We start from the raw sequence: 144179 nt of genomic DNA, 5'->3' as shown, positions 1-144179 counted from the left end.
ATGTAGGGGCCCTGAAAGCTGGCATTTTCGGTAATGTTACCGAATCGGTAAAATTACCGAATCGGTAATATTTACCGAATTGGTAATTTTACCGATTCGGTAAAATTACCGAAAATGCCAGATTGAAATGTGGGTAGCCTATTTTCCATTGGCACATGGCTTTCAGAATCGGTATTTTACCATGGAATACAAATCCATGGTAAAATACCGATTCCTGTGTACATGCACATCTGTGCATGTACACATGTGCCATGTGACAGACAGACAGACGTGCCCTTAGGGCATGTCTGTGTGCCACATTGCACACATGCCCGTTTTGGGGGTGCTAGAGGGTGTCAAAGTGACACCCCCTGCACCCTTGACAAATTCGGTATTTACTGATTCGGTAAATACCGAATCGGTATTTGAATTGAATCCTATGGGCTTCAAAGCCCATAGGATTCAATAGCAAATAAATACCGAATCGGTAAATACCGAATTTTCAGGATTCGGTAAAAAATCCAGATGTTGGTACCTACATCCCATTTACCGATTTTGAAATACCGAATCGGTAAAATTCGGTAATATTTGGTATTTCAAAATCGGTAAATGTGATTTACCTACATCTGGCCCATAGTTCCTTGACAATTGCAAGCCGGAGTGTGTGACCTAGCACCTTTCAAGCTCAGAAAAACAGAATTTCGACGAGACTCAAAAGTTGAAGATAGGTGTAAACTCAGGCAATTCTTGGCCCCAGAAGAGCTGGTGCTACTCGGTATCTCAATTGATGCTACCATAGGCCATCACTGGACTGGCATATGGGCATTGACCAACCACCGTCAACCACAAAGGACCTCATCTAAATCCATTACTACTACTGCTTCCTCACACAAACTTCCTGAAAGAGCATAGCAGATATGCATAGCATATGCTCTTCCATAGCAGAAAAGACAAGAACCGAACTGCAGTGACATGGCAAAAACCACCAGCTAGTGTTGTAAAGCCATCCGTTGATGAAGCTACAGGTTCCGAGCTCACACGTGACTCAGTATTTCTGTTCACAGGAAGCACTCCGGCTTCATTTAGACACATTTTAATATACCAACTTCAAACAGCCCCATTTCCATGATCCCTGGTGTGGCAAACATTTGTACAATCTTGATAATTTCATAAATGTCCCCACAAAAAAGTAAACAAAAAAAACCTACTGTGACCGGCCCTCATTTCATTGCCACGGTGCTTGCTGCCACTAGGTCAAAGAAAGAAGGGTGAGCAGCAGGCAGGAGAGATGTTTGTGGGATGTCATTGCAAACGTCTTCTCTGGGCCTCCTCCATGAAGCTCCTCACGTGCCAATACAGTCTGCTGCTGAAAAAAGAAACGGTTGGTATCTAGGCCTCAGCAGGGATGTGAACCCTTGAGCCTCCTTTTTTCAGCATCCCATCCTCCCTTTAAGGATCCCTGTGATGCTGCATGTTTCCTTCTGCCAGCCTCCCATGAGTCCCATCGTATCACGCACCTACCACCGCTTTACCCTCCTCCCAGCGCCCATCTAGTGCCGCTGCCACAGCACTTAGTCGCCTTTGCTGCACTGCCATGCATGACCAGGTCTCCTCTGCTCCTTCCTTCCCCGCCACAATATCTTCTAGTGGCCCTCTCTCATGCAGCACCAGGCCTCCTGTGCCCTCCTGTGCCGCAGCAACTGTCCTCCCCTGCTCCCTCCTTCCTCTGCTGTCCGTCTTAGTTGTTTGTAGACGACATCTGCATTTTTTATTTATTTATTCATTCATTTATTTATTTTGCCATAATTTTGGATCTCTAATTAAACCAACAACCGTTATTTATTAACTTATCACAAGCAGGGTGGATCAACCATGGGAAAAAAACTCACCACCTGATGGATGAAAATGCAATATCATTGTCAGCTAGCACATGCGGAGACATAATTTTGCTAAATTTAAGTTTTAGATAATTCACAGGCGAGCAAAATATTAGATTAAAAGTATGTATCTCTGTGGTTACTAAAAAGTTGTAACCACAAGGCCACAGTTCCGTAACTATAAATTACAGAGGTGCAAGTTGATACTTCACTTCATTGGAAATATAATTTTGCACTTTTATCAACTTTGAGCCCTATGAACAATTGTCACCAAACTTGTGATAAACAGAGCACTATAGGCAGTCTTTGGTTGTGCCAAATGTGGTTCAAATTGTTTAAACAGGTGAAAAGTTGTAAGGTGGGAGTACCCAAACTTGTGAGTTTCACATATAACATTGATTTACTCATGACAGAGTACATTTTCCATCATTCAGTGCCTTTTCTAGGTTTGGTGACTTTTCTTATAGTGGTTCCAAAAATACAAACAAAAATGTGTCTATTGTGTCCTCCAAAGCAATGGGAAATTTAAAAAAAATCTGAATGTGCCATTTGGGCGCATGTGCCCTGGACGTTCACCGTCTGTCACATAAGCACAGCATGAACATTAGGAAGAATACAACAACAAAAACAGGACACCGTGGAGTGGGGTAAAGTGGGTTAGAGTGGTGTAGATTGTAGTGAGGTAGATTTGGGTAGAGAGAGGTAGATTGGAATGGGTCAGATTGGGATAGAATGGGGTGGATTAGAGTAGGTAGATTGGGGTAGATAGGAGTGGAGTGGATGGGGTATATTAGATTGGGGTAGATTGGAGTGGAGTAGAGTGGGATGGGGGATACTTGGGGTGGGATTGGATGCATTTTGATGGAGAGGGGTGGATTGGGGTGGTTTGGGTGCATTGGAGTAGATTGTGGCGGAGTGGGGTAGATTAGAGTGTAGTGATAGATTGGAATAGAGTGGAGTGCAGTGCAGTAGATTTGGTGGATTGGAGTGGGGTAGATTGAAATAGAGTGGGGTAGATTGGAGTGGAGTGGGGTAGATTGGACTGGAGTAGATTGAAGTGACACTGATTGAAGTGGGGTAGAAAGGCGTGGTGTAGAGGTGTGGTGAGGTTGTGGTGTAGTTTGGTGGACACAGGTGAAATGGGGAGTGTTAGAGTGGTTGGAGTTAGATTGGAGTGTAGTGGGGCAGATTGGTGTAGAGTTGAGTTGGGCACAGTAAATTGGGTGGATTTGAGTTAGACTGAAAAAGAGTGGGGTAGATTGAAGTGGAGTGGGGTAAATTGGAGTGGAGTGGAGTGAGGTAGATTGGAGTGGAGTGAGATAGTTTGGATTGGAGTGGCATAGATTGGAGTGGGATGGAGATTGGACTGGAGTGAAGTGAGGTTGATTGGACTGCAGAGGGGATAGAGTGGAGTAGAGTGGGGTAGATTGGAGTGGGGTAGATTAGTGTGGAGTAGATTGGGGAGACTGAGGGAGATTGAACTGGAGTGGGATAGACTGAGGTAGATTAAGTGGAGTGGGGTAGATTAGAGTGGCGTGGGGAGAATGGGGAGGATTGGAGTGGGGTGCTGTAGATTGGAATGGAGTGGGGAATTTAGAGTGGAGTGGGGTAGATTGGAGTGGAGTTAAAAAGGGTGAAATGGAGTGGAGAGGAGTGGAGTGTGTTTTACTGGGGTAGATTAGGTTATACTGGAGTAGTGTAGGATGGGTGAATTGGAGTGGGTTAGACTGGAATGGGGTGGGTGCAGATTGGAGTAGAGTGGGGTAGATTGAGTGGAGTGTGGTAGATTGGAGTGGAGTAAAGTAGACTGGAGTGGAGTCGAGTAGATTGGGGTGGAGTGGGATTGGAGTGGGGTAGAATGGGGTGGAGTGGGGTGGGGTAGATTGGGGTGGAATGTGGTAGAGTGGAGTGGGGTAGATTGGGGCACATTGTAGTGGTGTGTAATGGAGTAGATGGTAGTGGAGTGTCATGGACTGGGGTAGATTGGAATGGAGTGGGGTACATTGGAGTGAAGTGGGGTAAATTGGAGTAGATTGAAGTGGAGTGGGGTACATTGGAGTGGAGTGGGGTACCTTGAAGTGGGGTAGATTGGAGTGGGGTATATTGGAGTGGAGTAGATTGGGGAAACAATTGAGATTTGAGTGGAGTAGGATAGATTTAGGTAGATTGGAGTGGAGTGGGAGTAGATTGGGGTGGATTGCCGTGGAGTGGGATATATTGGAAAGGAATGGGGACTTTGGAGTGGAGTGGGGTAGATTGGAGTGGAGTGAAAAGGGGTGGAATGGAGAGGAGTGGAATGAGGTAGATTGGAGTGTGTTTTGCTGGAGAAGATTGGGTTATAGTGGAGTGGAGTGGTGTAGATTGGGTGGCTTGGAGTGGGGTAAATTGGAATGGGGAGTGTGCAGATTGGATTGGAGTGGGGTAGATTGGGTAGATTGAGTGGAGTAGAGTAGATTGGAGTGGGGTAGAATGGGGTGGAGTGGAGCGGGGTAGATTAGGGTGGAATGTGGTAAACTGGAATGTGGTAGATTGGGGTAGATTGGAGTGGTGTTGAATGGGGTAGATTGGAGTTGAGTGTCATGGGCTGGGGTAGATTGGAATGGAGAGGGGTAGATTGGAGTGAAGTGGGGTAGATTGAAGTAGATTGAAGTGGAGTGGGGTACACTGGAGTGGAGTGTGGTACATTAAAGTGGGATAGATTGGTGTGGGGTAGATTGAGGGGAGTGGGGTTTATTGAGATAGATTGGAGTAGGATGGAGTAGATTGGGGTATAGTGGAGTGGGTTGGATCAGGGTAGAGTGGAGCAGAGTAGATTGGAGAGGAGTGGAGTGGGGTGGGGTGGATAAGAGATGAGTGGAGTGGGGGTAAAACAGGTTAGAGGGGTGTATATTGGAGTGGGGTGGGGTAGATTGGGATAGAGTGGAGTGGAGTGCAGTAGGTTTGGTGAATTGGAGTGGGGTAGATTGAAATAGAGTGGGGTAGATTGGAGTGGAGTGGGGTAGATTGGACTGAAGTAGATTGAAGTGACACTGATTGAAGTGGGGTAGAGTGGCATGGAGTAGAGGTGTGGTGGGTGGTAGTGTATTTTGGTGGAGACAGGTGAATTGGGGAGTGTTGGGGTGGTTTGGGGTAGATTGGAGTGTAGTGTGGGTAGATTGGTGTAGAGTTGAGTTGGGCGCAGTAGATTGGGTGGATTGGAGTTAGACTTAAATAGAGTGGGGTAGATTGAAGTGGAGTGGGGTAAATTGGAGTGGAGCAGAGTGAGGTAGATTGTAGTGGAGTGAGTTCGTTTTTTACATTGGAGTGGGATGGAGATTGGACTGGAGTGAAGTGAGGTTGATTGTAGTGCAGTGGGGGTAGATTGGAGTGGAGTAGGTTGGGGAGACTGAGGGAGATTGGAGTAGAGTTGGATAGATTGAGGTAGATCGAGTGGAATGGGGTAGATTAGAACGGAGTGGAGTGGGGTGAATTGGGAGGATTGGAGTGGGGTAGATTGGAAAGGAGTGGGGAATTTAGGGTAGAGTGGGTAGATTGGAGTGGAGTTAAACAGGGTGGAATGGAGTGGAGAGGAGTGGAGTGAGGTAGATTGTGGTGGAGTGGAGTGTGTTTTACTGGGGTAGATTGGGTTGTAGTGAAGTAGGGTAGGTTGGGTGGATTGGAATGGGTTAGACTTGAATGGGGATTGTGCTGAATGGAGTAGAGTGGGGTAGATTGAGTGGAGTGGGGTAGATTGGAGTGGAGTAGAGTAGACTGGACCCGAGTGGAGTCGATTGGAGTGGAGTGGGGTTGGAGTGGGGTAGAATGGGGTAGAGTGTGGTAGTGTAGATTGGGGTGGAATGTGGAAGAGTGGAGTGGAGTGGAGTAGATTGTGTCAGATTGTAGTGGTGTTGAATGGGGTTGATGGGAGTGGAGTGTCATGGACTGGGGTAGATTGGAATGGAGTGGGGTAGATTGGAGTGAAATGGGGTAAATTGGAGTAGATTGAAGTGGAGTGGGGTTCATTGAAGTGGAGTGGGGTACATTGAAGTGGGGTAGATTGGAGTGGAGTAGATTGGAGTGGAGTGGGATAGATTGAGGTAGATTAGAGTGGAGTGGGAGTTGGGTAGATTGGTGTGGACCGGAGTGGAGTGGGGTAGATCGGAAATGAGAGGGGAATTTGGAGTTGAGTGGAGTCAGTAGATTGAAGTGGAGTGGAAAAGGGGTGGAATTGAGTGGAGAGGAGTGGATTGAGATAGTTTGGGGTGGAATGGAGTTGGTAGATTGGATAGAATGGAGTGTGTTTTACTGGGGCAGATTGGGGTATAGTGGAGTGGAGTAGAGTGGTGTACATTGGGTGGCTTGGAGTGGGATTGATTGGAATGGGTGGGTCCAGATTGGATTGGGGTGGGCTAGATTGGGTAGATTGAGTGGCGTGGAGTAGAGTAGATTGGAATGGAGTGGAGTGAGGTAGAATGGGGTGGAGTGGAGAAGGGTAGATTGGGGTGGAATGTGGTAGACTGGAGTGGTGTAGATTGTAGTGGTGTTGAATGGGGTAGATTGGAGTGTAGTGTCATGGACTGGGGTAGATTGGAATGGAGTGGGGTAGATTGGAGTGAAGTGGGGTAGAGTGGAGTAGATTGAAGTGGACTGGGCTACACTCGAGTTGAGTGTGTTACATTGAAGTGGGATAGATTGGTGTGGAGTAGATTGAGGGGAGTGGGGTTTATTGAGATAGAATGGAGTAGGGAAAAGTACATTGGGGTATAGCAGACTGGGTTGGATCAGGGTAGAGCGGAGTGGAATAGATTGGAGTGGAGTGGAGTGGGGTGGGGTAGATTGAGATGGAGTGGAGCGGGGTAGAATGTAGTAGGGGTGATTGGAGTAGATTGGAGTGCAGTGGGGTAGATAGGAATGTAGTGGGGCAAATTGGAGTGAAGTGTGGTGAAATGGAGTGGAGTAGATTGGGTGGATTAGAGTTGGAAATATTGTAATGGAGTGGTGTAGATTTGAGTGGAGTGGGGTAGATTTGAGTGGAGTGGGTAGGGTGGATGTAAGTGGAAGAAATAGGAGTGAAATAGAATTGAGTGTAGTTAGGTATATAGTAATAATTGGAGTGAGGTAGATTAGAGTGGGATTGATTGGCGTGGGGTAAAGTGGCATGAGGTAGAGGTGGGGTTGGGGTGTTTTGTGGTGTTGAGGGGTGGATTGGGTTGATATGGTTAGTTAGGGTGGATTGGGGTAGAGTTGGCTAAATTGGAGTGTAGTGGGATATATTGGGGTAGAGTGGAGTAGACTGAATTGGGGTGGACTGGGGTAGTTTGGGTGGGCTGGAGTGGAGTAGACTGAAATAGAGTGCAGTAGATTGGAGTGGGGTAGATTGTGTGTTTTGGAGTGTGGTGTATTGGAATGGAGTGGGTAGAGTAGAGTGGGGTGGCATACATTAGAGTGAAGAAGATTGTTGTAGATTGGAGTGGGATAGTTTGGAATGGGGTAGATTGAAATGGTGTAGATTGGAGTGAAGTAGATTGGAGTGGGGTAGAGTGCAGTGAGGAGGATTGGACTATGGTGTGTTGAAGTAGAGTTAGATGGATTAGGCTGGATTGGGGTACATTGGGGTGGGATGTGGTAGATTGGGGTAGATCAGAGTGAAGTAGAATGGAGTAGTGTAGACTGGGATAGATTGGAGTGAAGTGGCATAGTTTGGGTGGATTGGAGTGGGGTAGATTGGTATGAAGTGTCATGGATTAAAGTTGGATAGATTAGAGTGCAGAAGTTTGGAGTGGAGTAGATTGGATTAGAATGGCGTAGATTAGGGAAAATTGGAGTGGGGCAGAGTCCGGTGAAGAGGATTGGAATGGGGTGTGTTGGGGTAGAGTGAGGTTGATTACTGTGGAATGAGGTACAGTGGGGTGGGATGGGGTAGATTGGGGTAGAGTGGGCTAGATAGGGATAGATCAGAGTGAAGTGGAGTGGTGTAGACTGGGGTAGATTGGAGTGAAGTGGGTAGATTGGGTGGAATGGAGTGGGCTAGATTGTATGAAGTGCCATGGATTACAGTTAGATAATTAGGGTGCAATAGATTGGTGTAGGGTAGATTGGAGGAGATTGATGTGGATTAGGGTAGATTGGAATATAGTGGAGTGAGGTAGATTGGGGTAGAGTGGAGTAGGGTAGAGTGAGGTAGAGTGGGGTGGACTGGGTAGATTGGATTAAAGTTTTGCAGATTGGAGTAGGGTAGATTGGAATGGATAGAGTGGAGTGGGAGGGTGGAGTTGGTAGATTGGGGTAGAGTGGAGTGTGGCAGATTGGGGTACAGTGGGGTTAATTGGGGCTACAGTGTTTTGGGGAATATTGTAGTAAATTGGAGTGGGTGGATTTCAGTAGAGTGGATTGGGGTAGAATGGAGTGGAATGGGATAGATTGGAGTGGAGTAGAGATTGAAGTGGAGTGGGGTAGATTGGAGTGGAGTGGCTTCAGGTAGATTGGAGTGGAGTGGAGTAGATTGGAGTGGAGAAGATTGGAGTGGGGTTGATTGGATTGGAGTAGGGTAGATTAGGGTAGAATGGAGTGGGGAAGATTGGAGTGGAGTGGGTTAAATTGGAATCAGTTAGATTGGGGTAGATTGTATAGAAGTTGAGTGGGGTAGATTTGGGTAGATTGGACTGGAGGGGATAGATTGGAGTGTTGTGGGCTAAATTGGAGTGGAGTGGGGCAGATTGTAGTGGGGTCATTTGGGGTAATCTGAGTGGGATAGATTGGAATGGGGTAGATGGAGTGGGCTAGTTTGAGGTAGATTGATGTGGGGTAGATTGGAGTGGGGTAGAGTTGGTTGGGGTAGATTGGAGTGGAGTAGCATGGAGTGGTGTAAAGTAGAGAGGTGTGGATTGGTATGTCATAGAGTAGTGTAGAGTGACGTAGAGTAGAGTGGCATGTTGTAGAGTGTCTTAGAGTGGAGGGTGTAGAGTGGAGTAGCATGTTGTGGAGTAAAGTGCAGTGGATTGCAGTGGAGTGTTGTAGAGTGGATTGGCGTAAAGTCGATTGGAGTGGCATGTAGTGGAGGGGTGTAGAGTGGAGTGGCCTAGTGTGGAGCATCCATGACGTGTTAGTGCACTCCCATTACAGGCAACATATTTTCAATTGAAATTATCATTACATTTGCACAGACATACAGTTTTACTGTACACAAAAGAAAATGTGTGGAAATGTCATCCCCAAGTGTATTAATGTGTTTTAATCATATTCACATATTTGTTTCCCCCACACTTACAAAACATGTGCTTAAATTGTACTTTCATAATTCCTATATATTCTGAAGTATCTGCTCAATTCATTTACAAACATTTAAATGTTGTTGTGTGCTGGAAAAATAGCCTTTCCTTTCACAACAAGATTTTTAAAAAATTCTCTCCCTTTGAAGTCAGTGAAAGAAATGTAAACATCAGCTCCCTTGGGAGACAGAGCCTGACATTCGACCCCTGTCTTTAAAAGCACAGCAAATGTGAGAAAATAAGGCCAAGATTAAAGGCCTGTTACAGAAAGGGAGCGCTGTGGTAGAATATAGTAAATAGGATATGCTCCACAAAGACAACGGTAATCAATGGGAAGAATGCATTCCCAGGGAAGCTTTCAGAATAACGCACAAGACGTCTTAGCAAACCGACAGCTGACCTGTCTAGCAGGCTTCGACCTAAAAAAGGCATTCACACCGATTCCCCTTGGACGACCCAGGGGGGCCAGGGTGGTTATAAATATTTCTATGCTTGAGACGGCTAGAGTGTAAAAGAATATACGCACCCTGGTCTTATAAAGCACCTGTGAAGGACTACTTGCGCTATTGACCGTTCCCCAAAAAAAGCTATGTTAAAGATTGGACGGATTTGTTAGCATGAGCTGAAAGCCATTTTGTATTTCTGGAAGCCATCTTGTTTGCCATGTGATGCCACATGCTCGCCATGTGCTCTGTCCTCCCTCAGTGTTGACTTCTCTTGTAATCTGCCTAGAAACGAACTATATTTAGCATTTTCCACCTTCGCACATGCTCAGAAGGGCCTAGCTAGTAGAATGCACCTGCTCATCTTGTAAAACTGTCAGGCTATTTTTGCTACTGTATGGAGAAGTAACTCTCCTCCCACTTTGTTGAACAAGCAGAACTTGCATGCCCATATTAGTCATTTTGCATGCTTACATGAGCCAGGACTGCCCCTTGGTCTTATGCTGACTATGTAACCCTAAGCATATATAAGGCCCCAGTTTTCTGTACTCCTTAGACTGCCTCATTCAGTTGCTAAGACTTCTGTGTGACGTAGTCTACCTCATTTGAGGTTAATAAAGATGTTCTTTTTATATTTCAGCTTCTGTGCCAATTTTCTTTACAGCTTGACTTGCTTGTAGCTAGCGTCTTAAATGTACAGATATCTAAAGCCTTGTTTCTAGGCAGCAGGGCTGTTATCCATGCCCCCACACATCTCTCCACTGTGGCTAAGAGCTTGAGGATCATATCGGGACATTGGAGCACCTAGCTATCTGGTTTCTGCATTCTGTCTGGAAAGTCCAACAATGCTAGGGGCAATTGTTTGTGCCCACCCATTGACTAGAACACAGGTTTAATTACTTTACCCTTGCCTTGTTTAAGGTATTTTGGGGGAGATTTACAAATATTTTAAGCTGAGATTGGGCCACAAAAGTGATGCTAACCAGAGCAAAATGTTTTTTTTTGCTATGTACTTTCCAGTGCAAAACTTGTTTTGCGCCGGCGAGCTTCCTCAAAGTTGCTCAAAACACTGCTTTGCGTTACTTAGTACCGAGGGGGCATTACAAGGGTGGTACATGGTTGTTCACATGCAACCACCCATGCTTTTTGACGCAAAACCATATTTACAAAGTCTTTGGGAGGGATTTACAAACATTTTGCGCTGGGTTAGAGCCACAAAAGTGATGCTAACAGCGCGAAACATATTTTTTGCTATTTACTTTCCAGTGCAAAAGTTGCCCCCACCCCTCGTGGCTGGGCAAAAAACATTAAAAATAAAATGGCAATAAAATTATTTTATTACCATTTTATTTTTTACACTTTCTGCCAACAAACGGAGTGTGAAAGCAGGGCAGGCCTGTGCATCACTGCTGCCAATGATTGGCAGCAGTAAGGAGTGGCCACTTAAGTTTGCATTGCGCATGTTGGTGGGGCCAAGCCGACATGTGCAATTCAAACCTCTTCAACCCAGCTGCTTGGACAGCTGGGTTGGGGAGCAGGCACAGGCCTACAGTGCCTTTGGAGTGTGGAGATAACCTGCTCTAGCCAATAAAGATGCTTTAGAACAGTGTCTTGATTGGATGAGAGAGTTGGCTGTGGGCTTCGCGCTCGGAGGACTGTTGCAGGACAACGAGGACGTGCTGCAGAACATGGAGCGGCAGTGTGAGGTAAGTGATTTTTTTATGTGTACATTTATGTTAATGTAGAGAGAACAAATCCTGAAAGACGGCACTTCTCCTTGGCGCAGAAAACAGGTAGGGACCACTCAGGGAATAATGGATAATTATGTTAATGTGTATATTATTCTATATTGTTATGTCTATTGTGTGTATGTGTATATTTTTGCGCCCCCCCTATTTGATTTGCCACCAACCGCGAACGGCATGTTACTATATGCCAGTGGTTCCCAAAGTGTGCGGCGCCCTGGTGCGCCGTGATGAGAAGCCAGGGGCGCCGCAGCGCCGTGCAGGATATGTGGGTCGTGGAAATTGCAGCCGAAATTCCTCCCCCTCCTTTGTGCTGCCAGTTCACGTGATCCTCGCACTCTGCATCTCAATGAGTGCTTGATGGAGAAAGCCTTTAATTTTCACACATGCCAGACATTGCCCCAGGGCACGCATCTCCCGGTATTTTCTTCTCGCTCATCTGGTGATTGTTTACAAAATCAGTACTGGATGGTGTGCGAATAATGACTTGGAGTCAGGTGGTCATCCTAACTGGCAAGGGCACACAACTCGTGGGAGAAGGGTGGTGTGCAGAAGTCGTTTCTGGTGCAAACACGTGGGGCAAAGTGCACACATGGTGGGAACAGAAGGCAAAGGCCCGTAGTAGAAAAGAAGTGGGTGTAAAGGGGGGGGACACTACAAGATGAGAAACTATAAATAAACACACTAAAACAGTGGCGGGTGGGCAATCTGCTTTCTTTGTGGTGAAGTGACACTGCTCTACCCCATACACACGCACAATAGAGTAGGGATGAGGAAACTTTACATAAAAGGCAGCAATGCAGCACAACAGACAGAGGTGGTAAAAAGAAAAGGCCAGATGCAGATCCTATCCCGTGCTGCTGCAATCTGCATGTTGCCTCCGTGTACGGCCTGGATGACACACAATCAACAAGTCCAGTTCAAAGGTCTTCCAATGTAACCTTGAAAAAATCCTGAATCTTTATCAGCTAACTGTTTTTGGTCTTAGTGAATCTCAAGCTGTGACTGAAGCAAAAAAGGCATGTGGACGACGCGGTATGGCTTGTGCAGCAAGATACCAGTAACTCAGCAAATTTACCACATTCAGTGATCGTTCAATGTCCTATGAAGTGGTGGTGCAGCAATTCCTTCGGTTCCCGTCCACACCAGCTTCAGGCGCCATCATTGCGATAGACAAGAACAAACTGACCACGGATGGCTGGTCAGATGTAGAGGACACACAAGCTTGTGGTGGGTCTGATGAAGGAAAAGGCCTATGCCCATCGCTGTCCAGCTCAGGGGGATGAAGCGATGAGGCAATGAAGAATCATGTGCTGATTCTACAAAGGCCATCAGTATGCATGTGCAGTACCTGGCCTGTAAGTGAATACATTTCCAAGAAGCAAACTTACGCTGCTAACCACCTCAAGGCGCTGTGTATTCCCACCCATAGAAGCTCAGAATTGGAGCCAAACAAACAGATGGCACTTGGATAAGCATTGAAAATGACTGATGACTATCTTCCAAGATGCCCGAGTAGTCTCGATAGTGTGCACCCGGTTTATAATGCCATTTTCCTGAGTTTTTTAGAAAGTGGAGCAATCATCAATACCTGGGGCGCACTTCCACGGTTGGCACCTGGTGCACCTTAAAACAGGTGCGCCTGTCTCAAACCGAGAAAGTTCACCCTATTACATAGAATGCGCTGCCCCCAGGGCAGCCACAAACTCGTGCTACCCTGAGGGCAGCACATTCAAGTGAAAGATGGAGTGGCTGCTTTGAAGCCGCTCTGTGCATCACTATGCAGGCGACAAAAAGCCTGCACTTTGAAGGGGGATTAGAGATCCTCTTGCAAGCGGGTACAGTCAGTGACTGCACCCACCCGCAAGGGAATGTCTGGGGAGTCCATAGGATCACCTTTATCCCCGCAGAAGCAGGCAGGGTCCGAGGCCTGGTGGAGAGCGTTGGGTGGGTAGGTGCAGGGTCAGAAGCCTGGTGGAGAGCGTTGGGTGTGTACAGGGTCAGAGGCCTGGTGGAGAGCGTTGGGTGGGTGGGTGCAGGGTCAGAGGCCTAGTGGAGAGCGTTGGGTGGGTGGGGGCAGGGTCAGGGGCCTGCTGGAGAGCTTTGGGTGGGTGGGTGCAGGGTGAGAGGCCTGGTGGAGAGTGTTGGGTGGGTGGGTGCAGGTTCAGGGTCCTGGTGGAGAGCGTTGGGTGGGTGGGTGCAGGGTGAGAGGCCTGGTGGAGAGTGTTGGGTGGGTGCAGGTTCAGGGTCCTGGTGGAGAGCGTTGGGTGGGTGGGTGCAGGGTGAAAGGCCTGTTGGAGAGCGTTGGGTGGGTACAGGGTGAGAGGCCTGGTGGAGAGCATTGGGTGGGTGGGTGCAGGGTCAGGGGCCTGGTGGAGAGTGTTGGGTGGGTGGGTGCAGGGTGAGGGGCCTGGTGGAGAGCATTGGGTGGGTGGGTGCAGGGTGAGAGGCCTGGTGGAGAGTGTTGGGTGGGTGGGTGCAGGGTGAGAGGCCTGGTGGAGAGTGTTGGGTGGGTGGGTGGGTGCAGGTTCAGGGTCCTGGTGGAGAGCGTTGGGTGGGTGCAGGGTGAGAGGCCTGGTGGAGAGTGTTGGGTGGGTGGGTGCAGGTTCAGGGTCCTGGTGGAGAGCGTTGTGTGGGTGGGTGCAGGGTTAGGGGCCTGGTGGAGAGCATTGGGTGGGTGCATGGTCAGGGGCCTGGCGGAGAGCGTTGGGTGGGTGGGTGCAGGGTCAGGGGCATGGTGGAGAGCGTTGGGTGGGTGGGTGCAGGGTGAGAGGCCTGGTGGAGAGCGTTGGGTGGGTGGGTGCAGGGTGAGAGGCCTGGTGGAGAGCGTTGGGTGGGTGGGTGCAGGGTCCTGTTGGAGAGCGTTGGGTGGGTGGATGGGTGCAGGGTTAGGGGCCTGGTGAGAGCATTGGGTGGGTGGGTGCAGGGTCCTGTTGGAGAGCGTTGGGTGGGTGGATGGGTGCAGGGTCAGAGGCCTGGTGGAGAGCGTTGGGTGGGTGGGTGCGGGGTCAGGGGTCTGATGGAGATCATTGGATGGGTGGGTGCAGGGTCAGGGGCCTGGTGGAGAGCGTTGGGTGGGCGCCTTATGCCCTGATGCAGTTGCACTCTGCCAGCTTCTGTCTTTGCCTCACTCCTCGTTGAGGGGTCATCACTCGTGACTGCTGCATGTTGGAGTGTGGTGTGTTGTCTTTCAGTTTCGTGTTCCTGCTCTGCTCCCTCGAGGACGTCCTCCTGTGACGCCCTTGTGCGGCCTCATCGTCTTACATATATGGTCCTGGACGAGGGCCTCAATCCTGGCCTCATAAATCCCTCCCAGTCTCCACTGTTTCACGTATGCACAATGCGCACTGCGGACTACACACAGCTTCATATATAGCGCTGTATAAAGCGCCTACTGGTTATACGTCTTCAGAGGCTGCACGGCAGAGGGGAGAAGGGTGCACGGCAGAGGGGGGAAGGCTGCTACGGGGAGGGGGAGAAGGGAGCAAGGCAGAGGGGAGAAGGGTGCAAGGCAGAGGGGAGAAGGGTGCAAGGCAGAGAGGAGAAGGGTGCAGGGCAGAGGGGAGAAGGGTGCAAGGCAGAGGGGAGAAGGGTGCAAGGCAGAGGGGAGAAGGGTGCAAGGCAGAGGGGAGAAGGGTGCAAGCCAGAGAGGAGAAGGGTGCAAGGCAGTGGGGAGAATGGTGCAATGCAGAGGGGAGAAGGGTGCAAGGCAGAGGGGAGAAGGGTGCAAGGCAGAGGGGAAAAGGGTGCAAGGCAGAGGGGAGAGCGGTGCAACGGGGAGGGGAGAAGAGTGCAAGGCAGAGGGGAGAAGGGTGCAAGGCAGAGGGGAGAATGGTGCAAGGCAGAGAGGAGAAGGGTGCAAGGCAGAGAGGAGAAGGGTACAAGGCAGAGGGGAGAAGGGTGCAAGGCAGAGGGGAGAGGGGTGCAACAGTGAGGGGAGAAGGGTGCAGGACAGAGGAGAGAAGAGTGCAAGGCAGAGGGGAGAAAGGTGCAAGGCAGAGGGGAGAAGGGTGTGAGCCAGAGAGGAGAAGGGTACAAGGCAGAGGGGAGAAGGGTGCAAGGCAGAGGGGAGAAGGGTGCAAGGCAGAGGAGAAAAGGGTGCAAGGCAGAGGGGAGAGCGGTGCAACGGGGAGGGGAGAAGGGTGCAGGACAGAGGGGAGAAGAGTGCAAGGCAGAGGGGAGAAGGGTGCAAGGCAGAGGGGAGAAGGGTGCAAGGCAGAGGGGAGAAGGGTGCAAGGCAGAGGGGAGAAGGGTGCAAGGCAGAGAGGAGAATGGTGCAAGGTAGAAAAGGGTGCAAGGCAGAGGTGGAGTAGGGTACAAGGGGGAGGGGGTGAAGGGTGCAAGGGGGATGGTGATGAAGTTAAAAATGTGCCCCCCCGGAAATATTTCTGCAGACGCCCATGATCAGAGACCACCCCATATAAACTTCTTGTAATGCCGCAGAGCTCCTTGAGAATTTCTCTAGCCTGGTCACTTTTAGTGGGAGTGTTTGATACTACTCTATGATGGTGTTGTATGCATTGAGATGTACTTTATAAGATCTTTGTGATTGCAAATAAAGTTTTATGATAGTGATGGCTACTCTCTGAATCCTAACATCACGTCTAGGCTTAATTCTTCATGTAGAGTAGTGGTTCACAAAGGGTGCAACGCGGCACCCCGGTGCGCGGGTATAAAAATGGTGGGGAGCCACGGCCAACTGCCAATTAGGTCAAGGGAGCCACGGGTCAAAAAAGTTTGGGAACCACTGCTATATGCCAATGATGTTGGCGTGCATGTGGCTGTCTATAGTTTTGATAAGAGTATCATTTTCAATATTTTACTTTATGTGATATATTTTCATGAGAAAAAAATGTTTGATATGGAAAGAGTATGTTGTGGAGGTAGGTGTTAAGAGAATACGACAGGGTGTGACCTAAAATTAAGACAAAAACTTCACTTGTGCATTTCATATCGTTTGACGTTTTGAGCTGTAGACACTAACTGTACCCTGTCAACGTTCACATTCCTCTACCAACAGTTTTTTCAGGGACTTGCTATATAGATAGCATTGTATTAAATTTAACATACATATTATTTAAAAAAAACTGTAGAGTTCTTCCTTACTAAATTGTTAATTTCATTTAATTTTCTTGCTCTGTCTCAAAGAATGTTTCTACCAGGGTCCTGAAAAATGAATCCTTTATGATTTGGGACCCCATTGATATGAAGGCCGTTATGCATCGTGCAGAGGTAACATTGTTCTGATCTCTTTGCCATTATTCCACCCCCAGTAAATGTATTATTAAAGTCCTTCTAAGTATTTAATGTTCGCGACATCAACAGTAACGTGCAACGAGATACCCAATGCACACAAGATAAGTAGACGAAACGTGTGTCACTGTAGACACGTGTAAACTTCAATGCAAAGCTGACAGAAATAACAACAAAGCCTTTTTGTATGATGAAAAGGTTTAGGTCTTCATTTAATTCCTTCAACAAGCCAGCCGACACGTTTTTCGTCGCATGTGGAAGAATCTTGCCAGGTGGGAGAACCTAAACCAAAAACAACCTATAAGTGTGAGTTGTTTTCTTGTCTCTTCACTTGTTCTTCTTCTTCTTTTATTCCTTGTCTTTTATTTCCTTTTTCTCCCTTTTCTTCTCGTTCAGACTTATACATTCACTTTTCCTGCTATACAGGTGTGACACATACCACCTCTCTTTACGTTCTTCGTTATCACACATGGAGCACCATCATGTTTTGAGTCATGAGTTCACATCGTATTCACAACTGCCTTATGTTACTTGCATTTCTGAGTCATCTTTCTGGCTATTCCTTTTCCTGTTTTTATCTCTCTCGTTTATCACACAAGCTACATCCCATCCTTCCACTCACATGTTTCCGTTGCACAACCACACACAACCCTCTCTTTTTCACAACTACCACCACAATAGGAATTTTTCATGCACTGCAAACAACTCACACTTATAGGTTGTTTTTGGTTTAGGTTCTCCCACCTGGCAAGATGTCACTATGAACAACATGCATATGTATCTTGTTGTATATTCCACCGTTATCCCTTGTATCTTTCCCAGCCCTGAGGAGTCATGGAATTTTTTTTTCCACATGCGACGAAACACGTGTCGGCTGGCTTGTTGAAGGAATTAAATGAAGACCTAAACCTTTTGATCATACAAAAAGGCTTTGTTGTTATTTCTGTCAGCTTTGCATTGAAGGGGGTACTACTACAGAAGAAAAACAGTACTATTACACAGATTGTAAACCTTTATACAGAAAGGCAAAGGGTATCCCGCTATGCTGTAAAGTGTTGCCTAGGTTCACGAAGAAGTTTCTTCCTGAACATGCCATGTTAGCAAATAATGAGACAAAACTAGGGGTAGGCAGTAAACTAAGCTCCTTCGGTAGAATTTTGGAATAACTCTACCAAGTGTGACGTGGTGGAGTTTTTTTGCACGCGAGTGAGAAACTCAAGCATTAGACCGTGTCGTGGAGAGAGTTCTCACCTCGGGTGGTCACAACAGTTCGCTACCACTCCCTTGAGAAAGCTGCTGCTTGAGTTTTTAGGCAACTCCATGGAATTCGTAGGAGTGGAACTCCGCAAGTTCCACCCACCCCAAGGAAGAACCCTTGTAACACAATGTACACTGATGCATATGTATGTAATGGTATTTGTAGCCCAGTGTAGAAAAGAAGTTTAGCACCTGGGCATATACAGGTACATGCATCAAAGGATTTTGCGATCGCAAACCTTGCGAATTGCAAAAATCGTCAGTTTGCGATTGCAAAATCTGCTGTTGGAATGCATAAAGGGTGAAGGCCCTCACAATTTGAGAATTCGCAAATATTTGTGAATACTCAAATTGCGATTGCATTTAAGGAATCGCATTTTCCAATTCCTTAAATGCAATGCATGAAACTTAAAAAAGTTGCGATTTCGCAATTAGGGGGAGCAAATTACCATGAGGTTGAACCTCATGGTAATTTGCGTAAACTTTGAAAAATTCACTTTTGTGCATTTCTCAAAGTTTCATGTTGTGCACACACATGCCCTTAGGGCATGTGTGTGCACAACATATGTGCACAGGTTGATTTCAGGGATGCAACAGGGTGTTCTTTGGACACCCCTGCACCCTTGAAATCGCAATCTCAATTTGCGATTCGCAAATTGCGAATCGCAAATTGAGAATGTCTTCCCATTCATTCCTATGGGCCTCTAGGCCCATAGGGATGAATGGGGAGGTATTCCCTAATTGCGACTCGCAATTTGCGAGTCACAATTAAGGAATATTAAGAAATCGCAATTTATTTAGCGATTTCTTGATGCATTGCATTTTGCAATTCCTTAATTGCGATTCCTTATTTTTTGCAATTAAGGAATCGCAAAAAGCAATATTGATGCATGTACCTGATAATTCTTTTCCATTTTTACCATACCAGTACTTCCTAAACTTTCTTGCTATTTTTATTTCAGCTCACACTTTGGCTACATTGACAATGGCCAAAGATAAATATATTTGGGATTTATTTAGAGTATAGTAGGCGGGGAATGCCATAAAAAGTGTTACAGATATCCTATTTGCCATATTAAGGGTTCCATTTAATGTAATCCAGTTGTAATATGGTGGACAGGACATCACCAACGTTTTTGACGAAGTACCCTGTCTGCCAAACTGTAAATAAGGGCTTTTGTGGTGTAACTGTGTGATCACAAACTTCCTTTTGCCCTAATGATGGTTGCATGCCAGAATGTTCTCTGTAGAAATATCATCTAACATAAATATTATGTCCCCTTGATTTACAAGTATGTTGTCCCTTTGGTTGAAGCTTTACTATTATTAATTCAGATGGCTTATATTTTTTAAAGCAATGTTTAGGAACTGATTTTAATGCCAGAGGAGATTCTGCCAACGATATTATGGTCCCAAACCCTAGCGACTGCAGTTGAAATATTGGAACACAGATCTTATGGCCTTCCTCATCCCATAACCACCAACGCCTATGCAAGCACCACTCTTCAGCATCAGGGTCAGCCAATGGGGCGTGTAGATCTAATCCAGACTGCAAGGGTAGGAATGAAACACCTAGTGAATGTTCGCTGCTGTCTAGGCCTTAGCATCTTTTCCATCACAGGTTGAATACCAGCAAGTAAAATCATACCACCTACAAAAGATCCAAAAATTAAAAAATCTGCATATGGTTTCGAAAGGGGTGGCTCATTTGGTAAAGGAATGGCACCAGTGAGCTTCCATAACTTACGCTCTCCTCTGCCTTCCATCATTTGGTACACTAATGGCACTAGTGAGTTTCCATAACTTACTTTCTCCTCTGCCTTCCATCATTTGATGAAGGAATGCACCAGTGAGTTCCCATAACTTACGCTCTCATCTGCCTTCCATCATTTGGTAAAGGAATGGCACCAGTGAGTTCCCATAACTTACACCCCCCTCTTTCTTGCATCATTTGGTAAAGGAATGGCACCAGTGAGTTTCCATAACTTATGCTCTCCTCTGCCTTCCCTCATTTGGTAAAAGAAAGGAACCAGTGAGTTCCCATAACTTTCTCCCCCCTCTTTTTTCCATCATTTGGTAAAGGAATGGCACCAGTGAGTTCCCATAACTTACGCTCTCCTCTGCCTTCCATCATTTGGTTAAGGAATGGCACCAGTAAGCTTCCATAACTTACGCCCCCCTCTGCCTTCCATCATTTGATAAACTAATGGCACCAGTGAGTTCCCATAACTTACTCTGCCCTCTGCCTTCCATCATTTGATGAAGGAATGCACCAGTGAGTTCCCATAACTTACGCTTTCCTCTGCCTTCCATCATTTGGTAAACTAATGGATCATTTGGTAAACTAATGGCACCAGTGAGGTTCCATAACTTATGCTCTCCTCTGCCTTCCATCATTTGATGAAGGAATGCACCAGTGAGTTCCCATAACTTACGCTCTCCTCTGCCTTCCATCATTTGGGAAAGGGATGACACCAGTGAGTGCCCATAACTTACACTCTCCTCTGCCTTCCATCATTTGGTAAACTAATGGCACCAGTGAGTTCCCATAAATTACGCTCTCCTCTGCCTTCCATCATTTGATGAAGGAATGCACCAGTGAGTTCCCATACCTTACACCCCCTCCGTCTTCCATCATTTGGTAAAGGAATGGCACCACTGAGTTCCCATACCTTACACCCCCTCCGTCTTCCATCATTTGGTAAAGGAATGGCACCAGTGCGTTCCCATAACATACGCTCTCCTCTGCATTCCATCTTCTGGTAAAGGAATGGCACCAGTGAGTTCCCATAACTTAAACTCTCCTCTGCCTTCCATCAATTGGTAAAGGAATGGCACCAGAGAGTTCCCATAACTTACGCCCCCCTCTGTCTTCCATCATTTGATAAACTAATACCACCAGTGAGTTCTAATAACTTACGCTCTCCTCTGCCTTCCATCATTTGGTAAAGGAATGACACCAGTGGGTTCCCATAACTTACGCTCCCCTTTGCCTTCCATCATTTGGTGAACTAATGGATAATTTTTTTAACTAATGGTACCAGTGAGTTCCCATAACTTACGTTCTCCTCTGCCTTCCATCATTTGATGAAGTAATGCACCAGTAAGTTCCCATAACTTACGCTCTCCTCTGCCTTCCATCATTTAGTAAAGGAATAGCACCAGTGAGTTCCCATAACTTACACCCCCATCTGTCTTCCATCATTTGGTAAAAGAATGGCACCAGTGAGTTCCCATAACTTATACCCCCCTCTGTCTTCCATCATTTGGTAAAGGAATGGCACCAGTGAGTTTCCATAACTTACGCTCTCCTCTGCCTTCCATCATTTGGTACAGGAATGGCACCAGTGAGTTCCCATGACTTACGCTCTCCTCTGCCTTCCATCATTTGGTAAAGGAATTTCACCAGTGAGTTCCCATAACATACGCTCTCCTCTGCCTTCCATCATTTGGTAAAGGTATGGCACCAGTGAGTTTCCATAACTTACACCCCCTCTTACTTCCATCATTTGGTAAAGGAATGGCACCAGTGAGTTCACATAACTTACGCTCTCCTCTGCCTTCCATCGTTTTGTGAAGGAATGGCACCAGTGAGTTCCCATAACTTACACCCCCCTCAGCCTTTCATCATTTGGTAATGGAATGGCACCAGTGAGCTCCCATAACTTACACCCCCCTCTGTCTTCCATCATTTGGTAAAGGAATGGCATCAGTGAGTTCCCATAACTTACACCCCCCTCTGTCTTCCATCATTTGGTAAAGAAATGGCACCAGTGAGTTCCCATAACTTACGCTCTCCTCTGCCTTCCAGCATTTGGAAAAGGAATTTCACCAGTGAGTTCCCATAACTTACACTCTCCTCTGCCTTCCATCATTTGGTAAAGGGATGGCACCAGTGAGTTCCCATAACTTACACCCCTTCTGCCTTCCATCATTTGGTAAAGGAATGGCACCAGTGAGTTCACATAACTTACGCTCTCCTCTGCCTTCCATCGTTTTGTAAAGGAATGGCACCAGTGAGTTCCCGTAACTTACACCCCCCTCTGTCTCCCATCATTTGGTAAAGGAATGGCACCAGTAAGTTCCCATAACTTACACCTCCCTCTGTCTTCCATCATTTGGTAAAGAAATGGACAAGGTAAGTTAATATAACTTACTATCTCCTCTGCCTTCCACCTCTGAAGCTTCCAGAGCCCACTTATCTTTATGTAGTTCCTTCTCTAACACCTTTCTACAAGGATGCTGCCTGCCACCGCTTTTCCTCATGTGCTAGTCCTCATCCATACTGGCATGGGAGCTATCCATGCCACAGAAGTCCAAAAGATGAGTGTCAGATCCCGGGAACGAATTTGCAATTACTTAACTGGCGCAATTGACGTTCAGCCAGATTCATCAAACCAGAATCGGCTCGCAAAGGGTCAGATTCTGGGAATCTGGCCCTTTGCGAGCGCTATTTTTGCATTTGGGATGCATCATCCCAAATGCAAAAATCGCAAATCTAGAAATCGCTAAAATGCGATTAATTGCATTTAAGGAATCTCAATTTGAGATTCCTTAAATGCAATTCATGAACCATTTTTAAATTGCGAAATCACTATCTGGGGCCACTATTTACTGCGAAGTCTAACTACGTGGTAAATAGCAAAAACTTAGAAAAATGCACTTTAGTGCATTTTTCTAAGTTGTATGTTACACACACACATGTCTTGGGACATGTGTGTGCGCAACACCAGTGGACATTACCCTTTCAGGGGTGCAACAGGGTGTCCTTTGAACACCCTGGCACCCTTGGAATTGCTTCCTTATTTGCGATTCGCTAATTGCTAATCGCAAATAAGGAATGCCTCCCCATTCATTCCTATGGGCCTTTAGGCCCATAGGAATGAACGGGATAGCCAATCCTTATTTGCGATTAGCAATTAGCAAATCGCAAATAAGGGAGCTGTAGAAATCGCTAACATTATTGCGATTTCTACATGCATCCCGTTTTGCGAGCCTTTAATAGCGAATCCTTAAAATTCGCTATTAAGGACTCGCAAAACAGGACTTTGATGAATCTGGGGGTTTGTGAATAGAGTTATGTTTCCCATGCACAAAAGAGCATTGTGATACCTAAGTCTCACAAGAGAAAGTGGGTGACAAAGGTGCATTCGTTCACCCTTATCACTCAATGGAATGCGTAAATCAATTTGCAATCACTTTTTGGGTCACAAAGCACAACATATGTATTGCCTGCCGCGTGCAAGTGGTAACTATTGGTAAAGCGTAAACTGTCGGTATCTGGCTGCTTACACAGTCCTTGCTTTGTGCAGGCTGGTAAAAGCAGGAGGAGCAGACAAATCCCTGCTGTTGGCATGAGGCATAAATGTATTAATTCCAAACTACTAGGGCACTGGACAAAATATTCTCTTTGCTCGACATATTATTGCCATCAGCTATAACAGAGGGAATAGGACTTCTACAGCATGCCTCTGCAGAACCTCCCAAACGTGGGTACAACTACCCCGGATAAACAGTTATATGGACAACCACAATCTAAAATAAAAAACACAACAACATATTCTAAAGTATTCATCATAGTTATTGCGCATTGTATATCAGCATTATCAAACCTCTGCACCAGATATTTATTTTCCTTTAATGTAAAGTTCACCAAGCTATTTGCACAGCTAACCATGGTTTAGCAGTGCAAATATCAAACATTCACACGTGCAAATTCACATTTGGAATATAAAAAACGGAATTAGCATTTATAAATGGATTTACTGACATTTAAAAGGACACCAGAATAGTGCAATTTAAAGTGTGAGTAATCCTCACAAGGGGCAGATTGTGATGGTTTTAGTGTGGGGCATGAACAAAAGAAGTTGAACATTCACTCGAAAGTTCATGGTTGTTTAATAAACTTTACCCGGCTGTTTTCCATCTTAAAACAGCCACAGATTTTCTCCTCACAATGGCAAAAGTTATACCATTGTCAGGGAGAGAGAAGGGAGACATGAATTGGCAGAAGTGTAGAGTATGGGGTTTCGCCATGGGAAAATATTTTCCGGAAGAATAAATTAAGCAACAACTTTCAAAGTACAAAGGCACGCATGAGGCACATGTCATGAGCAAATGTGCACTTGCCATATTTATGCACGTGGAATTTGTGTAATTTGTTTTTGCGTTATTACATGAAATATTCAAGAACGTGTATGAAAAACGCATATCTGTCATGTAGTGCTGTATTGTAGAGCAAAATGCATCCTCGAGTCAATTTTCGACACATAGACACACTTCACACTAAAACAAGCACAAAAACACATTTGCTGCAATTAACAGCTGCTCGTGTTCTGGTTGTTTGCATTGTTCCAGCGCTCCCGTGTTATTGTTTTGCCACAAACTGTAGCGTAATTTTATAATTTTCCTAAGATTAACTATTAATAAAGATGATTTTGAAGCCAATGCTTATTCATGCAGGGAGACACAACTACTGACAAAATGAAGAATAATAAGAAGTAGAAACTCATTTGAGTGGGTTCTCACTGTCCACCGAAGCACAAATCTTTTCATCTTAAATGTGAGATCTGTCGCCAAACAGCTCATCACACTTCTAAACAATGTACTCCTGTCCATTTTAACGGAAGATTGAGACAAAAAACTTCTATGTCTACCAAATAAAACTATTTTAAAATTAAAGGAGTATCAAGTGGCAATAAAGATGGATGGCTTGAGGGAACTGATGTGGAATCAGGATGCTGGACTTAGGTAGTGATCTGTCAATTAGCTTTAACCCTGTAACATATATTATGGCATACATGAATAAACCATGAATAATAATGGGGTATCCCATTATTATGTAGAACCTGGGGAATTCTGACAATATAGAGACAGAGGTTCTGCCATGAAAGTTACAATTGCTTTTTGATAAGTTTGTCCACAGCTATTTAGGAGTATCAATCAATGATACACAGAAGTACACTATTAACCATACATGGTAAAACAAATGACAAATAACAACAACACTGTTTACTTTAAAAGTGGGACCGATATATTTAGAAAATGATACATCATATGTGATGCTACACATATCAATAATAGAGAACAGGACTGCTACAATATGTAAAAAATTATTGAGCAGAAAAACTTTTTTGTGACATACAAATGCGCCTGATAAAGTACACAGATACTAGCAGAATAGACACTAAAAACATTAGATATAAATTACATATAGACAAAAGCTTGCTTTGGCGTCTATATGGATCGCCCAGTGGCGGTTTCTCTATTGGGGCGTCGGGGCTCCGCCCCGGTTAAATTTTTTACATTTCAGAAGGGATTAGAGATAACATTTATTTTAATAAAGAAGCATCAAATATTCCCCAAAAACGAACACGGGGCACTGCCTGGGTCAGCAGCAGTCTACCCCCACTCTCACCAACCATTACCGCAGCACTCCGGTCCGCTGTCACGTCACGTGACTAATTGCTCCTTTGCTCCCTGTCGGCCGGGCCCAAAAAAACCTGCTATGTGTTTGCCGGGCCGAGACCCTCACAGCCCTGAAGGCTGTGACGTCATCGGCTCGTCAAAGACATAGCTGGAAGGCCCAGTCTCCACCCCCTGATGGCGTGGAGCTTAAGTTAGCCCCGGGCGTTTAAAATGCAAGCCCGGGATCGCTAACTTTCCACGTCCATCAGAGAGTGGAGGAAAGCTCGTCACTGTGTCACCACACCCCTTTCCCACTCCTCACAGGGCGTGGTGGGAGGGACCCAGGGACCCACCCTGTGACGAGTGGGAAAGGGTGTGTCAGCGAAGGGGAGTCGAGTCGTGACCGTCTGCGCAGGCTCAGGGTCAGGCTCGATAACGCAGATGTGACTGCTTCCCGCGCGCGTGTAACAGCATTTGTGGCAGCCATTATACTCCAGGCAGACTGCATTACCGTCGGTGAGCCAAGGAGGCAGGACCAGGGGCGGCTGGTGACATTTGAAAGTAGTGGGGCGTAAAATTACTGTCATACTTCACCGTAGAGAGCGAGCGTAGGGTTCCGGGGTTCCCCCCCCCCCCCCCCCCGAGAAAATTTTGAAAAAAGAGTGGACAAATTGTGCATTTTCAAGCAAATTTGAGAAAGCAGGAAGGTTAATAAAGCAATTGTGAAAGTGCAGTTATTACATTAATAAAGAGATGTCATATAACATAGGTAGCTTATTCAGTATAGGGAGCTACTTACTCAGTATAACCACAGATCTTCATAACAGACTTCTGAGTACCTCACAGATGTTTTTTATTTAACAAACAACTAAACATCTAAACATCATGTGCATTTTGTGATCTGCAACAGGTACATGTTCTTTGCAGCAGGCATATTAACCTTCTGCACTACCTTCCCATGAGACAAAACTTCCACTAGACAAAACTCTGATCTCTCTCTAGGAAAAACATTAACCATCAGCGTTATCATGACATTTTTATTATTTCTGTGAATAAAATCAATCTAGCCACTTTGCAAACACTCTGACTTGCTTTATTTTGTTTTTTATTCATTTTTCATTGTTTGAACCTTTTATTCCCAAAGGGCACTGTGAAAACAAAAATGTTGACCTCCCCTTACTACTGCAAGGAGACTGAGGCCTGTTGCTATATAACAGCGTTGTAGAAACAGCTCTCTTTCATAAACGAGCTCTTTAAACTAATCACAACCAAAATAAAATAAAATCAACCTCATACTTCCCACTGACACCACCCTGTTAAGAAACGTTCATACCGGGTTAACTATATCTTCCGATTGGAATACTTCTGAAGTGCCACATATAACCCCAGCTAATGACCTCCTTGTGAAGCTTAGAGTCCAAATTCAAGCTTCAAAAGGTCCAAAGGGTTCTGAAATACACTTCCATACATTTTCCTCCCTAATTAATATCCCATCACCCCAGTCTGTGAGTCAGAGTGCTGTGAGCTCAACCGTGGCAGAGCTAACGCTGATTGGTGTAACACTGTACAGCAAAGCACAGACTGCTGGCCATTCCTGTATACATCAATAGTGCGCAGTATAGTGCAGCGCAGCAAAGCAAGTAAAACACCACAAAGTATAGTGTAGCAAAGCACAGCACAGTCCAGCAAGCCTCAGAACTGTGGAGCAAACAGAAGGCTGGTATAGAAAGCACAGTGCACAATGTTACCGTACAATACAGTACAGAAAACTATAGCCTACAACAGTGCAATACAGTGCAACATAGCACACGACAAAAGCACAAATCCTGACATCCGATTCAATATGGGAAACCCCTTGGTTCTCGATTAGAGCAGTGAACATCAAAGCAGAATATAACATAACACAACAATACACAGCACATTAAAATACAGCCCTGTACGCAATGCAATGCAAAACAGCAGAGCTTAATAGAGCACATCCTTATTGAACCATCCACAATATGTGAATACCTTTAGGCCTATTGCCCCGGAAAGCGAGGGAGAGAGAGTGAAATTGATGGAGAGAGACAGAAATAAAGGGAGAGAGAGAGCGCAAAAGTGATGGAGAGAGAGACAGAAAGAAAGGGGGAGAGAGTGAAAGTGATGGAGAGAGAGACAGACAGAGAGAGAGAACGAACGAAGGTGAGAGAGAGAGACACGAAGTGAGGGAGAGAGAGAGAACAAAAGTGAGAGAGAGAGAGAGAGAGAGAGAGAGAGAGAGAGAGAGGAAGCGCGGGAGGGAGGGAGAAAACGAAAACAGAGAAAGGGAGAAATGAGGAAAGATGGGAAAGGGAAGAGAGAGCGATGGATGGAAATGGAGAGGGGATGGAGGCAGAGATAAAGATGGAGTAATATAGAGTTGGCCAGGTGGAAGAGAGAGGGAGAAGGGAGAAGCTTATGAAGAATAAGAGAGACAAACTGGAGTGACAGAGAGAGATAGAAGAGAGGGCAAGAGGTGGAGAGAGACAAGAAAGAGTGACAAAGGCAAAGAAGGAGAAAGGGGGAGAGGAGCACATATTGAGAAAGAGAGAACCAGATAAAGGTGTGAGAGGGAGGTAGAAAGGGAAGAGATGATAGTGGAACGGGGAGACTGAGAGAAAATGTGAGAGAGCGCAAGAGGCTGAGAAATGGGGAGGGAGCGAGGGCGCGAAAAAGAGGAGATGAGGAGCAAGAGAGACAGAGTGAGAGGGGTAGAGGAGGCGAGAATGGAAGAGAAACAGAGAAAGAGATCAAGGAAATGAGAGAGAATATAAAACAGGGTGCTGCACCCCTCACCGATTTTATAACATCATTCCGAAGTCATGTATTATCAAATGATGATTTTTAAAGCTTAAGGGAATTCTTTTTAAGAGTCCTAGGGCTGGTGAGGTGCAAAATTGTAACTGAGCCTTTTATCACTGTTGTCCTGGGGCCTTACCCTGCCACTGTGCCCAAAACAAAGCGCCAAATAACACCAAAAATACTCAACCCTCAGGGCGCAAAGGAGAGCAGCCCAAAACTTACTCAGGGGGGGCTGTGGCCGGTTACAGAAGTCCTTTGTTTGGGAAGTTGCACCTGTAATCTTAACACATTTTAAGAGAGCTGCTTTTAGTTATCAAAGCTTTGTTTAAATTAACACTTGCTTCCTTTAAAACAGCCCCCATAGCCCCTGATAAATAAAGGGTACAAGGGAAGCTTACAGGGCGACGCAGAGCATTAATAAAGGATGGAAATTGACAGTTAAGCTTTTAGAAAAAGAAAAAATACCCAGCATATAATCTTGAAAAATGATATCTTTATCTAGCACCTTTTGAGTTAGGTGGATTTTGAGACCACAGAAGTGCCTAGTTCTTCCTTCGAGGCTTTGTGATTATGAAATCTATAAACAAGCCGGCGGGGTTAACCGAATAAAGGTTTATTCTCTGGAAACTGAATTTTTTATCTTTCAAAAATACAAACCGATTTCTACGTCTGCCTATGCTACCACAGTATTTCCACTACGTTTGAAAGTAAATTACTTTTTTCTACTGTACCAGACTCAGATTTTGTGAGCCCATCTTGGCCTCAAACAGGCTTGATTTCGCTTCCCTAACTCGGTATATTTGCACCAAATATTTTCAATTCCAAAGTGTTAGCTCTCAGTGACCATACATCATCCGCTCTGGAAAAAAACAGCTTTATATAATATCGCATAAGCAAGAACAACTTTTTCATCAACCGTTTCAAACTTTTTATGGGGAGGGTGAGATGTTTTTTGTTGCTGGTTCCTGTGTGAACATCTTCTTACTAAAAGCACACACTGTGAATCAAACCCATGGACATGTTCCCAAAGCACTTCCATATCGTGGCGTGAAAATAAAGGACATATTAAGTTATTGCAAATGCAACGTGGTGCTCTTTCATGAGCACCAGCGGTAGCATAATTTCGACTCTGCGTCACTCTTGTAGCTGCTTATGTACATTAAGGGAGAATAGGAACATTACTATAGCGGTTTCTGCTCTTCCTTAAGTGGCAATTTATAGGTTTGGCCATAGGATTTATTTTAATTTCAGCAAAAATACGGTTGTCAGTTGGTTTTGTTTGCGGTTGATTTTAGGCTGCACAAGTGATGTCGAATTCGCAGGACCGGTTCGGTAGAGATGTCAGTCAAGTTGCATGTAAGACAAGTTGTAGAAGTAGGTATTATCTAAAATAGGAATATAGAAGTGCAGGCAGTGGTACTTACTGTCGTAGAGTGCCTATTTGCTGCTGAGAAGTAATGGTAATCTCCCGCTGTTAGAATTGCATCTTTGCTAACAACTGCAGGTAAATCACCTTTTAAAATTAAAGAATTGCGGGCACTCAATACCTGACAATACGTGCAGTCGCGGCTCGCAGGGGAAGGGGAACAGGAGGGGTGTCGCGCGGGGGGGATGTTGCGCGGGGGGATGTAGCGCGGGGGAGGGGGGAATTAAATGTAAAACAAAACTTACCTCAGTCACCGCCGGTCCTGGTCCGCGCCACCTCTGCTCCCCTTGGCACCTTCACGTCACGAATGGCACTGGTCGTGACTGGTAGCCCTTCTCAGCCAATGCTGGTGCTGCTGCAGTGCCAGGATTGGCTTGGGGCACAGGTTACTCTTCGCCCCCAGCACGCCCATTAGGAGACTGAAGGGCTCCTAATGGGCATGCGCAAACAAGTGCAAACACAAGTGCGCATGAGTGGGCAAGGGTAAAAAATTCACCCTCCGTCCCCACTCATGCGCACTTGTGCTGCTGCCCCTGGTGACAATCATGTCAGTAAATATGACGCCAGACCGCCCACTCCCTTCAGACTCTGAAGGGGGTGGGCGGTCTGACGTCATGCAGACTGATGTGATTGTCAGTTCTCCCTCGGCGGCGTCTCTGAACTTAAGTAAACTGATTCAGTTTACTTAACTTCAGAAACGCCGAGGGAGCTGCGGGCAGGGGGACTACGCCCCCACGCCCCAATGGACGCACCTGTCCCAAACCAGCTTCAGGTCTGGTGACCCTCCCCCGGGCCGGCCAGGAGGAGCGACAGCTGTCCCTAACAACAGCACGGGCCACGCAAGCTCACCATTCAGGTCGCAGCAATGACAAGCGATGTGCAGCAGCTGTATATCACTTTGAGAGGCTATACTAATTGAGCAATACAACAGACCACTTGGTAATTTTTAAGGATGTGAAAACAATTGTGTAATTTGCTTTCCTGTAAAAATGTCTGGAAAATTATGCAAAATTACACTTGATTATGTGAAAAGCAAATCCATCATTTACAGCTGTATTTTAGTGTGATATGTAGCCTTGCGTCTATTTTGGATGAGAATACACATTTTGCGCTAAAAAAATAGCACCAAAAACCAAAAGTTATACAAACGACAGCCGCTCATGTTCTGGTTGTTTACTGTGCTTTTGTGTTCAAACTATAATTTTGCCAGCCTAATTACATGATGTAGCAAAACTGCATAATTTGGGGAATTTCTACGAAATTACGAGAGCATAATTGAAATTTTGTCCATGCATAGTAATTTTATGAAACACTGGCAGCCACAGCAGAAGAGTTCTGCCCTGTGTGAGGTGTACGCATTGAGCATGCTGTTTCTTGCTGCCTGTGCTTTTGCATTTATTAAGAAATGTTTTAAGAGTGTTTGACAGTGGTATGAAGAAGTGCAACAATATTGCAACATTGCAGGGCATTGGAATTCAGGCTCACAGGTGATTAAATATGCTTGAAATGCTCTTATTGTGACCTCAATTCTGTGCAGAGTTTTGTTAAAGGCTGTCCGAATAGTTTGAGAAGTTTCCAAAGCTATAGTTTGAGAAGTTTCCTAAGCCGGTTGAGATTGTGCTTGGATCTTAGATTCAAACTGAGAATACCCCAGCATCTAGGATCTTGTAGGTCCAGTGATTTTACTTTATATTTCTCCATCCTGAATGATTTGTAGGGGATCCAATGGGCAGGCGTTGAATGAAGAGCTCTGATTGGAGCATAGTGAGGAGCCACTTCCTGTAGATATGCCAGGCCTTTGCTCCAGTAGGCCTCGAGGATGGCCCATAGCACCTTGAATTTGAACCTGGCATTGAAAAGGAGCCGGTGGAGATCATTAAGGGTGGGTTGATGGGATCCTGCTTATGACGGTTAAGGTGAAGACTGACTGCCTGGTTCTAAAATCTTTAGAGTTGGACAATGACATTTTTGGAGGCCAAAGGTGTACAGATTACAATAGTGAAGACATTCCTGGGTGAGGGCTTTAGTCACTTTGCGTCTAAGATCAGTGTGAAGGACTGAGAGGAATTTATAAATTAGAGAGAGCTGCTGTTTATTACACGTGATGGGGAGTGATCCAGAGGTCAGAATAGAAGAAAACTTCAAAGTTCTTTACTTTTGCCAAGATGGAGGTGAAGGGTGATGAGGTGAAGGGTGTGTCCAAAAGGCAAAGGACAATACTCTGGGTCTTCAGTTTCTAGTCTTGGTGCCATTTATGCAGATGAAGCTCTCTTTCCTCCAATGAAAAATGTAATACACGAACAAAGTGGTGATGGTTAAGGTTCCTAGTCCACTCAAAGGTTTGGTCAACGTACATCTGAAGGACATCTAATTTTGCTTGAGAAGCTGAACCAGGAGACACCTGTAAAGGTTGAAGAGGGGGCATGAGAAGAATAACGAGATGGATGCAGCAAGACACTAGGGGGTATATTCACAAGAATTTGCGATAACTATCTCCAAAGTAATTTATCAGCAGAAATGTTAGCACTTCCTAACCCCGTTTTCTTTTCACCTTGACAGCGTGGAATTCACAATCTCGCACTACATGGCAATAAATTCAGTGAATGCCGGAGAAAACAGGCGACAACAACATCACAATGGGGATAGTTATTCCTGCATTAGCAGGCGATAGCTGTGGAACGGCACATCAGCGCCAGATGACTCACCTTTCTCAACCCAGGCGATATCATAATTGTGAACATGGCCAACAAATATTAGGATGTGAGAGTTAGGATGTCAAGTGACTAACAAATGCAGGAGACATTGTCTGGTTCATTTAACTTGTAGCATGCAGCCTGACAGACTGCTGTGTCAACAGATGCCCTTTGTCCGACCTCTGTACCCCCGCTCTATTGAAAGACCCTACCAGCCAGCACCTACAAGTGATAGATGGAAATGCATTCACAGGTGAAAGCTGAGGGGTTGACAGGTTATTAAAAAAATATGGCAGGGGCTGGGGGTGGTGGCGGTGGGTGTTGGGACCCTCATGAGTATCGGAGCTACATGATCCTTGCCGGCATCTATGGGTCTTCAGGTGTGGCTCTTGGCTGGGCTCCCTTTCATGCTGTGGGTAGTCGTCCTGCTTAGCACCAGTAAAAGGCAGGTGTTAAATCCCTGGTGCGACTGCGGTTTATCCCCTGTTTTTGCTTCGCTTCACAGATCTGGCAGTTCGTTGTGAATGTGGTGTTGTGGTTTTCTCATGTGTTTTTGCACAGGAACCCCTACTCTGCATCTCATTAGTGTTAGTTTGTGGTTTCCACTGTGGTGATAAATTTCGGGGCAGTTATCGCAGGAATACTGGGGTTGTCTGCAGTTTGCACAAGCTTGTGAATGGGGTGTTAAATCTATCTCCACTTTTGCTGTGTTAATGTGGAGATAAATCGGAGTTAACTCCTTGTGAATATGCCCCTTTGGTGAAGATTTAAATATTTTGTGCATTTCACAGTTAACCTCCATATTTTGTTTACTGGCTGTTCAATTTAGTCCCACGCTCCTCTGTCACTCCCAAATGTGACCATCTAAAACGGTGTCTCTCAGGGAGTGTTCCCTAAACTAATACAACAGTGCACAAGTAAAGTATAGTTTTCTTAAAGTGCACAACTGTGTAGAAAAGGGTGGAAAAACGTAAGTGGGAAAAAGTGCATGATGTATTGGCAGTGTGAACACTGGAGAACTGGATATTCTAAAGCTTTTCCAGGTGGCTCTTCCAGCCATTCCAGTGCAGCATGGGAAATGGCTTAGCCACCCAGAATTGCATGATAAACACTTCGGGAAAAAATATTAAGTGGGCAATCTCAGTGCATGTTGCCCTGACTTCTAAGGAAACAATATTTTGCTCATGTATTTAGGGTCAAATCCATGAAAATACCTTAAAGCCACTACAGCGATCAGGAACTGGATTCTGAACCCCACTGGAAGCCAGCGCAAATAGCAGAAAATTAGTGTTATTTGATCATATCAATTAAAATTCCGGAAAAACGAATATTTATGTTCTGTACAACCGGGAATGTTTTTGGCAGTACCAGTGTGAATATCCATAGGGACCGTTTTATAAGACAAGAATAAGTCTGGTTATGGCTCATATTTCCTGGAGCACAGCAGGGTAATAGGCATGGTTGACAGAATTTCGATTTTAGAAAATAAGGGGGAAAAGGTTCCAAAGATATGTCTCTTTACAAGAAATGTCTTGAGTCTTTCTGTATTTTGTGACTGTTCGTGAAGCTTGCAATACACCACAAAATAGCAAAACATTCACAAACCTTCCACAGCACAGCAGCATGGTGGAATTTTTGTGAGACTAAACAGTTTCCAGAAACGCAAGGCAAATCCATTCCAAGCACGAAATTCCTACATAGGCATATTTCGCACTTTTTTCCATTTCAGTGGAATATTTTACCCTACACTAGCCAAAGAAAATCAATAGAAAAGAACCATCGTTCTAGGTCAGATATTGGCGAAAGCATACACAATTCGCTGCAGTGTGCTAAGGTAATAAATCCTCATCTTAAACATGGATGCTACCTGCACAGACAGGTTCAAGATGTTATCATGTTGAACTTCCACGTTATATACTGCCAATATGGAATTTAACATGGCATCACTCCTTCCACTAAACTTTCCGTTTTCTCTGCGATCAGGCAAGAATGATCCCAAGGGTTGTTATCAGGCTTTACCTTTAGCCAGTTCTGATGCATCGAGTTTGCCCTCAAGGCAAGGTCTCGTGTAACAAGGGCCTGCCACACACAATTATGCTGTAATTGATGCATAGTGTGCCATTAATATGTGATTGTCAGAATAACCCAGGATTCTATATGAGACTGACTAGCAGACCTTTGTTTGTTAAGTGATAAATACAGGGGAATCGCAAAAGTGGTGGGGCCTGCAGACGACATATAGGAGCATATTCTCAAGGAGTTATCGCCAAGTTAATGGAACTTTATTCCAGCCAAAGTGGCAATAAACACATCACCCTATTTACAAGCTGATGCAAACAGCCTATACACCAATTAACCTGCAATAGCAGCCGCAAAAAACATCGCCACAGATGAGCCCCTCAACTATCACTAATGAGATGCAGAGTAGGCATTACCGTGCCAAAAGCTGCAAAAACACCACTCCGCATCATTCACAACGACCAGCCAGATCGGGAATAAGAACCCAAACCAGGTGATAAGGCGTGTTAGCAGCAGGAACGTAGCACCTGCTCTGACCTGGGGTAAAGTCGGACAACAACCTGCACCAGAAAAGGGAGCCCAGCCCAGAGCCACACCTGAAGGGCAACAGATGCCATGGAGCCAACAATCATGCGGCTGGGAGCCCCAACCGGGCCTCAACACCCACTGCCACCACCCCCAGGACTCCCCATCCCCGGGCATCCCCCACGGCCAAAGACATGACACATCAACTACACGAAACATGTACCAAATAATCCGCCTGATGTCGCAAAATCACATTTAGTGACATGCAAGTGTCGTCACAAAAATGAGCATCACACATTCACCTTCCAATTAACAATTGAAAATGTATTGAAATAAACACAGAACAGAAATGAAGACACATAGCGGCTCTCCTCTGGACAATCTGTAGGTCACAGCCTGCAAGAAAAAATTACAGATGAGATGGTGTGACTTGTGCTTATCAAAGGACAGAGAGAGAGCTAATGATTGAGAGAGATACAAAGAGAGAGAAAGAGAGGGAGAGAGAGAAAGGCAGACAGAGATGGGGGAGAGAGAGAAAGACGGACAGAGAGGGGGAGAGAGAAAGACAGACAGAGAGGAGGAGAGAGAAAGGCGGACAGAGAGGGGAGAGAGAGAAAGACCGACAGAGAGGGGGAGAGAGACACAGATAACAGAAGAGATGGACATGGAGAGAGAGTGCCGACACTGCGCACCTGGCTCTCACTGCTCACCTGCTGACACCGGTGTGTCTACAACCATGTGCCGGTATGTAGTGCTGTTCACCAGGTCCCACATCTGAAGCAGATCCCTCATCTGAAACAGAGTCCAGATACAGGAATGACAAAGTACATACAATTGCACAGGACATCATCGCCTGTCCGCCCCTGCACACCCAGGAAGCTGCACCCCAGTCCCTCCCGCCGCACAGAACAGCATGACCACCCCTACGTGCCCTAGCAGCTGCACTCTAGCCCCTCCAGCTGCCCGGAGGTGCATGCCCACCCCTTTGCACCCAGGCCTCACAGCTCACCTTTCGCCACAGGAGTGTCCTTTGATAAGCGAAAGTCACACCTTCTCATCTGTAATTTTTTCTTGAAGGCTGTGACCTACAGATTGTCCCAAGGAGAGCCGCTATGTGTTTTCATATCTGTTCTGTGTTTATTTGAATACATTTTTAATTGTTAATTCGAAGGTGAATGTGTGATGCTCATTTTTGTGACGACACTTGCATGTCACCAAATGTGATTTTGCGACATCAGGCGGATTATTTGGTACATGTTTCGTGTAGTTGATGTGGCATGTCTTTTGCCGTGGGGGGTGCCCGGGATGGGGGGTCCTGGAGGTGGTGGCGGTGGGTGTTGAGGCCCGGTTGGGGCTCCCAGCCGCATGATTGTGCAGGTGCAAGCCCCAAGCCTGAGGCCTGCACACATGGCACCCTCAACATCAGGAAGCCCCTCTCCACAGGCAACCAGGTCTCACATTTGGTTCTGGGTCTTGATTTCTCCATGGCAGAGGACATACCAGTGCACCTGGCATCATCGCAGGATGCACACCCGCTCAGACCTTGAAGTGCCACTAACTCTGTGATCCTGGAGGCAACGCCACGTGGCGGTAGGCCCGCGCTGCTTGCTGGCTCCAGCCTACACTGCGGTCCAGCAGGGCATTCAAATCCTGAGCAGTCCGAACAGCCGGAATGGGGCATTATCGCAGGCGGCACCCAAAGCCACTGTCCCATGGCAGTGTGCCTGTGCCGGCCACAGTGTATCTGGTGCCACCAAGCCTGTACCATGCAAGTCATCGACCCTGTATGATTGGTTATCATGGTGCGGATGCCATCATGTCACCTCCGGGCCGGGGATATGTGATGTTGCAGGGTCCTGGGCCTTCATGCCTACATGAACACCACACGGATACACCCAGAGAGAGGTTGGAAATGGCATGTAGCACGTGCGCCCTGCCCTTTTTATTAGCAGGGTCGCATGTCCTGTGACACGTGTGCGGGATGGGTGGGGTGAGGGTGTACACCAGCCATGAGGGAGTGGCTGTGACATGCTGACAACTAGACCTGTGATCAGCAGATCACTACAGGGTAGACCTGGTACATGTACCGTTGCCATCCCCCCATGAGCGTAAGCGGAGTGTGTTGGCCTGGCATATGCCAGTCCAGTGTAAGGGTGAGAACAATGACCCCGGGGCTCTGGGTGTGGTTCCATATGGGGCTGGACAAGGAAGTAACTAATGCGTGTGTCCCTGTTGTTTTGTCTGCGCCACCCGGACTGCATTCGGCAATGCGTCACCCTGTGTCCCTAGCTCCATGTCATGAGCCACATGGACATAAGAAGAATTCACTGAGTCTACATTCATCCATACTTCCACACTTGAAAGACCATAGACATGACACATCTGTGTGATTAGGAATGTTTAATGCACATTCAGTGGAGTGTTGCAGGTGGAGCAGGACAGGGCCATGCAAACCCCTCTTTACAATGTTGGCCCATGGAGGGCCAGCCAGAGTCCTTCAGGGAATGACAAGTCCAAAGGAAGAGGAAGAGTTCAGTCCGCAGTCTGATTGTTGTGTCATTGGCAATCCAACAGAAAATGGCAGTCCATGTCGAGGTCCAAGGGAAGTGTCGCAGAGTGCATCGGGGGACAGTGGAAGGTGATGAAGCAGAGGGCACAACCAAGCAGAACCCGCCCATATGGCAGAGAAGAATGCTACTGCGTCCTTCGTACCACAAAGGCAGCTTCATTCACATCTTTGTCTACTGCTGTTGCATGTGCCTCATGTATGGGTGGTGGTGTCCTGTCTCCTGCACTGTGTGGCTTTGACACCTCAGGGGCCGGAGGTAGAATGTCTGCCGCATTGTGTGGCACTGACATTTCAGGGGGCAGAGATGTGGATGTAGTGGTAGCAGCAGAATGCATCAGCGCTAGGCCTTGTGGCAACAATGTCATGAGGCTGGTGTTGAGGTCATTGAGGAACCCAGCTACCATTCACTGGTGTGCAGCCGTAGCAGCTGCTCTTTCCGCATTCGCCAGCTCCATGGTCGCCATTAACCTCCGCATGTTTCCCAAATCCTGTGTGACATCACTAGAGCCACTCTCACTGGACAGTTGTCCTATTCTCTGAGTCAGGGCTCCAGTGATGTCAGCTGTGGTCGGTTGAAGTACATGGAGCAGACCGTGGGTATCTGTTAGGGACTGTGAGTGATCCCTGATGGGACTTAGACACCCACGTATGGCATCTAGTTTGTGTTCCATAAGGTCGAAGCCCACCCTCACCTGTTCAGCCAGATTCTCCTGGCACCCCAACACATGGCGTTGGAAGGCCATGTGTTCCTCATAGGGGTTCTGGGAGGCAGCCGTGGTGGTGGGTGCTGCCTGCTGTGTGGTCTGTGCAGGGGGTGGGGTCCCATTGATGCAGCTGGGTTGCCCAGCTCCTGGAAGTGGGCTGCGAAGGCTGTCCACGAGCTGTTGGAGGGCGTCAGAGTCAAAGATGTGGTGGTCCTCTTCGTCATCAGAGAAGAGAGGTTTGGGCTGCTCTACGGGAGGTGTTGATTCTCCCTCTGCAATGTGAAGGGGAGATGCAGTTTAACAATGTGTCCACATGTATGTTGTCACATTGTACATGTTTTCATAAAGACTACATGACTGTGCACATTGTGGCTGTTACGGAGGTGCTGCCTATTTGATGGGGGACAGTGGACATTTCGACAACATGACGTGTGAGAGTGCGCAAATCAAGTAAAATGTAGAGGTGCACCATATTTACAAGCACGTTGCACCAGTCTAGTTAAAGGAACATATAAGAGTGTCGAATTTATAGAGTGCATACATATAAGAGTGTTTAATTAATACAGAATGCATATATCAGTATGAAAAGATAATGTAGGAGTGTTTAGAGATGTTAGATTGATATTAAATTCCATGTTATGTGGCTGTTGCAGAGGAGAATGTAATGCTGCTAAACGTAGAAATGTGTAGGCCTCATGGCAGTTCACTGAGAAAGAATACGTGCCTTTACAATTTCACATGATATGGATTACTGTTGTCATAATTCAAAGTATTATTGATCATAGAACTGAAAATATACGTTTTATAGAAGTGTTCCTATAACCAGTTGTGTGTAATAAGTTAGAATACTGTTTAGGCTGAGAAATGAAGGTTCATAGTGTGCACAGGCCCGTTTCATGTAATTCTAGTAGGCCTGAAGAGATAAGGTTGTTTCTTTTGATCTGCATGTGCTAGTTAGAATCAGGTCGTGTTAAGCATAAATCGTGGACCATGCTCGAAGGTTTACGACTTGTGAGATAAGCTCAAGGCCGGAATTTGGGGCCCACTTCATGGGTGTCTGTTTGCAGGTGCGAGGGGGTTCCAATCAAGAGAGTGATGAATAGAGCTCTGTTCTGGGAGACAGGCACAGGCCTGGAGGAGGGTTCAGGAATTTCCTGGGGGGTACCGTCTTGCCGGAGAAGAGCCTGAGAAGCAAGGTCAACGCTAACAAGGAGCCCAGAGGAGTATCAGCATGGAAAAAGCCAGAACCGACACCACGTGAGGGGTGTACGTGAGGGGCGTCTCTGAGGGGCGTTACTACTGTAATTGTGATTTTGTATTAGGGACAGCACCCCTGGGTGGAGGTAGAGCAGATGGCCTGAGGAACCTAAGAGAGCGGATGGGTAGGCAGATAGTGCATAGCTGCGATGCACAGATTTACAACAAAGACTAAGGGAAAGTGAGTGATCTTCTTTGGAAGTCACCACGGCTGACACCTTTTTAGGTTAAGATTTTGCTAAGTAGGGATGTCACGTAGTCTAGTGTAGGGACAGTCTAATTTGGATTTTCCTTCCCTTTTGTAAATGTCGCACAAGTTACAACTTGTGTGTATTCTTGCAACCTTGATGATCTTTGAATTAGTTTTGGTGATATTCTTCTGTCGCCTAAGAGCATTTAGAGAATTCATGTTTGTACTAATGTCAGTGTATCTTTTGAACCTTATATTGAGATGTTTGTATCTCCAGTTATCTTTGGCTTTATAATAAACTTTTAAAACTTATTCGTGGTAAGTGGTTTTTCAGAGTTGTGCAAAGTCTTAAACTGATTAACCTAGTAGTGGATTGCTTTTTACTCTATGACAGGTAACAAAGGTTCAGTCGACCTGAGTTGGGATCTAGATCTATAGTGATCTGAAGAGATCAAAAATCCCGCCCTAACAGTTGGTAGCAGAGAAGGATGGTTACCTTCTAGAGGAAGGTGATCTAGACTAGGTTAAGATTACCCCGAGGCCCCTAGAGATCGAGAGATGAGCAGCAGAAGAATCGCCTGCCGAAGAAGGTGCTGATGGTGCGAGAGAAAAGCAGCAGAGTCGGACGAGAGTGAGTATAATAAGGGTCATGCGTTGTCAGATTGCGGTGTTTTGTGTTGTATCTGTATTGTAATGTCATGCGGAGTTGAATGCCTGTAGTGTGATTGAGGGAGGGTTGTGAGCGCGCGCAACCTGGTAAAAATCTTAAGTTCAGAGAAGAGCTTAAGTGGTTCGGGTGTATCGAACATCCAGAGTAATTGTCGACCATAGTAAAGGGGGTCATGAGGTACCATTGATCGCCCGCAGGACCGTGATAGGGGGAACGCAAGAGTGAGTGTATGGGTAACAGACGCAGATCGGAAGTTACTGTGTGCAAGTAACCTATCAGTCAAGGCGATTGTCTGGACGTTCACGGAAAGACATTTCGTCAGTTAAGGTGACAATTACAGTTAGACTGTGGGCGTACAGTCAAGGAAAGTGATCGCTTGGTCGGAAGTAATCATTTTTCAGGGTATGAATGGGACGCATGCATGACCGGGAGACGAGCCGAGATAGAAGGGGAACTGCTGCGAAGGGGAGATGAGTGATGTCAGAGAGAGCCGCGCTGTGATAGGCCGGTTGGTGTGAAGCCGCGCTGTGATAGGCCGGTTGACGCGAACCGCGCTGTGAAAGGCCGGTTGGTGTGAAGCCGCGCTGGGATAGGCCGGTTAGCGAGAGCCGCGCTGGGATTGGTGGATTGTCATCAGGAAGTAAACGAACGCAGGGAAATAGGGAAAAATTGTAGATTTTGAACATGAAGTGTTTTAAATGCTTGAGAGCGATCTTTAAGAGAAAAAGGAGAGAATCTTATTACGGAGAAGAGTCCCCGCCAGAGGGTACACCAGCTCATTATATGGCTACGAATGTTGGGTTGCATACTATACTGTGGCTTGGTACTTGGAGTAAGATTACAGAAGGGAACGAGGAACTGACTTTTCCGAAATACGGAACGTTTCGATTAGAAGTGTTGCACCAGCTAAAAGCAGTTATGTCTTCATTGAGACCTTTGCCTAGACCAACACAGTTTGAGGCCCTTAATGCGTGGATTAGGGCGGCGCACGACATGAATCAGAACAGGCGTCAAGAAAGGGTGAGACGATCAGTAAGAGCAGTACAAGATGCCAAATGGGATGCGGAAACCAAGAAATGGAGGGTACAGACTATTGAAGTGGATAAGTTGTACCCAGTGAGAGAGGTTACAGGAGAAAAGAGATCCCCAGAGGAGGATGACGAGAGCGAGTCAGAGGATGACCTAATAAGTAGGTTGTTGATAGATAGACCGCCTCCGTACAATAGGGAGATGGAAGGTGTCGAGCTCCCAAGGGAAGATAGGTTTGGCATAGAGGAGAATAGCCCACTCCCTATAACGGATGGGGTACCTACCAAAGGTGAGGAAACACCTCAACCTAGTCCTGTACAGAGGGTAGTCGGAAGGTTTGTGGTGCAGAAGGTGCCAGCAACGGAGTGTGTTGAGTCTCATGGATTGCCAGATGCTCTTCAAGTACCCATTACCATAGGTCCTATAGTGTCGGTTTATAACCCAGAGAAAGTGCGAGAGGAGGAACAGGTACGGCTAGACAGAGAAAGAGCTGAAATGGAAAGAAGGAACAACATGACAAATGCCTGGAGGCAATTGCCAGGACCGATAAAATGGAGCACCCCATTGAATTCAGCAGTGGATCCCATAACAGATCAGGGGGTCAGAGAGGACCGATGGATCTGAGAGGACCACGGCCGAAATCCTTTCAGGAGTTGAGGGCTGACTTGAGGGAATGGGATGCTGCCACAGAAACACAGAGTAACAGGTCAAGAGCGGAAGCTGAATGGGGAAGTCGAGGCAATGGGACATTGTCTCACTGAGGGGCTAGCGAAAGCGGTCAGGAGTGGGACGGTAGGAGTCAGGAGAGTAGAGGAGCTACCCGTCATATCCACGGTGGAAGTAGGCAGGAGCGGGAAGGTAGAAGTACAGAGTGTGGAGGGGCGTCTCGTCTCATTCACAGTGAGGGAGACCGAAGGACGCAAGAGTACAGGGATAGCTTTAAGTGCACCCTCCATGCACCTGGCGTTAACATACAGCATTGGAATCGCGGGAACATGGGGAGCCACGAGGTGTCTCACCATGCGTCTAGCGATCATGGGCAGGAGCAGGGTCGCGGGAACATGAGGAGCCGCGAAGGGTCTTGCCATGCGTCGAGCGATCATGGACAGCAGGGGAATTGCGAAAGCATGGGGAATAATGGAGTGTCTTACCATGCACCTAGAGAAACCAGGCAGAATGGGAAATGTGGGACTATGGGGAGTAGAGAAGTGTTTCACCATACACCAAGAGAGGATAGAACTGCATGGGACCTGGAGAGATGGGAGCATGGGAGGACTCCCCATAACACGCCTGAGCCCAGACGTAGGACTCAGAGCTGTGATGGGAGAGACGTAAATGGGCTCTCTAGAGACAGCACACTGAAAGCTGTGATAAAGGCAAAAAGGCTTGATGTGACCAGTTTAAAATCTGACCTGGACGAGATTATAGATGGTACGTTGCCTTTAGAAAGGATTGACATGTACGAGCAAGATGAGCTGCTGTTAATAGCAAAGGATATTACTCGAAAGGCAAGAGCAACTCACGAGAAATTGTCTAAACTGGCAGACAAGTATATGGTAGACTTGTCGAGAACAAAGGCATTACAGGGTAAACATAGGTTGCATTATTCAGATCAGGACCTGGATGAGAGGAGGACAATTGGATTAAAAACACACATAAGGGAACTGATCACAGGAATAAGAGCATGGAGAGATCTGGATAAATGGGAAGAAAGGTGGTCGAAGAAAGGAATGTCAGGCGGAGCGCGATTGTGATGTCCCCGGAGGGAGGGCCACTGCGGATGGAGGCATTCCCTTTGCGAGAAATAGCGAATGGGAGTTATGTACATGTGCCCTGGAGTAGGGGAGATTTGGCTGCGTTTACCAATTCATTTCCGAAGTTAAGAGAGAATCCTGTAGAATGGTACAAACAGGTAGAGAGGTTCGTAAAGATTTCAAAAGTACTGTGGATTGATTTGAACACTTTATTCGACATTGTGGTCCCAGGAGACTTGTGGACAGCATGCAAAGTTAGTGTCGAATGGCCCACAGCAGAACCAAAAAGAGATGCTCATACTAATGGTCCGTCAGAAAGGGTAATGATAAAATATGAAAAGGTGATGACATGGCTGAAATACAAGGTGCCACCGCAGGATATAGATTGGGTGAAAATAGACCGGACTAGACAGGAACCCAAGGAGACAGTCCGTGAATTTTATGAGCGATTGCTGAAAACGTTCAAACAATACAGTGGATTAGATGTAATGGATCCCAAAGACATAGGACAGTTTGTATCGAAGTTCGTTTTGGGGTTGAGACCTGATATTTGTTTGATGATTCAGCAACACTTAATTTGTAGGCAAAACAAACCATTGGATGAAATTTTGAGATACGCAAGGTATTGCAGTGATGAAATAGATTCCAAAGCAAAGAAACTTACGGAGAAGTTGATGATGGTTCAGATGCAGTCGGCTGGAAAGGGTGGACAGCAGCAACAGGGAACAGGGACGATGGGAAGGAGATCAAATAGTCAGAATAGGGACAACGAGGAAAATCCAAGACCTAGAATAGACTTTGCTACATTGAAAAAGACGACAAAGTGTCACCAGTGTCACCAGGTGGGACTTTGGAAACGCGAGTGTCCCTATAACCCTGAAAACGGAGAACTGGAAGTAGAGGAGGAGGAAGTTCAGACCGTTCCAGTCCAAGGGGTGACAGTACCAAAGGGTAAGGTGGCAAAAGGGGGGACTTCGGCTCCTCGAGCTCAGTTCCCGCAACCACCAAAGATTACGACAGGGGGCAAGACCTATAGACAAATGCCTCTTTTAGTAGGAGAAGAAGAGTGTTACTACGTTGATCCACTGACTGGACGGCGTGTGAGTAGAGAGGAGGACTGTACCCTCTGGGCAGTTCTAGAGGTGGACCAAAAAGGACCGTTTGTTGAGGCTGAGGTGGCGGGGTGTCCTACGACATTCTTAGTAGATACCGGAGCTACTCGATCAACTTTGAGATCAGCCGTGGTTCCGGATCTGCCAATGTCGGGGGAAACAATTCAAGTAGTAGGAGTCGCAAATAGGAGAATGACTAACCCTTTGACAGAACCAGTGCTAGTGAGAATAGGAAACTACAGTGATGAACATCAGTTTGTAGTATGTGATTCTAGCCCTGTGTGTCTGTTAGGAAGAGACTTATTGTGCAAACTAAATTGCACAATATACTGCACGCCTCAGGGAGTAGAGGTACAGACTACCGACGATGATGCCACCTTTAAAGTTGCAAATTCAAGAGTATGCTTAGAACTGTATCCTACCCTGACGGTGGAAGAGCTCCCTTGGGACTTAAGAGATACTGTGTCATCTGAAGTATGGGATTTCACTAGAGAAGAGATAGGATTGATTAAAGGAGTAGAACCAGTGAAAATCATGATAAAACCAAACGTTGAATATCCAAGAACGCCTCAATACAAATTGACCCCGGAGACGATTGCAGGAATAAAACCCGTGATCGACTCCAAGATTAATGATTCAGAAAAGGGGGTGGTGATGAACAGAGTGTCTGAATTAAGCAGACCACTCTTACCCAGTCCAAAGATCAGGGCTTGATCCATCACCGTTTTTTAGCTCACTGCACCATCCCAGCTCAGAACTTGGCTATATGCAAATTAGTCTTACACTGGCCCAGTGCATCATGGGAACAGGGCAGACCAAACTACCAAGCCAATTCTTATACTGGGAAGGAAACAAGCTACCGGGGACCGGTTTCTGGCATTTCAGCCGTCTTCGGCCCGGCTAGCATTGAATCCTGATGGTGCAATGAGCTAGGGACTCACATCTGAGTATACCCTTCCACGCTTATGGTGGACAAAAATGATTCAGAAAAGGGGGTGGTGATGAACAGAGTGTCTGAATTAAGCAGACCACTCTTACCCAGTCCAAAAATTAGGGCTTGATCCATCACATTTTTTTAGCTCACTGCACCATCCCAGCTAAGAACTTGGCTATATGCAAATTAGTCTGACCCTGGCCCAGTGCATCATGGGAACAGGGCAGACCAAACTACCAAGCCAATTCTTATACTGGGAAGGAAACAAGCTACCGGGGACCGGTTTCTGGCATTTCAGCCGTCTTCGGCCCGGCTTGCTTGAATCCTGATGGTGCAATGAGCTAGGGACTCACATCTGAGTATACCCTTCCCGGAAGCTTGTCTCCTTTCCGGTGAAGAATTGGCTTGGTAGTTTGGTCTGCCCTGTTCCCATGAGGCACTGGGTCAGATTAATTTGCATATAGCCAGGTTCTTAACTGGGGTGATGCAGTGAGATAAATAATGGTGATGGATCAAGCCCTGATCTCTTGACTGGGTAAGAGTGGTCTGCTTAATTCAGACACTCTGTTCATCACCACCCCCTTTTTGAATCGTTTTTGGCCACCACAAGTGTGGCAGGGACTACTCAGACATGAGTCCCTTGCTCACTGCACCACCAGGATTCAAGCAAGCGGGCCGACGACGGCTGAAATGCCAGAAACCGGTCCCCGGAAGCTTGTCTCCTTTCCGGTGAAGAATTGGCCTGGTAGTTTGGCCTGCCCTGTTCCCATGAGGCACTGGGTCAGACTAATTTGCATATAGCCAGGTTCTTAACTGGGGTGATGAAGTGAGCTAAATAATGGTGATGGATCAAGCCCTGGTCTCTTGACTGGGTAAGAGTGGTCTGCTTAATTCAGACACTTTGTTCATCACCACCCCCTTTTTTAATCGTTTTTGGCCACCACAAGTGTGGCAGGGTATACTCAGACATGAGTCCCTTGCTCACTGCACCACCAGGATTCGAGCAAGCCGGGCCGACGACGGCTGAAATGCCAGAAACCGGTCCCCGGAAGCTTGTCTCCTTTCCGGTGAAGAATTGGCTTGGTAGTTTGGTCTGCCCTGTTCCCATGAGGCACTGGGTCAGACTAATTTGCATATAGCCAGGTTCTTAACTGGGGTGATGCAGTGAGCTAAGTAACGGTGATGGATCAAGCCCTGATCTCTTGACTGGGTAAGAGTGGTCTGCCCAATTCAGACACTCTGTTCATCACCACCCCCTTTTTGAATCGTTTTTGGCCACCACAAGTGTGGCAGGGTATACTCAGACATGAGTCCCTTGCTCACTGCACCACCAGGATTCAAGCAAGCCGGGCCGACGACGGCTGAAATGCCAGAAACCGGTCCCCGGAAGCTTGTCTCCTTTCCGGTGAAGAATTGGCTTGGTAGTTTGGTCTGCCCTGTTCCCATGAGGCACTGGGTCAGACTAATTTGCATATAGCCAGGTTCTTAACTGGGGTGATGCAGTGAGCTAAATAACGGTGATGGATCAAGCCCTGATCTCTTGACTGGGTAAGAGTGGTCTGCTTAATTCAGACACTCTGTTCATCACCACCCCCTTTTTGAATCGTTTTTGGCCACCACAAGTGTGGCAGGGTATACTCAGACATGAGTCCCTTGCTCACTGCACCACCAGGATTCAAGCAAGCCGGGCCGACGACGGCTGAAATGCCAGAAACCGGTCCCCGGAAGCTTGTCTCCTTTCCAGTGAAGAATTGGCTTGGTAGTTTGGTCTGCCCTGTTCCCATGAGGCACTGGGTCAGACTAATTTGCATATAGCCAGGTTCTTAACTGGGGTGATGCAGTGAGCTAAATAACGGTGATGGATCAAGCCCTGATCTCTTGACTGGGTAAGAGTGGTCTGCTTAATTCAGACACTCTGTTCATCACCACTCCCTTTTTGAATCGACTCCATGATTAAGCAGGGAATACTGAAAGAAATCGTGGGTAGTCCATGCAACTCCCCGATTATGGGTTTGCAGAAACCTAGCGGGAAATTTAGAATAGTACAGGATCTCCAAAGGGTTAATAACATAGTTGTTTCATGTTGTCCAGTGGTACCGAATCCATCAGTGATATTGTTTCAGATACCATTCCAAGCTGAGTGGTTCACAGTGATAGATCTTTGCCAGGCTTTCTTTTCAATTCCATTGGATGAGGAGAGCCAGTTTCTTTTTCCATTTAAGCTGGAAAATCGTGTCCTAACATGGTGTCGTATCCCACAGGGGTATAGAGAAAGCCCATCGATTTTCAACCAACTACTGAAGAAAAATCTTGAAAGTCTAGTACTACCACAGAACTCGGTTCTAGTTCAGTACATAGACGACCTACTTGTTGCGTCAGGAACAGAAGAAGCTTGTAAGATAGACACCATCGCCTTGCTGAACCATTTAGCTGAAAATGGGCATAAGGTGTCTCCGAGCAAATTGCAGTACTGTCTGACAGAAGTACAGTACTTGGGTCACCGAATTGAAAAAGGAAAGCGGAAGGTGTCAACAGACAGGATAGAGGCGATCATGAAGAAGATTTCGCCTACGACACAAAGAGAGGTCAGGATGTTCCTAGGAATGGTTGGTTATTGCCGACAGTGGATAGCTAACTTTTCCCTGAAAGCAAAACCCTTACAAAAACTGACGCACAAGGAGGTGAGTGATCCGGTACCATGGGACAAGGATTGTTTGATGTCGTTCCTAAAGCTGAGAGAGGACTTGTGCCGTGCTCCAGCTTTGGGAATGCCAGATTATGACAAACCATTTTTACTTTACTGTTGCGAAAGAGAAGGTTGTGCTTTGTCAGTCCTAGCACAAATTCATGGAAATGCCTGTAGACCAGTTGCATATGTTTCGGCTACTTTAGACCCAGTAGCCGCAGCGTTGCCCGGATGTCTCAAATCCATTGCTGCAACGGGTGTCAGCATTGAAAGGTGTGAAAGCATTGTGATGGGACATCAATTAGTGGTGTATGTACCTCATTCTGTAGAACTGTTAATGACCAGGACCAAGACACAGCACTTGACCAATAATAGGCTCACGCGCTACGAGCAAGTTATTCTTGCTGCGGAGAACGTGACCCTTAAGAGGTGCTCTGTTTTGAATCCTGCTACTTTGATGCCACTTCCTAATGATATAGAAGACGAAGAATGTGAAGATCACAATTGCCTTGATGTGACTGAACTATGCACCAAGCCAAGACCAGATATTGTGGATGAGCCGTTGACTGACCCTGATGAAATTTTCTTTGTTGATGGCTCATGTGTAAGAGACGATACTGGTCAGTTGAGAGCAGCTTATGCTGTTTGCACCATTACTGGAGTTGTGGAAGCCGCTTGCCTGGAAGGAGTACACTCCGCTCAGGTAGCTGAAATCATTGCATTGACACGTGCCTGTTTAGCAGGTAGCAAAATTCGAGTCACCATTTACACAGATAGCCAATATGGTTTCGGTGTAGTTCATGACTTTGGGCAATTGTGGTCTCAGAGAGGTTACATGACTTCTTCAGGTTCGCCTATTCGAAATGGGGAGTTTGTGCGACTATTGTTAAAAGCGTTACAAGGTCCGGCAGCAATTGCCATTGTTAAAAGTGCAGCACACACCAAAGGTACAGATTTTGTGTCCCAAGGAAATCGTTATGCCGACGAGGTTGCTCGCTACTGTGCGGAGCAAGGATACTCTTTCACGGAAGTGGAAGTGGGTGGGACACAGGAAAAGACAGAGTTAAACATGATGCTAGAAACAGTTGATACTTGGGATGATTTAAAAGACATGCAAGAGAAAGCATCAGATTTTGAGAAAAAGACATGGGAAACTGCAGGTTGTGTAAAAAGTGAAATGGATTTGTGGATTTCAGCAGATGGAAGGGCAGTATTACCAAATGAATTAGTGAGTCCAATGGCACAACAGATACATGGTCCAGTACATTTAGGAAGACATGCCATGTTGCGGGTATTTAGGCAGACTTGGTATAACCCAAAGTTCAGAGTTGCCGCAGAAGCAGTGTGTCAAAGGTGTGTAACATGTCAGCAATTGAACGTAGGGAAAAGGACACCAGTTACATTGAGTCACATTGGGAGGTCTGGTGGGCCTTTCAACCGAATGCAATTAGACTTTATTGAGATGCCAAAAAGCAACCTCCTCAGGTATGTTCTGGTGGTTGTATGCATATTTTCCAGATGGGTCGAGGCATACCCTACACGCAGGTGAGATACACTCACAGTAGCAAAGTTGTTGCTTAGAGAGTTAATACCACGCTTCGGGGTGCCGGCCTCTTTGGAATCAGACAGAGGGACACATTTCAACAGTGAAGTTGTGAAGGTGCTTTGCTCTGCATTAAATATTGATCAGAAGTTGCACTGTAGCTATCGACCAGAGGCTTCGGGGATCGTGGAGCAGATAAATGGAACTGTAAAATCCTGAATGGCCAAAGTGTGTTCATCGACGTCCTTAAGCTGGCCTGATGCCCTGCCCTTGGTACTCATGAGTATGCGTAGCACACCAGACAGGAGAACAGGCCTCTCCCCACACGAGGTTCTAATGGGGAGGGCAATGAGACTTCCATCTGTTCCAACTACAGCTTTGTTGAATATCACAGATGATCTGATCCTGGACTATTGCAAGGGACTTTCTGATGTCATTCATTCTGTGTCTCTTCAGGTGCAGGCTGCTGAAATTCCATCTTCCAGAGACCTATGTCACGACCTGTGCCCTGGTGACTGGGTGCTGGTGAAGAAGCACGTCCAGAAGAACTGCCTAGACGTGCGCTGGAAGGGGCCCTACCAGATAATTCTGACAACGAATACTGCTGTTAAGTGTGGAGGGCTGCCAAATTGGATTCACGCCTCCCATACTCGAAGAGTTCCAGCACCCCTGGAAGAAACAGCTCCTCTCACAGATGAAAATCCAGCTGTGGACGGCGAACCACTAGAGGGGATCAGTCAAGCTGTGGGGGTGGCGGAGGAAGCTGGGAGTGCTTCAGATCAAGCAGAAGAAAGACAGACGACAGTGAAACTGAAGTTTCCACAGAAGGAGAAAGTTGCTGTGAATACGGCTCAGACACTGATCAAGTCAAAAGTGATCAAGAACCGAGTGTGAGTACAAGAAATAGGAGAACAAGGCGTGGGGAAGCTAGTTGGCCTGAAAGGAAAAAGAGGCTGAGCTTGAAGCCAACTCCAGAGAGAACTCTTGCTCCTATATCTGAAGACTCAGATCTGGACGAAGGTGCACAGAATCAAGAACAGAAGGGTCCAAGAAGATCAAGGAGGGTGCGAGTGCCCTGCAGAAGATACGCCACTCCTGAGTGGACCTACCAAGCAGCAGATGTCTAGTGCATGGAGATCCGGGAGGGTGAGGGAAGTGACAGTGACCAGTACTGACCCAATCATAACATTGGAAGTGGTGTTGTTGGTACCTGGACTTGAGATCGAAGGGTTGCTGACACTCACTGTCCCCAATCCTCCTTATCTGAGCAGAATAAGAGAACTGATTTTAAACAGAGTAGAATTTCCGACTTTTGGTCCAACGATACCAGCACTCGAGGAGATCATTCTTCGCTTAGAAATTTTTAGAATACGTGATTAGAGCCGCTGGAACACGCCTGATTACAGACTGCTAAAGACTTTGTAAATAAACAGATTGAGAGATAACCTAGCGCCAAGTGGAAGAAGAAGAAATTTAGGGACTTTTCCATTTAGTGGACGGAGAAGGGCTAGGGTTGTCTGTTGCTATAATTCAAAAGACTGATCTTGCAATAGGGATTATCAGCTTCCAGGTGTGGTTCGAAAAGACCGAATAAGCAAAGAAAACACTGTTGAAGGAGCAAAGGCAGAAAAATAGAACTACACTGTCTTGAGATCATGGAGGCCGGCAACCCGAACCGCAAGGCAAAATGCATAGTAGGCACACTTTTAGTGGGAGTAATTTTTCTTATAGTTTTAGTAGTTACTGTATCATATATAGTGGGACATGAAAATGAAGAGAAGGCAACAAAAGAAGCAAAAGTTGTAGTGACACTGAAACCTACTACTGCTGGTCAAAGGGGGGACAATACAGAGAAAGATAAAGCTTTGCTAGCAGCAGAAACTCGTAGGTTGCACGTAGATGAATCACAAGGAAATTTCAAATCAAATGCATATGCTAAATTACTTTATGAATACATTGATGCTATGGATGCAAAGGACTGTTATGTCTGCATGCAATTGCCAGCCTCTGTAGACGAAGGTATTAGGTACCATCATCTTCCATTGACTTATGGAATCACATGTAGTTTGTTGCTTAGTATATTTTATGGACGCGATAGCTTTGAGTATTATTTTTCAAACTTTGAAGCTGTTTTACCAGAGGTCCCGGCCTACAAGCACATGAACAAGTGGGATTATTATAAGAGTGAAGATCGATTAAGAAAATGTTTCATTCCTTGGAGAACGCTGGATACTTCATATGCCCGAAGAAATAATTTGACTTGTAAAGTGTCAGAAATTGAGAAAAAGTTTATAGGGCAGGTGGATGATCGATATAGGAGGCAGAAGATCCTAAAGGCTCCGGGCCAATGGAAAACAGATTGGACCGAGGAGGAAAAGTCACACAAAAGGAAGGGTAGTAATGGTCCAATAGCTTTAGATCGAGTGCAAAGAGGGAAACTATGTATATACAGGGGTAAAACCTACTATGAGAATGTGTTTGTGGGAGAAGTAAGTTGTGAACATGCTTTCCAAATAGAATACTATACAAAGGATTTCTTGAAGGGAATGCAGGTGATCCCGAATGTATATTTTGTCTGTGGAAGAAATGCATACGTGAAACTACCTAATAATTGGTACGGATCATGTTATTTAGCAATTGTCTTCCCCAAAATATATCATACTAAGGATCTAGAAATCATAGAGGGAGGAACTCAAGCCAGAGGGAGAAGGGATGTAAGCAATGATGAGGTAATTGGAGACGTATTTGGTGCTCTGTTCCCTCTTTTAGGGATAATACTGAATGATGTCAAGATTAGGAGATTGGCAACAGTTGTAGATAGATTGTCTGCCAGTACTGCTAGATCACTAATGCTGGTGGAGGGAGAGATGCAATCGATAAGGGCAATGGTTCTCCAGAACCGACTTGCTCTAGACGTTCTGTTAGCCAAAGAGGGAGGAGTCTGTAAGGCTTTGAAGGTCCAGGAATGTTGCACTTACATTCCAGACAATTCAAAACCTCTTGAAAAATATATACGGAACATCACTGAAATTCATCATGAGATTGAGGATCTGACACATGTGACAATGTGTGGGAAAAAGTGGGTTATGGAATGGGTAAAGTTGGAGGTTGGTTTGCCAACCGAGGGAAGGGTTTCATTTGGTACATACTGAAACCTATCGTCATAATAGTGATTTGTGTAATCACATTGTGGGGGTTGGTGCGGCTGTATCAATGGTATAGATCAAATAGGTTGCAAAGATCCATGAGAGAGCAGGAGCAGAGGTTAGCTGCGATGCAGGATAACCAGTACAGGAGTCTGAGGGCTCTAGAGATGATGAAGCGAGGGAGCACTGCAACGAGTTCTGTTTGATTCAATTCATATCCTCAGGGATGGTGGTGTGATGGTGATGACCTCTAAAGGTCATCAAAGGGGGGAACTGAGAGAGCGCAAATCAAGTAAATTGTAGAGGTGCACCATATTTACAAGCATGTTGCACCAGTCTAGTTAAAGGAACATATAAGAGTGTCGAATTTATAGAGTGCATACATATAAGAGTGTTTAATTAATAAAGAGTGCATATATCACTATGAAAAGATAATGTAGGAGTGTTTAGAGATGTTAGATTGATATTAAATTCCATGTTATGTGGCTGTTGCAGAGGAGAATGTAATGCTGCTAAACGTAGAAATGTGTAGGCCTCATGGAGGTTCACTGAGAAAGAATACGTGCCTTTACAATTTCACATGATATGGATTACTGTTGTCATAATTCAAAGTATTATTGATCATAGAACTGAAAATATACGTTTTATAGAAGTGTTCCTATAACCAGTTGTGTGTAATAAGTTAGAATACTGTTTAGGCTGAGAAATAAAGGTTCATAGTGTGCACAGGCCTGTTTCATGTAATTCTAGTAGGCCTGAAGAGATAAGGTTGTTTCTTTTGATCTGCATGTGCTAGTTAGAATCAGGTCGTGTTAAGCATAAATCGTGGACCATGCTCGAAGGTTTACGACTTGTGAGATAAGCTGGAGGCCGGAATTTGGGGCCCACTTCATGGGTGTCTGTTTGCAGGTGCGAGGGGGTTCCAATCAAGAGAGTGATGAATAGAGCTCTGTTCTGGGAGACAGGCACAGGCCTGGAGGAGGGTTCAGGAATTTCCTGGGGGGTACCGTCTTGCCGGAGAAGAGCCTGAGAAGCAAGGTCAACGCTAACAAGGAGCCCAGAGGAGTATCAGCATGGAAAAAGCCAGAACCGACACCATGTGAGGGGTGTAAGTGAGGGGCGTCTCTGAGGGGCGTTTCTACTGTAATTGTGATTTTGTATTAGGGACAGCACCCCTGGGTGGAGGTAGAGCAGATGGCCTGAGGAACCTAAGAGAGCGGATGGGTAGGCAGATAGCGCATAGCTGCGATGCACAGATTTACAACAAAGACTAAGGGAAAGTGAGTGATCTTCTTTGGAAGTCACCACGGCTGACACCTTTTTAGGTTAAGATTTTGCTAAGTAGGGATGCCACGTAGTCTAGTGTAGGGACAGTCAAATTTGGATTTTCCTTCCATTTTGTAAATGTCGCACAAGTTACAACTTGTGTCTATTCTTGCAACCTTGATGATCTTTGAATTAGTTTTGGTGATATTCTTCTGTCGCCTAAGAGCATTTAGAGAATTCATGTTTGTACTAATGTCAGTGTATCTTTTGAACCTTATATTGAGATGTTTGTATCTCCAGTTATCTTTGGCTTTATAATAAACTTTTAAAACTTATTCGTAGTAAGTGGTTTTTCAGAGTTGTGCAAAGTCTTAAACTGATTAACCTAGTAGTGGATTGCTTTTTACTCTATGACAGGTAACAAAGGTTCAGTCGACCTAAGTTGGGATCTAGATCTATAGTGATCTGATAAGAGATCACAAATCCCGCCGTAACACGTGTGTGTTTGTACTTGTACATTATCGACTCACATTTCCCTGCAATGCCAAAATGTGATTGTCCGGTGTCTACACCCAGTCGGCACCAGTTGTGTCCTGTGTACTGTTGTGGACGTGTTGCCTTTTGTACCACATTGTTGTCAGTGTTGATGTGCTCTGCATGTTATGTGTGTGTGCTGCATTTCGGGGGAGTCGGCCCTGCAGCTCTGATTTTGCTGCCCCTTCTCTATTTCATGCAATGTGCATTTGACTTTTGTGCTTATACAGTGCTGAGATGTTGCATACTTGGGTACATTGGGCTCTTGGTGGGAGTTGGGGGCTGGGGCATGGTTTGTCCGCAGATGTGCTCAGCTCAATTGTGCATGTGTGCCATTTTGCCCATCTCCCATCCCCCCAGTCCCTGGTCGTTACTCACCCTGGTTCTGCTGTGTCTGGTCATGTTGAGCAGTGTCCGGTCCCCCAACTTCTGCCACCATCTCCCCAATGATGACTGTGGACACCATTTCCTCCAAATCGTCCACCTCTTCCTGTGGCGCAGGGCTCCCACCTCCAGTCTGCATTGCTGCCTTCCGGTTGTTGGCGAGTTTCAGCTTGGTTTTGCGCTTGATATCATTCCAGCGCCTCTTGACCTCTTCCATTGTCCTCTTCAGCACTCCCACTGCATTCACCTTGTCCACAATGGACTGCCATAGTCCATTTTTGGTTGCCAATGACGCAGTGGAGGTGACGAACAGTTGTTGATGGTGTTCTAGCACCTCTGTTATCAGGATCCTGTTTTCCTGCGGACTGAACCGCTTCTTCCTACTCTTCTTCTCATTGGCCTTCCCTGACCCCGATGTCCCAGGCAGGTACTCCGGGGGGCTTGTGGGGTTCTGGTTCTCCTTCGTACTTGCTCCGGCAACATCCATTATGCTTTCCTGTTGTTAGGCATTTGTTTGTCTGTTTTTTTTCTACTTTTATAGTGATTTTTCCTGCCTGACTCATGTGAATTGCAGGCCTGTCGCTGGTTTTTGCTGATTTTGGTATCGTGATTGGCCTCATTGCAGCTTTTTATGCGTTTGTGTTTTGCATTTTAGCGGCGTCACATTGGGTTTAACGCGGTCATTTGATGTGTTTTCGTGAGACTATCGCATGGTACCGCCGGGTTGTGAACACTTAGTTAACATGCCGTAATTTTCCTGCGATGTTGAGAGTTGTGATAAGCTAATTTTGCAATAGTGATCACACATTCTTGAGAATATCCCCCATAGTCTCTCCAACTCAGTCCCTGGATCCTGAAGAAAGGAGGTGATCAACTTCAAAATGGCCCTTCTAATTCCTAATGGACATTTTATTTTCTTCACACCGACGTCTAGTGATCTCTACACTATACCACAAAATGCAGTAAAAAACAGTTGTAATTGTTCAATTGGCATTTCTATCCAGCAGTGCAACTACAAAAAACCTCTTTCTGTAGGAGAGAGCCTGGAGCGCTGCCCAAACTGCTTGATAGGGCATCTCTCTTCCATAAAACAGGGCATCTCTCTTCCATAAAGCCCCCCCCCATTAGCAGTGACGCATTCTCGTTATAAATCATTTTGAAGGTTTGCATTTTACTTCACAGGAATGGAAAAATGTGCCAGAGATGTCCTTTAAGAGGAGAAAGGAACAATATAATTCTGAAGCACGTGGGTTGGGGTGCGGGGGGGGGGGGGGGGTGACACTGATTCAGGGCTGCCACTCTGATGAGGAAAAAGGAGGGGAAAAAACACGTCCTTAGAGAGAGATGCAAATGCCGGAGTATTACTTCCCCCATCACCAGCTTAGTCTCTATGAGGTTTGAGTGAGATTGTGCCGCTCCTAATTGCGTTTCCAGGCTCTACGACAACCCTGAGCCCCTGCGTTGGCGCGAGATGATGAACAGCTCCTCTTAAAGCCGAGCTATTAAGGGGATGCTTCCCTCGCAGGCCGTGGCGGCAATTAGTGGCGCGGCGATGATTCTGGTGCTGAGGCGAGAAAAGGCCCTCTCAGAGCTCGCCCTCCAGAGTGCCGAGCCCGGCGCGAGGCAGAACAGGTGCAGGGCTGCCTGACAAGCTCACGTGATAGCGCGAGCTGAACACGAGTCGAACTCTGTTTCATGTTTTCTTGTGGTGTGCCACCTAATTGCACCACAGGAAGGGCCATTTGTGGTGGAAGGCGAGAGCGTGCTTGCTTGGTTAAGGTATCACGCTGCAGCAGGGTGAACCCAGGGGGAACGTGCGGTGTAATTGCCTGCTGCATGTGCCCGCAAGCTGAAGTGCCCGCCTGGCGATCTGTGTCTGCTGTGACGCTTGGGTCTGCTCAGCAGTTTCATGGGCCTGCGCTAGTCAGCTGTCAAACTATGCTGTACTCGTCTGAGAGAAAGACAAGTATGGTCGACATCTAGTAAAAAAAAAAATTGCTGTCATTTGAAACCACAAGCTATGCTGCCAGATAGTCACTAAGGAAAAGTGCCTCAGCATAGGGACCCAGTCCATTCAGTGAAGCACGGGCTTATTGAAAATATGTTCTTTTAAAATAGATTCGGCACACAAGGGTTAGATAGTGGAAATTGGTGCTTGAACAATTTTCATAGTAGGGTGCTGGCCACCAACATCAACTCACGCAAGTTCCTCTGTTAAACTTGTCATGCCAGGGGTGTAGTTATAGTGCAGTGCACGCAGTGGCACTGATGCCCAGGGGACTGAGGTGCACTCTTCATCCTAAATATGTCAGTTTTTCTTTATTCAGTTTTCAGTTTTTAACGTCTTTATTTCGAAATTTCTTCATAAAAGACAAAGTATATACATGCATCAGGATAACATAATCATAGACATAAATATATATGATCAGAATAACGTAAGTGTAATCAGAGTGACATAATCCTAAATATATATATAACTTAAAAGAGAAGGTATGTACAAATTTGGTTAAAAAAGATTTGCTAAAATCCACAATTAAATATACGAATAAAGACGACCTAAGGAATAATATTTTCCTTACATTTGATTATAAATACAACAGCAGCAACAACAATACTGGTCAGGAGATGATAAAATTAACATGCCTTTTCAGTTTCAGGTTGAAGTTGAAGATATAGTATTACGAACTGACTTGATCCTTATTAACCAAGCCCATCCAAGAAACTTTGCTAGACCAATAGATAGCCAATCGGAGGTGTTGGTTTTTAGGATAAATAAAGCTTCCTTGCTCACCCTGGTCTTTAATCTAGTACAGATGGGCTTTAACCACTTATGGCGTGGTTCATGGTAGGCAGTACATACAAACAAAAAATGACCTATTGTTTCTATGTGTCCAATACAGCAAGGACAACAGGATGACTCTGATTTCAACCAACCACTAGTGAATTCCCTTAGAGGTAGTGTACCTAGACGAAACTGATGGTAGAGTTTCCTGTCTAAGGTTTTAGGAATTTCATCCCAATAGGTCTCAGTATGTGGAACTGCTTTGTAGAGCAGAAACTGACCAGTCAGATTCGGTTTTGCTGAAAGAGCAACGTGTCCTTCTTTCACCATGGACCAAAAGAGTAGTTTGAAATCTTTCTTTGAGGGGAAGATATGAGAGCCCGGATCTGACCATAACTGGGGAAGACCCATTCCAGTAAGAATGTTTCTGATTAGCTTAAGCCATGGTATTTCAGCTGCCCCTGGTTGCTTTCTGACGTCCTGTAGTTCTTGAGCAAACATAGCAAGATCCGAGGTAGACCAAATGCGCCTCCATAACGCCACCATCCTAAACTGAGCTTGGAATTTTATAGAGTAAAAACCCATGTCCATAAGGAGTGGTAATACAGGTGTTGAGGGGGGAAGATTAACTAAGTTACGGAGAAATTTGTTCTGGATCCTCTCAAGGACAACCAGGTCCACACAACCCCAAATATCAGCCCCATATAATATTGCAGATCTAATTTTTGCACTATAAATTTTAAGTGCAGGCAAAACTCTTTTAGTCAAAGAACACCGCTGCTCTTTCACCAAACAGCCGGACAAACGAGCAAATTTCAGACTTAACGCCGCAACTTGCTCTTTCCAGCGTAACCTGTAGTCCATTACTACACCAAGGTAAGTCATTACTTCAACCTGCTCTAAAGTAGACCCATTCATCGTAACATGACCCCTCAACGGTTTGTTCTTTGTAAACACCATGAACTTGGTCTTGTTAATGTTAATTTCTAGATCATTCTCATTACAGAAGTCCACAAATTTATTTATAGCTGCCTGCAGTCCCTTCTGTGTTTTGGCCAGTATAAGTGTGTCGTCTGCGAAAATTAAAAGGGGGAATTTAGTCCCCCCCAGTGATGGGGCATCAGTGGGGATAGCTGACAAGAACTTAACCACCTGATTGATAAAGAGTATAAAAAGAGTGGGGGCCAGGACACAGCCCTGTCTCACTCCACGAGTTACTGGGAAGGATTCAGTAACCTGGCCCTGACGACCCCATCTCACTCTAGCAAAGTTCCCCTCGTGCAATCTGATGGTAAGTTCAAGTAGCGCAGGTGGAACACCCATCCGTCTCAGAGCAGCCCACAACTTACCTCTGGGGACCAGATCAAACGCTGATTTGAGATCTACAAATGCAGCGAATATCTTGCCACCCCCCAAGAGCACAGTTTTCCAATAAATCATCACAAATCTTAATATTTGGTCCACAGTGCTAATGTTTGCCCTAAAGCCTGCCTGCATTGGAGACAGAATATCAGCTCCTAACATCCATGATTCAATTTTCCCTAATAACATTCTGGCCACTACTTTTTGTAAGGCGTCAATAAGACTGATGGGGCGATAATTTCCCGCATCAGTTTTATCCCCTTTTTTGTACACGGGCAAGATCTCTGCCCCTTTCCACGACTTTGGTATACTAGCTCCTCTTGCTATTGCATTAGCCAGGGTAGTTATATACAGGACCCAGTGTACTTGATCGTACTTAAAAAGGTCTGCTGGGACACAGTCCATGCCGGGGGCTTTACCATTCTGAACTCGTTTTAGAGCAGCAACGACTTCCATTTCAGTGAAGACAATGTGATCGGGCAAAAGCTCTGCAGTCAGCACACTGGCATCTTCCCTAGATAGGGAGATCCGTTCCGTGTTACTGAACTGCGTCGCGTAGTGCTTGACCCATTGTTCGGCTGGCACGTGATTGACTGGAATTTTCTGATCCCCAGATCCTCCCCATCTCACAACCTCCCAAAATTTTTGTTGATTGGAAGAGGAGCTTGCTTGGTATAGGTCCGACCAACGCTGATCGTCCCAGTTTATTTTAGCATCTTTGAGAGCTCTCTTATAATTAACCCTAGCTAATCTTATGTCAGTGACCGGCTTGGATTTAATAGCGTCTAACAAGGAACTATGGGCAGTGCGGCAGGCTTTATTATACCATTTGTTCTTTGGAGCAGGGCCATTATTTCTCCCCTTTACAGGTTTATTAAAAAAGGTTTTAATTTTATTAAAAAGGGAGTCATGAATCGTCCCTATTTGTTTCAAAGAAGTGCCAGCATTAAGTATGGGAACCATCAAATCAGTGGCAGCTAAGACCTCTACTGCAATTCTTTATTAAACTATGTATGGCAAATGGGGGCCATTTTCTTTGGTTTTATTAGGTCATTGCACCAGTAGCGGTGCTACTGAACAGGGGTGATGTGCCTCGGGGGAGGGGGGGGAGGAAGTGAACGGGGGAATAACAAATAAAATAAAAGGACTTACCTGGGTGCGCCCGCTGCCGCCTCTCCTCCGTCATCTTCTCCGCGCAGCAACACGAAGCACACGGCCTCCCAGAATCCCTTGACAAATCATGACGCTGCCTTACAGCATCGTTGTGGTTGGTCTGAGTGCTGTGGTTCGGCGCTTAGGCGGGGACAGGGAGCGTGTGCATGTTCCGCACTAGTCTGTGTAATACAGTCTGGTGGGGAACATGCAAAGTGTGCAGGACTGTTTGGCCGGCCCAAGAGGGCCGGCCAAACAGTCCTGCGCACTTTAAAGTGTGCTTACCACTACTCCCTCTGCCCCTTGCTCTGGAGCAGCCCCGCCACACCAGCCCTGCCCTGCCCAGCACCTGAGCAGGAAGGAAAACTAAAATGATAATAACATTAGTTATTATCTTTTTAGTTTTCCTTTTTAAACTGCTCGAAGAGTAGTGGGGCAACGCTCCTACGCCTTAGCGGAGGAGCCGCCGCTGCATAGCACCCTTGCAATGACATCACTCCTTGCTTCTGATATATTTTTTGAGATATTTGTTCTTTACTCTGTAAAGCAAGGTTGGTTGTTCCAATTCCCAAATGATCTTTGTTGTATGGTCAATTAAAACCTTTACAATGACGTACAAAAGCATATGCATAATAATGGCATTTCATAACACGTAACAGGAAAACACACTAGTTAAAAAACAAGTAATCTACAGAATGTAAGCAGCAGTGTTGAGGTCAAACTGACTGACTAGAGTAACAACATATCCTAACAAAAATAAAGGTCCATCTTGGTGACTAAATCAACGATATAGCCTAATGGGGGGTACCGGCCATCACAATACAAGTGCTTTTAAGCAAGTAAACAATTCGACTTGAGGATGACGTACCTAAGCCACCATCAAAGTCCTGGTGCATAACGAAATGATAAAACAAACAATTCACTAGGTACAAAAGTGCTGTCTATCATAGCATGAACCATCCTGGTTAAAAGATGGCATGCCTAAATCACCAACTAAGTGCTTGTGCAATATCAATTAGTAAAACAAACAATTCATTAAGTGAAAAAGTACTGTCAAGAGTAGCATAGTGACCATTAGCCCCTGTTAATGGACGCAGGGAGCTTGCAAAATAACAAACATTCTTCAAATGGGAGAAACTATCTCCTAGGATTTGAGAAAACGCTCATGGAGTAAGTTTTCTGGAGGCCCAGGGGAGGCCACTGTCCATTGGAGCTTGCAAAGGAAAATCAGGGGTCAGGTTGCAGGAAAGTGAACTGAAGCATCAGTTATTAATAACTCAGCTTGCCGAGGTGCCCTCCCTGCTGAGCCGAGCTCAGTCGACATGGCAAGGTTCCCTGGCAACTCCTGTATTCGGCTGAACCTGGTGGAGGCAAAGGTAATGAATTTAGTCAACAAAGAATCTAAAAAAGTGTTATCAGGGTTGAGGGAGGCAATTACAGTCTGGCAACATGTAAGGACTCCCAGCTTCATCCACTTCACCCTGCTCTTTCGTCCATCCAACAAAGCTGGGCAGAGGCAGACCACATGTTAAAATGTTTCCTCGCACTGACCGCACCCTCTGCAAGTTGGTTGTTCTGTGGGATGACGCCAACTGGCCAGATGATTAAAAAACGGGCACTTCTCGGGGCTGAGAGCCATGAATCTTGCCTTCAAACTAATGGGGTAGGTTCTGGTGAGAAAGGATGAGTGGGACGCCGGCCAGGAAGTGTTAATAACAGCCAAGCATCTTTTGCGTTTGGCTAAGGTAGCCCTGTCCGAATGGTATGACCGGAGGTGTACATATTTTTATTACCTAATTTAAAGGCTGACTGGCTTGGATTAATGGCCCAGAGTTCACTCATATCCAGGAGGCGCGGCCAGGCATTTGCTTTGTGCTGCCGCAGTTGATTTCCGCCCATAGCAGTGCCTCTGGGCAGTCTCCTCTGGCCGCCCGGTGTGGGCGTTTATTTGCATATGTGTTCAAAAAGTTCTGTACTTTCACATTCTGGTGGGTTGTCTTGTCATCAGAGCAGAGGGCATGGTCATCATTGACACGTCGGGCTGGAGAGCCACCTGCCGAAGTCTAAATGGTCTCCATACTGTGAAAAAAAATCAGAAATGTCCACATTTCCAGTATTCAAAGTGTAATGTAATAAAAGAAGCTGTTAACCAGGGCCTCCAACACAACTATGTGTAATCTGTGCTTTGCTACGGGTGTGTTGATCATCATTGGTAAGCTCTTTATTGAGATAGATTTCCATACATGTCTTTCGACTCCTGGCGAACATGTATTGTTACAGGCAGAATTGATAGGAATTCCTGCTTACTTCGACTGTTAACATTTGCCTTCTCTGTGCTCACCTTTGTAAGTTTTTATGGAGTGTTGTACAGTCACCCTGCATGGTTCTGTTAGGAAACTGATGGGATTGAAGATGCTTGGGCCAGTGAGTTCACCGGTATCCCCCTACCCCCTTCCTCTGCTTTACTCAGTATGGGGAGGTGATTCAAGCCCGTTGTCGGGAGGCTCTGAGGCCTCCTAGGTGTGACTTCAAATCAAGACTTGCACAGTAGCAAGCTAGGTGAGAAGGACAAGAAGGAGGTAGAAACCGAGCGGGGTCAAATGAGATCAGGTCTTCGACTTCATCACTGAGCTCTCAAGTAGATCAAACATAAAGCTTATTTTAGAGGAGGTGGAGCGAAAAATTCCAGGAAGGCCACTAGCAACCGGCAATCCCTTGTCAGCATGGTTCACACTCGATGTGGCTTGGCAGCCTTTTGTAAAGGCATCCTTACAGGATGCACAGTACTGGGGTACTAGTACAATCTATTTTACCTTTACCGTACAGTAAATTCGCCCCAGTACTGTTCAATTTCAAGTAAAACTCCACTGAAAGAGGAATTACTGTGTTAGACTGATTTTTCGGGTTGATAACCAAAACAGAATTTTTAATTCTGTGGTGCTTACCACATACATTTACCATCTGCTCTGAGGTGGTGAACCGGGTGTGGGAAAGCCTGCCCTACGCATTCAATAACACCGATTAGACACTCCAGGATGCAGGCTATGAAGATACCTGCATCCCAAGAGAGCAGGATTTAAGCATTTTTGAGAAAGGTCCCCCAAGCACTAATCATGTAAGGCTCACTGGGCAATGCGACTCAACAGCGGTGTATGAAGCTAATGCAGCTGACATCTATTCCCTGCAGTGGCATATTGACTGCATAGACGATCCTATATACCACTATACGCTACCTCTCTGCAGACCGTAATTTTTCCCCTCTTCTACTACATTGATTGCAGATACTGCACCCTTATGATGTCTCCTCTGTCAAATATGCTATACTGCCTGGGCCTCTCTTCACTGATTGCAGAGCCTCAGTTTATTGATAGCTCCCCCGGTTACAGAGCAACTGAACGACTCAAATCACTTTGAGGACAAAGGTTAGTGACTATTTATAGCAGTTACCCCATCCTGCCAGTTTTTGCTATTATCTGATACATTTTCCTTGTACATCCCTTTATCCCTATACATTTATTCAGTAAGACTCTGGCTTACGGACTCTCCTAATGCAAACTGGTGCTTCCCAGGAACCCCCTTAGTAGCCTCTCAGGCATGGAAGATCATAAACTAGTTTCTGCACCCCATATGTCTCAAGAGCATGGATGTCATTTAGGGGTCTCCAGAAGTCACAGTTGTGACCACTTGACTCTCCCTTGCGGCCCCTGGCATTGTTTGTGCGACCCTTATCCTCTGTAGTGACCAAACAATGCTAGGAAAAGAGAAAACTATTTCTAGTGAGCACTTCGACTTTTAAAATGAGCACACTGAGATTGTAGTGGGACTAAGTTGCGTAGGATCAAAACACATCCCTGGCATGACCACACCTGTAAGAAATCAAAGAAAGATCTTCTTACAGCAATTAAATCTAAGGACATCCTAAAAATTCGAGCATCAAGACTACTGTATAAGAAGGTACTCATCAGGGCCAAGAGTGAGTGGGAGGAATCCAGATGGGATGAGCTGAGACAGGCACTCCTCCTAAAAGTTTCTAAGACCTTCTGGGCCATTGCTACCTCCTCGGCGCGAGGTGAGAGAGATGCTGGGGTCTCGAATATCGCTCCCATAGTGTGGGAGGCGCACTTTAAGTCACTTTACACAAGTCCTGAGTTGGGGGACCTGTGTGTCAAGGTCGGGACAAGTTGTCTAAAGTGGCTTTGGTCCCCCGGACCTGTATGGCCCAGGACCTCCCGCACAAGCATCGACTGCCGGGGGTCCTGGGGCCCGGGGCTTCCTCCTGTCAAAATCAGGACACCATGCGAGTTCCCGGGATTTCCACGGCCCCAGACCCCCCGCACAAGTATAGACTGCCGGAGGCCTTGGGCCCTGGATTCCAGATAGAGCAACTGGATGCCCACGAGAGGACCGCCACTAATAATTTAGACTCCATCTCCCTCAGGGAAGTTGAATCAGCACTTGAGAGACTGCTTCCGAATAAAGCCCCCGGTCTTGACAAGCTCCCGGGAGACCTTTTTCGTTCCCAACCAAAAATCTGGGCTCCATACCTGGTGGTCTTGTTTAATGCGGTCTTACAGGGTTCTGCATTACCTGAAACCTGGCTGGGAGCCGAGATTGCTCCGATTTTTAAAAAGGGCTGCCCGCTCGTCCCATCCAACTACAGACCAATCAGTTTACTTTACACCACCCAGAAGCTGATGGGCCGAATCCTACTCGATAGACTATTGGGCTGGATGAAGGAGAATAAAACTTTGACCACCCTCCAAGCCGGATTTAGATCAGGGGTCTCGACCAAGGACCAGATCTTCCGGGTCCAGGTCCTATACTGGAAAACTGCAAGAGTAGAGGGTGGAAGCCTCTACCTTGTCTTTGTGGACCTGCGGGCCGCATTCGATCTGGTTCCTAGGGAGGGGCTCTGGACGGTGTTGGAGGAACTTGGTCTCCCTCCCTACTTATTAGATGCCCTAATCAGACTTCACACTGGGAATTATGCACAGGTGAGGTGTGGGAGGAATGGGGAATTATGAGCTCGCTTCCCTGTCACCCGGGGCGTACGCCAGGGTTGCGTACTGGCCCCCACTCTTTTCAGCCTGTATGTCAATGGTCTGATAGATGAACTTAATGGCGTTAGGGATAACGATGCTCTGCGCCTGGCCACTGGTAGGGTGCCCGCTCTGATGTTCGCGGTTGACACCTTGTTGTTGTCGCGGACATCATCGGGCATCCAGCGGGTCCTGGACGGGTTTGTGTCCTTTTGTGCCTCGCGGGGATTGGAGGTCAACTTGGAGAAAACCAAGTTTATGATTTTCAATCCCCCGAGGCACACCCGCCCAAATGGAACTCCCCTAGAGCGAGTTAAGACTTTTATATACCTGGGGGTCATGTTGACTGAGCACTTTGCATGGGACCACCAAGTTTCTAAATCTTCCCTGAGACTAGCGCAGATCATGGGAGGCATAGGCAGATTTCACAGAGTCTCAACTTTTAAACCAGTTACCCCTGCCCTTGAGATATATAAAACACAGGTCAGGTCTGCAGCTTTGTACGCTGCAGAACTTTGGGGACACACGAACGTATATAACTTACTGAAGGTTGAACAGGCCTTCATGCGACATCTGGTTGCCCTTCCCCAAAGCACGCCCCTCATACCACTACGCTTGGATCTGGGCCTGGAACCCATTAACTAATTGGCAGCTGCACGTCCTCTGCTCTACTGGAGAAGGCTCTGGTCTGTGCCGGAGCTCGTATCCTTTAGAGCAGAGTTCATTGCAATTTGGGGGCAGCTAAAGAAAGAACTTACCCTGGTTGGCTCATGCAAAGGCTCTCCTCTACCAAATTGGTCTACCCCAACTATGGGACACACCAGAGGACAGCTGCACGAGGATGCAAAGGTCTGTATTAGTGGTGGCTGTAAGGTCATATAACCTCAAAATACTATATTGCTCGACTTCCTTGGGCAGGCTGTCTACTGAGTTCCTACTGATGAAAGCCGAATCCAGGACAGAGGTGTTCTTGGACTTAGTGCAGCCTCCACTTGCAAGCAAACTATACATCCAACTGAGGCATGGCTCTATACCGATTGGGGCATTTACATCCAGATGGGCAAAATCGATGGAGGCCAACTGCCCTGCTTGTAATTACTGTAGGGAAGACATTGTACATATCTTCTTTTTCTGCCCGGCATATAGCAAAATTGGGAAATGCTGGATTATTCCATTGTGTAAAAACTTGGGTTTCAGACAATGTGTACAAGCTTGCAGAGTTTTAACCTACGATACCGCCCCTCCCATTGTTTTTGCTGTCTCCCGATTTTTAAATGGCATGTGGCGGAGAAGAACTGTTTTTATTAACAAGAAATAATGGTTCATTGCATTTCATTTTATCTCATCCTTGATAACTAACGTCTAATAACTTTTAAAATTCTCTGTACTTATGGTTTTATTTCTGTGCCTGGACATATTTTATTGCACTTTTATGGTCATTGACTGAAATAAAGTTATCAAATGAATGAATGAATGAGATTGTAAACAGTTGCTCAGAAACTGTTAGAATCTGTCCAGTTACAGGCCAACCCATCTTTCAGACCCATAGTCCACAGAAGATCCCCTTCAGCGTGGACGTTTCATACACCACAGGACAAATTGTATCAACTTTATTTAAATCAACCCTGAACGAAACTGCTTCATAGAACTGGCAATGCCGAAAAAGGGTTTTATGCGGGCATAGGAACATTGTATAAAATGTTGTTCTAATCTTTGCTGGCCTGTGCTTTTATTTAACAGTTAACCGTATTTTGAGTGGGAGTGTGTGTGTGTATGTGTGCTCCTGCGTGCCTGTGTTTGTTTGTGTGTGTGTAAAGCACATATGAATGACTGAAAATGGAAATTCTGTCACTTGTATGAAATTATTGGCAACAGTCTGGCCCTGGCATACTGTATGTAATTCTTGGCATAATAGAGTACATCCATTTCATAATGGGTGTACCCATTGACATAAATGAGACAACGACTGCACATTTTGAAAAAATTGGGTCAGCTCTTGGGAAGTGTCAGGCCGGCTACATTGGCTTGGTACCCCAATGGCTTTTGAGCCAATTTTGAGCCAATTTGTTTGAAATGTCATGCCATTTTTTCAACATTTTCTCTGGGGAGAATCCCCCCACACCCTCCTGGCAGATGTATATGGGTATTATCGAAGTCTGCACTGTTATAAGCAGGGCTGTTCCTAATCTTTGTGACTTTGAGCCAGAGATGTGTCTTTCCATGCGGTCCCGTGGTTGGCATTGGGGGAAGTAATTGGACATTGGGGGCTGTAATTGTGCAGCATAGGTTTGGCATCTGCAAATGATGTCTACCCTGTGTAAGCGATGGTTTTATCCCCGATGTGATTGCAGCCCTTCTGAAATATGTGTACTAACTAAAACAGACTTGTTGTACCTCCTTTGTCATTATTTTATTGCCCTGTTTAGGGCTCTCCTGCTGTGCGCATGCGCACAGCTGGCGAAGCTCTATAGGGGCTTAAACAGCGTTTAACCAAGCACGATTCCACTGGCGATTTCTTGCAGTGCATGTGCTTTTAGGTCATTGCACAAGCGCAAGCCCTAAAAAGCGCGTGCACAATGCCACCAGCCGCCTGCCTGCCTGCCTCGCATTACCTGAACTCCTCTGAGGCGGAAAGCCGGAGGTATTTTGTAATCTCTTCGCTGTATTTTAAAATTTGTTTTCACTGCCACCCATTTTAACTCACAAAAGCCACCCAGGCTTACCTGCATTAAAGCGCTGATTTCTAGCGCCAGCCAGAGCTCAGACTCGAGCAATCGCCATCACCGCCAGCGCGGCTAAGGTGTAGCCACGCCCCCTGCGAGGCCACGCCCACTAATCTCTTCGAGTATAAAAACGCCTTCAGCGCAACGATCCCCCATTCACCTGAACTCCTCTGAGGCGGAAAGCCGGAGGTATTTTGTAATCTCTTCGCTGTATTTTAAAATTTGTTTTCACTGCCACCCATTTTAACTCACAAAAGCCACCCAGGCTTACCTGCATTAAAGCGCTGATTTCCAGCGCCAGCCAGAGCTCAGACTCGAGCAATCGCCATCACCGCCAGCGCGGCTAAGGTGTAGCCACGCCCCCTGCGAGGCCACGCCCACTAATCTCTTCGAGTATAAAAACGCCTTCAGCGCAACGATCCCCCATTCACCTGAACTCCTCTGAGGCGGAAAGCCGGAGGTATTTTGTAATCTCTTCGCTGTATTTTAAAATTTGTTTTCACTGCCACCCATTTTAACTCACAAAAGCCACCCAGGCTTACCTGCATTAAAGCGCTGATTTCTAGCGCCAGCCAGAGCTCAGACTCGAGCAATCGCCATCACCGCCAGCGCGGCTAAGGTGTAGCCACGCCCCCTGCGAGGCCACGCCCACTAATCTCTTCGAGTATAAAAACGCCTTCAGCGCAACGATCCCCCATTCACCTGAACTCCTCTGAGGCGGAAAGCCGGAGGTATTTTGTAATCTCTTTGCTGTATTTTAAAATTTGTTTTCACTGCCACCCATTTTAACTCACAAAAGCCACCCAGGCTTACCTGCATTAAAGCGCTGATTTCTAGCGCCAGCCAGAGCTCAGACTCGAGCAATCGCCATCACCGCCAGCGCGGCTAAGGTGTAGCCACGCCCCCTGCGAGGCCACGCCCCCCACAACCTGCACAAATGTGCCGACCCTCCCAGCGCAGCGGACGAGCGCAGCGGGAGCGCCGTTTGCGCGCCGAAGGCGCGCCTAAGGCAAGCCCATCTGCGCCCGTCCGCGCACGACCGGGCCTAGGGCCAGACCCCCTGGCTCTCAAAGCCTCCGCTAAAACCACATATTCCCGTCGTGACCTCTTAAGCCTCAGACCTTCCACCGCCCCCTCATGCAGATATATCCATTATATGGATGGACCCTTCGTCAGCTGCACGAACTGCCAGCCAGCCCAGCTTCAAATCTCGACACAAGTACGGAAGCCCGCAACCCTCAAACTTGCCTCACTGAACTGTCGCTCGCTCCCTAAACATGCGACACCAATCCACCACCTAATAGAAGACTACGAGATTGATATTCTCTTCCTAACGGAAACGTGGCTCACCCCACACTCTGACTCGGACATAGTGTCAGCCACACCTCAGGGATTCCTCATCCAGTCCCTCCCTCGACCACTTGGCAGAGGGGGAGGCATCGCTATTATCTACCGAGACTCTTTCATCTGTAACTCCAGCGACGCACAAATCCCGGACGCGGAAAGCCTTCAATTCTCAATTAAACTTGACCCTACGAACTCCCTCTCAGGGATTCTAGTCTACCGTCCCCCCGGCCACCCTGGCTCCTTTCCCAATGCCCTCCTAGACATGGTAGCAACACAGGCTCACTCCGTCTTGAACTTCATTTTAGTGGGAGACCTGAACATCCACTTTGAAGACACCTCAGACTCTGGAGTAGTCGACCTGATCTCTGAACTAGCGGCCTCGGACCTCCGTCTCATTAACTCAGGAGCCACCCACATCAAAGGCCACCTGCTGGACCCAGTGTTCACCAGCACCCCCGCAATGCAAGAAATAGACTCCATCCCCCTTCCATGGACGGACCATTTTTTGGTCCTATTCCAACTTCCAGGACCCCTCAAGAAACCCCAGAAACCTCCCTCCTTCACTAAAGGCAGGACTTGGTCCAAACTACCTATTGAAGAATGGGCCAACACCCTGATATCTACCACCCCAATTCACGACGATATCCCGGACAACGCCGATAGTAACTTCAGAAATTGGATTACGACCTCCCTTGATTCTGTGCTCCCACTCAGAATGCGCGAAGATAAGACCAACAACACCGGCTCTGCTCCATGGTACACCCCAGAACTTCGCCAGCTCCGCAAAAACTGTAAAAGAGCCGAACGGCTTTGGAGAAAAGACTGGCACAATGTCAGCAAAGAGGCATACCACTCCTCAGTCAAAACCTACAAAGCCGCAATCAAGCTCTCCAAAGCCTCTCACTATGACACCCGGATAAAGGAAGCCTCTAACTCATCTAGGGAATCCTATCTCATTGTGAAGGAGCTTCTGAAAGTTCCCGTCTCTTCCTCGCCCACCCCCCCCCAGGTAGACAGAAGTAATGACCTAGCTTCATACTTCAACAATAAAATCACCCGGATCCTCACATCCCTCCCTTCCCCCAGCTCCCCTTCTCGCAGAAACACTACTCAGCCCCCCGATCAGACGGGAATACGTCCCCAACTCGAGACATTCAAGCCGGTAACGCCCAACGAGGTGGAAACGACCCTGATTAAAATAAAAAGTGGATCTCCTCTAGACCCTGCACCTTTGAGATTCCTCAAAAACGTGGCCCCCGCCATTACACCTACAATCACGGAGCTTATCAACTGCTCACTTGCTCAAGGATCAGTCCCCCACAGCTGGAAAAATGCAGTGGTGAAGGCACTCCTTAAAAAACCTCAGCTCGATCCAACTGATATGGCTAACTACCGGCCCATATCACTCCTTCCGGGGATTAGTAAGATCACCGAGAAACTGGTGAATAGTCAACTCTCCCGATTTCTCGAGACTAATAACATCCTGCGGCAATCCCAAACCGGGTTCCGCCCGGGACACGGTACAGACACCGCCCTGCTTGCCGTCATCGAGGAAGCAAGGCGCATTCTAGACTCAGGAGGATCAGTGGCAGTGATCCTCCTGGATCTGAGTGCCGCCTTCGACACGGTCAATCACCGTGTCCTTCTTCATCGATTGGCGACAGCGGGGATCACTGGGATGGCACTCAGATGGATAGAGTCCTTTCTTACCGGACGCACGTTCCAGGTCTGGGACGGCGAATTCCACTCGTCCACACTTCCACTTACCAGCGGGGTTCCTCAGGGCTCCTCCCTGAGCCCCACACTTTTTAATGTGTACATGGCCCCCTTGGAAGACGTGGTAACACCATTCGGGATAAAAATCGTAAGTTACGCTGACGACACACAATTGGTCGTCTCCCTCTCCCAACTTGACGACCACCCAGACAAGTTAACAAACTGTCTCACCCAAATTCACGGGTGGATGTGTGAATCGTCATTGAAACTCAACGGTTCCAAAACCGAGGTGATGCTCATGGGCAAACAATGGGCGACCATCCCCCCGGCAATATGGCCAGACGTGTTCGGGGAAATCCCCACCCCGAAACACGAAATCAAGACCCTCGGAGTCTGGCTAGAACCTGACCTTTCAATGAAGACCCAAGCGGCCAAAACCGCCGGAACCTGTCTTGGGCTTCTGCGAACCATTCGCAAAATTCTCCCCCTCCTACCATTCGTGTCCAGGAAACTACTAGTACAGGGCCTCGTATTGTCACGGCTAGACTACAGCAATCTGGTCTACCTAGGTGCGCCGGAAGCCACCTTAGCAAGACTGCAAAGAACCCAGAACGCTGCAGCCCGCCTAATCATGAGTGTACCTCCTAGAGTATCCGCCAAACCCGCCATTAAGGCTCTGCACTGGCTGCCAGTCCGCCAAAGGGTGGAGTTTAAGGCCATGTGCACGGCCCATAAACTAATCAATGGATCGGGACCTGCGGTTCTCAGCGGTCTGGTCACCCCCTACATTGCACCAAGGGCTCTACGGTCGGAGAACGAGCACCTGGCCAACATCCCTAAATTCAGGAGAACTCGTACTGGAGGCCGACGTTTCTCTGTCAAAGCGTCCGCTGGTTGGAACTCCCTCCCACGCCCCCTCAGACTGGAGCCCAACCACCTGACATTCAGGAAAAAACTTAAAACCCTTTTGTTCCCTAAATAAACCCTTTACCTCTCTCCCCCTCAGTAGGACTCAATGTTAACAGCGCGGGGATGCCCTCGGGTCACCAGGCGCTATATAAATTGCTAAATAAATAAATAAATAAATACCACATCAAAGGCAGCTTCTCAGCATGCGCTCATCCCCTAATTATTCACGGCCAGCCGGCCGTACTTTCAGTTTCACGGCCGCCGGCTGTGTCTCCTTTTATGCATCTACTTTTTGCATTTCTCTTCTCGTGACTTCTGGTGACTTGTTTTAGTATGCACGCATTACTTTTTGTTTACTGTTGGTAGTGGATTGAAGCATTGTATTTCAAACTTTTTTAGCCAGAATCATCTAAGGCAAAAAGTTGTTTTTCTTCTATAGTTATAATCTGATCTTTCCTTAACTTTGTTCTACCAAAGAGTGCCGCAGCGGAAGAGGATTCACACTGGGTTTGCTTGTCATAAATGCGGGGAGTAGGTTTCCCCACCCTCCTTTTGATTTGCGACCATTCCACAATGAAATCTTCTTATGACTCAATCCGTTCATTTATTTGTTGAAAACACGCTGGCTACTGTAAGCAAAATCTAAATATCCTGCGAACACATGCCAATCTTTCTTCTTGAGGTGTGACAGTCTTTAGGATTGATTGATGTGGGTGAATAACATACAGTGGAACTGCATTATGAAATAATGGGCAAAACTGCTTTAACGCCAGGCCACATGAAAGGGTTCCGCTGCCCCGCCCCAAGGCTCGCAAAAGGCTCTCCTCCCTCCCCACATCAAAGGCATCAATCACCCTCCCACAGGTTTCCCCAGCGCTGCCCCGCCCCCTGCTTCACGGCCATCGCTCACCCCCTCCGCTAGTCGGGTTTTCAATGAAAAGTTTCCTGTAAGTATCTTGTTTACACATCAAGAGTGACATTGTTTTGATATGGCTTGAAAACTCTCTCTGCACTTTAAAAGAAAGGTCTGCGTACAAACATTGCCTAATCTTCACCTTGTATTCTTTAACCCCTCCCATGCTCGTGACGGAACCGTTCCGTCACGAGCCTCGGGTGGGCTGTGCCGGTGACGGAACGGTTCCGTCACTGCCCGCTCGCCGCGCCTGCGCGGACGTTCTAAAGAGCGGGCGGGGCCGTGACGGAACCGTTCCGTCACAAGCACAGCTCACCCGCGGGCAGTGACTGAGCGGTTCCGTCACGAGCACGGGACCGCCGTGCGGCCCCGCCTCCCCCTTAGCGCTGCGGCGGAATAGCCGTCGCAGCAAAGGGGTTAAACCATGTTTGCTTACATTCTTTGCTGGCCCACAGGTTTGGCATTGTGTAAATGGTCCCACTGCTTTGTGCTATTTGGTATTGCCTGATGTTTTTGGCACTGTTGAACTTGAAGAAATGGCAGTCCACGGTCACCTTTGAATTGGAATGTGGCACTTTAATGAAATTTCGCCTTTGTCTTTTAATTGGTTGGCCCTAGTCGGGCTCCTTTTACTGCACTAGATAAGGCTTGACATTTTGCACCCAGAATGTTATACGTGCCTTTGTTTACCCATAGGGCGGGCATTTTGCCCTGAAAGAAATCCTGAATTGTAACGGCACCCGATGTTAGTTCATATGGCTTACCAATAATGCATTCTGCACCTTGAAAGTAATGCTTGTTTACAATCATTCTTGTATTAGTACGTGGCCTTGTACTGAATGGTCCGACAACTTGGCCCCTTGCACTCTGTAAGAAATGTTTGATTACAATCGTTGTCGGATCGGCATGTGATATCTTTGTGAGTGTGCACATTGCACTCTGACACCTCGGCACTTTGAAAAAAATGCTAGTTTACAGTCATTGTTGGATCTGTATGTGTCACCTTAGTGAGTTTGCACCCACCATACAGCTCCACCAAGGCACCCACCACACAGCTCCACCGATGCTCCAACTAAGCTCCACCAATGCACCCACCACACAGCTCCACCAATGCACCCACCACACAGCTCCACTGATGCACCCACCACACAGCTCCATCGACACAGCTCCACCGATGTACCCACCCCACAGCTCCACCGATGCACCCAACACACAGCTCCACTGACACAGCTTCACCGATGCACCCACCACACAGCTCCACCGATGCACCCACCACACAGCTCCACCAATGCACCCACCACACAGCTCCACTGATGCACCCACCACAGCTCCACCTACACAGCTCCACCGATGCACCCACCACACAGCTCCACCGATGCACCCACCACACAGCTCCACCGATGCACCCACCAAACACCTCCACCGATGCACCCACCGCACAGCTCCACCGAGGCACCCACCACACAGCTCCACCGATGCACCCACCACACAGCTCCACCGATGCACCCACCACACAGCTCCACCGATGCAGCAACCACACAGCTCCACCGATGCACCCACCACCCAGCTCCACCGATGCACCCACCACACAGCTCCACCGACACAGCTCCACCGATGCACCCACCACACAGCTCCACCGATGCACCCACCACACAGCTCCACCGAGGCACCCACCATACAGCTCCACCGAGGCACCCACCATACAGCTCCACCAAGGCGTCCACCACACAGCTCCACCGATGCACCCACCACACAGCTCCACCGAGGCACCCACCACACAGCTCCACAGATGCACCCACCACACAGCTCCACAGATGCACCCACCACACAGCTCCACCGAAGCACCCACCACACAGCTCTGCGGAGGCACCCACCACACAGCTCCACCGATGCACCCACCACACAGCTCCACCGATGCTCCAACTAAGCTCCACCGATGCACACACCACTCAGCGCAACCACAGCATCACTCAGCGCAACCACAGCATCACAGGTTCAAATATGTTCTTTCAATGTTTCAAGCTGTTTTCAAGCTTTCACGCTTTAGTACAAATCACAAAAATATGTTAATATTTCACTTCTGTTCTTGGATTTTCGTCACAATAAAAAACACTGAACATAATCTTCACAAAAGTTATTTACAAAAGTTTAAGCTATTGCCATTACATATTAAATAAATTATTTAAGTATTAATTATTTTAAAAAAATTAAAGGCCATTGTTATTTGTAATATCAATACATCTAAGTCATGTAAATACAAAACATGTTGCATTACAAATGCTATAGCTGTCACATTTGCAAAAGTTATAACTATTGGCATTGTAAATGACAAAGCTATTAATTTAGCTATTTTAAAAAATAACACATACATAAAAAAAATGTAATTTATAAGACCAATAGCTCAAACTTTCCTAATGCGAGCCCTATTGCATTTCCAATGCTTGTTTTATTTTGCTTTTATGGTACTGTAGTTTTTAAACTTCGGTGATGTTGCTACCTATGGTATTATCAGGGTCAAAGGTCATGTGACATCACTTCCTGTATTGCTACGATGGGTGATGCTATGTAATATCACTTCCTATAATGTCATCACTGATCAGTGGACCTATCCATGACAATTTGGTAAAACGACATCCATGCTCAAGAAAGTAGCACCTTTAATCCCTCTTGGTTTACATCCAAGGTAGAGGCAGCTTATGTATCATGTTTCAACATGATCACCTTTGAAGCACATATTTTTTGAGTTAGCCCTAGTTAATAGAGAACATCTTTGTGTGTTTAAGGTAAACGTAAAACGGAAGATTGGAGCTACCCAAAGAAAACAACGGGATAAACTGACCTACCACTTAAATCCTTCCTCGAGGGAAGATCATTTCAGGTATCAGACGGCTTTTCCACGTCTAAACCCCTGCCTATGCGGTGTGGGGTTCCTCAGGGCTCCTCCATTAGCCCCACACTTTTTAATGTCTATATGGCCCCCCTTGAAGACATCATCACTCCCTTCGGTGTCAAGTCAGTGATGTACGCTGACGACACCCAGCTGGTGGTGTCCATTAACCACTCTGACTCTAGCCTAGGAAACCTCGCCAGTTGCCTAGAAGGGATCTCACAATGGATGTCGGACTCTAGACTCAAGCTCAACAGCGACAAATCCGAAATCCTCCTACTGGGCAACCAACACAAACTACCCGTAAACCTTTCTTGGCCAGCCTGCATGGGCACCTACCCTACTCCCAAAACAGAAGTCAAAGGTCTAGGTATCTGGCTTGACCAGGACCTTAATTTCAAAACTCAGGCCTGGAAAACAACAGGGACTTGTTTCGGACTAATCCGTATGGCCCGTAAGATACTCCACCTGATCCCTTTCCAATCCAGGAAGTTACTGATGCAGGGACTGGTTAACTCAAGACTTGATTATGGCAACATCCTATACTTGGGAGCCCCTGCATCAGTCATTCAAAAACTCCAGGTGGCCCAAAACGCCGCAGCTAGAGTCCTCACGGGAACCAAAGCACGGAACTCGGCGAAACCTGCCGTCAAGAGCCTTCACTGGCTCCCAGTTAAAGAGCGCATCACGTTCAAAACGCTCTGCATAGTGCACAAACTCCTATAGGATAAAGGCCCCCCTATACTCAGATCCCTGATGAAACCTCACAAAGCTACCCGTCACCTAAGATCTGATTCACTGGCACTGGCCTCCATCCCGAGAATAAAAAAGGCAAGATCGGGCGGCCGCAGGTTCGCCTACAACGCGCCTAAACTGTGGAACTCCCTTCCACTACCCATGAGGAGTGAACAGAACTTACTATCATTCCGGAAAAAATTAAAAACCTGGCTCTTTCCCTAAACACTTTCCTGCACTGACCCCACTCGGAAGAATCTTGGTCCTCTTAGCGCTGGGATGCCCAAGGGTAGCTATGCGCTCTATAAATCCTCATCCAAATCCAAATCCAAAATCCACTTCTTTGTTCTTCTTCCACTGGTGAGGTCAACTTTGGGTGCACATAGGTTACAATAGGATAAGCTTTGCAGCATGTTGACACCTGGACCAACCAACAAAAGAAAACTGGGAGCAGGACAACCTTGATCTGCACAGCAAAACCATCACATTCACAGTAGTGGAAAAAACATCCCTAAATCTTTGGTAGTGATTTTGAACTTCCAGGATGTGTCTGTCAAAGGGCAGTTGCCCAACTGCTAAGGACTGTTGCTACAAATCCACCTACCACTCAAGTGCCTCTAAGCTCTACATTGTAAGCCATTCAATCATGGGGGAGACTTCTGTGCTTCCTGGGAAAAGGAATACAAGCCGATTCTGTTAGACCTATCATTCTTGCTGTAATCTTCCCCCAAACATTTTGTCTTCACCCCACCTGGTTTCCGAATCTCGATTTTCTTGTTAATTGGAGTCTGTGCACTTTATCACTGCTAACGAGCGCTGAAGTGCTTGTGCTCTCCTGCTAAACCCTGTTAAAATTGTCTTAAATCTCATTGGCACATTTAACTTACTTATAAGTCCCTAGTATACGGTACTACATGTACGCAGGGCCTGTAAATTAAATGCTACTAGTGGGCCTGCCCTACTCATTTTGCCACACACTAAAGTAGCACTTTAAAACATGTCTCAGACCTGTTGTTGCAGCCTGTAGAGCAGTTTTAAAATTGTCAATTGGGCCTGGCAAAATAAACATCTTGCCAGGCCTAAACCTCCTTTTTTTAAAACATTCCATAGTGTAGGCCTGAAAAGCTCATAGGGTAGGGTGCATTGCATTTAAAAAGTAGGACATGTTTTTCAAGTTCTCCGTGTCTTGGTAGTGGAAAACTCCTAAATTTGTTTTCGCCTATCTCTCCCATTAGATAATATTGACTTACTATATTACATTTAATAAGTGCTAATGTTTGACTGGGAGCAAGTAGAAGCAGAAATATTAATTTGGAATCAAATTAGTTGTAATTTGAAACCCTCATCAATGGTAAAGTTGGATTTTAAGTCACAGTTCTGAAACCACCACTTTTAGAGAGTTGGCATGTTCTTGTCCTTATAATTTGGTGTCTGCTGCCATTGTCCTGAGTCACATGACTGTACATTGATTAGCTGCTGGAATATTGCAGTATGGGCCATCCTGTCAGGCTGGTTTGGAGCAGAGCTGTTGTTCCTAACACGGCTTACATTTCAAAAAGATTGACTCCTGCACACAAAGGAACCTGACACTAGCCTTTTGTCTCTCTAGACTTCTTGGAGCCTTGGCAGGGGAAGAGAAGAACTTTCCTGATCCAGATGTGTGGGTAGACAGGATGTCCCCCTACTTCAATGGCTGGCATCAGGTATAAATATTGGACCCTCAGAGTACGCTCGTGGAAATGTGGAAAGCTTCAGAAGGAAAGCTTGGACCACAAGATGACTGCCCTGCTGCTTGAGTCCTGCCTTATTCCCCAGAGAACTGCCCCGTTGCTACCAGAGGACCGCATTGCTATTTAAGTATCCTCTTGTCCCAGAGAGAGACTGCCCTAGCACTAGAGGTCTGCCATGCCGCTTGAACCCAGGACTACTAGAGTGGCTCCAAAGGCTAGTTGTCCGGCCTCCTGTGTGAGTTACAGGACATAAGCTCCAGAGACCTTGTACCCTGCAACTGACCTCTGCTGGAGTGAATCCTAACCCCCCAAGTATTGCCTTCCAGGTCTTGGATCTTTGATCCTTGGACCCTTGGAAATGGCGTTAGAAGTGTTGTTTCTGTTTAACCCTAAACGTTGGGACTTTGAACAACTTTCACCAATAAGTGCCAGTAGAACTGAGAGAAGAATGGAAGATATATGCCAACCAATCCACCCAATGTGCATTTTCGGTCAGCCTGACTTTGTGGTAGCTGCTGCTAAATCCTTCTACACAGCAGCAAATCCTATTCAGTGGGACCTCCAAGCAATGGTATCCAACCTTATGTAGCGTATAACTTGCAGCTTTGTCCGGCTGAAGGTATTCAACTTCCCAAAAGTTTTCTAAGTCCAAAGGTAAAAATCTGAGCTCGACGGTGGCAGCTCCCTGGACTGGAAATTCAGTTTCTCCTGCTCAGAATTTTTTCCCACCATCATCAGTTGCTTCACCAAGACCTCGTCCAGTGCTCCCTAACCACAACAACGACTCCATCTCAGACGCAGCCTAGTGCCTTGCCCCACTGAACTCTACCTTCTCCTGGACTTTACTTCAAAATGTCTTTTAAATTCGAAGGTAAGTCCAGACTGGGCCTAATTCACCTCATGTATCCACGTCACGCTCCATCATGATCTGCCTTAACTTTTCCCTTTGCCCAGGTCTCACTTGACCAGATTCCCACTGTTGGCAATTTGTCTTTTAGGTGCTAGATTTCACAAAAAGTTAAAAAAAAATGTATAACTGTAGTTCTACTGATTGGATTCAATTTGTTGCTATGTTATTTTATTTTTTAAACTTTCTTCAATTTTTTTTAATTGCTGTGGGCTTTTTCTTATGTTGTGTTTTTGCTTTATTACTGTTTGTGTGCTGAATAAATACTTTACACATTGCCTCTAAGTTAAGCCTGACTGCTTTTGTTCCAATCTACCAGAGCATTAAGCACAGGTTAATTTAGCGACTATTGTGTTTCACTCTTACAATGATTGTGGTAGTTGCTTCAGTAGGGGTTCACCCGTCTCAATCAATAACCCAATCTCTTACACCCTGTCTCCCCTAGGCAGAACGTAGTCTGACACATGGTAAGCTTTTGCGGACATGTTCTGTTGCTTCAACATTACCTCTGTGGATCTCCTCAGTCTGCCCCAGGGATCCACAGAAGCAAATGAGAGCATCCAAGTGGCTTTCCAAACTCCTTACCAGAGTCTAGAAGAGGATTGTCAACAAGCTACCCTTTAAGTGCAGGTGAGCCTCTGAGAACAGTGACTGAGCGTAGCTAGGACTTTTCTGAAAACTGATACTCAGCTTCTGTTCAGTACTCCCCCCACTTTGTAATTTGCAGCACCCAGTAGCTCCCCCTCCCCCATATCATGAGCCGTTGACAACAATCTTTGTCTGGACGCTGAAATACGTATCCCAGAGCCCCATTTGAAGGGGTCACCCGAACCTGCCTATTTGTGCACTGTCCCAGGTACATCCAATCACTAGCAAAATCCTGAGCGCTGGGATTGGGCCTGTGAGTTCCTCTGTGTTCTTGTGGGTTCACATCCCATTTGCGTCTGAGAGACACAGCCCATTCTCACCTCCTTCTTGTGCAAGACATGTCCCTTCTGAAACTGAAATCAACAGTTCAGTGTCACATGACTTTAAAAATGCAGAACCCTAACTATAAAGTTCCCAAGAGAAACAATCTTGAAAACAAGGAAGTGGCCTGGTCTCTCTGGACCCAATTCATGAAGGTACTTGTTTGTAGTACATTACGAGTGTGGAGTCTGCGCTCGAGGCAGAATCCCACAGGGCACTGCAGAGAGGGCGCCTTTCAGAGATTCCATCAGCGAGTGTGGAGACCCCGCACTCGTAACTGGACTACATGTAAGTACTTTCGTGGATTTGGCCCTAAGCCATCAGAGACAGGACAGACTGCCAGTTCTGAACTATAATTGTGGGTGCTGACCACCGGCAACCCCTGGCTCAAATGAATCACCAGCCAATGAGATTTTGTTGTGGCACTTCTTTAGAAGAGCATGCTGTCTCTACGAAGATGCAGAGCACACCAAGTCTCGCAAACTCTCCTATCAAGGCACCAGTGGTTAACAAATGATGATAGGACCAGTGCTTTAAAAGGGCCAGTACTGTCCGGTACTGAGTACCAGCACTTTTCTATTTTGAGAAGGAGAGTACTGGCACTTCTCAAGAGAGATGTAATAATTTTAATTGGAGAGTACTGGCACTTCTCAGAAACAAGCAGGTACTCTAGTACAGAGTACCTGCACTTCTATTTTTCCATTTCAAGCACTGTGTAGGACAGTACTGGCCGGGTATACTTTGAAGTGTAAGGTACTATAGAGCGGTATGATTGACAAAGCGTTTACTGGGTGGTAGGAGGGGGGCAATTGTGAGGTAAAACAGGGGCTAGCGAGAATATTTTTTCCTAGGCTCCACAAATATATGTTTTCCTGGGCCTGTTCTATTTTGGGCATGTCGTTTATAAATAATGATTCATTAAATGCTTCCTAGTGGGACTGACACAATTTTGTAGCACTGTTGTTTTTCAGTACATTTGAGTATATTGATGTTTAAGGATGTGAATTCGTTTGCATACTAAACAGTTTCCAGTTCCTTTCCTTTTAGAGCTGTGTATTTATAATATAGAATTCAACATTCAGTCCTACAAATGATTGACTTCCTGTTTGTGTTTCAATGTCTCAAATTTGACATGTCACCAAGGTGACAGACACTATCTCCAGAGGATACAAAATCTGTTTTCCTGTGCCAGTCCTCAGAAACAGCCAGTTCCCATACTGCAAATAGCTTCGGTATCTTGGGATACTGCCTCAGAGTTTCCATGTGGCAACCACGTAAGCCACTTAGTCCCTATGATGAGGATTTTAGGGCAGACATAACATTTATCAGTATTTAGTGATGCCAAGGCAAGGTTTTACTAATCGATGCTGCGAGGCCTGCCTCAAGGTCATATGGATTTTGCTGCAATATCCTCGTTTCTATGCTAAAGTTGGCTGCCTCTGCCCCCTACCACATACCAGCCCCCTTACGTCCCCTTCCCACCTGAAATGTGAGCTTTCATCAGAAAAGAAGCATAATCGGTTTCTATTTCTGCCTCGTCGGGTCGTGTGAGGGCCACCGCATTTAGCGCATCAATGATGCTGAGTTTGCAAAGAGATTGACAGCGGCAAATCGCAGACACCATCATCCCCATCCCCCGTCTGCCATCCCATCAGGAGGCAGGAGCTCTCTAAATGACCCCGTGCTCCTTCAGCCGTGTAACAGGTACATCGGGGAAAACATCTATTAAACGACTTCCATTTTCTAATGCGGTTTTTCGGAAAGAGGGGGCATATTTCACTTTGTGAAATAGCTCACCCACGCCTAAGACATGCCCTGAATGAAACACAAGCCTTACCGGCACACACTTGTTTTGTTTGTCCACACTGGCAGCCTCAGCCTGGAATTTGCGGGCACACACTCCTGGATAGTAGACCCACAGAGCGAGAGACGGAGCTCCACACAAACTGAAATTTGCCCTCTCTTTGCGAAAAACCGCATTAGAAAATGGAAGTCGTTTAATAGATGTTTTCCCCGATGTACCTGTTACACGGCTGAAGGAGCATGGGGTCATTTAGAGCGCTCCTGTCTCCTGATAGGATGGCAGACGGGGGTGGGGATGATGGTGTCTGAGTTGCCCAGGTTAATTTTAGGGTTCTGGGTGGGTTTGGTTTTTGGGGTGCCCAGGGTAATTCAAGGGTCTGCATGGGTTTGCGTTTTGGGGTGCTAGGGGGATTTTAAAATTACCATTACCACCCCAAAACTCAAAACCACCCTGCACCCTAAAATTACCCTTAGTACCCCAAAACCCAAACCCATCCAGACCCCTAAATTACCCTGGCATCCCAAAAACCAAACTCACCCTGATCCTAAAATTACCCTGGGCACCCCAAAACCCAAACCCACCCTAAAATTACCCTTAGCACTAATTCAATTAATTCAATAATACTTTATTAGGTTACATATGTATAACTATAAAGGCGCATAATAAAGAATTTGGCAAGAATATGTAAAACAATATTGGTATTTACACTGATAGACATGGCATCACGGATACAATCACATTTCATTAGGTTATTTATCACAACACAATTGCATTCCTACATTTAAAAACATTTTTAAAAAAGGCAATGACAGAGGCTACGACAAATTCTGTCTCTAATTGTTGGAGAGCCACAAGGGCTAGTCGACAAGACCTCATACCAAATGCTTTTAAGACTGGGATGATCCACGTTTTTCTCTGTACAGAATAAAATTTACAAAACAAATCATGTGTGCTATTGGACTGATCAGAATTGTCATCACATAGACATTTACATAACTGTTTTGAACAGTCATTAACCCCTTCGAGGCTGATGACGAGCTGGGCTCGTCATGGTGTAGCCTCCTCAAACACTGATGACGAGCCCAGCTCGTCATGTAAAGTGCGTTTTTTAAAAAGTCAGCATATGAGCAGAATCAGAGCAGCGCGCATGTGGTTAACAATTGGAAAACTTAATGATCTATACAGAGTCCCCAAGCGGAAACGCATCAATACAAATCTATCATAGTCGTTCGTTATCAGGCAGAGGTATGGTTGCATGTTGAGGGTTGTTAGTGTAAGATTATGTGCTTGCACCATGGTTTTATTCATTTCAGCACAAAGTCCCTGTTCGCTCAGATAGCTCAAACATTCATTCTTGATATTTTTCCTGCACAGTCTGGCCATAGTGGGTGGATCATCATTGAATTCTCAGAGGTCTAAGTTATATAAAAACAATTTCACATAAGACAACCATCTAATATTTGCCACCCCATCCAGGTCCCTACAGTCTTCTAAGATGCTTGACTTTGTTCTCTAAGACTTTGTTTCCTGTGTTGTCCATATCCTATGCCACAACAGAACTGGTTAAATTTGTATAATGTCCTCCAAGTATGTCAAACCTAGTTCTGTGTGGCATATAAAGGAGGAGGTACCAGTAGGGACCATTAGCGAAAATCTCAGACACATGTTTTTGGCTACCTGAAGGGAGCTTACATCCACATACCCCCATAAACCCAAACCATATGATGCTACATCAACACATTTCGCTTCATAAATATTTAATAATTCCACAGTGGGACGTCTGCCTAATTTCCTACTGAAATTTGAGAGTGCAGTTAAAGTTTTTATATACAATAATCTCCTTGTTTTTACAGCCTGCACCCATGACCCCGTATGGTCAAATAAAATTCCTATGTAGAAAAATGTCTTTGAGCTTTCAATCCGTTTTCCATCAATGAAAATTGATCTATTCTTAATACATCTTAATCCACAATTCATAGTAAAAGTTTTAGTTGAATTAATAGTAAGTCCCCGTACTGACATAAAATTCTCAAAACTAGTTACAACTCTTTGGAGTCCCAGTGGTGTACGGGCCATTATGACTGCATCCGTCAGCGTATAACAATGCGGGAATGGGGTGTTTACCAGCCTCTGGTAGGTCCTTACATTCCTGGACTAAAACCTTTTCAAGGTCATTTATGTATAAGGTAAAAAGAAACGGGGCGAGGACGCAGCCTTGCCTCACGCCACGTCTCATATTAAGGTGGGCGTGCATTCCCCACCCGCCCCGAATCGTACCCTTGCCTTTGCCCCTAAATATAGCTCTCTTACAAAAGACATTAAAATTTATTTATTATTTATTTAGAAGTTTTCTATAGCGCTAACAAGACCCGAAGGTATCAGAGCGCTTCACAGTAGTGGGCATGAAAAAGAGAACAACATGAAACAAACCCAATAAAAGCAATCGGCGACAGACAATTTGGAAAGAAGAAAAGTTCGGACAGCAGGGCTTCTCAGTACTGGATTCAACAATACCGCATGGATTCTGAGACGTTTGCAGCTCCAAGTTATCCATAACCAAGGGAGCGGATCAAGTACAAGGATTTAAGTTGGCTCTTGAATTCTGCATAGGACGGTAGAGTTCTGATGTGCGGGGGGATGGCGTTCCATATTTTGGGGGCATTTCCTGAGAAAGAGCAGTCCGCAGTTCTCTTCCTTCTGGTTTTTGGTAGGATGAGCAGTAGGGAATTAGAGCTTCTCAAATTTCTGGCTTGGCCTGCTTTTTTGAGCTTGTTAGCCAGGTATTCCGGTTTGCCGGTGTGGAGGGCCTTGTGGGTTAGGCAGGCCGTTCTGAAGGTACTTCGCATTTCCACAGGGAGCCATTCGAGTTCTTTAAGAGCCGGGGAGATGCGATCATATTTTTTGCAGCCTGTGATCATTCTTGCTGCCGCGTGAAGTGTTGTTTTTAGTGGAGCCAGGTGGGATTTGGGGATGCCTGTTAGGATTGAGTTCCCATAGTCCAGTCTTGATAGAACTAGAGATTGCGTGGCTAGTTTGAGGTCCTTGTTGGGAATGTAAGGTTTAATTTTGTTCAAAAGTCTGAGGTTGAAGAATGCGCTTTTCGCCGAGTTCTTAATGTGATTTGTCAGGGTTAGTTTAGGGTCTAAGGTGAAGCCCAGGGATTTAACGGAGTCGGCTAGCGTGAGGTTACCCTTGAGACCATCGATCGACTTTAGCCACTCGGTGATTTGAGGGTTATCTTCTTTGTTTGAGATGAGGAGTGTTTCTGTCTTGTCGGGGTTGAGTTTCAGGTGATTCTTTGTCAGCCAGTCTTGAACTTCATTTAGGATATCGTTGAGTCTCTGGATGTCTTTAAGAGAGGAGATTTCCAGGTAAATCTGCGTGTCGTCCGCGTAGAGGTGGAAGTTGATGTTGGCGTTCCTGAGTAACTTAGCGAGTGGCTCCATGTAGATGTTAAAGAGCTGGGGGGAGAGCACCGATCCTTGAGGGACACCCTTGTTGACTTGCTGGGTATCGGAGGTGAAGTTCTTGATTTTTATTAGTTGCGAACGGTTGTGTAAAAAGGAGGAAAACCACTTGAGAACTACCTCGCCAAGGCCGGCTCTTTCTTGGAGAGTCGTGATGAGGAGCTTGTGGTCCACCGTGTCGAACGCTGCTGAGAGATCAAGGAGTATGAGGAGGCAGCACTTGTCAGCGTCAAGAGATCCATGGATGTCATCTATGATGTTCAGCATCGCGGTTTCAGTGCTGCGGCCTTGTCTGAAGCCAGATTGGAGGGGGTCCAGGAGATTGATGTTGTCCAGGTGTTGCGTCAGTTGCAGGAGTACACAGCGTTCAAGTGTTTTCGAGAGTAAAGGGAGGTTAGATATTGGTCTGAAATTGTTCAGGTCAGTTGAGTCGAGACCGGGTTTTTTCAGGAGGGGAGTGACTTGTCCCATTTTTAGACAATCGGGGACCACACCGCTTTGTAAGGAGCTGTTTATGATTCTTCCCCAGATAGGCGCTAAGGTAAGCTTCATTTGTTTGATTAAAGATGGGGGGATGGGGTCTGAGATGTGTGCTGAAGGTTTGGAGGTCGAGATCAGCGCGATTATCTCAGTTTCCTGGACGAGGCGAAAGCTTAGCCAGGGGGAGGGAAAGGAGTCGGATGGGAGTGCCACTGGGGAGGTCGAGTAGCTCTTCTGGAGGTGTGGGTTGTTGATGTCTAGAGATAGTTCGATTTTTTGGACTTTGACGTTGAAGAAGTTGGCAAAGTTGTCACAGAGTTCTTTGGAAGCCTGTAGGGTTGAGGGCAGGGGCTTTGTTGTTTGTTGTCTGATTATGTTGTAGAGTTCTTTGGGTCTGTTTTTGGATTTGACCAGTGCCTCACGGAAGAAGCTGGATTTCTTGTTTTTGATATGGTTGTTGTACTTTCTACGGGCTGATTTTAGTTGAAGGCGGAGAATGGCGGTTGGGTTGTTTCTCCACTTTCTTTCTTTGGTTCTCAGGTTTCTTCTTTCCGCGTTGAGGTCCGCAGTGAACCAGGTTCTGGATGGAGTGGCTCGGCTTCTTTTGAGTTTAAGAGGAGCTAGATTGTCAAGTATGGCGACTACCCCCGAGTTATAGTGGTCGACGAGGTCGTTGGTCGAGAGGTGCATAGTGTTATTTGAAAGAAGAGCGCTTAGTTGACCTTCCAAGATGTCTTGGGGTACTTGGGAGAGGTTTCTCGACCATTTAGGCGGGTCTTGCGGAGGTTTAAGCGAGAAGATGGGGTGATTGATGTGGAATAAGATCATGTGGTGATCTGACCAGTCAACTGGTAGTATGTGGTTGACCGTGATAGAATTCTTTTGGGCAATGATGGCGTCCAGTGTGGCTCCTTTGTAGTGAGTCTCCTCAGTACAATGTTGGGTGAGGTTGTTCTCATCAAGGAGGCTAGATAGCGATTTGATTAGAGGGTTGTGGGTCTCATTCCACCGGATGTTCAGGTCGCCAAGAATTAAGTTTTTGGAGTCGCCCAGTGTGTCTTGTGCAATCAGGTTTGATAATTGGTCTCCGAACTCGTTATTTCTGCCCGGGGGGTGATAGAGTAGGTGGCACAGTAGAGAGTCATTGTCTTTTGTCTTGATGACAGTGGATAGGCATTCAAAGGAGTCATACTCGAAGGAGGCGGTTTCTGTGATGCTCCAGCTGTCCTTGTGGATGATAGCGACCCCACCTCCTCGTTGTTCAATCCTATCTTTGGAGATGAGGGAGAAGCCGGGTGGAACCAGCATGTCTAGGCAGGGAGGGGATGTCTTATTAAGCCAAGTCTCCGTGAGGAACGCAACGTCAATGTCATGGGTGAGGATGGCTTCGGCTAGGTCCGTTGCGTGTAGAGAAGCCGATCTGCAGTTGATTAGGAGGCAGTTGGTGAATTTCTCCTGATTACTGGTGGTTCCCTCTTTAGTCTCTCTAGGTATAGCGGTGAGGACTGGTAATCTCTGTGTATTGACGATGGGTCGGTCTTTCCGGTGACCTGTGATGACTTGAATTTTAGATTTGGGTGACTCCGTAGGGGAGGAGTCATAGGTGGCGGCAAGTAAGGCTGCTTCCCTGTCTGACATAGGAGCTTCTGATCTAATGGACCTGGCGGTCGGGTGATTTGAGCCAATTGGAGTGGGAGAGGAAATAGAGGACGTTTTGACGTGGGGGGAGGTCCGGGGGGAGAGTTTGTAGGGATTACAGACTATTCCAAGGTTAGAGATGATTTCTGAAAGACCATGGGTGATAGTGTTGACCTGGTTTTCCAGGGCTACGAGCCGTTTTGATATGGCCTCAAGGAAGGGGATGTGGGCATCCGCGGTGGGTCCGAGAGTGCTAGGGTTCGAGAGGGTGGGTTGGGGGATAGGGGTCAGGGAGGAGGACGGGGGGGTGTTCTGAATGGGTTGGGAGATAGGGGTCAGGGTGAAGGACGGGGGGGTGTTCGGGGTGGGTTGGGAGATAGGGTGAAGGACGGGGGAGGTGTTCAGGGGAGGGTCCGGCGGGGGTTTAGACAGGGGGGAGGAAGGGAGGAGGACAGGGGGGTGCTTGGACAGGGGTGGATTGAGGGATGTAGGGAGACTAGAGGGGAAGTGGCTCGTTATCTGAAGGCAGCCTGCTGGCGTGGGGGTGATTGCTGTAGGAGGCTGTCGTAGCTTGGTGTTAAGGGAGGTGAGGTGGTTGGAGGAGGGGGAGGAGGAGGGGGATTGAGTGTCCTGCGGATGTTGGGTGGCTGAGCATGGAGGGTGAGGTATTACTGGGGCTGGGTAGGGGTTGCGGAAGGGAGTATCACGGTCTTCACTGTAAGTTGTGGTCGTGGTCGGAGGCGGCGTAGAGGCAAGGATGGGAGGGGCTGACCTGAGTGCGGGAAATATGGAGTCGAAAGCTTCTAGGTTCTCATTGTTAGCTTGGATGACACCCAACTCCTCTAAGGTTAAGCATAATTTTTTGTGCCTTACGCTATCAAACGCCGATGATAAATCGACAAAGGCGAAGTACAGGGCTCCCTTTTTTGCTTTAGTGTATTTATTCAATAAAATATTTAAATTAAGGCCCTACTCTATGATGCCTAGCTTCTTGCGAAATCCAAACTGCAAATCACTTAACACAGACCGTTCCTCCACCCAATCTTGGAGTCTATTCAATATGACCCGACCGACAATTTTTACTGTCAAATCCAATAACGATATCAGTCGATAGCAGGCCGGCTCAGCCCTATCCCCTTTTTTAAATATTGGTACCAGAATAGACTCATACCATGACGAAACAATGCCAGCAGACACACAAGCATTAAACACTTGTGTCAACAATGGGCCCCATAAGGTAATATTAGCTTTAAAGATGTTAACAGGGACACCATCTGGCCCTGCTGCCTTCTCACCCGTACTTGCAGCAATGGCCAGATTTACCTCATTTAACTCAAAGTTGAGCGATTTTCCTTGATCCCTAAAAAAGTGCCTTGCTCCGCCTCAGCAACTGTACTATCATGTGGCCCTAAGAATGACTCGTCATACAGAGTGGAGAAGTGCTATATCCACTGATCTTCTGGGATTGCCACCTCAATTGTAGCTATGCCACTATCCCTAAAAAAGGGTGCATTAACTGCCTTTCAAAAGGCGCTGGAATCTCTAGCACTAGAGGTTTCGCGTAGGGCTATCCATGCATCTGCTCTTTGCATGTCTCTTCTCCCTTTTAGGGCACACTTATACTCCCACAGTGCCTCTCTAATCTTATCCCTATCCTTTTCTTCCATATGTAGAACATTCTTAAGCTTTCTATAGGCCTTAGTGCAGGTTGAGTCAAACCACCCATTTTTCCTTTGATTTTTTTTCCTGGTATTTATATTAACAGTATGTGCCCTCTTAATGTAGTCTGGTATATCAATAAAACCATCAACAATTTCCTTGGGTGAGGTATTATCATCCAGGCAGGGCATAATATTGCCATAACCATTCTTTACAACATCGGCCATGAGATCTTTGGGTTCCACTTTATCTCAAATTAAAGTATATCCATTTTGCCTAGATAGAGATATATTCTCCATTATGGGGTTGGAACAATTAGTCTTACTCTTCTCTTGACTGAAAAGCAAGATACCCACGCTCTGTGCAAAGTGGTCGCTTAATGCAATCTGGTGTTTACAAAAGTCAACAATACTTGAGCTATAACGGTTTGAAACAAAAATAAAATCTATAGTGGAAAAAATTCCACGGCCATTAAAAGTAAGACAAAAGGGAACAAGGGGAGTGCTTAAAGTCTTAGCAAAACTCAGGTCAAATTGGAATATTGTTTTATTTAAACTATCGCCATGCGCAAAATTGGGAAAGATAGTATCCTTATCATATGTAATTCCACAATTCACAGTGTCCGCATATTGGCAAAGAGTAACGTTAAACCCCCCGCCCCCAAACTATGATCAGATCTCTATTCCCAACCTCCTGCAAATTTTGCAGATGGGAACATATAGCCCTTACAATCCCTTCGAGTGAATTAGGGGGGACATTATTATAATAATTAACTATTATTACTGTGCAACTTTCATCTACCCTTGAGCTAATAATCTGATAGAAACGGTCCTCAAACAGCATATCAATTTTGTAAAAATTAGCTATCTTCGAAACATAGGTGCAGAGCCCCCCTGTAGCCCTACCATGTGCAGAGGTTATCGCGGGTCTGTGTAAAGTTTTATAGGCATTAATATTGATTAGTTCAACCACCCAGCTTTCCTGCAGATTTGTGGGATCGAATTTCTGTATAAACTCAATCCACAGACCATTTGTCACCTTTGATTTTAGACCAGCAATGTTCCAAAACATAAAATTACATTTCCCATTTCGTTTGTCACATACGTTAAAATCCAGAATTTCCTCTGCACTGGTCCTCAGGTTGTTATCCTCCACTTGGGTCAACAGTATTGGCACAGTGGTAATTAATAAAGATGTGAAACTAAAATCATCAGTAATAGCGGTGTATCCCTTGCAAGTACGCTCTACCAAATATGTAACTAATATATCATCATGTACAGCAATATCATATTGTCCGAGTCTATCATCTCTTCCAGTGCCTTGCTCGTCCTCACAAATCATTAGCACTTCTTCTCCATTGCTCATGGTAGGGGTTAGGACAACAGTGGTTTTCTCAGGTATATTATTTAAATACTTAGTTTTAGTTTCATTATTGTCCGAACAATTCTGTCAATCCACTTCTTCCAGGCTGGGTAGAACATTAAAACGATTATGAATGGGTATACCATATCTAATTCTATGATTTATCATCAGGGCCATCCTGCTCTGTGTTCCACAATCAAAATGGCTGGGTTTATAAAAGTATCTTAATGTGACAACATTAATCTGTTCTGTTAAAATTGGTCTGGTTCCTACCCTGCTCAGATAGACTGAATTAGGTGCGGAGTCTTAAAATGTAATATCACGCAATCGCCGGCCATGTCCTTACGCCCCCTTCCTATCCAGCTTACCCTTCTTGCCATTTTAAACTCATAAAAGAGTCTGTCTGTTAAATCAGTCCTAGCCCCAAACCTGGATAGCGATTTGTTTCTCAAGCTTTCGCATGACTCCACCATCCCCTTTCGCAACCTAGGAACATTAGCAAGTACCAGTGTATACGGGGTTGCCGCAGGAGGTAAATCTATAAATGTCACTGGCTTTTCAAACTCCAACCTACCCTTTGCTCTCAAATCTTCCTTCACCTTTGGCTCATCCAGCTGATTATCTATACTCCCATTACGGACCTTTAGCTTAGTCCATTCCATTCCACTTCCTTTAGAAAGTTGCGCACTTGATATAAGAGGGTGTGAGTGACTACTAGGGTCTATATAAGTATATGCTCTTTGAGCACACTGTGTGTCATGTGGCTCAGATAGCAAATTACACCCATTATGACACTTGGATAGACCTTCTTCTATTGCTCCCAGTCTTCCACTCATTTTACTTAAACTTTCCCTCAAATAGATATCAAGAGCTTCCAGTTTATTACTCACTTTTTGAACTTCATTCTGAGTGCGGGAATCTGAACTAGCTAACGCCTTTTCCCACCTACACATTTTATTCGGTGCAGGAGTCCTGCCTTTCTTAGGCGCCTTCATTTGTTTTGAATTTGTTGCTACTGGGCCTTTTGAGCTAGTTATTCTCTTCTGCTTTGAAAGATTATTGAGTTTCTAGGGCGCTGAGATGGCGGTTGGGGGTCACTCTCAGAATTGCTATCTATTACATGATCTGAGATATTCACGACACACCCATTACTACCTTCTCGGCCACTACTCCTTCCCATCTGATGATCAGTTATCACTTTATCATTGTCACTAACAGTTATAGTGGGGCCTTCAGTATTGTTTTTGTCTGGGTTCATAGCCTCCTCTACTGTTGAAATTTGCTTTTCTATTGCACACATCGCACCTGTTAGATAGTTTAATAGTGATAAGCAAGGACCTTCCCCAGTTTTACTCTGCTTCCTCTGCGGTATATTTGAAGTTTTTCTCTTCCCCATACTGTCTCTATAGCACACTTAGGGCCAGATGTAGGTAGGCGTTTACCGGGTGGTAACGGCCGAATTCGGCCGTTACCGACCGGTAAAAGCAATTTGACATGTAGGTCCCTGTATTTTACAGACTCGGTAAATTTACCGATAGGTATATTTACTGAGTCTGTAAAATACCGAGTCGGTATTTTAACGGAATAGGGAAAATTGACATGTAGGTGGGACTCTTCTGAGTCCCACAAGCATTAAAAAATCGGTATTTTACCATCAAATACTACTTGATGGTAAAATACCGTTTCAGGTGTGCATGCACATGTGTGCATGCACACCTATGCCATATGACAGGCAGACCTGCCCTTAGGGCAGGTATGCCTGCCACATGGCACCCGAGCCTCTTTTGGGGGTGCCAGAGGGTGTCAAAGTGACACCCCCTGCACCCTTGTGGCTATCGGTATTTACAGATGTGGTAAATACCGACCGGTAAATGCCCGTTCATTCCTATGGGCTTCAAAGCCCATAGGAATGCATGGGCATTAACTGGTCGGTATTTACCGCATCGGTAAATACCGACTGTTTCCGATTCGGTAATTGCACATCTGCATTTACCTACATCTCAGTACTTTTATTTTCCGACCTCTGAAATACCGAGTCGGTATGACTCGGTATTTAAGAGGTCGGAAAATAAAATTTACCTACATCTGGCCCTTAGTGTATTAGTAGAAATAATAATGTCTCCTCAGTTACTACTGCTGGGCTTAATCACAAACTCAGTCACAAGTTTCATGCAGTGTGGTCCATCAATATTTATATGGAATCCCCCGTTGTTACAGATGCACAACTGGTCCTTCAGGGATCCTAATTTCCAATTAGTTCAGCCCCAATATGAATAATTAGTTAATGTAATTAATTAATTAATTAATTAATGTTTGAGCTTGTAAAGCGCACTGTTACCCATATGTTTCCTGGCGCTGTATAACGCTGGGGAGCCCGTCCTGGCTTTCCCTGTGGGATGGTCCCTGCTGGGAGTCCCCAAGGTGGAGCCAGGCATCCCCGGCGTTGATGGGGCCATTGTGGAGATTAGGCAAGCTAATGCCCAGAGTTGCCGAGTGGGACCCCTGATTAGAGTAGGCACCGAAGCGAGAATTATCGAGTCCGCTGATCAAAGTCCACGACCCTGCCGCGTCGGGAATTGAACCCTGGTCCCTGCCGACTTCTGCTCCCGGGTCTGCGCCCTCTAACCAGTGAGCCACTTCACTCCGATAGAGACAGATTCCTTTATCAATCTGAGCATAAAATTCAGGAATACAGTACCTTCCTGGACAAGAATGTCACAGAAAAAAAGCCAAGAGCCGTGGCCCAGCCCAGCCTCTTCCGGGCGATGACGGACAAGGACGGCAGTTTAGACCTGCCGAAATTGAATGAAGGGTGAGGTTGTTAATACGCCTGCTGATCACCAGGTATGATTAGTACCAGCCAACTCGGAATTCAGACCCTCGCGTTAACAGCTGTTTGCACAGTGGGTCAAAAACATCAACCAAATTAAAAACAGTGCCCAAGTCTCTTATTTAGAAGAGCAGAAAAATGCACTTCTTTCCAATGATCGAATTACAGTATATGTATTGAATTTGAATGATTTAGAGTAAAGATGGTTTACCACACCACACCATCAAAAAAATGTGCCACCTTTACTACCAGCTTCATGCTAGTATTAACACTGCACAAATAAATTCCTAAAAACAAATACATTGTAATTGCATCTATATATTAAATTTTTTGAAGGTACAACATATATTAAAGCAATATAAGGCAAGCACCGGTAGCACACATCAGCACAATTTAATAAACAAATATTTTACAAAAGTTAAAAAATGCAATAATAACAGCATCAAGATAATACATGCTATATAGAAGTGCAGAAGCTGATGAACGTATTCCTGTTTGATATTTAAAAAAGTAGGGGCAGATTTACAATGAAAGTAATTCAGTGCATTCCGCAAGCCATTTGGCTGCGGTGCACTGAGTCACTTTCAAAGCACAGGCATGTGACATATTTACAACAATATGTTGCATCTCTGTTCTTCCCCCTGTGCAGGCGCACAAACTGCTGCCATGTACAGGTGCAGGCACCCTTGCACCATGGTGCAAGGATCTCTGCGTCATGGAGAGACTGTTTTTGTGCAGGAGGAGGCTCCTTCCTGCACAAAAACAATCACTACAGGCATTTTCCTCTTTCAATGCCTGCTGTAGAATGCAGTACGCATTGAAAGAGGAAAAAACGAGGAGAAATGAAAACATTTCTCCTCGTTGCACCTCCCACACGCATTTCCAGATTTACGATTCCTCGTAAATCTGGAAATGTGGCTTGTTCAATGGGTGTTGCGTGGGAACACCCACAGCAACACCCATGGAATGCCCCTTTCACACAAAGTGCTGTGTGTAAAGGGGACATATTTACAAGGACAGGAAAAGCCACGCAGGGTGGCTTTTCCAGTCCTTGTAAATATGGGGCAGAGAAATACGCCACCAAAGCATCACAAAAAGTGACATACTGGTAGCACAGGAGGCTTGTAAATCTGCCCTGTAGTTTTTAAGTGACGTTTTTTATGTGACACGAACATAGACAACATCATAACGTGTCTTCAATAGCTTTGACCGACTGGCTTAACGAAACCATTCAAAAAGTGACTTAGGTCCTGATTTAGAGTTTGTCAGGCAGAGTCTGACAAACTCATGGTCTTCATGGCTAATTTATGCAGTTGGGTGGACCGTTAAGTTTCTGATAGTGGTACTCCTGCTGGCTTCAGAGTCAGAAACCCTAGTCCAATCGCCCCACCGAGTTGGGGTCATCGATGACTTTACTTTAGACCATCCACTCTATTTTGAGTGAACTTTCTATTGTATGTTGCTTTTGTTCAGGCCCACCAGGTAAACCCTGATGGACCTGCACATATTAAAAATATGAATATGCTCCCCACTCCCTTGGAAGAAACTCCCAGGATGTCAGGGCTATTTGTTTTTTTGTTTTTCAAAAACAAACTCCCAGTTTGGTGGTTAGTTTTTAGAGCACAAAAATGTTTGATGAGAAGCAGCTTGACACATGATGGCTGCTCAAAAACCATTCAGTACCTGCAGAGGAGCCTCCGTGACAGATACAGATACAGATATATATATATATATATATATATATATATATATATACATACATATATATATATATATATATATATATATATATATATATATATATATATATATATATATATATATATATATATATATATATATATATATATCATATTTTGAACCTTGATGAGAGTCTATATTGTTACCAGTCCCTAGAAACAAGTGTACATTTATGTTGTATATATTGTTTGTACAGCACCAAAGCACAACTTTTTCACTGCAGTCGCTATTCACTTACACTGCATCATTCTTAAAGCACCTGTAATGTGATTTGATGTATTGAATTAAACTATTGCTTAATTCTGACTTGTTGTTTTTTAATAATACCATTTGGCCTTGGATGTTTAGACTGAAATCCTCTCCCTAATGGAACCACTGTCTTGTTCTTTTATTTACTAGCCCAGGTTCCGAGGGTTATAGGGTTGCCTCATAATATGTTTTATGTAAACTTATTACAGATCACAATTTGGTTTTATTTTCAGTAATAAAAAAAAGTATAATTGACAAAATAAAACACTTGGGGGCATATGTGCAAGCTCCTATCGCCATGGGAATGCCACTTTTTGTGAAATTCCCTTGGTGATAGGGGCCTTGCCTTATGTACAAGGCAGCATTAAGTAACTTAATGTGCTTAACTCTGCCTTGTACATAAGGCACCCTTTCACGCTATGTTTAGCGATTGGGCGTGCAGTGGGTGTTGTGGTGGGCGTTCCACTCCAACACCCATGGTATTTGATGCTGCCCCCTATGTACAAGGGTGGCATACATAGGAGGCAGCGCCAAATTTAAGACCAGGAAAACCCTGGTCTTAAGGTGGCCAAACGAGGAGAAATGCATTATTTCTCCTCGTTTTTTGCTTTTTCCATGTGTGCTGCCTTGTGCAGCACTCATGGAAAAAGCAAAATGCCATGGTTTGTTTATGTACAGGAAGGTGTCCCTTCCTGTACATAAACAAACAATTTTAATAATGCCATTTTGTAACTTTCATGTGTGCTGCATGAAGCAGCACACATGAAAGTTATAAAATGGCATTTTAGGATTGTTTATGTGCAGGAAGGGACACCTTCCTGTACATAAACAAACCTTCCCTGCACACAGATACCCTTGCACTCTGTTGCAAGGGTGACCGTGTTGGAGCTAAGTTGTGAGATTTAGCGCCATCGCAGAGGGAAATGCAAGGCTGCACCAGATTCTTAAAAATATGGTGCTGCTTGCGTTTCCGAAATGGCAGAACATGTCGTTAAGCCCAGGAGGCTAACAACACGCTCCACCACTTCATCGTATATATGGGCCTTGGTCCTATACTTTTGCTTCTATTATTGGTGGAACATCTCACTCAACTATGCCATGAACAATCTCCTGACCTGATTTAAAAAAAAAGCTGTCTTTTTAAATCTTCTGATCTTTGCACTTACAGAGCTGTGTTACAGCTTGGGGGGAAGACTCCTGGGGCACAAGTTAGCAGTCTAGTCTTTGACACTAAGTCACGTCATTCCGGCCTCGATAATTTGGCTGATGACGCACCTGCGCTTTGGCACCTATATGTAACTCATATGAGTGATCATTTCTTTTTACTTAGCCTTCATTGCTTTTTGGTCATTTTCTTAAATGTTATTGTGTGTTTTTTTAAAAAAACTGTCTTTTAAAATCTGCTGATCTTAACACTTTTAGAGCTGTGTTATAGCTCGAGGGAAAGACTCGTGGGGCATAAGTTAGCAGTCTAGTCTTTGATGCTAACTTCCGTAATTTTGGCCTCGATAAATTGGACGAGGACGCAACCGCGCAGCGGATGCGTGCAGCGGGTGCTTAATGCAAGCACGTCTGCGCCCGTCAGGGCCCAGACAGGGCCAGGGGCAGGAACCCATGCCGGTTTAAGGAGGGAAAAAATTACCTTTAATGCCGCACAACTTTATGCCCTGAGGAAAGAGGCATCTAGTAAGTGTGCCCATGTTATGCTGCCAGATATTAGCTCACAATGCACTAACTGTAAATTTTGCTTTCAAAACTCCACCCTTACTTTATTAGACATTCCCAATGAAAAAAGAGAAAGATTATGCTACTTAACTGCCGCTCACTTCCTAAACATTCTACTGAAATCTATCTACTCCTCGAAGAGAGGAACCCTGATGTTTTATTTTTAACTGAAACATGGCTAAGTAATGATACTGATTTTGATGTTGTCCAATCTCTTCCCCCAAGTTACGCTATCCAAAGGCTTGTCCGCAACACAGGGCGCTGAGGAAGCCTGGTGATAATCCACAAGGACAACTTCATTTGCAGAACAAATGCAAACCATGTCCCCGACTGTGAGAGCTTGTCCTTTGTGATTGATTTAACCCCCACGTATACCTTCTCAGGGATTTTGGTCTATCTCCCTCCAGGCCCCCTTGGGCTCTTTAAGAAGGACCTACCTGTGGTGGCAGCAAATTTAGACAGTGCCTCCCCTAACTTCACAATTCTGGGTGATTTTAACCTGCATTTTGATGATGATTTATCAGTCTTCACAAAAGAACTGGTCGATGAACTGGCAATGTTCCAATTCTTATTAAAAGCGCACAGTCCGACTCATATCAAAGGCATCTATTTGATCCTATTTTTTCCAACATCAATCATCTCTTGGTACAGGATGCTGTTCCTATTCCATGGTCAGACCACTTCCTACTTCCTTTTAATTGGACTCTAACAGACACTAACACACGAACTGTCAGAGCTACAAAAATTGCTTGTAAATGGTCGAAACTCCCCTTAGACACCTTTATCAGCAATCTGAAGGTTACCTCTCCCCATCTCACCCCAACCCTATTGTCCCTAATGACAATTTTAATAATTGGCTTGATCTTGCAATTAATTCTGTCCTCCCTAAAAAGGAAATCTCAGAAAAGGTGGGAACACAAAAAAAACCCTGGTATTCTCATAAACTACGCCAGCTTAAACAGACTTGTAAAAGACATGAAAGAAGTTGGAGGAAGGACTTTTCCGTCGCCAGTAGAATTAAGTACCGTGAAGCTATTAAAATTCATAAAAATGAAATAAAAAATACCCAAGCCCTTTATTATCAAGGAAAGATTCTATCTGCAAACTCCTCACGTGAGATATTTAAAATTGCCAATACTCTTCTTACACCCCCTTATTGGCACCGGCAATGTTCAATCGTGTTGCGATCAAATTGCCGATTTCTTTTCAGAAAAGATACAAATCATCTATAACTCTTTTCCTTCTATCACTGTTTCACAAATGTGTGCATCAAGGGATGGAATCAATCCTTCCATCCCCATCTTGTTGGAGGAATTCCACCCTCTAGATCTCAAGACACTGTAAAGATTTCTTAAAGGACTCAAATCAGGTTCTCCATTATACTTGATTGTATAAATACATAACTTAAAACTGGGATAGTGCTGCCGCAAAGGAAACAGGCTAGAGTGAAAGGGCTTCTAAAAAAAAAAACCTTGATCCAGATAATTGGGGAAACTATTGTCCAATTTCCTCACTGCCAGGAGTCTCTAAATTAACTGAAAAATACATCAATTCAATGTTATCAGTCTTTTTGGAAGATAACAATCGTCTGCATCCCATGCTGAGTGGCTTTAGACCCCAACAAGGCACAGAAAGAGGCATTTTAGCTGTAGTGGAAGAAATTAGGAAGACCCTTGAGAATGGAGGCTGCACTGCTCTTATCCGGTTTGACCTCAGCGCGGCCTTCTACACTGGTAATCATCAACTTATGATACAAAGTTTGAGGGATGTCGTAGTGACTGGGCTGGCACTAAAGTGGCTACAGTCTTTTCTCCAAAACAGGGTTTATACAGTTCTCGAAGGGGAATGCTCTTCAAAACCCATTCCGTTGACTTGTGGGGATCCACAGGGATCTTTCCTGAGCCCCACGATGTTCAACGTTTACATGAGTTTGTTGGCTGAAACAGTACTCCCATTTGAGGTACAGATCATTTCCTATGCCGACGAAACACAATTAATTGTCTCCGTGAAGCAATCCAACCAAATAGACCCTGATTTGGCCCCCTGCCTCCAGAAAGTTTTGAGTTGGATGAGCAGCTCTTTTTTTTAAACTTAACGGATCCAAGACTGAACTCCTGCTCTTTGGGAAGTCTGCTCCCCCAAATATTGATCACCTGTGGCCCAATTGCCTAGGTTCCCCTGCTGCCCTAAAAAAATTAGTAAAGAGTCTGGGGGTCTGGATTGATTGTAATCTAGATTTTAGAGAGCAATCCCATTTAGGGATAAGTAGGCAGTGGGGCCTAACCATGGTCTTGTATGCCGACGACACGCAGCTAGCGGTCACGATCAGCGGGGATGCCGAACAGGATGCCCCCTGGTTCCGAGATGGGCTGAGAGAGGTGACCAGCTGGATGAATAACAACTGTCTCCAGCTGAACGCGAAAAAAACTGAGGTGATGATCGTTGGGAGGGGAGCGGATCTCTGGGGGGACATCTGGTGGCCTCTGGAGTTAGGGCCGGCCCCTACACCAGTGATGGAATTTAGAAATCTGGGAGTGTGGCTAGACCACAACCTTTGCTTCACTACCCACACTAAGAGAGTGGCGGCATGCTGTTTCGGTGTCCTGCGTGGGCTAAGGCCGGTGCTCAAATTTTTTGATGCTCCGACGAGACAGTTGGTTATCCAAGCGACGATTATCTCCCGGCTGGACTATGCCAGCTCGCTCCTGCTGGGAGTTAACCAATCTGAGATCGTTCGCTTGCAACGCGTACAGAACGCGGCTGCGAGAGCAGTGGTGGGTCTGCCGAGGTCCTGTCCTATTTCCAATACTCTGCGGTCCCTACATTGGTTACCAATCAAAAGTCGAATCCACTTTAAGGCCCTTAGCCTTGCCTTTAAAATTTTTAAAGGATCGGCACCTGAGATCCTCAATAATCTCTTATCCGCCTATGTCCCGACTCGCTCTCTCAGATCTCTTGGGCAATCCCTTGCGGTTATCCCGCGGTTCAGGCTTAGCCGGATGGGCGGTTGTTCTTTTCGTGTCTCTGGAACTCCCTCCCCATGGAAATCCGCCTGTTAGAGGATCTATTAGCATTCCGTAGGGCCGTGAAAACTCACTTGTTTTAATTTCTCTTATACTGCCTTCTGCACTTTTCTGTTTCCTTTTGCGTTGTGTTATGTTCACCTTTTCCTTGCGCCAGGACGCTCCTTAGCTGGAGCATCTGTGCGCAAAATAAATGATAATACCATAACATAACATAGTGGCGGCAAGCTATTATGGACTACTAAAAAGGTTTAGAAAGATATTTCCCATGCTTCCGTTCTGCTGCGAGACGACTACTGGTGCAGGCCCTGGCACATTTGCGGCTCGATTACGCCAATTGCAAAAAACACAGTTGATGGACAGAATGCAGAACACTAAATCCATCGTTTTTTGCACTCCACACCACCCTAGGTCAGACAATGGCTATATGCAAATCAGCCTTGACCCTGTGCCTCATGGGAACAGTCCAGCCCGAACTACCAAGCCATGTCTTTCCTAGACCGGAATCAAGCATTCAAGGACCGGTTTCTGGCTATCAGCCTTCTTCAGCCTGGATAGCTTGACTCCAGTGATGTGGAGAGCCTGGGACTCACGTCTGAGCATACCCAGCCCACTCAGGGTGAAAATTGCAAAAAACACAGTTGATGGATAGAATGCAGAACAATGTCTTATATTCACCCCAGTACAAAGATCTGGGCCTAAATCCATCGTTTTTTGGCACTCCACACCACCCTAGGTCAGACAATGGCTATATGCAAATCAGCCTTGACCCTGTGCCTCATGGGAACAGTCCAGCCCGAACTATCAAGCCATGTCTTTCCTAGACCGCAATCAAGCATACAAGGACCGGTTTCTGGCTATCAGCCTTCTTCAGCCTGGATAGCTTGACTCCAGTTATGTGGAGAGCCTGGGACTCACGTCTGAGCATACCCAGCCCACTCGGGGTGAAAATTGCAAAAAACACAGTTGATGGACAGAATGCAGAACAATGTCTTACATTCACCCAGTACAAAGATCTCGGCCTAAATCCATCGTTTTTTTGCACACCACACCACCCTAGGTCAGAAAATGGCTATATGCAAATCAGCCTTGACCCTGTGCCTCATGGGAACAGTCCAGCCCGAACTACCAAGCCATGTCTTTCCTAGACCGGAATCAAGCATTCAAGGACCGGTTTCTGGCTATCAGCCTTCTTCAGCCTGGATAGCTTGACTCCAGTGATGTGGAGAGCCTGGGACTCACGTCTGAGCATACCCAGCCCACTCGGGGTGAAAATTGCAAAAAACACAGTTGATGGACAGAATGCAGAACAATGTCTTACATTCACCCCAGTACAAAGATCTGGGCCTAAATCCATCGTTTTTTTGCACTCCACACCACTTTAGGTCAGACAATGGCTATATGCAAATTAGCCTTGACCCTATGCCTCATGGGAACAGTCCAGCCCGAACTTTCCATCAACTGTGTTTTTTGCAATTTTCACCTCGATTATGCCAATGCCCTATACCTGGGAGCCCCCCAGGCTACCATTAATAGATTACAAATAGTACAAAACTGTGCGGCACGTATGCTGCTAATCATCCCCAAACGCTCTTCTGCTAGGCCGGCCCTCGCTACCTTACATTGGCTCCCGGTCCAGGAAAGAGTGCAATTTAAAGCCCTTTGTATCACCCATAAGTCATTGTCAGGAAAGGGGCCGCCTCTGATTCGTACCTGGAGTCAACCCTATGTACCCAACAGAACCCTCAGGTCGGGGAAAAAAGGTTTAATTTGTGTACCCAACGTGCTTGTAGTGGAGGCCGACTGTTCACAAATAATGCATCCAGACTCTGGAAGAGTATTCCCCTCCACATACGCTCCGAACCTGAGCACCTTAAGTTCAGAAAACTGTTGAAAACTTTTCTTTTTCATTAATTTCCTCGTAGATTACTTGGCGTCTTAGCGCTGGGATGTCCCTGGGTAACCATGCGCTCTACAAATGTTCTTTCATTCATTCATTCATTCATTCATTCAACAATCTCCTGACCTTAAAGACATTGCAAAAAGCAAGAAACAAGTTTGATTAGATCATTTGGGATTAGTCATTCAGCCCTTTTTCACATCAAGTTCTTGACTTTGTATAGTTTCAACCATTTAGACAGTTCCAGCTACCAGTCATAAACTTGTGGCATGAGTAATAACTAGGGGTGGGTGAAGTTCGCAAAGTTGCGCTACGCGAAGCTACGCGAAGTGCACTACGCGAACTTCACGTATCACTATGCGAGCTGCGTAGTAGTATGTTCGCACTGTGCAATATGCGTTTTCAATGATTCCACAGTACGGACAAGCATCCGGCACTGTGCAATCATTGAAAACGGCATCTTGCACAGTGCGAGCTGTAGTTTTCTGCTGCTCGAGTAGATTATTACTCGAGCGGCAGCTTTTTCTACGCGAACTGGTAGTTTCTCATTGAGAGCGGTCGCGAGCATGCGCAACCACTCACAATGAGAAACCTGACCTCCCCGCGTTGAGAATCTTGCCGGGATGTCATTTTGCTTGCTCGCGGTCGCGAACATGACGTTGAGGACCGCGAACAAGCAAAAAATTACAACTGCACTACGCTACACTGCATTACGTGTGTTCGCACTGTGCTACGTGCAGCTCGCGTAGTGCGAAGTTGCACAAACTTCGCAAACTCCGCAAGCGTAGCGTAGTGCTTCGCCCAGGGTTAGTAATAACAACTCTCAAATAAAAGAATCCTTAGTAATGCTGCACTTTCAAATGCCAAACTTTTGATTGAAAGTACCCATCAAACAATTTGTATTTATTAATTTAGTGTTTTATAGAGCGCAAACGTGACCAGTTGGGTTATCAGAGCACTTCACAGAGATATAGAGCTTTCAGTTGAATAAGAGCAAGCAATCATAACTAACACTTGAGTGAAATATTACATTCAAAATAGAGCATATGCGCATACAACAAACTCTGCCGCCTAAGGTTACATTGAATACAGTTTTGCACTAGACTAAACACCATAAACGAAACCATATTTTACATATACAATTGGTCAACAGCCTCTGAAGATCTCTGGTCAGACTCTCTGAAAGAGGGGTGTACAGATCCCAATAAGTTTCTTTTCAGAAGTCTTGTGGGGCTAGCTGGATATGCCCCGGTAAAGAGCGACTGATAATCGCTAAGCAGCTGTTCGGTGTTTGCTCTGAAAGGAGTTATAGAAGGAATTTGGCCATTAAAAAAATCTTAGCTTCCTTCTTGAATTAAAGGATTCTTGGGGTTCACCTTGTACAAAAAACCAGAACGACTCAAAGATAAGTAGCCAAGTATAACAAAGGAATTTCCAAATATGAAAGCTGATCATTGCACTAATCCTAAAATCAACCATCAAATTTATGGCCTAATTTAGAGTCTGGGGATGTGTTCTCTGCCACAGATGTGATGGATATCTTCTCCTCCTTATTACAAGTGCATAAGGTTATGATAGTTTGACACGGCGAGCAATAGTACCCACCCCCATAAACTCTAAATCAGACCCATAATCTTTTTGTGCAAGAACACCATGGGAATATGTAACCTTCTCTGAAACTCTTAGTAATTCAAATACCAATAGATCTGTTGTGACACATAATGCATTTCAAATTCATTTAGTCCACAACAATGTTCCAATAATATATTTTCTTATTTAAAGGCTCAAATAAGATAAAGGCTGTTTCTGATGCAAATGCCAAAAAATCAATACTTCCCAATGCTATTAGCAGTCCACCACAGTGTTTGTAGCATGTCTGTCTCCTTAAACTGTCCTCCTAATAACTATCATTGGCAGAAACTAAGGTTTTATACTAGTAAAATTGTGTAAAGCTCCCAATATTTTTCTTTTGGGAGGTTAGTGAAGATTCAAAGTTTCCTATTTTCCCTAGTGTAAGATTGCCTTTGCTTACGCAAGGTTTTTCTGCACTTCGCAAGAATATTTTTGTCATATTGCAAGATATTTTTGCTCCAATCAAAGCAGACATAATGTATGCTAACTTTTTAATTGTTTCACTGCAAGTTCACCTTCGGCAGGCTTTTTTTTTTTAGAGCAAAGATAAGTGTATGCTGACATTTTCTCGGAAAGATTACTGTTTGCAAAACATATTTTAGCAAAAAATCACAATATTCATGCAGGGGTGGGGAAGTATGACACTATGAAACTTTTAGAGTAGCAAAGTATTCCCTAAATCTTTGGAAAGATTAAAAAAAAACTTCCTAATTTCCCACCCTCCCAGAAATCAATTTACACTGAAAGCAATAATTCTTGCGTGTCTTCCTGATCCACTTGTGGTTATGATTCACTCTCCTACTATTTCAACTCCTAACCCTAAAAAATACCTGTATTAACATACATCTTTTGTGTGTATATTTGGTATTATCGTGCACGCATTTTTGTTTCTATCCATTGTGTATTCCTTTTTTTCTCCTTTGCATATGTCTTTCCCCCGTTTCTGTCTTTCCGCCCCTCAGTTTCTTTCTCCTGCATCATATTTCTGTTTCTCTTGCTGCTATTTTTCAGCCCCTCTTCCCTTTGAATTCCTGTTCCTCCCACATGTGTCCTTGCTGCTAATTATGTCTGCATCAAGCACATTTCTGACAATTGCATTTGTATGTGTGTGTTTTCACAAGGACGGTGTTAATGCTTCCTATGTCTGTTTCATCCTCTAGTCTCTTTTGTTATCCTACTGACTCATAATCCTTTTTCGGGATACCACGTTGTATTCTCTTCTGACTTGCTTTGTTATTGCAGACATGTACCAAAGATATTAACCGAACATATTATCATTTCATCACACGATTCATACATTGTATGGAAACAGAAATTGATGCCCTTGGTTTCTAATTAAAAACAAACACGCAATACAAATAGAAAGGGCGTAGATTGTTATCTCGCGTCCCTGCTTCTTGGTGTGTTTCACAGATTCTGATTTCGTACTGATGCTTGCCCACTTTCTGAGCTTATTTTTAATGTAAGACATATCTGTAATAGCGCTCTTTCACCCTTTGTCTCTTCCTATTTTAATCTGCAGTAGCAGCTGTTAATCTTTGAAAATGCTGTGGTGCAATACTGGCCCCAAAGCGAGCGAGTCTGAATTCTTCTAGGAGGCTTATCTCCGCCAATAAAAGTTTGAAAACAATGGGGTCAAAGAGGGTATTTTAAAGCACAATTTTCATATAAATGTGCTAAAGACATGTGGTCAAATATTAAAGTACTTTTCTTTTGAGTTGGTGCCCTCATCTCTCAATAGTTACATCAATGGCACTAGGGACAGAATTTTGACTTGGATGCCCAAACGACACCCAGCTGATCCTCTCCCTGACCAACGACCCCGCCGCCACCAGAGCCAACCTGCACGAAGGGATGAAAGAGGTAGCCGAGTGGATGACGACCAGCCGCCTGAAACTGAACTCGGACAAGACGGAGGTCCTCATCCTGGGCTCCTCACCCTCCGCCTGGGACGACTCCTGGTGGCCTCCCGCCCTGGGCACCGCACCCAAACCGACAGACCATGCACGAAACCTGGGCTTCATCCTGGACTCCTCCCTCTCCATGACCAGGCAAGTCAACAACGTCTCCTCGGCGTGCTTCAACATCCTACGCATGCTACGGAAGATCTTCCGGTGGATCCCCACAGAGACCAGGAAGACCGTCACCCAGGCCCTCGTCACCAGCCGACTGGACTACGGCAACGCCCTCTACGCCGGTACCACCGCCAAGCTCCAGAAGAGACTCCAGCGGATCCAAAACGCCTCAGCCAGACTCATCCTCGACATCCCACGAACCAGCCACATCTCCGGACATCTGAGAGACCTTCACTGGCTCCCCGTCAACAAGAGAATCACCTTCCGCCTCCTCACCCACGCACACAAAGCCCTACACGACCAAGGCCCGAGCTACCTCAACAGCCGAGTCAACTTCTACGCTCCCAAACGCCACCTCCGATCAGCCAACCACGCCCTCGCCGCCGTCCCCCGCATCCGAAGAGCGACTACAGGAGGAAGGTCCTTCTCCTACCTGGCCGCCAAGACCTGGAACTCCCTCCCGACCGACCTGCGCCTGACCCAAGACCACCTCTCCTTCAGGAAGAAGCTGAAGACCTGGCTGTTCGAGCAGTAGCGGCACCCCCCCCTCCCTCCCCCAGCGCCTTGAGACCCTACGGGTATGTAGCGCGCTCTATAAGTGTCACTGATTGATTGATTGAATCATAGGCAGTGCTTAATTTGTAAAAGAAGGAGTGCCGGTGCCCAAAGGTCTGCTCAAAAGCACGTGGCTGATGCAATTAAATGACAGTGTGCCGAATACCAAGGATGCATAGCCTTGGATCCGCCTCATGGCTTTTTAATCCACTACCTGGCTTTCCCTGCATCTTTATCTCTCTTGCAGGTTCCCGCTCTCTCCTTTTCTGAAGCATTTTCTTGGTTTTATCTTAAAATTGTAATGATTTTTTGCTGAAATTTTAACTGTGACTTCTTTTATGACATTTTGAGTCGAAATAAAGATGATAAAGAAAGGAAACATTTTCTATCTTTCTCTTCCCCCTTCTTTTCCAATAGAGTTTTTTACCTTTTCTTGTTCTCAGTAAATGTTTCATGAGGAGAAATAGAGTGCTTATGTTCCCCACCAGCAGCCATCAGTTCAAATTAAGTACTGTCCAAATGCTGTGGGAGCTCCCTTATTCCAAGAATTGCATACAACATGCTTGTGCTAGAATGTGGGGGCTTTATAATCCGATAACATCCTGCAGGATATCGCAATTTACCTGCACTTTATCGACGCATCCTTCATTCCTGCTGCGAGAGGAACTGTCCGGGGCAGTCTCGGTGCTCCGGATCAACTGGGAGGCTGAAGTTAACGTGCTGGGGGCCGTGCAGGGCCTGTGCCTTGGCTCCGGTGTGGGCCGCTACCAATGTTACCCGAGTCTGCGAGGGCTTCTTGTACCGCCCGCTGCGGCTCGGGCCAGGGCTCCTCTGTCCTATGTCTTTTCTAGATGGCGCTTCCCAGCTACTCCCTGCAGCTCCACACGATGCCTCATAGGTGCTCCTGTTGTCTCATGAGTCACGTCCCCCAGTTGTACAGCTCGTGGGTTGCTGAGGTCTTTTTCTTTTATGTCACGTCCTTCAAGTCAGACCGGCCCGTTAGTAACTCATGCTGCCCTTTTATGCCACTTTGTCCCTTGCAACCGCCCAAGGGTGATCTCTACTCCCCTGTGCTGCTCCTTATCTGCGCCCCCCCCTGCTGTCATTTGAATTCCCCGCTCTCAACATGTGCTATGTAAGACTGCACTGCCTGCTGTTCGTTCTGCACAATGCTGCTCCCCGCCATGCTCCTTATGGCTGAAATAACCTGTTAGATTCGGAATGTCCGCTGCCTGAATGATTACCGTAAGGCTCGTCTGATTCATGCACATATACGGTGCCACAGGGTGGACATATTCTTTTTACAGGAGATGCAGCTGCTACCCAGTTCTGTCTCTAGACTTCAATCTCGCCACTGGGGGGAATCCCACTCTTCCACCTACTCATCCTATGCTAGGGGTGTCTCCTGTTGCGTGGTGGTCTTCCTTGGCAGACCTCCCGAGCCCTCGTTGACCCGGAGGGAAGGTATGTTGTTTTACATGGTTTACTACTGGCTCAGCCTGTTACCATTGCTGCGATTTACGGCCCGAAATCTGATGATCTGGAGTTCTTTCATCACATCTGGCATCTAATCTCCTCCTGCGGTTCCGCGGCAATCGTCTGGGGTCGGGATCTTAATGTTACTCTCTCTGCGACCTTGGATCGATCTGGTTCTTACATGTCCCACCCGCGTGCCGGTACTGCTCTTTCGCCTATTTTAACTGATAATTGGCTCTATGATGCCTGGCGTCATTTGCGTCCCGACGCTCGGGAAGGCACTTGCGTTACTGGTGCAAGGGGTTGTGGGCCGAGAATTGATCTTTGGCTCACCTCGCCGGACGTCTTGTCCTGGACCGTTGAGGTCACACACATGGCTCGCACCCTTTCCGATCACGCGCCGGTCCAGCTTCTTCTCCTGCCTCCTTATTCTCAGCGTCGGGCCTTCACCTGGCGTCTCTCTCCCAATGCCCTTAGGTACTCTGTGTTCTATGATGAAATCAAAACCGCAATCACTAACTATTTTGATCTTAATGTGGGTTCCGTCGATTCTGCTTCCACCCTATGGGAGGGTTTCAAGGCTTTCCTCCGGGGAGAATGTCTTTCCAAACAGGCGGGTGTTCTCCGCTCTATTTGCTCCACCCTGGCTAAGCTGGAGGGGGAGATCCGGGACTTGGATGCCGCCCAGGCGGCGTGCCCCAGCCCGAGACGTTGGCGCTACTGCGTCAAAAACACTCCGATTTTTCAGATGAGGCCGGCCGTGAGCTGTCCTTCCTTGGCAGGGAGGGTCGGGCCCGTCGCTTTGGAGAAGGGGATCGCTCAGGGCACACCCATGCCAACCTTCTACGCCCTCCGCGTGCAGCTTACTATATCACAGCCATCAGTGATGGCAGTCCGGACTGGACCACCTCACCAGAAGAAATTAAGTCCTGCTTCCTCGCCTTTTACTCCCAGCTCTACTCTGCCGGCTCCCCTCTGTCCCCAGAGGAGTTTGATCAGTATTGCGAGTCCATCGCCCTTGTCTGGCTTGTATACCATCGTAAAATCCTTGATGAGCCTTTCCCCAGGGAGGAAATTTTGGTAGCCATCAGCAGCCTACCTAGTGACAAAATGATTCAGAAAAGGGGGTGGTGATGAACAGAGTGTCTGAATTAAGCAGACCACTCTTACCCAGTCCAAGGATCAGGGCTTGATCCATCACCGTTTTTTAGCTCACTGCACCATCCCAGCTCAGAACCTGACTACATGCAAATTAGTCTGTTCCTGTCCCAGTGCATGATGGGAACAGGGCAAACCAAACTACCAAGCCAATTCTTATACTGGGAAGGAAACAAGCTACCGGGGACCGGTTTCTGGCATTTCAGCCGTCGTCGGCCCGGCTTGCTTGAATCCCGATGGTGCAATGAGCAAGGGACTCACATCTGAGTATACCCTTCCACGCTTATGGTGGACAAAATGATTCAGAAAAGGGGGTGGTGATGAACAGAGTGTCTGAATTAAGCAGACCACTCTTACCCAGTCCAAGGATCAGGGCTTGATCACCACCCCCTTTTCTGAATCGTACCTAGTGACAAGGCACCGGGTCTCGATGGCCTGCCTGCCTCGTTTTGCAAATCGTTTGCCACCATTTTTGAACCGCACCTGGAGGCTATGTACAATGAGTCTTTTGACACGGGTATCTTCCCGCCGTCCCTTCGTGAGGCTTTAATAACCCTGCTCCTTTAACCCGACAAGCCCGCCGACCGCCGCAATTCCTAACACCCCCTCTCCCTTATAAATATCGATAATAAAATCTTTGCCAAATTGATTGCTTCTTGTCTCCTTTAACTAATGCCCACCATTGCCCTCCCCGATCAATCTGGTTTTATTCCTGGTAGGGCTACCTCCCACAATCTCCGTACTATCTTTTCCGTCTTACATCAAATTTCTCCTAATCTTCCTGCTGTGGCTGCCTTGCTCGACGCCACGAAGGCGTTTGATGCACTGGAGTGGCCCTTCCTTATTTATGTCCTGCCACGTATGGGATTCAGTGCCCACTATTTGTGTAATATTAAACTCCTTTATACCAGCCCCACTGCCCGTCTTCGCATTAATGCTCAGGTGTCCGACCCCTGGCCACTAAGTTACGGCAGCACCATACTCACAGAGGCATTGGCTTCTCGTCCCGCTCCCTCCTAGTTTCCATGTATGCGGACGATATTACTCTCTATGTCCGTCATCCCCAGGAAAACCTCAGTCCCTTGGTGCGGGAGGTTATTCGATTTGGCGGGCTCTCGGGCATCCAGGTAAACTAGAGTAAGTCCGTTCTTTTCCCCTTGACGGATGCTACCCTCCCCTTCGTGCCCGATTTCCCGTTTGAGTGGGCATCTGGTCCCACTCGCTACTTGGGCATTTGGCTGAGTAGAGACTTGGATGAACTTTGGAGGTCGAACTTTGGGCGTGCGGTGGACTGGTTCGAATCTAAGATCCCTTTGTGGAGCCGTCTGTCGTTGTCCCTGGCCGGCCGCATCGCTATTGCCAAGATGGTGGTCCTCCCTAAATTCCTTTACCTCTTCTTAAACATACCTATCCCACTACCTTCTCATTTCTTTCGCAGGCTGCGTTCTCTGGTTGTCTCGCTGGTGTGGGCGGGGCGGCAACCTAGGGTAGCCTATGATATACTGACTTTGCCCATGTCTGCTGGTGGTTTAGGTGCGCCTGACTTTCGGCTCTACGCTCTATGCGCTCAGGCCAGCTTCTTGCATTTTTGGCTTCACCCCACCCCCTATCAGCCCCACGTTGCAGTGGAGTCTGACGTCGCTTCCCCCTGGCCACTGACTACTGCGCTGTTCGCTCCTGCAGCGCGCCCCCGGACGGAGGTCGATACGGTCAAGACGCTGCGCTGGGCATGGTCATTCTTGCGCCGGCTTTCTGGTCTTTCTCTTCTCTCTACCAATGCTATGCCAATTATGGAACACCTGGATTTCCCGTCCCTTCAGTCTTCTACCATGTCTCGTCATGCGGCGCAGCTGGGCCTGAGGACTTTAGCGGACCTCTATCCGGAGAATTCCTTCTACTCGCTTCCAGAGTCTCCATCGTTGCAGGACATGCTCTTATTCTATCAGTTGCGGGCTACTTGCCAGAAAATGCACCCCAGTTTCCCACAACCCCCCCTACTTTCCCGGCCCTGGATTTTGTATATACTTCCACATCGCCACACAAGTTGGTCACCAAACTATACGCTTTTGCCCTGTTGTCATCCCCATCTCCTCGACTCGGGCGTGTGAGGCGTGGAGTGCGGACCTTGGTACTGATATCTCGGAGGCCGACTGGCTTTATTGTTCTATCCAAACTAAAAAGCTCTCACCCAATTATCGGCTCCGCTTGATTCATTTAAAGTTTTTGCCCAGGTTTTACCGCACTCCACTGGCTCGGGCTTATCTCTGAGGACTCTTGTATGCGTTGTGCCGCCCCCGCTGCAGATTTTGCTCATTTGGCATGGCTTTGTCCTAAGGTTCAAGAGTTCTAGCAGGCGGTTTGCTCCACTATCTCTGACATCACTGGCGCAGCTGTGTGCCCTGATCCTCTCCTGTGTCTCCTCGGCGTTGTTAAATTTTGCTCTGATGCCTCTCACCGCCTGATTGCGATTCATGGCCAAGAATGTAACATCTTAAACAAATTACAAACCAAGGTTTATAAAATGGTATTCAACCTCTTCAAAGGTTCATCGCCAGCACAAATTCGTTTGGAATTCGGATTACAGAACCAGGACTTCCAAAGGAAGGCAACCATGGTAAATCTATGCTGGATACTCAGAGCAGCAGAGTTGGGAACTCTAAACAACTTATGCTGGTTTGAAATAAAACAACAAATGGAGCAAAGAACGCCAAATACGTGGGGGGACCAACTGCGGATAGCACTGGATGAATTAGAGATCAATAGGCTTTGGAACAGCAAGATGGAAAAGTCCACTTTTAAAAAAGCTTGCAATAACAAAGCAAAAGCATTATCCTTCGTGGAGGATAAAAGGGGATTACTAAGACGCCGCCACGCATGGGTCATAATAAATTCTTACACACGGCTAAGACCACAACCAGTAGCTGATTTCGGATTGTCTTTAAAAAGGAGATTCATGGCACACAGATTTGGAGATCTTTGTTCATTAGACTTGGCGCCCTCCTGGAAAAACAAGCATCAAACAAAGACATGTTGTTTATGTGGCTATCACACTGAAACTCTGAGCCACTTGCTGTGTGTCTGTGAAACCGTGAAATCAGAAAGAAGGAAACTGTTTTTAATGATTTAAATATCCGCACCTGCAGACAGGCGGCGACAAGTTGGCTGGGTGCCAAACATTTTAATATGCAGGGGGGGGTAAAATTTATGATAGCTGTAGAAAGCTTACTTATAAATGTGTTATGTTAGGTGAAACTTCTTAAGCGCACTAACACCAGAGGTTTCTTGGCGCTAACTGACAGAACAAAAACAGAATCCCAAGGCAGAAACTTAACCGGTGCTGGAGAACAGAAAAGTTTTTAAAAGCTTCCTGAATTGGAGTAAGGAACCATTAGATTTAATGACTATTGGAAGAGAATTCCAGAATTTAGGTGCGAGGTGGGCGAAGCGACGGCCCCCAACCTTGCTGGTTTTGTGGGCAAAAACTGAAGGCTTGGTGCCACAAAGGAAGTATGTGGAATTTTAAGAACTGAAAAAGTTTTAAATGAAATGTGTTTTATATGCTTTATGGTTTGTGAAAACCAAATAAAGTTATTTTTGACTGACTGACTGATTGCGATTCTTTTGGCGCTGGCTAGGCGTAGAGTGGCCATGTGTTGGGGTCGGCAGCCCACTCCTAAGGTTGGGAGTTGGCTGGAGAATGCCTCTCGATGTCAGATGCTTTTATCTGAGTTTTCGGATTTGATGCCCGCCAGGTCCCGCCCTGTAGACATTTGGGCCCCCTTGGTTGTCTATGTCCTCTCCCGCTCTCACTCCAGCGGTGCTGCCTTTTCCGCGCTCCCTGTCGGCCCTGTGTCCGCTGCGGCTGCCAATTTTGGTCAGTGACTATCCCCCTTACCTTATTTTCCCGACTCCTTTGCTGTTTCATGAGCCTCTCCGCTGTTGCCTTTTCATGTGTGTTCCTCGGGGGTGGGGGGGGGGGGGGGGGTATTGACTCCGGGTTCATAGTGCTGAGATTGTGTTACTCCCGCCCTGTTGTCTGATTGGCCCCTAACGCCTATCCCTTCTTTTCCGCTCCCTCCCCGGCAGCGTTGCTTCTCCCACACTCGCCGCCGGCCCCTGTTCCGTGGCGGCCGCCGGCGCTGGCCCGAGCCAGGCCCCAAACTTATTTCCCATTGACCCCCCTGCGACCTTCTGTCCCTCTTGGTTATTGTTCTTTTATGCTCGCCCTTTGGGGTGGACATGACCTATGGTTTTCAGGTGGTGCTACTTTATCACTCTGGATCCTCATGTCGCCATAACGCTCCTCATTGTAACACTTAGCCTGTCTTGGTCTGTACCTTAATGCTGTGTATTGTGACTCTGCACAGAATTTTTCTCTGTGTCTTATGTTTCTGTTTTGCAACAAATGTAATAAATACAAAAACAAATAAAGAAAATGCTTGTGCTAGAATGTTGCCATTGATTACATTCATATACTAGGGGAGATCCACATGTAAAAAAATTACTAAAAGGACCAGCATTTGCTCATGGTTGCCGGAACTACATCTGCATCTTCTTCTCTGGCTTAAAGGTGTAGATTTACTACTAGGCCATTACAGGTGAACGCAGACAGGACCCCGCTCACTATTTTTCATTTTAAGAGGGTCATGGGCCTAGCCATGAAGAAAGCCGGTTTAGAGCCAGGCAGTTTTGGGACCCACTCCTTTAGGATATGGGCCACCACTGAAGGGGTGACCAGGGGTTTTTCTGGGAGTGAGGTACAAAGGATTGGTAGATGGTCCTCGAATTGTTATAAACGCTATGTGCGCCTACATATGCCCTAGAGGTATCAAGGTTAATGCTCTAATGGTTGGTTTTCTTTCAAGGTTTGATTTGCAGTTTCTACATCCTGTCATGCAGGGGGGGGACCTGCATTGGTCCACCATCCACCAAAGGCTGCGACATCCTATCAGGCAGGAGGACAACAGTCAACAATTCAGCAACGCACAATACAAGTTATGGGCCAGGTACACCCTTGAGAGCACACGAAACATGATGTATGGATAATCGGCCTTTCTTATGCAAGAAGATTGCAAAAATTCTTTTTACAGGTACCTATGAGGTCAGGGCACGGCAGGCAGGTGGACGAATCTCTTTTTTCGAGCAGGGTGGTTTGCGATTTACTCAATTCAGAGGCCTGATGACAGGCACCCTGGACAAAAATCAGGGACACTCTGTGGTTTGTATTTTGCATTTGGGGGTAACGACCTGGTGCACCTGAGGCAGAGGGGCATAATTGAAACTCTGCTTACTGAAGTAGGGTGGTTGGCAAAGAAATGCCCAGAGGCAATGATAGTGTGGTCCCACATGATTCTTAGACTTGAGTGGAGAGGGGGTGAGTCTGTATGGGCCGTGAATCATTCGGTTAAGAGGATTAACAACAAAATGGATAAATTAATCAGGATCCCAAAGTTTAGATCGATAAGACATGGGTACATCGAGGGGAACAGTTTTTTCTGCAGGATGGTGATCACCTTTCAAGTTGGGGTAACCAGTTATTCATGGAAAAATACTGGCATCGTTAGAAGGTGCAAGTTGCAGGGCATGACCTTCTACTAGGCAGAGGAAGAGGCCATATAGTCGGTCAACTATACTGGTCTGTGGCGGTAACATCATGATTGGTGAGCATAGTTTTTGGTCCTTAGCGGGCATCACCATTGTCAAATAGGGACACACAAGGGGGAGACAAAAGGTCTCTCTTGAAACTCCAGGGGCTGTTACATCCAGACGGTAGGCTGGAGGGATACGGCGGGAAGGGAAGTCTCGCTTCCAGTAGGCTGGTTGACCAATCCCCACACGCACATGCGTTCAAGGGCGCAAGGATGCATAACTACAGCGCCCCTTTTTGGAGTTAACGTTGAGGGCGTAGGGGGGGGCGGGGGAGGTACCATCCAGTAAGCTGGCCCCCCTGCCCAAGGTTACTCCCGTAGGAGGTTGGGACCTAAACTAATCAGGATCTGGGGCTGCCAGTCATTGACCTTGCCGTAGGTTTAAACAGGGATACACAGAAAGAGAATAATTACTTCGCTTAGCTTACGATAGGACCGGCTATGAAATAGAAGCATGTTAAGGTTAGCCAATTAACATCTTGTCCATATAAATGTGGAGAAGTGTGGTTCACCGATTAGAGGAGGCAGTCCCTGATGCGGAGGTCAGACCCAGGACCAGGGTTCAATCCCCGACGCGGCAGGGCCTTGAGCTCAAACTGTCCACGGACTCGATAATTCGCGCCTCGGTGCCTACTCGAATCGTGGGTTCACACTCTGCAACTCTGGGCAATAGCTTGCTTAATCTCCACTACGGCCCCACCGCGATGGGATGCCTGGTCTTCACCTTGGGGATGCCCAGTAGGGGTAATCTTGCAGGGAAAGGCCAGGACGGGTTCCCAAAGCAAGCGCCTTGAGACCTTACGGTGAAAGGCGCTATATAAGAACGTATGATTTCCGATTAAATGTATTGGACTTTATGCATATTTTACATAATGTTAATAATAATGATTTTCGATGTTTGATTATTTTATGTAATAAAATACGGCCCGGGTTGCTACGACCCCTAATCCAAACAATGGTGGTGTTTGCATTTGTTTGCCTTGGGGGAAAGGGTGGCGGTGAGACCCACGGCAGCCGGGAGGGTCCCCACCTCAAGGGTCTGTGGTTTGATAAGGGGAGGGGGTTTAGGTAGTACCAGACCATGTGACAAGGTGGGCACGGACTAGGGCACACCACCAGTATGGTGGTCACGCTGGGCCACGCACCTTGGGGACGCTGGGGTGAGCCGCGCACAACAGTGATGTGGCGCCCCGACCACCCCTGACACCTACATATGATTGGCCACTCACGCATGGACCGGAAGCACTTACAAGTGCTTCCGGTTCACGCGTCTGGCCAACGATGGGCAGGCTGGTCAGAACCGGCTTGTCCGACACGGATGGATAAAAGGCTGGGGAGCGGAGCAGACAGCCTCTCTCTTCTCTGCTCTCGAGCCCGGACAACACAATTTGGGTCAGGGCCTAAGTCGGATGCCCCAGTAAATCTTTTTCCCCACCGACCATCCCCTAAGGAAGCTATCTTGTGTTATATGTATGCGTTTTCCATTTCGGAGTAGTAATGTAAAGAGTCTATTTGATTGATGCTTTGTCATGATGTTGGCATAAAAGTGTTTTTCTTTTTCTTAAACTAAATTGTCGCAATTTCAGGAAAGTTATTTTGTCATATTTTGTATGTGTTTCCCTGGGTCAGGTGGTAAGGTCATGAGTGGTGAGCATAGTTTTCGGTCCTTAGCAGGCATCACCTTTTTCAAATGGGGACGCCCGAGGGGGAGACAGAGGGTCTCTCATGGAACTCAAGGGCAATTTAAAGCCGGTAGGCTGGAGGGGTGCGTGGGGAGGGAAGTCTCGCTTCTACTAGGCTGGTTGGCCAATCTCCGTACACGCATGCGCTCAAGGGCGCAAGGATGCATAACTGCAGCGCCCCTTTATGGAGTTAATATTGAGGGGACAGGAAGGGCCCGGGGGAGGTATCCATCCAGTAAGCTGGGTACCCTGCATAAGGGTACTCCGGTAGGAGGTTGGGACCTAGCCTAATCGGGATCCGGGGCCGCCAGTCATTCACCTTGCCATAGGCTCTAACAGGGCTATGCAGAAAGAGAATGTTTACATTGCTTAGCTAATGATAGGAACGGCTATGTACTAGAAGCATGTTAAGGTTAGCCAATTGGCATCTTGTGCATATCAATGTATTGGACTTTCTGCATATTGTACATAATGTAAATAAACATTATTTTCAATGTTTGATTATTTTATGTCATAAAATACGGCTGGGGTTGCTATGTCCCCTAATCCAAAGTTATGGGGTTTGTATTTGTTTGCCTTGGGGGAAAGGGGGGCGGTGAGCTCCACGGGAGACAGGAGGGTCCCCACCTCAAGGGTCTGTGGTTTGATAAGGGGAGGGGGTTTAGGCAGTACCAGACCATATTATCTCTCTTGCAGTTTCCTGCTCTCTCCCTTTGTTAATCTTTTTCTATCTTTCTATTCCTCCTTCTTTTCCAATTGAGTTTTTTACCTTTTCTTGTTCTCAGTAAATGTTTCATGAGAAGAAATAGAGTGCTTATGTTCCCCACCGGCAACCATCAGTTCAAATTAAGTACTGTCCATATGCCATGGGTGCTCCCTTATGCCAAGAATTGCATACAACATGCAAGGGCTAGAATTTTGCCATTGATTACATTCATATTCTAGGGGAGACTCATATGTAAAAGAAATTACTAAAAGGACCAGCATTTTGTCATGGTTGCCGGAACTGCGTCTGCATCTTCTTCCCCGGCTGAGAGATGTAGATTTACTACTGGGTTATACTTGTTCTCAGTCATTTTTGTACAGAAGAAGTTTGTTTAGAGGAACTAAGCTAAAGGTTTTCTTTTATGCACAATTTTAGGAACAGTGTGTCCTTTAAGCTTTATTAACCAACAGCCAATAAACAGGATTTTTCGCCTACGCAGCAGTGGCGGAGTTTGTGCCCACCCACTCCAGAAGTCTCTGGTGTTTTGTGAGTAGGGGTCTCCGAGAAATAGCACGACTGAACTACTCAGATCCTACTGTAAAATAAGTACCCAACCAACATTGGCGGTGCCATGTCACATAGTTCCTATATACCCTATACAGGATCTGCACGTTCGGATAACATAAACTGTGGGTTTGGTGGCAGACCGGTTCCGAGCACCCCCACCAGATATGTAAAACTGTTTGCATTAGCTAGCTCACAGTGCAACTAGAATCTCCTCTTATCAGGGAGAGAATAGTTTCTGACAACCGCAGAACATGACAACCCTGATCCCCCAGGATCATGGAACCAATATACTACTTTTCGCTCAGTCACTCGTGCTCACTTAGGCCTAGATGTAGGTAATAGCAAATTACCGAATGGTAAATACCGAATTTTACTGATTCGGTATTCACTATTCGGTAATTGCTATGTAGGTAAAATATTCGGTAAAAATACTGAATCTGTAAGATTCTGTAATTACCGATTCTGTAATTGCAGAATCAGTATTTGCCATTGATTCCTATGGGCCTTGAAGCCCATAGGAATCAATTGCAAATACCGATTCTGTAATTACAGAATCAGTAAAATTACCGAATTTGCAAGGGTGACAGGGTGTCACTTTGACACCCTGTTGCACCCCTGTTTCTGGCTTGTGTGCCAGGTGACACACACAGACATGCCCTTAGGGCATGTCTGTGTGCCACATGGCACAGGTGTACATGCACAGATGTGCATGTACACTGGAATTCGTTATTTACCATGGAATAGTATTCCATGGTAAATAACGATTCGGTAAGGGCCTGTGGCACTGATTACAGTGCCCCCTACATCTTGATTTACAGAATCGGTAAATTTACCGATTCAGTATTTTACAGATTCTGTAAATTTACCGAATCGGTACATATACCAATTCTGTAAATAAAATGCCCCCTACATGCCAAATACCGGTCAGTAATGGCCGAAATCGGCCGTTACCGGCCGGCAATTGGCGACCTACATCTGGCCCTTAGTTTGTCTCAGAGATACACAGAATAAGCAGTCTGGGCATTTCAGTAAGGATTTATTGAACAGTTGTTATTCTAGTATAAAATAGATTCGCTTTAACAACCATTAGACAGTAGCAGAGATATATGATAGCAGTACTATGAAAGTAAAGGGATGGCACAGTTCTATCATTTTGCAGTAATCGTGAATATATACAAGTACATAAAACACATGATAAGAAAGTGCATACTCCTACGATGTCTCACTAACTAGATGTACTCAAATGTGCCTAGCATCTGTGTAGGTGATATGCTAAGATTCACTGTAAGGTCTAGTCAACCCCATTACCTGAGAATGAGAGAATATGGGACCCCATCAAGTCTCAGGTTGGACACCCTGCGAGGGATGTTAAACCACTGCGAGCTGGAGTGTATGCATGCAGGAACCTCAGTGTCTCTGGTCAGTGTGTCAGCTGGGAAGTCACGTCTCCTCTTTCTGTTTAAGCAAGACATGATGAATATATACCCACAGATCTCCCCAGGGGTCCTACCTTGCTGTGTTACTGTGTCAGCCTAAAGAATGACGTTGGGCTTGAACTTTAACATAGATATAATACAGGAGATGTTCGTCCTGCTGTGCTTCAAAGAAGCCTCATGCATAATGTATGAGTTTTGAACCAGAGAAAAACCTGCGTTCTGAATGCAGTGTTGTATCTAGGTAAACGGTTAGTCCCTATGAACTGTTATGTATGTAATGTAGGGAAGGATATAGGTGAAAGGTTGCAGTGTTACCTGCGCCTATATAGGGTACCTTTATGGAATATAACAAAATCCCTTGTGCTATGGCTGTTCCCCCTTATGCCAAGAATTATCTCCAGTACGCTAGCACCAGTATTTTGAAAGGGTGGTCTTGATGCCAAGATTTCCCTCTAGTACGTCATCACCAGCATTTTGCAATGACTGCCACTTATGCCAAGAACTACGTCCAGAGTAAGAGCAGCATCATTATGCCATGGGTTTGACTTGCCAAAAATTACACGAAGCATACCAGTTACAGCATTATGCCCCATCAAAGGTGTCCCATATGCAAAGTTCTTACCCCGGTAGAACAAAAGTAAATATCGACATACAGTACTACCCACTGCACATTCTCTCTAGAAGGAAGACAGGCGGTGACTATGGAGACCTTCCAGAACTGCATGAACAAGGTGTCCAGGTGGTTGACAATAAACTCCCTTCAATTTAATGAGGGGAAGACAGAGGTTGTCTACTGTTCGTCAGCCAAGCTGAGTCAACAACCCTCCCATGAGATCAGGCTCGCGCCGGGAGCAGAACCTTGCATCCCAGTCAAGACCGTGCGCAATCTAGGGGTACTGTTTGATGCGGATCTTCAAATGACCTCTCAGACCAATAAAACCATCAGTGTCTGTTATGGATTGTTGAAGGCACTCAGACAGATTCTGCCCCTCCTGCCTGACGAATCTAGACCACTAGTAGTTAGGAGTGTGATTCTGGCCAGACTGGACTATTGTAACTCGCTATATCTAGGGGCCCCCCTATATATCCTACAGGGGCTCCAGAGGGTCCAGTCTATAGCGGCCAAGCTGGCACTTAAAAGACCTCGCAGTTCTTCCACTACGTCGGCGCTAAGAGATCTACACTGGCTGCCAATCGGGAGTAGAGTTGCCTTCAAGTCCCTATGTATCGTGTACAGAGCCCTGCACAACACAGGACCTATCCCTCTACAGGAAAGGATCTCCTGGTATAGTCCGTCCAGGTCCCTGCGCTCTGCTAGCCAGAGTTTGGCAGCAATTACCAGGATCAGGAGATCGAGGATGGGAGGCAGAGCGTTCTGTACCTCTGCCTCTAGGCTGTGGAATGAGCTTCCCCAGAACATCAGACAAATTGACACCCTACTGGGTTTCAGAAAGAGCCTGAAAACCTGGCTGTTCGCCAAAGTATAACCCCCCTGACTCTATTTAATAGCTTTGGCGGCTGGTTTATATGTCATGACAGCTAGTGTATTGTATACCATCTGATTACCATCTGACTACTTCCTGTTTGGGCGCCAGGATACCCGTAGGGTGACAGTTGCGCATTACAAATAATAAATACAATACAATACAATACAATACAATACACATTTTAAAAACATGAGGTTAACTCCTGGGAAGCATCTGGCTTCATTAGCTTGGTACACCATGAATGTACTTCATATATAACAAGTACATTTAAGAGGCTAAGGGTTTTGAGCAAATGTATGTGACAATTGTGCTTGATATATACAATTTCAAACTAGTTCAGACTTATGTCAGGGTAGAACACTTCCTTCTAATCCTTCTAGGAGTCAGGCTTGTTTGCTTCTCTCTCTACCAGTCACCACCATTTTTCTTTCCCCACTTCTGTTCCTTTTACTTTGATTCTATGGATTCTCATCTTCCAAACTTCATTTCTTTCTGTCTTTCATTTCTTTCACTCTTTATCTGCGTACTTTTCTCTATTCCCCTCCTCTTCATTATTTGTGGATTTCAAAATAGGCGTTTTCCCTTGTGACTGTGTAATATTGTATTTTTTTCCTTTTTCTTTCTTTTTTTTCATCACTCTTAAACACCACTCTGTCCGCTGCACTTATTTGATCCCGTAAATGTCTAAAACTAACGTGTGTTCATTCAGAATCCCATATTTGGTATTTCATTTAATTTACAATGTTACAACAAGAGTACACAGAATTCTGTGAGTGAATCACATTATTTTTTTCTTAAAAAAAGGTATGTTGATTGGTAGTGAAGCAGCTCTGGGCATCCTTCTTACCATAATCATCCAGTAGACCTTTTTTTGACGACTGAGAAGAGAAGGGAGTTAGAATTCAATCAATTTAATTAACAGTGCAACCTATTTGGCTACAGAATAAAGACCAGGAACCAGTGACTATAGTTAAGAAGGTGTATTACTAGGTAGCAATCAGGTTAAGGTAAATAAATCTTAAAACCACGCTGTAAAGATACAGAATATCAACTGGTTAACCCAACCTCCTAAAGAAGTTCAGGTGTACCAGAATGAGGCAGACAAGAAGTTCAGTCAAAGCAATACAAATGGCCAATAACAAAAATGTGATGCTCAGGGAAGGGGCGTGGCCAACAGCCGAACATGGTGGACGTGAGCTAGGTTCGCTCCGTCCAAGTTTCCCCTAAAATCCTGACTATCATCCTGCAGCAGAGGGGATTGACCCCTGCTCCCTCGCCTACAGCTTGACAAATTAAGCACCGCGCTGTCGGTGCCTCACTGGCGATGTAGGGAGCCTTGACGCGCATCGCCGAACGGAGACACCGCACACAGAAAGGACGGCCTACATCTGACGTGGCGACCGCGGCCCACAGCAAGCAAGCAGGCGGCCCGGAAGTGACCCGCGACCGGCTGTGTGGCGGCCCTTGACCACGGTGGAGCGGACCTGGGTAATCTGGAGGCGCCGGAGCGGCGACACTGGCCCTCCTGTTGCTACGACACCCGTGGGGCGAGAAACGGACATTGGGGCTCACCGAAGTGCAGCCGGAGCTCCAGGACGTCCGAGATCGGGAGCACAGCGAGGCGTGGGGCGCCCGGCGCACAGTGCTGCGCAACACCGAGGGGCACATCCTGACGGTGGAGAGCCGGCTCGAGGCGGGAGCCGGGCTCGTTGGTGTGTCCTGATCAGAGCCTGGCACTTGGAGGTGAGCCACGGGATCCCCTCAAGCAGGGTGGCAGACAAAGACGCTGGCAGTGGTCGGACCTGTGTTCACGAGCCAGGGGGGCATTTGCAAGACCGACTCTAGCCCACAGCATATGGGGCATTAACCGGCATTTGTCCACCCTAAGCGTGGAAGGGTATACTCAGATGTGAGTCCCTTGCTCATTGCACCATCAGGATTCAAGCAAGCCGGGCCGAAGAGGCTGAAATGCCAGAAACCGGTCCCCGGTAGCTTGTTTCCTTCCCAGTGTAAGAATTGGCTTTTGTAGTTTGGTTTGCCCTGTTCCCATCATGCACTGGGACAGGAACAGACTAATTTGCATACAGCCAGGTTCTGAAACTGGGATGGTGCAGTGAGCTAAAAAACGGTGTTGGATCTAGCCCTGATCTCTTGACTGGGTGAGAGTATTCTGTTTAATTCAGAGACTCTGTCCCTCACCACCCCTTGTTGTAAATATTTTTGTCCACCCTAAGCGTGGAAGGGTATACTCAGATGTGAGTCCCTTGCTCATTGCACCATCAGGATTCAAGCAAGCCGGGCCGAAGAGGCTGAAATGCCAGAAACCGGTCCCCGGTAGCTTGTTTCCTTCCCAGTGTAAGAATTGGCTTTTGTAGTTTGGTTTGCCCTGTTCCCATCATGCACTGGGACAGGAACAGACTAATTTGCATACAGCCAGGTTCTGAAACTGGGATGGTGCAGTGAGCTAAAAAACGGTGTTGGATCTAGCCCTGATCTCTTGACTGGGTGAGAGTATTCTGTTTAATTCAGAGACTCTGTCCCTCACCACCCCTTGTTGTAAATATTTTTGTCCACCCTAAGCGTGGAAGGGTATACTCAGATGTGAGTCCCTTGCTCATTGCACCATCAGGATTCAAGCAAGCCGGGCCGAAGAGGCTGAAATGCCAGAAACCGGTCCCCGGTAGCTTGTTTCCTTCCCAGTGTAAGAATTGGCTTTTGTAGTTTGGTTTGCCCTGTTCCCATCATGCACTGGGACAGGAACAGACTAATTTGCATACAGCCAGGTTCTGAAACTGGGATGGTGCAGTGAACTTAAAAAACGGTGTTGGATCTAGCCCTGATCTCTTGACTGGGTGAGAGTATTCTGTTTTATTCAGAGACTCTGTCCCTCACCACCCCTTGTTGTAAATATTTTTGTCCACCCTAAGCGTGGAAGGGTATACTCAGATGTGAGTCCCTTGCTCATTGCACCATCAGGATTCAAGCAAGCCGGGCCGAAGAGGCTGAAATGCCAGAAACCGGTCCCCGGTAGCTTGTTTCCTTCCCAGTGTAAGAATTGGCTTTTGTAGTTTGGTTTGCCCTGTTCCCATCATGCACTGGGACAGGAACAGACTAATTTGCATACAGCCAGGTTCTGAAACTGGGATGGTGCAGTGAGCTAAAAAACGGTGTTGGATCTAGCCCTGATCTCTTGACTGGGTGAGAGTATTCTGTTTAATTCAGAGACTCTGTCCCTCACCACCCCTTGTTGTAAATATTTTTGTCCACCCTAAGCGTGGAAGGGTATACTCAGATGTGAGTCCCTTGCTCATTGCACCATCAGGATTCAAGCAAGCCGGGCCGAAGAGGCTGAAATGCCAGAAACCGGTCCCCGGTAGCTTGTTTCCTTCCCAGTGTAAGAATTGGCTTTTGTAGTTTGGTTTGCCCTGTTCCCATCATGCACTGGGACAGGAACAGACTAATTTGCATACAGCCAGGTTCTGAAACTGGGATGGTGCAGTGAGCTAAAAAACGGTGTTGGATCTAGCCCTGATCTCTTGACTGGGTGAGAGTATTCTGTTTAATTCAGAGACTCTGTCCCTCACCACCCCTTGTTGTAAATATTTTTGTCCACCCTAAGCGTGGAAGGGTATACTCAGATGTGAGTCCCTTGCTCATTGCACCATCAGGATTCAAGCAAGCCGGGCCGAAGAGGCTGAAATGCCAGAAACCGGTCCCCGGTAGCTTGTTTCCTTCCCAGTGTAAGAATTGGCTTTTGTAGTTTGGTTTGCCCTGTTCCCATCATGCACTGGGACAGGAACAGACTAATTTGCATACAGCCAGGTTCTGAAACTGGGATGGTGCAGTGAGCTAAAAAACGGTGTTGGATCTAGCCCTGATCTCTTGACTGGGTGAGAGTATTCTGTTTAATTCAGAGACTCTGTCCCTCACCACCCCTTGTTGTAAATATTTTTGTCCACCCTAAGCGTGGAAGGGTATACTCAGATGTGAGTCCCTTGCTCATTGCACCATCAGGATTCAAGCAAGCCGGGCCGAAGAGGCTGAAATGCCAGAAACCGGTCCCCGGTAGCTTGTTTCCTTCCCAGTGTAAGAATTGGCTTTTGTAGTTTGGTTTGCCCTGTTCCCATCATGCACTGGGACAGGAACAGACTAATTTGCATACAGCCAGGTTCTGAAACTGGGATGGTGCAGTGAGCTAAAAAACGGTGTTGGATCTAGCCCTGATCTCTTGACTGGGTGAGAGTATTCTGTTTAATTCAGAGACTCTGTCCCTCACCACCCCTTGTTGTAAATATAGCATTAACCGGGGTGCCAGGACTTCCTTAACGCACAGAATTACGGAGGCGGAGCCAAGCGGACGATTCCGGCGACGCCCCCCCCCCGCACCCCGAGGGGCGCTGAGCGCTGCTGGGGGGCCACAGAGCCATAGGGAAAGGTGCGCCCCGACATGTGGAACACCAGACCACTGCTAGCGGGGCCCCATCACTGGACAGGCCTACCTAGGATCTATCGCGGTCTGGACACCCCGGTACAGGGGGCTTGCCGCCTTGCGCTTTGTGCCACTCACTCATCGCTCTGCATGGTCATCGCAGGTCCGCACATTGCGTTGGACTAGCGGGATCGCAACGGCGCTGACGGCCTGCCCGGGGGTAGAGACGAGGAGACGATACTGGCTGCAGAACCCCTGACCAGGCAGGACACCGAAACAGCAGACCACTCCCGGGGTGCACGGCGCCATTCGTGCCTGACCCGACCCGGTGGAGAGGGACCGGAGGCGACAGTAGAGGGTGGACAGGTCAACCGCATATTACACACGGGGAGCGCTGTGGAGGAGCGAGATGGGCAGAAACAGGAACCCCCGTGGTGGCGCACAGGCCTCTGGCTCGGACGATCCCCTGGCTTCTTCCAATGAGGACGTGATCCCGCCCACGGGAACCAACACTCAAGAGGCCAAGCTGGACCTCATACTATCGGAGATAAGGGCATCCAGAGAGGCGCTTGAAATTCGGATGGATACAATGTCAATGGGCCTATCGCTACTCAAAGATGACCATAAGAAACTAGCGGAAAGAGTGTCGGAGCAGAAAATTGCGCTTGCCGATTTGATACCCCAGCAAACGGAACACTCCACGAGGCTGGAAAACCTGGAGAAGCAAATGCAAACCCTGAGAGAGAAGGTCGACGATGCGGAAGGGCGCTCAAGACGCAACAACGTACGCATCTTGGGCGTGCCGGAACGCAGCGAAGGGACTAATCCGACCCGTTTTGTGGAGGAATGGCTGAAAACTGTGGCCGACCCGGCAGACCTGACTCAGGTGTACAGCGTGGAGAGAGCACACAGGGTCCCTCCCAGGCCGCCAAAACCGGGGGCCCCGCCTCGCCCCTTAATAGCACGCCTCCTCCACTTCAAGGACAGAGACACCATCCTGAAGGCCGCAAGGGAGAATGGCCCCATTAAATATGAGAACCACTCGGTGTCCATTTACCCAGACTTTACGCAAGCGGTGCAGAGGGCCAGGGCGTCCTTCTGGGGTGTGAAAAGAGCACTCAGGGAGCGCAACGTGAAATATGCCTTGTTTTATCCAGCGCGCCTTAGGGTCATTCATGATCACAGGACTTACTTCTTTGACAATCCAGAGGAAGCATCGGAGTGGCTGGAAGTTACACTCACCCCGCTGCAGTCCGCGCACGAAGCACAGGAGGTGCCGGAGACGCAGAGGCCTGACAGCCGGACGGGATCACAGGGCCGCCCTGGTCACCCAGACACGGAGGGGTCCCGCACTGACCGTCGGGACCAAGAGGAAGACGACGGCTCGGCAGCAATAGCGCGACTAACCACCAACGCATTGGCGGAACACGATGCAAACAATGGGTCACCATCAGCGAACCGGACAAGTACCCATACAGCGGCCTCTGACACGGAAGACAGCCTACAGTTATTTCCCCAAATTACAGCACAGCTGGCGGCGGACTTGTGATCTTAATCCCTGCGGCGACAGTCTGGTAATGTAGCGGATGTTCTACTATGTTTAGAGGGAGGGGGAGGGGTCAGGAACCTGGAACACTTATGACCATAGGGGACAATGGTTACGAGACTCTTAGAAGCGAACTGCTGTGAAAGTTCGACTGGGCTCACACCCCCAAGCCTAGTCACGGTTCTAGAATTCCTTTACCCATGTTGGGTGTTACGGTTTGGTCCTCTGTGGTTCTAGAGGGGGACCTACAAGTTGGGGTTAGGTTTACATATACAGCACTGAAAATTTCCGTTATGTGGTCGATATTGATGTGGGCAAAGGTTTTGGACTATGCCAAAGGTATCCGGGGTAATGACGTCCCCTAATGAATATGTGGTCTGCACTTGGAATGTACGGGGATTGGGCTCGGTACATAAACGACACAGGGTCCTAGCACAACTCCATAGGCGGCGGGTGCACATAGCGTACCTCCAAGAGACACACTTGAATGATTCTGAGGGAGCCAAAATGTTGCGAAAATGGAAGGGCCAACTATACGCTACTAAATACTCTGCGTTTTCCCGGGGGGCGGCCATTTGGATTAGCAACTCGGTCCCGTTTAAACTTATTGAATCTAAAATAGACAAGGAAGGCCGTTACGTGCTTGCTAAGGGGCTGCTAAATGGTATGTGTGTAGTGCTTGGTTGTTTGTACGCCCCGAATGTGGAGCAGTCGCAGTTTTTTGCGGACCTAGGTAGGGCACTGTCGGATTGGGTGGAGTATGATTGGGTTATAGGTGGGGACTGTAATGCGGTACTAGATCTCACGCTAGACAGATCACATCCACCCTTACACGCCACGGAGAGTCGAAGACAGGCAGCAGCATTGGCACAGTGGGCTGAGGGGTGGGGCCTAGTCGACTCCTGGCGGACGCTACATGCATCCCACAGGGAATACACGTTCTACTCCCCACCGCACAAACTCCACACCAGGATAGATCGCATCTTTTGCTCCAGAACACTCACGCCGTCTATTGTAAAAGTGGGACACATGGGGAAGACGTTATCGGATCACAACCCAGTTGAACTGTCTCTGCAGTGAGGAAGATTACCCACCCCTATACCGACGTGGCGCCTATCCCCAAGTCTACTAGAAGACCCGGTTTTTAAGTCCACACTGACTGACGCTACCACACACTACTTCACCGAGAATACGGGCACGGCAAGCTCCAGACGGGTCGAATGGGACGCCTTCAAGGCTACCATTCGCGGAGTGGCCATGGGCACCAAGGTAGGCGTCAAACACCAGGTATTGGTAAGGCTGCGAGAAGTGGAGGATAGTCTGGCGGCTCTAGAAATCGAGGCCGCAGGCACGGGCGGCGCCCTCACGCAACTACAGGAGGCTAATATACAATATGCCGAACTCTTGGAAGAACTAAGGATCCTAGACCATAGGGAATACACCACACGACAGCACACACAGGCGGACAGGGCGGGCGCGCTATTGGCACGCCTGACTAGGGACACGCCGGCGGCTACCCCTATCATGGAGGTACAGGATTCCTCTGGGGAATTGATCCAAGGGCAAAGGGAAATTAACATGACTTTCCGGCATTACTACGCTACTTTATATGGCCCACACGCTCCACTCTCGGAACCGAAGCTGGAGGAATTCTTCTCCGACATATGTGTTCCACAACTGAGCGCGGCACACAGTGCGGAGCTGGCGAGTCCCATTACGGTTGCGGAAATTAGAATGGCCATTCGGGCTCTGCCTAGAAACAAGGCACCCGGGACCGACGGGCTTCCGGCGGAATTTTACTTAACATACATAGACCTACTGGCCCCCCGCCTTCATGAGTTGTACAGCGAGGCTTTGAAGGGTGACGGCTTGCCTGACACGACACTACAGGCCCTGATTGTTTCCCTTTTGAAACCAGGGAGGGACGCTTTGCGCCTAGACAACTACAGACCGCTATCACTCCTGAACACTGACTCCAAAATTCTAAGTAAGATACTGGCGGTACGTCTGTCCCAGCACATCCCGGAAATGGTACACCCCGATCAAAGTGGGTTCGTGCCGGGTAGGAGTACGGCACTAAATCTACGGAGACTCAGTCAACTAATGTCTCCGGATGCGAGAGGGAGTGACACAGAGGGTTGTATCTCATTGGACCTCCGACAGGCATTCGATACACTCAGATGGGACTACATGTTCGCAGTCATGTCCAAATTCGGACTACCAGCCGGATTCATAGCCTGGGTGTCCCTGTTATACCGGAAACCCACTGCACGGGTTCGAACCAACAAATGCATCTCTGACCGGATTGAGGTAGCAAGAGGTACGAGGCAGGGATGTCCACTCTCGCCCTTACTATTTATAATCGCCCTGGAGCCCTTGATGCTGAAAGTGCGCACAGTGGCGGCTGCGGTGGGGATAAATAGGCTCGCCACCTACCATATCATATCGGCGTACGCCGACGACATACTGCTGTTCCTAAGAGACATGAATGCCCCAGCGACGCCGCTACCACGGATCTTTGAGGCCTTCCGCGAGTTATCGGGCCTCGCTATCAACGAGACAAAGTCATACGGATTCGGCTTTCGGGGCCCGGTGGAGGGAACACAAGTCCAGTTTCCGCCGCACTGTTTCCAGGTTGCACCCGTGACATTTAAGTACCTGGGTATCCAGATATACCGACAACCGCAGGACTTGCTGGACGGTAATCTGGGACGTGCCCTGACTAACCTGACTACGCAGGTGCATTTCTGGACTTCCCTGCCACTGTCGGTGGAGGGAAGGGTGGCTATTTTAAAAATGGTGGTACTACCACGTATGTTGTACTTTTTTACAAATTTACCAATTTTTATCCCTATGCCTTTTTTTAAGAAACTAAATACTCTACTACTCGAACTAATATGGGGAAAGGGCAGAAGGCGCGTAAGCATGGCCAAACTACAACTACCCACGGATAGGGGCGGCTTGGGAGTGCCTGATATGTTCGCTTATGCCTGTGCGTGCCAGCTGCAATGGCTAGCTTATTGGCTAGCAGGTCGCAATTTACATGAGCTGAACATGACGGAGGAGGATAGGGCTCGGGGGGTTATACATCGCTTGTTACTACCGGGGGCCAGAACGCCAGCAACGACTCCACCCCTACTTAAACTGGCTCTTACATACTGGAAGAGGGCGACCAGATATACCAATAGACGTTCGAACTATGCACCCTCGATACCACTATTGGGCATCCCACTGGGGACAGGCCCGATGACGGAACGAAGACTACAGGTGTGGCAGGGAGCGGGAATTACGCAAATTGGGGATTTTTTCTCAGATAACAGGCTACTTACATACGAGGAATTCACCAGGTTACATCACACGCCGAGGGCACTCTTTCTGCAGCATGCACAACTGACGCACTACATAACCACCCACTGGATAGAGGGTGGAGCGGAGCCTGACACCAACACATTGACCACCATGCAATACCTCATGGGAACGGGTAGTCACTTGACAAAATGCCTGACTGCCGGAATACGGGAGGGCAGGGCTGACCCCCTACAACCCCTGAAACTACGATGGGAAGCGGATCTAAGAGAGACACTGAACGACAAGGAATGGGACATGGCACTGAGACTGCCAAGAAGGGTGTCTAGGAACCCTAGGTTTAAATTTATACAGTTAATGATTATACATAGGGCATATTTGACTCCCCACAAGATACACACAATGTTCCCGACAGCGGCTGATAATTGTCCTAGATGCCAGCTGGAGGATGCAGGCATGCTGCACATGTTTTGGGAATGCCCTAAGCTGGGACATTACTGGGGTACCATTCACCACATTTTGAATGACATAGCACCAGATAGACCTTACACATCCGCTTCTTATTGCATACTGGGGGTAGGTCACAAGGAAAAAAAAAGGAGTGTGGAATCCAGATTTGTAGATTTGGCACTGTTACTAGCGAAGAGGTCAGTGGCGATGAGGTGGAAGTCGGCCAGGCCGCCGGAGATAGAGACCTGGAGTGGGGAGGTGATCAGATGGGGCAAAGCTGAGGGGCAGGAGCTATGCCGGGAAGAGCGCAGAGGCCTCAGGAAACACCCCATTTCAATGGAATGGAATGCTCTTCTTCTAGAGTTAGAACAAGGCGTACAAGACCGAGGGGGCTAGTACGAATCTGTCATTCATCACAGGGGGACAATATGCGTGAGACCGATCACGCCCGGGAACCGAGATGCAGACCCACAGAAGACCAATTGTTGAAAATGTGTGATGTTAACACGGGGACAGGTACCCCTACCAGATACCGACTGTAACATAGACATTAAAGCAAAACCACCATATTACTGACAAGAGGATCGAGTAAGTGCTGGGAGAGGGAGGGAAGGGGGAGGGTGCTAGGGAGTTAAGGGATGTTACTAATTACAGAAAATGGAAAATGTTAATGATGAATGCATACTGAAGTATATGTCACGATGCGGAGACACGCTATAAGATTGCTTGTACAATATACCGTGATTTATTTTGCAAATAAAGAAATTTAAAAAAAAAAAAAGTGATGCTCAGGGAAGAGTTTCTGCTTAACTCTTCTATACACGAGTGAAGGCTAAAGTCATCTAGATTAAGAACAAATTAAGAGGATGGCTTGAAACCCCTATATGAGCTACAAAAACAGGGAAATCCAGAAAATTAAGAAGATGAGAAAAAGTGTGGGAAGGTACAGGAAAGTGTCAGCATTTCAGAATGTCGCTCAAGACGCTTCTTAGGACAGGGAAATGAGTGTTAGCCTAAACCACACTCAGCAAGCTTCAAAGGATAAGCACAAAGGTCTAAACCTCTCAATGTCCAAAGGAAAGTTGCTTATCCTCAGGCAGTGTGAACTCCAGTTATTTCCACCAGAATATCTTATGTAACACCACTGTATTCACATCATCAGGGACTTTTTTGTCCTTTCCATTCTCACCTTATGAGCTGAAACAATGATGATTTATTCCAAGCCAGACATTGGAACGGTATTGTCCATTGCCACCTGTGAGCCCTTGCAGCAATGCTGAATGGAACCCTTCAGTTAACACTCGGCTCTCCATGTTCCTTGTCATGGTCTTCTCAGGCTCTCTCTATCGCAAATGCAATGTTACATCTATTCTCAAACTAACAAACCATATAAAAGTACCTGCAAGGAAAAGAAAAGCAAGCAGAAAATGGAAAACAGCATTTCATGCAGAAAGAAATATGGGTCTAGTTAGGACAAGTTTGGTTGTAAATCATTGGTGCATATTTAATATACCTGTGCATATTCAACCACAAATGGATAAAACTGTCAGTACATTAGATTCATATTGCAGGTTACATACAGATGAACTAACATAAGTGCAGATATATAGAGATATGACTAAGAACTACATTATAAATGCAAATATGAAATATTAGTGCACCCATTACATAAGTATTTTTGTTTCTAAAGTAAATACATTCTAGTAGTGTGAGGATTTTTTCATCAGATTTCTAAGTGGTGATTATTATTTAATGCTGTCAAGGCACACAGTGTATGTATGAGTCTCCAATCTTACAGTGAATGCACTTCAATAGGGATGTCAAGTGCAACACTTTACATTAACATTCTTAGGGCACACAAATATGCAGTGCTAACAAACTAGATCAGAGCTGCACCACTATAAAGTCCATATAGATAATGATTGCTTAGTGAAGCGCGGAGTGAGATATTTTCTTCTTTATTTTTTCATCCGGAACATAGGGAACGTATGGTTTTGGCCTTGTATATAAATTATTCCGAGCAAAATTGGCAATCTAACATCTGATCTGTATGTCAAATAGATGATCCAAAATAGGGATCCGGGTGTTATTTAATAAATTCCAGTTTCCAATAGCCGTTAGTAGGTCTGTAGATAACGTGGTATGATAACCACAGTTATGTAGGAACTATGCAGGTACGTTCAACACTGCACATCTTTAGGGATACTCTTAATATATATTAGTGGCCGTATTTCATGGTGGAAGTGTAAACCGGCATAGTTTCCGGCGTCCCTCTCCCGCCCATGATTCAAAACCGGAATAATTTATTTACTAGGCCAAAAACATATGTTCCCTATTTTCCGTTCGACTCAGACTGATGACTGCCCTGAAGAAGTACTACGCTATAGGATGAAACGCATTGGCTGATGCTTTTTAAGAATGAAAAAATAAAGGAGAAAATATCTCACTCTGCGCTTCACTGAGCAATCATTATCAATAGGGACTTGTTCGCTTTATAGTGATGCAGCTCTGATCTAGTTTGTTTGTACAATTTCCCCTGGGGTAGGGGGGTGCTCTTGGACAGGGGGCACTTTTAGAAGCTTGCAAACAAGATAGTTCAAAACTTTGATTTCATTGGTGATTTGTTTGTGATTGGTGCCGCAAGTGTTTGTGTTGGTCCACTGTCCAATTTTTGTGTTTCGAGTATGCAGTGCTAGTTGTATATCTGCATTGAGTAATTATGACATGTAAGAGTGGAGACAAAATTACGCTGCTCCAGTTGCTAAAGAAATAATGTGGCGTATTTACAAGCCTCTAGCACCACTGCAGCATTACTTTTTTTGATGCTCCAATGGCACTGTGTGCTGGCCAGTATTTAGAAGGCCACACAAAGCCACCCTTCGTGGCTTTTCTTGGCCTTGCAAATATGGCCCCTTTTCACTCATCACTTTGCGTGAAATGGGTGTGCAATGGGTGTGCCACCAAAACACCCATTGCTTTTTGACGCTGCCTCAGATTTACAAGGATTTGTAAATCTTAAGCAGCGCATAAAATGAATGCCATTGAGAAGCAGGCATTAGAGTGGCGCAACAAGAAGTAATACTTGTATTTGTTCTTTTTTTTATTGCTCATTCTCTGCAGCATACATAGAAGGAGCAAATCACCTTTAAGGATTGTTTATATGCAGGGAGGTATTCCTTCCTGCACATAAACAATTATCCTTGCAATGCAGCCACCCTTGCGCCATGTGTAAGGTTATCTGCATTGGCGCTAGGCAGCATTTTTAGCACCGCGCAAAGAAAAACACAGGGGTGCCCTATTAATGTGAATACTGCGCATACAGGCTTTTTTTAAGTGAATCAGCACAGCGCTGCTAAAATTGCTTGCAGTGTCGTGCTGCATAATTTCTTTGTAAATATGCCACCATGTGTTGTGTTGTAATGCGGAGGTCCTTTGGCATTCAAAATGAAGCACATCTTCTTTACATGAAAAAAAATCCTGTTGATACTGTGGAATGGGGAAACTACTGAGCTGCACATTATAGATGCTCCACTGGATGCTTTTCCTTTTTTTCAACTGCTCGTTTTAATCTGCTAATTAATGACCTTTACATGCTTGTATAAAATCCTTATGTTCTCACTGGCTTTGAGATACCCTAAGCGTCCTCTCTTTATTTTCAAGGGTGTCATTTCTCCTCACTGCTTGGTGGGAGAGTGCATGCCTGGTGGCAGTATGCTGTAATTGGAAAGTATCTCTTTTGCTATAAAAAATAGTGTGAGGTCTGCTGCCCCCAAGGCCAAATCGCCATAGCCCCCTATAATTGGACTTTCCCCTACTGCAAGGATATGTGATTTCACTAATACATGGATGTTATCCCTCATAAAGGCATATATAATTCCAGTTTCGTGACACCGAGCAACTTTGTTGCACATGGCAAGCTTTCCCTTCAGCCACAGGCACAATTCTGTAGGATCTTGTAAGCTGTGATTGAAAAGTCTGGCTTTAGGCTGTAATACATATCATGGTAGCCAAACAGATATTGCATTGGTTGCATGTGATTAGAGTGCCATAAGAATATTCTCTTTACTAAGTGGCGGGTCACCTCAAATGTCCACTGCTCAAACACTGCTACTACTGCAGCTAATATTAGATGGTCTGCTGCCCTCTGACCTGAAGTGCCTACTTGCCCACTATCAAAGGGCCACAAGCCATCCACACAACCGGAGGACATCAGCACCAATCACAATCAGCCTCATGACCTCTGGAGACCGCAGAGCTTCTTTGAGGAATTCATCAGGAAAACTGTGTCTGTAAGATCTGGTCAGTTCTTCTGTAAGCGGTCAGAGTAGTGACCCTGCCTGGTGAGCTTGTACATCATGCACCAACCCCCTCCACCGAGTGTGGTATCAAGCCATGAGCTGTGAAAACCCTAACACTCTAGTAGAGTTGCCAGAAAGACTTAGGGCCATAGCATGGAACAAGATCATGCAACTGATAAACTCTGTTCCAAATTTGTCGCTCACAAACCTTTGTGAGCCCACAATAAATTCAAGGTCCAAATCCAGAGCTTGCCACAAGACAACCTTAATCATCCAACCAAAGAAAACGGTACTGTGAATGATAGAGTTTTTAGTATCATCTTTATGGTTTTGCCTGATGTGTCTGAGATCCACTAGGCTCTAGGGCACCATAAGAATGTAACTGTGACTGGAAGGTTTTAAGATGCTCTCCTAATTTGTCCCTCAATACTCCTACAAACCAATGGATACTCTGTGGCAATGGTGGACACCAGTACACAATGACTGGAATCAAAAGAAAGCAACAGTAGAATCAAAAAGGTTTGTTTCAGGCTCTGACCACAATAGCACTCTCCCTCTGCGACCTTCCATATTGCTCCAGACTTCAAAAAGCTTTCTTCCGCGAACTGCAGTCCGGTGAGTGTTGTGTTGGTAATCAGACAAAATATCGAAAAAAAAATATCGTAAAGACAAAATATCGAAGTAAAAATATCGAAGGTCAAAAATATTGGGAAGCAAAAATATCGGATACAAAAATATCGTAATAGGTAAGTAAGTATAAATATCGAAAACAATAATATCGTATGACAAAATATCGACAATACAAAATATCGTGTAGTAATAGAAAAAACAAATAGTATAGGAAAAAATTACAAAAAGTAGTACATAAAATTTTGATAAAATGTAAATAGAAAAATATTCAAATATATTTAATAAATAAATATTTTAAAAAAACATATCTAGTTTTAGGAGCGGGTTATCGGGTTTATAGGGGATAAGGGTGGGGAGTGTAATAAAATGTATGTAAAAAAACATAAAATAATAAAACATTTATCAAAAAATTTAAATTAAAAATAAAATATAAATAAATAATATAAAAAATAATAATAGATATCAAGTTTTAGGAGCGGGTTATTGGGTTTATAGGGGATAAGGGTGGGGAGTGTATTAAAATGTATGTATAAAATAAGCAAAAATAAAAATCATTATACTATTATTTATTAAAAATTAATTAATTAGTGTCCAGTATCTACATCAATTGTTAGTTAATTGGGGTAGGAGTAGTGGTAATTTATTAATTAGTGTTTACCACCTACATCTAATTATCTATAATTGGTGTGGGAATATAATTAATTAAATAATTAGTGTCCAGTGGCTAAATGTAATTAATGTAAATTGGAGTAGGATTATTAATTATTAATTAATTAGTGTCCTGCACTTACTCCAATTTCATGTAGGCAGGAGTTGGAATAATAATTAATAATTAATTAGTGTCCAGCACCTACTCCAATTTATTGTAGACAGGAGTTGGAATAATAATTAATAATTATTTAGTGTCCAGCATCTACTTCAATTTAATGTAGACTGGAGTTGGAATATTACATAATAATTAATTAGGGTCCACCACCTACTCCAATTTAATGTAGACTGGAGTAGGAATATTAATTATTACATAATTAGTGTCCAGCACCTACTCCAATTTAATGTCGACTGGAGTTGGAATAATAATTATTAATTAATTTGTGTCCAGCACCTACTCCAATTTGTATGTAATGTAAATGTATTGGCATTTATATAGCGCACTACTTACCCGTAGGGTCCCAAGGCGCTTCGACCGCTGCGAAACCCTTCCTGGCTTCCCTGAGAGATGGTCCCTTAATGGGTATCTCCAGGGTGAGACCAGGCATCCCCGGCGGTCTGGTGGGGCGGTTAGTGAAAATGAGGCAAGCTAATGCCCAGAGTTGCCGAGTGTGATCGCTGATCAGAGTGGGCACCGAGGCGAGAGAATTATCGAGTCCGCTGACCCTGGTCCAGAAACCTGCCGCGCCGGGAATCGAACCCTGGTCCCGGGCCGTCCTCTGCTCTCGGGTCTGCCGCCTCTAACCAGTGAGCCACACTAATTTCATGTAGACTGGAGTTGGAACATTAATTAATAAATAATTAGTGTCCTGCACTTACTGCTATTTAATGTAGATTGGAGTTAGAATATTAATTAATAATTAATTAGTGTCCAGCACCTACTCTAATTTAATGTAGACTGGAGTTGGAATAATAATTAATAATTAATTAGTGTCCAGCACCTACTCTAATTTAATGTCGACGGGAGTTGGAATAATAATTAATAATTAATTAGTGTCTAGCACCTACTCTAATTTCATGGAGACTGGAGTTGGAATATTAATTAATAATTAATTAGTGTCCTGCACCTACTGCTATTTAACGTAGACTGGAGTTGGAATATTATTTAATAATTAATTAGTGTCCAGCACCAACTCCAATTTAATGTAGACTGGAGTTGGAATATTAATTAATAATTAATTAGTGTCCTGCACCTACTCCAATTTATTGTAGACTGGAGTTGGAATATTAATCATTACATAATTAGTGTCCAGCACCTACTCCAATTGAATGTAGACTGGAGTAGGAATATTAATTATTAATTAATTAACTCTCCAGCACCTACTCAAATTTAATGTAGACTGGAGTTGGAATAATAAGTAATAAATATTTTGTGTCCAGCACCAACTCCAATTTAATGTAGACTGGAGTTGGAATATTAATTTATAATTAATTAGTGTCCAGCACCTACTGTAATGTAATGTAGACTGGAGTTAGAATATGAATTATTACATAATTAGTGTCCAGCACCTACTCCAATTGAATGTAGACTGGAGTTTGAATATTAATTAATAATTAATTAGTGTCCAGCACCTACTCAAATTTAATGTAGACTGGAGTTGGAATATTAATTAATAATTAATTACTGTCCAGCACCTACTCTAATTTAATGTAGACTGGAGTTGGAATAATAATTACTAATTAATTAGTGTCCAGCACCTACTCAAATTTTATGTAGACTGGAGTTGGAATATTATTTAATAATTAATTAGTGTCCAGCACCTACTGTAATTTAATGTAGACTGGAGTTGGAATATTATTTAATAATGAATTAGTGTCCAGCACCTACTCCAATTTAATGTAGACAGGAGTTGGAATATTAATTAATAATTATTTAGTGTCCAGCACCTACTTCAATTTAATGTAGATTGGAGTTGGAATATTAAATAATAATTAATTAGTGTCCAGCACCTACTCCAATTTAATGTAGACTGGAGAAGGAATATTAATTATTACATATTTAGTGTCCAGCACCTACTCCAATTTAATGTCGACTGGAGTTGGAATAATTTATTTATTTATTCTTTATTTCGGCCAATTTGGCCATAAAAGACACATGTACACATTAAAAGTAAACAATCATAGCAACATACATAACAACAGTCAATAAAAAAGTATTGTAAAAAATGATTTGTACAATCTCCTTTTAAGACATATTTCATTTTAGCTACAAAATTGTGTAAACATATACAAAGGTCCTGCTCAGAGGACCTGACCATGTTTCTTACGAATAATGTAAACAGAGTAGAGGAACCTGCGTATGCTAAATACAATGTACTGGGTTGGATTGCTTTTCATGATCCTATAGGCTATAGAACAGGATCTGGTTCCTAGAAGGTTACACATGGGTTTTAGCCATTTTTTCTATCCTTCATGTACGCACTACATATAAAGAACATATGAGCCTCATTCTCCATACAGGCGTTTAAGCACATAGGGCAATACCCACTTTTAACATTCAATTCTCCCAGTCTTTTCTGTGACCATCGTTCTGTATTATGGTTAAGCATAAGTATCCCATATCTGAACTTTAAATAGAGGGACTTTGCGATAGGTGGCTCTATTTCGTCCAAGAATGATTCAAAACGAAACTCATCCTTGAATGATAGAAAATCTTGAACTGCGGACCCAACTCTACTTCCATCTACCAGTTTGACGCTCATGTGAGTCCAGAAGGCTCGCTTAACTATCAATTTAGAAAAGGCCGGCAAGTTGTCAGGAGTCTCCCACATTGAGTATAAGCCCAGGAGAGTAAACCATTTTTTGATATGCACAAGCCACTGGATGGAATTAAAAGAATCAAGTTTCAGCAGTTCTTGTAAACCATTTCTATATTCTACCAGTTCTGGGGTGGTCCATAACCTAACCCAAAATATTAGTGGTCTTAAAATGGCAAAATAATCTGTTCTTCTAAAATTCAGGTCAAGTTGAAGGGGTATTAAAGGTGTGCTATTTGAGACCCTTACAATGGCTCGCATAAATTTATTGTCCAGGCTCTGGAAACTATCTTTTGCCCAAGGTCCCCATATCTCTGCTCCATATAACACAGCAGATTGAATTTTGAATTTAAAAAGTTCTAAAACAGGGGTTACACTTTTACTTGTGCTAGCATTCAGTTTGCATATAATCGGTTTAACATTGTGGGCATATGATATCTTACTTTTCTCAATCTGGGCTTTCCAACTTAGTTTCGAATCAAGTGCAACTCCCAGATAAGAAAAGTTTTCCACAGTTCCTAGTTTCTGACTATTCAAGCTCAGGAACCCTCTGTCTGGTTTACTGGGATTTAATGACATACATTTAGTTTTATCTGCATTAATTTCCAAACCCTTTGTCATGCAGTATCGGCTGAAGGAGTTAAGGAGTGCCTGGAGTCCCTTCTTGGTCTGGGATATGAGAATAGTATCATCTGCGAAGAGCAACGCAGGCACCCTTTCTCCATTAAGCTGCGGGGAATCATTAATACAACCATTCAAATAGTCTGGGACATCATTAACAAACAGAGAGAACAAGGTAGGGGCCAAGACGCACCCCTGGCGAACCCCGCGTTCAATTGGAATGTTGCGCGTCAGCTCACCATTTGGACCCCACCTGATGTTTGCAAAGTTTCCAGCGTGCAACTCAACTATTTGTGCCAGGAGGCACCCTGGTAGGCCTACTTCACTTAACGTTTTCCAGAGCAAGCTGCGAGGGACAAGATCGAATGCAGCTCTTAGGTCAACGAAAGCTACGTACAGGTGACCTTTCCTAATATGCACGTACTTCCAGATCAAACAACAGAATCGAAATATTTGATCTATGGTGCTGGTCTTGCTCCTAAACCCAGCTTGGAATTTGGAGATTATTTTGGAATCTTCCAGCCAGTCGTTGATCCGAAATAACAAGTGTTTGGCATATAATTTTTGCAGCGTGTCCATAAGACTAATTGGTCTATAATTAGAGGGTATCAGTCTATTCCCCTTTTTAAAGATTAACACAACTTCAGCTGCACGCCAACTATCTGGAAAGCAACAGTTTGTAGAAAAAACATTAAACAAGCGGTTCACATAAGGGGCCCAAACTCCAACATCATGTTTATATAAGTCCCCCGGTATTTTATCTGGGCCTGGTGCTTTAGTGTTTTTTAATTCATTAATCGCCCTTACTGTTTCCTCTAGTGTAAAATTAAGAGGTTCAATAGGAGGGGGAGACCATATAATCCTGTTGTTATCACCATCATATTGTTTGTAAAGAGATGTGAAATGGGTCACCCAAGTCATTTCGTCCAAGAACGTGTCTTTCACAGCTCTGCCTGCGTGCCCCTCATTTGCCACCAGCCTCCAGAATCCAACATTATCATTGATTTTTGCTGCAGCTAACATTTCAGCCCAGATCGACTCCTCCCATAGTTTTTTTGATGTTTTTTGGGCGCGTTTGTATTCCTCCCTTGCAACTTTAACTTCTTCTTTTGACTTACTTTTGATAGCAAGCAGGAGGTTTCTCTTAGCAATCCTGCATGAGTGGTCGTACCATAGTTTTCCATGACTGCCCACTCTTATGTTTTGTTGTTTTTTCCTTGGCATTTTTGACAAATATGTTTTTAATTCACTAAAGAAAGCATTGTGGAGTTCAATAAAGTGATCAAAGTGTACAGGTAAAAAGGTTTGGCCAGCTATGTGTTCAAACGTCTGCTCGAAAAGAGAGTACACCGACGCTAGAGCCTTGCCATCCGCCAAAATACAGGGCCATTTTACTGCGCGTCTATTGTTATTTATGTGAACGTCCTCACACATTTTTCCGTTGGTTTTCTCAGTTGGTGGGGTAGCTGAGTTGACAATAGTGTCACTAAACATTTGCACATCGATGTAAAGTTCCAAAGGATAGTGATCACTTTCCCCCCTACTTGTCACTTTTAAGTCAATCAAAAAATGCCAGATACTAAGTGAAACAAGTATGAAGTCTAAATTGATATTGGCTTTGAAAAAAGTTGGTTGTTTGAGCAAATCCGAGGGGAGGCGGCCGTTACATGCTCTAAGACCATGATCTGCAGTTAGCCTTAGTAGTTGGCCGGCCAGGGTAGAATACTTGACAAATTTTGAAGTTTCGAGCTGGGGAATTTTATACACTTGGTCCTCATCTTCAAAGACATCATTGATGCCAGGAACAGGTTCGAAATTACAATTTAAATCTCCTCCCAAAATAACCGGAGTTTCTCCAACTACATTTTTTAGAAAGAGATCCAATGTTTCCAAAGTAGGTGAGACCTTGGAATGGCCAATTGGTCTGTTGTATACATTGATGATATAGCATTCATTTCCGTTAGGGGAAATAACCTTTAGGGCCAGAATGTCAGGAGTGCCTGTATCGATAGATTCAACCCTTATGACCAGAGTGATTTTAAGCCAAATGATCAGACCCCCTGATGGTCTTCCTCTGTCAGACTGGACTGCCTCAGTTCCATAGGTCTTGTATCCCACCCTGTGTGGAACTTCAGTCGCCCAGGTTTCTTGCAGCAGACAAATATCACTAGTGTCAACATAGTCTGCCCAATCGGGGTCCTTTAAATTCTTAACAACACCAGCGATGTTCCATGACAGGATAAGCAAGCGAGGTGTTAGGCTCTGGTCATCAAAGGCTGACATGATGGCCGGCTGGTTAAATACACTACCTAACTGTGAATCGGCCATTTCTTTCTCTACCTCTTTAGCCATTTCTCTAGCTACAGTATCAGATCCCTCGTCCAGACAACCCATATCTAAGCTATAGCATACTTTGTCGACTGGTTAAGACAGTTCCTTGTTCCGGTGATTTGGCATTATACTACACATCCTATCCACAACACCCTTATTATCAGTGGTCATTCGTTGGTCCGTTCTGGAATAAGAAGTGTCATTACCAAGATTACAAAAGGTGTCATATAACTTGGAGATACAATCTGGCATAATTCCAAGTCAGTCGACGGCATCTAAACAACTGTACCTATTGAAAGTGGGAATACCAGACCACATGTTTTGATCAACCTGTCTAGCCAAGTTCGGTGCGTAACCGTGATACTGATTAACAATATTCCAGTTAGGCCCATATTGAATAGGTCTGGGTGGAGGGTAAAAAAACGATAGGGGCCTAGCTTCAATGGGTGGTGACGCTCCATATGATTTCCACCTGCAGATATGTTCAGCACTATGGGGTTCCTCAAAAGAAATGACAATACAGTCACCCTTAATTGATTTAGCCATGGGCCCTACCCATGGTACCCTCCGAACCATAAGGATTTTGCTTTTCATGTGGTTCGGAATGGGTTTGTTTGTATTTAACCAATATATCACTTTATTTTTTAGGGATTGGAAATTCTCTTCATATTGGCTTTCTAGTTCAGGCACCCCTGTAAGAACGGCTACAAATGGGCTGGCGTCAGGTGGCAGGTCTATATACCCTCCTTTAAAGTTATTATACGTATGGCTAGATTGGTAGTTTGTCTTGCTAGTAGTATTTGCAAAGGATCTGTCAGACAGGGGTTTGTTACTGGCGGGGGTGATATAAGGATAGGCAGGAGGATTTGATGGGGGTTTCTGTGGAGCCGGTGCATTCGGGATAGAAGAATGGGTAGTGGCAGCATTTGACAGTTGGGACGTTTTACTTTGGCCAAGACTTTTCTGCAGGGGTTTGTTAGTAGTGTTTACAGACGAAGAAGTTGAGGGTAGTGAATTTGATTTGTCAGTAGTGTTAGTTAATTGTTTAGTGTTTATATTTTTTACTGTTCCCTCCTTTTGTTGCTGATCGTTAGTTGGGTTTTTATTCGTTGGAAACACAGAAACAGGAGCTGGAGCTTGCTTAGGGACTATAGGTATATCAGTACAATTAAGGCTTAAGCTCGATAAGGTGATGACACTTTTCTCTACCTCAAGCAACTGGTTCTCAATACCAGTTAGCCTGACTTCTAGCGGCCTAAGTAGTCTCTTGAGCGTCTCCCACACCAATTTTAGAAATTCTTCCCTTCCCCCTTCTTGTTCTGTCATATCTAAGGAGACTCTCTGGCCCTCGTGAACAGAATGATCAGCCATTGTAATCGAGTTTTGCTCGTCTGTGCTGTCATTAGCACTTTCTACAGTTAAAGGTGCTTGCTCAGATATGGTATTGTCAATAGTTACGCTAGGCATGTTTGGGGCACCCCCCATAATGTTTTGGCTAAGGGCTACCTTTGCCTTTTTCCTAGCATAGGCAGTTAAATGTTTGCGTTTTCTTTTATGTTTTAGTGGCACCTTAGCAGGCATCTGGCTTTTGCTAGACTCTATTTCAACTAGTGCTTTAGGGTTCACCCCATTTTTGGTGCCCTCGGTACTCCCTGTCGGAGGGTCCGAAGGAGGAGGGCTTTCGGGTTCAGCACTAACGGAGGGCCCAGTAGATGTGAGGTCATGATTAATAAGGGCGGTTGTTTCCTCTGCAATACAGTGAACCTCTGCCAGAGTGATGATTGGTATCGGTCCAGTGGTGCGCTCGGGAGTTTTTGAAGTAGCAATACTACCTAAAGAGGATTTTTTCTTAAGTGCAAGTTCGGTAGAAAGCCTCCTAGCAGACTCTAGTTCTAGTGATACTTTGTGCTGGAGTTTGGTTATTTCGTTGTCAATTGAAAGACTAGTTCTAGTGATGAAATCATCTAGGGTGCCTGTGGCCTTTTTTGAGGACTTAGTAGACTTACTCCTAGTTTCACGGACGGACATTATGTGGGCAGTATGTCAGATAATTCAAACCAGGGATCCCAACTAATTAGTTCACATAAAATAACCAAGAGGGATGGCCCGGTCCGGTCTTAATCGGTCTATAACGGCCTAAAACGGCCCTGTCTTTGCCCAGTCTTCGCCCGGGCTGCGTCCCGCGCTGCGGGAGTAGGATGTTGTTATGAAGCCTCAGGAGGGCGGGGGCGGGCCAGCAGGGAGAGCGGACCGGAAGCTCTCCGTCGGTCTGGCAGGGACTTCTGGGAATTAAAGTCCCTGCACGCTCGCAGCCCTGCTGCAGCCAAACGCCCGGTGCCGCTTATCCTCCTTGCCGCCTCAATGCTCCTCAAGGACGTCAGGTATGATCCCCACCTCAACACAGGCGAAGGGGCACCCGCGGAGCGGGTGCGCCGAGTTGTTAAAGGGTGAGCCGCTGTAACTCGCTGGCAATGTTAAATTCCTCCGTTGGGTATGCAAACCGTTTAGCAAAGTGTCCCACTCGTTTGGCAAGCAAACTGCTGTTATGAAGCCTTAGGAGGGCGGGGGGCGGGCCAGCAGGGAGAGCGGACCGGAAGCTCTCCGTCGGTCTGGCAGGGACTTCTGGGAATTGAAGTCCCCGCACGCTCGCAGCCCCGCTGCAGCCACACGCCCGGTGCCGCTTATCCTCCTTGCCGCCTCAATGCTCCTCAAGGACGTCAGGTATGATCCCCACCTCAACACAGGCAAAGGGGCACCCGCGGAGCGGGTGCACCGAGTTGTTAAAGGGTGAGCCGCTGTAACTCGCTGGCAATGTTAAATTCCTCCGTTGGGTATGCAAACCGTTTAGCAAAGTGTCCCACTCGTTTGGCAAGCAAACTGCTGTTATGAAGCCTCAGGAGGGCGGGGGCGGGCCAGCAGGGAGAGCGGACCGGAAGCTCTCCGTCGGTCTGGCAGGGACTTCTGGGAATTGAAGTCCCCGCACGCTCGCAGCCCCGCTGCAGCCAAACGCCCGGTGCCGCTTATCCTCCTTGCCGCCTCAATGCTCCTCAAGGACGTCAGGTATGATCCCCACCTCAACACAGGCGAAGGGGCACCCGCGGAGCGGGTGCGCCGAGTTCTTAAAGGGTGAGCCGCTGTAACTCGCTGGCAATGTTAAATTCCTCC

This window comes from Lissotriton vulgaris, chromosome 9 (genome assembly GCF_964263255.1).
Source record: "Lissotriton vulgaris chromosome 9, aLisVul1.2, whole genome shotgun sequence".
Taxonomy (NCBI): domain Eukaryota; kingdom Metazoa; phylum Chordata; class Amphibia; order Caudata; family Salamandridae; genus Lissotriton; species Lissotriton vulgaris.
Note: the sequence above shows the minus strand (reverse complement) of the source record.